At 42.5% G+C, this 144,179-nt stretch overlaps 11 protein-coding genes across 12 annotated transcripts; 6 read left to right on the top strand and 5 right to left on the bottom strand.

Annotated features, from left to right (window-relative positions):
- Window positions 1-15,750: 15,750 nt before the first annotated feature.
- On the top strand, window positions 15,751-16,620 carry LOC128775675 (olfactory receptor 7A5-like). Its single transcript, XM_053898221.1, has 2 exons — window positions 15,751-16,098; window positions 16,384-16,620. The coding sequence occupies exons 1-2, from the start codon at window positions 15,751-15,753 to the stop codon at window positions 16,618-16,620; spliced, it is 585 nt and encodes a 194-aa protein (XP_053754196.1).
- Window positions 16,621-35,913: 19,293 nt separating this feature from the next.
- Window positions 35,914-36,909, top strand: LOC109247937 (olfactory receptor-like protein OLF4). The gene has a single exon (XM_019417209.2). It carries the CDS (start codon window positions 35,914-35,916, stop codon window positions 36,907-36,909), a length of 996 nt encoding a protein of 331 aa, XP_019272754.2.
- A 1,990-nt stretch (window positions 36,910-38,899) lies between these two features.
- LOC109247936 (uncharacterized) lies at window positions 38,900-43,927 on the bottom strand. The gene is made up of 5 exons (XM_053898220.1): window positions 43,788-43,927; window positions 42,136-42,197; window positions 41,916-42,023; window positions 40,897-41,355; window positions 38,900-40,045 (listed from the first exon to the last, which is right to left on the bottom strand). Exons 1-5 carry the CDS (start codon window positions 43,925-43,927, stop codon window positions 39,789-39,791), a joined length of 1,026 nt encoding a protein of 341 aa, XP_053754195.1. The 3' UTR covers window positions 38,900-39,788.
- A 7,877-nt stretch (window positions 43,928-51,804) lies between these two features.
- On the bottom strand, window positions 51,805-52,836 carry LOC109247935 (olfactory receptor-like protein OLF4). Its single transcript, XM_019417207.2, has one exon. The coding sequence runs from the start codon at window positions 52,834-52,836 to the stop codon at window positions 51,805-51,807; it is 1,032 nt and encodes a 343-aa protein (XP_019272752.2).
- Window positions 52,837-61,620: 8,784 nt separating this feature from the next.
- Window positions 61,621-66,617, bottom strand: LOC109261572 (olfactory receptor-like protein OLF4). Of its 2 annotated transcripts, none has more exons than XM_053897666.1 (2): window positions 66,595-66,617; window positions 61,621-62,773 (listed from the first exon to the last, which is right to left on the bottom strand). In XM_053897666.1, the coding sequence occupies exon 2, from the start codon at window positions 62,755-62,757 to the stop codon at window positions 61,789-61,791; it is 969 nt and encodes a 322-aa protein (XP_053753641.1). In that variant the 5' UTR covers window positions 62,758-62,773; window positions 66,595-66,617; the 3' UTR covers window positions 61,621-61,788. The 2 variants fall into 2 exon arrangements, with proteins under 2 accessions (XP_053753641.1, XP_053753640.1); XM_053897665.1 differs by lacking the exon at window positions 66,595-66,617 and adding an exon at window positions 64,262-64,277 and having other exon boundaries at window positions 61,621-62,804.
- Window positions 66,618-75,135: 8,518 nt separating this feature from the next.
- On the top strand, window positions 75,136-76,071 carry LOC128775598 (olfactory receptor 7A5-like). Its single transcript, XM_053897663.1, has one exon. The coding sequence runs from the start codon at window positions 75,145-75,147 to the stop codon at window positions 76,069-76,071; it is 927 nt and encodes a 308-aa protein (XP_053753638.1). The 5' UTR covers window positions 75,136-75,144.
- Window positions 76,072-85,439: 9,368 nt separating this feature from the next.
- Window positions 85,440-86,440, top strand: LOC109261412 (olfactory receptor-like protein OLF4). Its single transcript, XM_019439967.2, is given in 2 exon segments — window positions 85,440-85,475; window positions 85,478-86,440. Coding segments are annotated over 2 exon segments (999 nt in total).
- Window positions 86,441-95,287: 8,847 nt separating this feature from the next.
- On the bottom strand, window positions 95,288-96,319 carry LOC128775527 (olfactory receptor-like protein OLF4). Its single transcript, XM_053897209.1, has one exon. It carries the CDS (start codon window positions 96,317-96,319, stop codon window positions 95,288-95,290), a length of 1,032 nt encoding a protein of 343 aa, XP_053753184.1.
- Window positions 96,320-105,102: 8,783 nt separating this feature from the next.
- Window positions 105,103-106,260, bottom strand: LOC109261411 (olfactory receptor-like protein OLF4). Its single transcript, XM_019439966.2, has one exon. The coding sequence runs from the start codon at window positions 106,237-106,239 to the stop codon at window positions 105,271-105,273; it is 969 nt and encodes a 322-aa protein (XP_019295511.2). The 5' UTR covers window positions 106,240-106,260; the 3' UTR covers window positions 105,103-105,270.
- A 13,294-nt stretch (window positions 106,261-119,554) lies between these two features.
- LOC109261415 (olfactory receptor 7A5-like) lies at window positions 119,555-120,490 on the top strand. Its single transcript, XM_019439969.2, has one exon. The coding sequence runs from the start codon at window positions 119,564-119,566 to the stop codon at window positions 120,488-120,490; it is 927 nt and encodes a 308-aa protein (XP_019295514.2). The 5' UTR covers window positions 119,555-119,563.
- Window positions 120,491-132,364: 11,874 nt separating this feature from the next.
- Window positions 132,365-133,327, top strand: LOC109261409 (olfactory receptor-like protein OLF4). Its single transcript, XM_019439964.2, has one exon. It carries the CDS (start codon window positions 132,374-132,376, stop codon window positions 133,325-133,327), a length of 954 nt encoding a protein of 317 aa, XP_019295509.2. The 5' UTR covers window positions 132,365-132,373.
- Window positions 133,328-144,179: the final 10,852 nt, after the last annotated feature.

Here is a 144,179-nt window from a genome sequence, read left to right as displayed (position 1 = left end):
CATTTATTTATTTTTCATTTTTTAAAGTTTTGATTTAAGTTCCAGTTAGTTAACATGTAGTGTAATATCAGTTTCAGGTGCACAGTATAGTGATTCAACATTTCCATAAACAGCCGGTGCTCATCACAACAGGTGCAACCCTTAATCCCCATCACCTATTTTACCCATCCCCCCACCTTTCTCTCCTCTGGTAACCATCAGTGTGTTCTCTATCGTTAAGAGTGTGCTTCTTGATTTGTCTTATTTTTCTCCCTTTTCTTGTTCGTGTTGTTTCTTAAATTCCACATATGAGTGAAATTTTACGGTTTTTGTCTTTCTCTGACTTATTTTGCTGAGCATACTACTCTCTAGCTCCATCCACATCATTGCAAATGGCAAGATTTCATTCTTTTTGATGGCCGAGTGTGTGTGTGTGTGTGTGTGTGTGTGTGTGTGTGTGTGTGTAAACTCTTCTTCATCCGTTCACCAATCGATTGACACTTGGGCTATTTCCCTAGGTTGGCTATTTGAGATAATATTGCTATAACATCCTTGTGCATGTATCCCTCTGAATTAGTATTTTTTTATCCTTCGGGCAAATACCTAGTAGTGCGACCTACGGAATGGGAGAAGATATTAGCAGAAGACCTATCTGACAAAGAGTTAGTATCCAAAATCTGTAAAGAACTTATCAAACTCAACACCCCCCAAAATAATCCAGTTAATAAATGGACAGAAACTTCAAGACACAGGGAGTCCTTCCTTCCCATGGTTCTTTGCATTTTATTAATTTTTTCCCAAGATATTCTGTGAATAGAGATATTCCCTTTCTTATTTCCATCTGTTGGTTGACATCCTGGCATTTAAGGGTCACATATTGGAGTATATGAACTCAGGTACAATTCATTGCCCTGAGGACAACTCATACCCTACAACACAGACATGCACACACATGCACACACACACACACACACACACACTGAGTGCATTATGGCATCCTGGCACTGATTGCTATCAGGCTTTTCCCGCCCTCAACCACCATACTTTTGAAAGAAATGGTACAAGGCAAGCTGTCAACATCAGATTACCTTTATCCTAGAGAATGTGTAAATAGTACTTAAATTTTGTTGAGTATGCCTCCAATGGACATGTAAACATGGGAGCCCTTTTAATATGATCATCTTGTGTCCTGTATTTTCTTTAAAGTATACTTATTTAAGGGACAGAGAGAGAGAGAGAGAGGGAGGGAGAGAGAGAATCCTCTGTGCTGGCAGCACAGAGCCCGACACGGGGCTTGAACCCCCAAATTGGGAAATCATGACCTGAGTTGAAACCAAGCACTGAGTGCTTAACAGACTGAGCAACTCAGGTGCCCCTTGTGTCCTGTATTTAAAGAAACATAAAAAAGCAGTTCCAAAAACACAGACAGGAAAGAAATGGAACAGGGGAAAAAAGATCTAATAAGCTCCAATTGTCCCTGAGAGACTGTGATGAAAGGAAAGCTTCCCTGGTTCTGGCAGCATTCCAGCCCCAGTTACATTCATTTGATGCCCACAATAATTAAGATAGCTGGGAAAAAATGTACCTAAACAAGAAAGGAGGGGTATTTTTTATGATGTCAGGATCTTTTACTGATCGCATGTCTCTCTAGAAAATGTGCTAAGGGAATAAACCTGCAATTGACAACAGAAAATATACACTGTACAACAACAGAAGGGGATTTTTCAAGCTGCAATAATAAAAGGTTTTTCTGAATGATTTTAAATGCAAAGCATTTGGAATCAGAAAACCAGGCTTCGAAGGTCAGATCTATCCTATTAAGCTATTTGAACTTGGGAAAGACAATGAATCCATTCCAAATGTGAATATCCTTACTCAAAGAGTGGGGAGAGCAGTGTCCAACATCCTAGGGTGGTAGACAGCATTAGTCAGTGTATGTAAAAGGCTTACAATGGTTCCTTCTCATTAGTAAGTGGATGATTATCACTGATGAAGAGATTGGCTGAGTTTTTTCTTCTATGTTGAACAAATATCTTCCTAGTTTCTATACAACTTGGTAATGAAGTATTACGCAGTAAAGCTAGTTAGCATACACTCTTTTGCAAATTAAACACACATTTTTATGTGAATACTCACCGTGAAAGATGATGCCAAGAAGTGTGTGTCTCAAGAAGTGCTGTTACAAGGAAACAGCTACCTCTATGGCTCTGGGTCTTTCTATAAATACAGAGCGTGCTCAAAACCACCATTCCTTAAAAAGCTCAGGGCACATGCCTCCAAGCCTAACACTCTGTTTTCCTACTCTCCTTGGCTGCAAAACTCCTTGGACATGTTCTAATTTCACTGGAACCACTTTATGCCCCTCTATTCCTTCCTCAGTCTCATCCAACTGGACTTCCGTTCCCACCACTCATTGTCAACAATGATCCCTGTATTGCTGAGTCCAATGGACGCTTTTCTTTTGAACATACTATGTAAATTAATTATAAATGTGTCTACCTAGTCTCAGGTAACCTCAGGTGAAAGCTCTCAGGTTCCAATCTCTCAGAACCTTGCTTGAAATACCTGCTGAGCTCTCAGACTCATCTGGTTGGGGTCTAGAAGATGAAAGTCTCCACGTGGAGGTCTGACTTCCTCCCTGCATGATTGATCACGGAGACCGAAACTCTTTTCCCAGACAGGACAGCAGGAAGGAGTGAAACATTGGTCCCTCCTCCCCCAGACTTGGGAGCCCCAAAGCAACAATCATGTCCTGGCCATTCCAAGGTTTCATATGCTATGGTTTTGCAGTGAAGGAGACATTTCCAGCTCCTTACGTCTGCTCATTAGACGCTGTTGCCATTGTTACTCCCACCTTGGAGCACATCATTTCTCCATGGGCCACTGGAGTGCACAGAAAGGAAAAGTTTCCTGCTGACACTCTGTTCCTGGGAGTTTAGATTAGAAGTCAGGTGAGTCCAGTTTTGTATTACTCACGCTCATGAACTTGCCTGCCTTCCAGAGGTCTAACCAGCTTGCACTTCACCTTCGCCTTGAGTTGATAGTGACTTCATTGAATTGAGGGTTTACTTTACCATTTATAGTTTTGAAGTAATTTTAATAAATGAGGCACGTGATCCTCTTCATGTATGGTTTTGAAAGAAAAGTCTAAGGACTCACCCTAGAGTCTGAAATAAAGTCTGTGTTTGATTCTTTAATCTGAGGGACCCTGAGCTGACCCCAAATATACCCCTGAAAAAGACTTTTAGTAGGCAGAATAATGTTCCCCAAATATTTCCACATCGTAACCTCCAGACTTTTCGAATATATCTTGTGTCACGGCAAGGGAGAATTAGGGTGACAAATGGTATTAACATTGTTAGCCAGCTGACCTGAAGATAAACTTGTTCTGATTATCCAGGTGGGCTCAATAGATCACAAGGTACCTCCAGATATGGAAGACAGAGACAGAAGAGTAGGAATCACAGAGAAATTTTGGGATGCTATGTTGCTGGCTTTGCAGATAAAGGGAGGGACCATGAACCGGGGAATAAAGGTGGCTTTCATTCCCCAGACCTCCAGAATAAACTCTTCTCTGCAGAGTGGTTTTAGCCCAGGGAGACCTACTTAAGACTTCTGACTTCCAGAACTATCAGAACCTAAATGTATTTGTTCTAAGCCTGCAGCATGGAATTTGTCACAACCACAATAAATATCTATTCCAGATAGTTATCCAATAACACTCTCTTCAAGGGAAATGAAATTCAGCCTTGGATATTATTCATTCATATTCTCTCAGATAAGGACATTTGGTGTTGAAATATCAGTTTATGTAGATTAAGAAATCTAAAGTCACTTTGGAGTTGCTCAACCCCAACAGCTGGTAGAGAAAATCTCCCAAGCTATGAGCCATACTGACGTGCAGGCACTGAGGGACAAAACCTGAAATATTAAGGTCACTTGTTCTATCTTAAATTTTTATGTCCAAATCTTTATATACTTTTACTTTCATGTTAATCCAAGTTTTCATTCTTATCATTTTTATCCTCTCCCACTTTCTCTCCAGTTTATTTTTGACATGAAATATTGCCTAATAATGAGTCTGTGTGTATGCACATATGTTTACTTGAAAGAAAAATGTGTATAAACACACACGCACACACACACACACACACACACACACACACACACACACACACACACCATACCCCTTGAACATTGTCTTAGGAATCAAAATATTACCACACATTTTTTCATTCCCCACAATATTCCTCTGAAATTAGTTTTGTTATCCTGCATTACCTTCAGAAATAAGAAAACTGAGACTCAAGAAAATTAAATTTTAATAAGTTACAGAACAGGGGCACCTGGGTGGCTCAGTCTGTTAAGCGTCCGGCTTCAGCTCAGGTCACGATTTCACACTTCGTGGGTTCGAGCCCCGCATTGGACTCTGTGCTGACAGCTCAGAGCCTGGAGCCTGTTTCAGATTCTGTGTCTCCCTCTCTCTCTGCCCCTCCCCCCACTCGCACGCTGTCTCCCTCTGTCTCAAAAATAAATAAACATTAAAAATTTTAATAAGTTACAGAACAAAGTAGTTAAAGCTTATTGTGTACTTTCTGGAATTACATATAAATGGAATCATTCACAATATGCTTCTAAATATTTATGACTCCTTTAATTGAGCAAACTCTACAATTTATTTTAAAAAATTTTATTGAAGTGTCATTGATAATTTCAAGTGTACAACATAGTGATTTGACAGACGACTCTTTATGTTGTGCTCACCACAAGGGTCCAACTGTAAACTTTAAATGGGTGCAGTTTATTGTATATAATTACACCTCAGTGATAGGGTTAAAAGGAAAAAAGTCTAGTGGAGCATGGCTGATGGGAGGATCTAGAACATTAGTAGCTGATTCACATCGAACCAGGATGGAAGGTCTGTCCTCTAACTAGAAAGAACTAGAAAGAAAACAAAGTGTCTGTATGGATACAGGACCAATGAAATGAAGTTAAGGCCATTCATGTTTGATATGCCTGCTCTAAATTACTATCAGGTACTATTTTGTATTCAAAATATTCTTTCCTGAAGACTAAACAAAGTCGAATGTGAGCAAAAGAAAGGAAATAATAAAGATCAGGGCAGAAATAAATGATACAGAGACTAAAAAATGCGATGGAAAAATACCAGTGAAACCAAGAGCTGTTCCTTTGAAACGATAAACAAAATTGACAAACCTTGAGCCACATTCATCATGAAAAAAGAGAAAGGACCCAATTAGTAAAATCAGAAACAAAAGAACAGAAGTAACAATTGACACTACAGAAATGCAGAGAATGGTAAGAGAATATTATGAAAAATTATATGCCAACAAAGTGGACAACCTAGAAGAAATGGATAAAGTCCTAGAAACATACAATCTTCCAAAATGGAACTGGGAAGAAATAGAAAATCTGAACAGACCAATTGTCAATAAAAAATGGGATTGGAAATAAAACATTAAAAAAAAATTTTTATAAAGGGGTGCCTGGTTGGCTCAGTCAGTTAAGTGTCTGACTTCGGCTCAGGTCATGATCTCACGGTCCGTGATTTTCAAGCCCCGCGTCGGGCTCTGTGCTGACAGCTCAGAGCCTGGAGCCTGTTTCAGATTCTGTGTCTCCCTCTCTCTCTGACCCTCCCCCGTTCATGCTCTGTCTCTCTCTGTCTTATAAATAAATAAAACATTAAAAAAATTTTTTTAATGGAATTGGTAATCAGAAAACTACTCAAAACTAAAAGTTCAGGACCAGATGGATGATTTACAGGTGTATTCTACCAGACATTTAAAGAGTTAATATCTATTCTCCTCCAACTCTTCCAAAGTATAGAAGAAGAGGGAAGGCTTCCAAATCCATTCTATAAGGCCAGCATTACCCTGCTACCAGAACCAGAGACCCCACAAAAAAAGAATACTATAGGCCACTATCCCTGATGAAGATTGATGCAAAAATCCTCACGAAAATACTAGCAAACCACATACAACAATATATTATAATAATCATTGACCTTGATCAGGTGGCATTTATTTCAGGGATGCAAGGATGTTTCAATATTTGAAAATCAATATCATATACTACATAAACAAAATGAAGGATAAAAAACATATGATCATATCAATAGATGCAGAAAAAGCATTTGACAAAATTCAGCATTCATTCATGACAAAAACTCTCAATAAAGAGGGAACATACCTGAACATAATAAATGCCATAAGTGAAAAACTCACAGCCAGCATCATACTCAATGGGGAAAAACTGAGATCTTTCCCCCTAATGTCAGGAACAAGACAAAGATGTGCACTCTCACAGTTTTATTTGACATAGTATTGGAAGTCCTAGCCTCAGCAATCAGACAAGAAAGAGAAATAAGGGGTATCCATATTGGTAAGAAGTAAGTTAAGCAGCCACTATTTTCAGATGATAGGACACTATACATAAGAATTCCAGAAAATTCTACCAACAAATTACTAGAAGTATGGATAAAGAAGATGTGGTATATAACATATGGTAGAATATTACACAGTAATCAAAAAGAGTGAAATCTTGCCTTTTGAAACAAAGTGGATGAAACTATAGTGTATTATGCTAAGAGAAATAACTCAGTCAGAGAAAGATAAATGTGATGATTTCACTCATATGTGGAATTTAAGAAACAAAACAGATGAATATAGGGAAAGGGAAGGAAAAGTTCAATAAAAACAGAAAGGGAGAAAACCATAAGAGACTCTTGAATACAGAGAACAGGCTGAGGGTTGCTGGAGGGAACCCAGCAACCATGGGGGATGGGCTAAATGGGTGATGGGTATTGAGGAGGGCACTTGTTGGGATGAACACTGGGTGTTATATGTAAGTGATGAATCCCTGGGTTCTACTCCTGCAACCAATACTACACTGTATGTTAACTAACTTGAATTTCAATCAATCAATCAATCAATAAAATTACTAGAAGTAATAAATTAATTCAGTAAAGTACAAGATAAAAAATCAATACCCAGTAATAAGCAACATTCTTATACACTAACAGTGAAGTAGCTGAAAGAACAAAAAATGTTTTTAAACACCATTTACAATTGCACCAAGAAGAATAAAATCTTTAGGAATAACCTCAACCAAAGAAGTGAAAGACCTATACTCCAAAAACTATAAAACACCGATGAAGGAAATAGAAGATAAATAATTGGAAAGATATTCCATGCTCATGGGCTGGAAGAATCAATATTGTGAAAACGTCCGTACTACCCAAAGCCATCTACAGATTCAATGCAATCACTATTGAAATACCACCAGTAGTTTTCACAAAACTAGAACAAATAATGCTAAAATTTGTATGGAACTATAGAAGACCCTGCATAGCCAAAGCAATCCTGAGAAAGAAGACCAGACCTACCAAATTTCAAGATATACTACAAAGCTGTTGTAATTAAGACAGTATGGTATTGGTACGAAAGTAGACACATAGGTCAATGAAACAGAATAGAGACTCCATGACCATGATTATATGGTCAATTAATCTATGACAAAAGAGGTGACAATATTGGGCAAAGACAGTCTTCTCAATAAATGGTGCTGGGAAAACTGGACAGCTACATGTAAAACAATGAAACAGAACCACTTTCTTATGCCACACACAAAAACAAACTAAAAACGGATTAAAGACCTAAATGTGAGACCTGAAACCATAAAAATCCTAGAAAAGAACACAGGCAGTAATTTCTCCGACATCAGCTATAGCAACATCTTTCTAGATAGGTCTCCCAAGGCTAGGGAAACAGAAGAAACATAAACTATTGGGACTGCATCAAAATTAAAGGCTTTTACACAGCAAAGGAAACAATAAAACAAAAAAAACCCCTAGTAAATGGAAGAAGATATTTGCAAGTGACATATCTGACAAAGGGTTAATATCTAAAATACATAAAGAACTCATACAACTAAACACCAAAAAAAAAAAAAACAACCCCACACAATCAAATTAAAAAATGGGCACAGGATCTGAATAGACATTTCTCTAAAGAAGACATCCAGATGACTACAGACACATAAAAGATGCTCTGCATGACTCATCATCAGGGAAATGCAAATCAAAAGCACGATCGGATACCACCTCACACCTGGCAGAATAGCTAAAATCAAATACACAAGAAAAAAACAAATGTTGGTGAGGGTGTAGAGAAAAAGGAACCCTCATGCACTGTTGGTGGGAATGCAGCCACTGTGGATAACAGTATGGAGGTTCCTCAAAACTTAAAAATAGAACTATTCTATGATCCAATAATTCCACTTCTGTTTCCAAAGAAAACAAAAACGCTACGTTGAAAAGATATATGCACCCCTATGTTTATCGCAGCATTACTTATTATAAACAAAATGTGGAAGCAACCTAAGTGTCTATCAATAGACAGATGGATAAGGAAAATGGGGTACACACACACACACACGCACACACACACACACGTACACACACACATACACACAATGGAATATTTATCCAATATGTTACTTGAAAATATCTTCTCCATTCCTGAGGCAGCCTTTTAGTTTTCCTGGTTGTTTATTTCACTGTGCAGAAGTTTCTCACATTGATAAAATCCCAACAGTTCATGTTTTTTTGGTTGTCATTGTTATTTCCCTTGCCTCCAGGCAACATGTCTAATAAGAGGTTGATATGGCCAAGGTCAAAGAGATATTTCGCTGTGTTCTCCTCTCGGTATTTTGGTTACTTCCTGTCTCACATTTAGGCCTTTCATCCATTTGGAATTTATGTTTGTGTATGGTGTAAGAGAGTGGTCCATTTTCATTCTGCATGTTGCTGACCAATTTCCAACGCTATTTGTTGAACAGACTGCGTTTTTTCCATTGGATATTCTTACCTTTTTTGTCAAAGATTTGACCATATCATTGTGGGTCCATTTCTGGGTTCTCTATTGTGTTTCATTGATCTGTGTGTCTGTGTTTGTGCCAGTACCATACTGTCTTGATGACTACAGCTTTGTAATATAGCTTGAATAACCAAACGTCTAATAAATGTCAACTTAAAAATACATAACTCTTACTTGACTTGTCAAAAGAATTATGAATCCAAGGATTGTTGTACCCATGATTTCATAGCAAAGGAACCTACCTTTGCTTGTTGAAGAAGGAATAGAAATTTTCTGGAGCTAGTAGGAGTTGTGTTGTCACCACAACTCAATGTTTTGGAGACCCAGGTTCCCGAGTCTTATATTTGGAAAAAACTTTCACTCCGGGCTGTGAAAAGTTTCAATGTTAGAGCTCTGGAAGCCAGGAAAGTTCAAGGAGGAATAATAAAAATTGGATACACCTGAATTGTTTGTTTGTTTTTTTTTTTGAATTTTTAACATTTTACTTATTTTTGAGAGACAGACAGAGCATGAGTCAGGGGAGGGACAGAGAGAGAGGGAGACTTAAAATTTGAAGCAGGCTCCAGGCTCTGAGCTGTCGGCACAGAGCCCAATGCGGGGTTTGAACCCACCAACCATGAGATCATGACCTGAGCCAAAGCCGGACACTTAACTCCCTGAGCCACTCAGGCACCCTGGATATACCTGGATTCTAACCTGATCTCCTGGGAACAGAGAACCTATAGGAAAAAATTCCATTCTGTCCAGATAAGTTCCCATGGGGAGATGTGCTCAGAGGTTGGAGTAATAATGGGAAATGTGTCTAATGAGCAGTTATAGAGAACAGATACAGCAAACATAAGAGACTATAAATATCTCCTCTGCCGCAGACCCTGAACATGTTCTACCTGAAGCTGGAGGAGACATGGTTTTTGCATTTGGGGTCCTAGCACTCCTTCCTGCTGTCTGGAAATAGAGCTTGCTCTCTATCATCAACCAACAGGGAGGAATTCTGACCTCCACTTGGAGACCTTCCTCTCAGAGACCCCAAGCAGGTGAGTCTCAGAGCTCAGCAAGTATTTCAGGAAAGGTTCAGGGAGAATGGATGAGGTCACCTGAGAGCCTAACCATCCTGTCCCAGATCTGAGAGATTGTTGTGTTTGTTGGTGTGGTGAACTCATTCATTCATAATCAATATATTTAAAATGTTTTTTAAAAAAGGAATGTCTGTTGAAATTGCTAATGCAAGGATTATTGTTGACAGCTAAGTGGTGGGAATCAAAGTCCAGTTGGGTGAGACTAACGAAGCAGTGGGAGGTACCGTCTTCCTGGAAACTTTGAACACTTCCAAGGAGTGTTGCAGTAAAAGGGAATAGGAAAATACACTATTAGGTATGGAGGGGGGTGCAGTGCAGTGAGGGAATTTAAAAAATATTTTTAAGATGGGGTATTTTGGAGCATATTCTGTATCCGTTAGAAAGATCCAGACCAATGGAGGGAGCCACGATCTTGCAACCACAGTTCTGGAGACATACATTTCACAGAATCTTCTCTCCATTAGATATTCACTTAAACAGTTTATTTAAGACACAACAGGAATATGCTACAGGGCTTTACTTGACAATTTTTTCGTTACCTAGAGACGGAATACAGTTTTGGGGTGTTAGCCATTTACTTTCTTTGCAGCAAATTATCTGCAAAAATTCTTTGCCTGGTTTCCTAGGTTCGGAGCATTCTTATTCTTGTTTTTGTTTGTCATTCTTGCTGAATCATTTTCTTTCTTCTTTTTGATTGCATTCTTTCAAACGTGTGATTTGACTCCTGAAACCAGTATCACACTAAGTTAACCAACTAGAATTTAAACAAAAATGTGAAACAAACAAAAAACACAATTGCAAAATTTTAAGCCAAGTTTGCTATTTGCTGTTTAGTTCTTGTATGTATGTACAGATGTATTTGTTGAGAGTTTATAAATTGTGAGTGGCCAAACCTGTCAACTAGTCATAGTTTGTCCCTCACCCATTGTTTTTTATGTGCCTTGTAGTAATAAACTGCCTTTTGTATGTATTGCCACCTACCTCCCATCTGTGCTTCCTCACTGCTACCTTTTTTTTGTGATTGGATCTATTTTCCAAACTAGCAATCGTCCTTTTGCCGTCCTGCAGAAACATGAATTCCTCTCGCATTCAATTTATATCTTTCTCACAAGGATGCGTGATTCCACCTATGTTTATTATATAGGATGAAATTATAATTTTAGATACTGCTCTCTGCGCTATTTTAAAAATCAGTGATAATTATAAATTATATTTTCCTATTCTTTTTTATTAGTTTTTTCCCCATTCCATTTTGATTTAGACACCTGTGTTAATGTCATGAACTTATTGTCATTGTCTATCTTTTATGGCAGAAGACAGTCTTTTTATTTATTTTTATTAATTCTTTATTTATTTTTTCAATATATGAAATTTATTGTCAAATTGGTTTCCATACAACACCCAGTGCTCATCCGAAAAGGTGCCCTCCTCAATACCCATCACCCACCCTCCCCTCCCTCCCACCCCCCATCAACCCTCAGTTTGTTCTCAGTTTTTAAGAGTCTCTTATGCTTTGGCTCTCTCCCACTCTAACCTCCTTTTTTTTTTTTCCTTCCCTTCCTCCATGGGTTTCTGGTAAGTTTCTCAGGATCCACATAAGAGTGAAAACATATGGTATCAAAGACAGTCTTTTTAAAATTGGATTTGATTAACAAGGTTGTTTGGAATCCACTGTGTTTATTCTGCTGGTCCTCTCCCTGCTATTCTTTTTATTTTATAAATTCCATTTTCTAAAGATGTGTTTCTGCCTGAACACACACCTTTATGAAATGGCAAAAATGAACAATCAGGCGAGGTCCTGCTCATTTGGATCTGACATTAAATGAAGAAGGCAGAGGGGGTGATGTAAATGTGTGTGTGACATGACGTCCTCAGGGATATACAGAGGAAGAAAGGAAATAGGTTTTGGGGGCACGTATAGGATTTTATAGAGCATATTGTAGGGACGCCTACACACGTTGGATAAAACTCAGGAAGAGTGGAGCCGCCCAATGAGTTTGTCAAAAAAGAGATTAAAACCCAGAGCTCAGGAATTACAAAGGAATGTGAGAGAAGGGCCAGCTGCGTCTGTTCCTGGGCCATATGAGAGCAAGTGTGGTCCAATACATAGGAATAAATAGGGAATAAAAGCCAAACAAGGGCCCGATGTGGACACTGTATGAAGCGAACGGATGTTCGCTGAAGTGACGCCAGCACCCGCCCTGGCTGCCCACTGTCTCTGCAACCTGGCTTCTAGAATAGGCTCCTTATTCATATTGCTTTCCCCTCCTTAGCAGGAACTACCCTTCTTTTGAAACTATTCTTGCATGTACTGCCAGGGATAAGAGAACTTTGACTTTACCCCGGAGCAAAACATGCCATTTACATGTGACCCAGCACGTTGCAGGGGCAAACACAGAAACACATTTGTGCACACGCACGCGCCCACGCCTACGGCTCTACAAGGAGAACCACGAAATGGCTGCGTTTGCAGCCTGACCACGTCTGATGCGCTCTGATATTTTCTACTGTGCCTTATTTTTCCTACTCTACTTTATTCTTGCAGACCAAGCTTGACCCCACAAATGCTCCCCTTCTAAGAACATGGACAACATTCTTCTCTCGCGTCCTCTGTTCCGGTGCTAGTAGCTCCCTGATTCTGTTCTCTCTCTCATCACTGGCAACTTCTGTGAGCGCAGAGCCTCTCATTCCTTCATGCAATATGTATTTATTCCTGGTGATCCCAACTAAGCTATGTCTGGGGGTAAAGGGTGGGGGTATGCATAATAGCCCCAGGGCGACCACAGTCCAGCAGGGAAATGAATGGCATTAAATAAAAGTTACACATTGATAACCCTGACATCTAAATTATCACAAGAGAAAGTCTTTTTTTTTCTGTGAGACTATTAAATAGGCTATTTAATATTCTGTGAGACTATTAAAAGGAACTACACCCACGAAGATTCATGAGGGAGAGGACTCCTTGCTTCTGAAAGAGGAGATGGGATTTTCAGGATAGAGAAGAGGTGAAAAACTCCAAACGGACCAGGGGGTGACTCCAAGCAGAGGGAAGCAGGGGTCTAGAGGCTCTGAGACCTGAGCCGGGCCTTCCAGGGAAGCTACAACTCAGGCTCGGTGTGTGTGAGATTGAAGGGGTGAGGCGGTGTGAGTGTAAAGCAGGTGGGTCGGTCAGGGGAGGCAAGCCAAGTGTTGGAAGGTATGGAATTGGGGGTTCATTCTCCAGGGGGGAGTCACTGGGAAGGGGTCAAGGTGGACAGTCGTGTAATTGCAATATTAGAAAGACCTCTTGGGTAATTGTGACTATTGGCTAGAGAGGCGCCAGCCCATGATAGGTGGAGACAGGACAAGGAACTGAAATAAGGCGATGGATTTGGGACCCCAGAGGTGGGGAAGCGATGGGGACTTTGAGAGAAGAAAAAAAATCAGCCAAATCTCCTCGCCAGTGAGAAGCACTCATTGTCAACACAGGAAGCTGTGCTAAGCTCTATATGGCGTATTCACTAAATCTGCCAACTACCTGAGCGGGATAGATACCTCTAGCCCTACCATTTGGGGAAGGATATTAGCATTGACAATAGTTTGGTTGGGTGGTGGGGGAAGAGAAGGGAGGGAAACAAACCACAGGAGATTCATAGGGGTAGAGAGCAAACTCAAGGTTGATGGAGGAGGTGGGTGGGGATGGGCTAGATGGGTGGTGGGATTAAGGAGGGCAATGGCCGCCATGAGCACTGGGTGTGGTAAGTGATGAATCACTGAATTCTGCCCCTGAGACCAATATTACGCTGTGTGTTACCTGACTCGAATTTACAGGGGGGAGAAAAAGAATAGTTTGGTTGGTTCTCCAAGTCCAAATAGCAAACGTGTGGAGATCCCCAATTCAAAACCGGTTTCTGATTGTAAAAGCTTAGCATTTTATATCATTTAGAAAAGTTGTTCTTTAGCAAATAATTTTCTGAAACCCCCCACTTTTCTTGTACCCTGTGTATTTCCTTTTGTGAATTGTGGGTGTCTTCCCTTGTTATTCTGGTGGGATGTCTTGCTAACATGAAGACATTCCTACTTTTTCTTTTGGATAAATTGCTTTTTGCCACTTTATTATTCTGGGCATCAAGGAGATGTGCCTGGGGTTGGGGTGTCGCCAGAACCAGGGTCACTTTCTCGTCACCATCACCAGGGGCCACCTGAGCTCATTAGATCCTTCTCCCCACTTTTCTTGCTGTCAGTTTTTGAATTTGATTTTTGTTTCTGTAAATACTGGACACAAAATGATCACCTTAAAATCGAGACCCATATCTACATGCTCACGGGAGACTTATCTACTAGAATTTGGATGTTTTTGCAACTTATACGAAAGACAGTCTGATATTGCACAGCTTGCCTTGTATCATTGTTTGCCTAATTATTGCGACTGGAGGTGAGAATAGTCTGGTTGTGACATGGTCCAAGGAGGCTATAGAGCATGCGTGTGTGTGTGTGTGTGTGTGTGTGTGTGTGATGAGCAGTTCTCAAGACAGAGGTCCTGGAACCCATACCTCCAATACATGACCCTTAATATACAGGTGCCAGATTACTACTGACAATGAATATAAGAAGGGTGCCTATTTCTACTCAAAGATTCCTTGGAGAAGAAATTAATAAAGTGCAAGGAACACCATGTGAAGGAGGGGTTCCTTGTGCCGGGAAGTTTCATCAGTGTCAGGGAGGCCACCTCATTCCTCCACATTCCCTGCCACCACCTCTCATCAGTCTTCGTCTCGCTCCTTCCCCTGGACACACTGGCTTTCTTTTGAGCCTGGGTCTTTAACACAATATGCAAACAACAAAAGGCAGGATGGTGAAGGGGAGTGGGAGACACTGGCTTCCGGTTGAGGAATTCCTTCCATGTTCAGGAAGGGGAGACTCACAGGAGTGAAAGGCCCAGCGGAGGGAATACTGTCAGTGATGCTGTCACAGGCTGTGTGGTGACAGATGGCAGCTCCAAGCCTGGTGAGCAGGGTGTGATGTTGACACTTGTTGAATCACTGTGTGGCGCCCCCCAAACTAACGTGACCTGGTGTGTCGACCACCCTCATGCTTTAAAAAATTAATTTAAAAAACCCACGTCTTTCCTCAGAGCCATCGCACTCATAGTTCCCTCCAACGGGCATGCTCTTCCCCAGAGGACCTTGTGTCTCCTGTCTCCTCGAGGGCTCTGTTTACATGTGTGCCTGTGTGCCCGAACAACCAGGAAGAGCCATCCCTCCATCCATGCTTCCCTTTACACAGGCTTTGTTTTTCTTCACATCACCTGTCACCTCCTGACATTTTATCTGGTCTCCTTTGCTTATCCCCTTTCTCCATCACTGAACCCTACAGGCTTTTGTTTCTAGACACTTATACACTTTGCGTGAAGGTGCACTGACTAGTGCTCAAGGTTATTCCTCAAACGCGTGACAGATTTCAGAATTTCTCATTAAAAATATATAATAGATGAGTAGTTGGGGAAAAAAGCTAACTGGGGGATGTGAAGTCTTAGTTAGAGCTGGCATAGGGAGGGGAGGAGATTTTTCCCTGAGAGGCGAAAAATTCTGTAAAAAACCTATGGAAATTGATCTTCTGAATACAATATAAAATTGTAGAATTTCAATGATATTTGCAATGTTCATTTTGAGAAAATTAGTCATGTTATTTCTTTGTTCCCCGGTAGTCATCTCCAGCATATGGAAACAGGAAATGATACCCAAATTTCAGAATTTTTTCTTCTGGGATTTGCAGAGGAACCAGCATTACAGCCCCTCATATTTGGACTTTTTGTCTCCATGTACCTAATTGCTGTGTTTGGGAACCTGCTCATCATCCTGGCTGTAGGCTCTGACTCCCACCTCCACACGCCCATGTACTTCTTCCTGGCCAACCTGTCCTTTTCAGACATCTGCTTCATCTCCACCACCGTCCCGAAGATGCTGTGGAACATCCAGACTCACTGCAAAGTCATAACCTATGCAGGCTGCATCACACAGATGTATTTTTTCATACACTTTGCAGGATTAGAAGTCTTTCTCCTGACTGTGATGGCCTATGACCGCTTCGTGGCCATCTGTCACCCCCTACACTACACAGTCATCATGAACCCCCGGCTCTGCGGGCTGCTGGTTCTGGTGTCCTGGATCATGTGTGTCCTGAATTCCTTGTTACAAAGTTTAATGATGTTGTGGCTGTCCTTCTGTACACATTTGCATGTCCCCCACTTTTTCTGTGAACTCAATGAGATGCTCCAGCTTGCCTGTTCTGACACCTTTCTTAATGACATGGTGATATATCTTACAGCTGTGCTGCTGGGTGGTGCCTCCCTGGGTGGGATCCTTTACTCTTATTCTAAGATAGTTTCCTCCATACGTAGGATCTCATCAGCTCAGGGCAAGTATAAGGCATTTTCCACCTGTGCGTCTCACCTCTCGGTTGTCTCCTTATTTTATTGTACGAGCCTAGGAGTGTACCTCAGCTCTGCTGCTACCCAGAGCTCACTCTCAAGTGCCACAGCCTCGGTGATGTACATGGTGGTCACGCCCATGCTGAACCCCTTCATCTACAGCCTGAGGAACAAAGACATAAAGAGGGCTCTGAAAAGAATCATTGGCGTTCCAGCAATGCATGGGACAATCATCCTGAGGCCAGAGATGCGCCCATGATTGCAGGGCTCAGAGCCTCAGAGCCAGGAACTCCTAATCTTTGATCAGTCTGGGGAAGTAGAACCTGCTCCTTCTATTTATTTCCTGGCATTTCCGTTTGTGTGAATTCAACTTTTCTATACATTGAGGTAACTCACTTTATCAAGCTTCTGCTTGGTCTGATATACCATTTCATCTTTCTCCACTTTCATACGTTCCCAGTGGTTTCCCAATTGTTGGATCACAAATGCCTGGAAATTTCTGTATCTTACAATGGGCAAGTTGGTCTCCTTAAAAATAATTTCATTTCAAATGATTTCTACCGTGCCACATAAATTTTCCCTAATTTTCCCCAAAGAATAATCCCAAGGTGGGTTATTCATGTGGAAAAACACTACACTTGGCCCCTAGGCCCTCTACATAATTTTCTTGTAGATGAAAATACAAAACCACTGCTTTCACCTGGAGTCTGTCAATCTCTTTTAAGACCCTTCCTTAAGAACTCTTTGATGATGTGGACTCTAGCAAGGGTCCATTTAAGCATCAGACTATTGACACCAATGCTTAGGTAGGAAACCCCAGGCATTTGCTTATGCCCTTGTGCTTGTGGACATTCCCACAAGTGTTTCCTTGACCAGAGCGTATGCTGTGACTGCCTTGGCCTTTGGGTTCTTATTTGGGTCACAAGACACACCTCAGCAACACCCACCGGAGGACTCTAAAAACACAAGGTTCATTGCTCACAAACGTTGAGGGCACATGGGATTCCCAAAGGCCATTCAAGGAAGTCTCAGAGAGGGAGCGAATTTAACAGGGAGGAAAGAGAGCACTATGAAGGATCTGGCTTTTGGGGGGTCCATGGGGGGAGTGACTATGTTTTTCTGGGCTCATTTTTTATGGATGAATTTAAAACACGAGTGGAGTTGGAGGATGGGCCGAATGGGCCAAGGAGAGGGGGAATGGAGGTATGGAATGATAAATAATGAGAATGGAAGACACAGTGTGTGGAATATAGTCATCGATGATGTACTAGGGGTATAATGGGACAGGTGTCAGTACACCTGTGTGAGCCCCGCATAAAGTACAGAGAAGGTGAACCACTGTATTGCAGACCTGAAACTAAGGTAACATCGTGTGTCAACTACACTCATGTAAACAGTTAAAGAAAAAGAATAATAAAATATTATCCCCAGTACTCAAAAATAACAGCAGCAAAAACCAGACAAAAAGCCCAGTAACAGAATGTGGGCACCAAACGGGAAAAGCGGGGTCTCTCACAGTTGTTACCTAGATTACCAGGGCTTTCTAATGGGGAGATTTGTGGGAGGGGGGCCTGCATGTTTGTATAGTAACTGAATCATACGCCTGCCAATGTGTTAATATGAATGGTGGTCTTTGAAATGGATGCCTCAGAAATCAAAAGCCTAATGTCAGGCAATGACTGTACAAACAGGCTTCTGTGTCTCATAACTGGACTCTGTTGTTGTTGTTGTTGTTGTTGTTGTTGTTGTTTTTCTGTTATTCAGCCCGACGTCCAGAGGCCTATCATAGCCACTGGCAAAAACTGATGAGCAAATCTGTACCTCCCCGTGGAGTCAACATGGAAAGACAAATTGGAATAAACAGATTGATGTAATATGTTCTTGGTGTCAGAGGAGACCATAAACCCGAGGAGGCAAAGCACCCATTGTGTTCCTAAGCAAAATATTTCTTTTTCATGCGCTGCCTCTATTTACTGAAGCATGGAGGCTTTTGTCCGCAGCTGAGGTGGTTTGTTCACTGAGGTAAGGGGTTGCTTAGTGTCTTCTGTTTTATCTCCGAATTCGCTTCCCGTTTCTTCTGAAAGCTTTGCAATGCTACCTACTACATGAGTCTTCCTACTGTCGCATGAAATAGGTTCCTTTTCCCAGTATTTGTCACAAATGATGGCAAATGAACAGTATCAGCCCCACCCATTTCGTGCCTCTGCCCCTCTCTGAAATCGCTCCCACCTGCACGACCAGAGGATGCTTCACACGAGAGCTGGGTGTCCTGCTGGCATGTGGCTCAGGGTCCCCAGTTGTTCTGCACAAACGTGCATGTCCTTCAAACTCTCCCAGTTACCCAGAAGGGAGCCCACTTGTTCGTAACGTCGTGGGAAATAAACTTGAATCACAGAACGATCATGAGTGCTCTCCTCAACGTCAGATCATTTGCCACAAATAAAAATCAGCACATCTTCTAAGTGTCTAAGGTCCGTTCGCTTGGGTTATTGTGTCAGTCAGCTACTGCTGTATAACAGGCGGTCCTTGTCAAATGAGATATCATAATACCTTTACAATCAAATGGAGTCATGTGCGGGGGAGTGTTTCTGATCTCTGCTGGGCTCCTCGTGGGTCTGGGGTCAGGTATGAATCTCTACATTGTGTTTCTCAGGCTCATGCGTGGTGTTGAGCTTGGCTGTAGTGCTCTTCTGTCTCCAACCAATTTATGGTCAGATACGGTTCCCATATGGAGGTTAATCTGCTTCTATTACAGAAACAAGTTTCTTTCTCCTGTGGTTTACTTAAATTTAATTCCATTGTTTGTGCATCCATACTAATGATTTCCTCCCCATTAGAAGTGGTATCTCCTAATCCTCTTAAGTGAGAATCTACTACCTGTGCTCTGGATCCTACACTTACCCATGCACCATCAGATTTTTTTTCCACCGAATTAAATCATTGGAGTGTAATTACACACTATAACCTGCATATGTAAAGTGTATACTTTGGTGAATTAAAGGAGCCACATGCAAACGAACAGTAGATATTTCAAGTTTCTTGTTGTGTATAATTTAAGACTGTCACATAACCTTGAACTGCTTTACTGGGTAATTTCTTTTTTTAAAATTTATTTATTTTGAGAGAGAGAGAAAGAGAGAAGGAGAGGGAGAGAGAAAGTGCAGGGGAGGGGCAGAGACGAGAGACAGAGAATCTCAAGCAGGTTCCATGCTGTCAGCCCCGATGTGGGACTTGATCCCAAGATGTTAGGTACTTTCTAAAATTGAAGCATCCTGAGCCTCAGTCTCCTTATTTCTGAAGGCAGAATGGCATACTGAACCGTGTGGAGGTCGTGAGAATGAATAACATGTGTGGAACTTCCTTTGTAACTCAGAGAAATCATTTGAGGGTAAAAGGTTTGTCGTGTGTGTGTGTGTGTGTGTGTGTGTGTGTGTGTGTTTATATCCAATTTTCTTTCAAATAAGCACACTCACCACACATGTACACACACAGATGACTTGTGATTTCGTCTTTTATGTTGAAAGGAGGTGTGAGAGACCGTTGGAGAGGATAGCACAAAACAGATGAATGGTTGAATTAACATGAAATAAAAGGATGCAGAAATACAGACACAAAATCTTAAATTACAAAGGGTGACCTTAATTTTGATCACGGGTTCCTTTTCCGGACTTGCAGCCTCAAAGGCCTTGTAGTCAGACGACACTCACATTTCTACCCCGAGGAAATCACTGTACCAGCTGATGGGGCAGAATATATCCAAATCAATTTCATTTTTTTCCTACCTTCTGTGGGTTCCTCACATGTCAAATAACCTTTTCCCAGGGAAGATGATGAGTGAATTCAGAGTCTTAAACTCAGTTTCCTCAAATAATTGTATTGACTATGTCAGTATGAGAGTTCTACCGCTGCTGTAAAATATCTCCACACTAGCTGCTTAAAACATACACACTCTTACAGTTCTGGAGTCAGAGCTCAGAAGGAGTCTCATCGGGCTAATAGCAAGAAGTCTGCAGGGTTGACTTCCTTCTGGAGGCTCAGGGGAGAATCTGTTTCCTTTCCATTTCCAGTCTCTGTTGCCGGTCACCTGCATTCTCTGGTCATGGCTCTCTCTCCACCTTCAGAGCCAACAGGGTAGCAGTTTCAAAGTCTCTCTGACACCAAAACTTTTGACTCCCTCCTCAACATTTGGAGGACTGTCGTGACTACCTTAGTGCCACCTGGACAATCACAGCTAATCGTTTTATCTGAATGGCAGCTGATTGGCAGCTCTGTTCAATCTCCTACCTTGATTCCCTGAGCTCTAGAAAATACCATGTTCGTAAGCACTGATTAGGATGTGGACCTGCTTGGGAGGCTCCTCCTCTGTCTTCTAAAAAGTCTTTTTCAAAAGTGCATTGTTTTCAGGTGATTTGACTAGTTTATACATTATGCTCTGTCACCATGAGAGCAGCTACTGTCTGTCCCCGGGCTGCACCATTACAATAAATTGACTGCATTCCTTATGCTGGGCCTTTTATTCCCATGGCTTATTCGTCCCATAACTGGAAGCCCGCACCTCCCACTGTTGTAACCTTGTGTGTCAACTATACTAAAACTGTTACAAAATAATAGACACATGAAAAAACCAAAACCCGGGTGTATTATTTTGTGCCACACTAGTGCCTGCCTATAAAAGAAGCAAACACAGAATTGACACAGCCTCTAGAAGGAGGGATACACTATTCCCTCCAAATTACATGCAACGATGATTTTTTGTATAGGAGATCTCTGAAACTACCTACATCTGTCTCTAACACAGGATCACACCCTTGCTAACCAAAGAGTGGTACACAGACTGGAACTTGCACATAAATAACAAGTGAGAGCTTGTCCAAAATGCAGAAGCTCTGGGCCACCCGGGGACTATCACTCAGATGCTGCTTTTGCAGCAGGATCCGTGTGGATTCATAAACATTTGTAGACCATGTGAGGTTGGAGAAGGGCTGGTCTAGAATAGGTTTTCTCACTTGTTCCACCAGACCTTTGGGACAGCTTAAGTCTATTTTTGGAGGGTGCTTTCTTGTGGACGAGGTGTTTAGCAGCATCCCTTCAGACGTCACCAGACATCCCCAGGGGAAAATTCATTTCTGGTTGAGAACCACTGCCCCCAAGCTTGAGAACCAGAAGCATCCCGACAGAATCCCGCTCAAGGCCCACATCCTCGAGCACTGACTTTGGGCAGGTCACCAGATGCCACCAAGCACACTCCCGCCTGGAGAATGGACTTTAGAAATGGAGTTTGTCAGGGACGACACGTTTACAGAACATTGAATTAAACATTCCCTGTAAATGCTCCATACAGGTGACAGCATGTACAAAGACCTAAGTATATCTCTTATAATTAACAAAGCCTTTATAAGTGGGGCTAAGTGACAGCTTTTAGCTTGAGATAAAGTAAGAAAGTCCTAATTGCAATGGCAAACATATCTTGAACCCAATGTGCATAGTGCCCAAGGTTTATTATCAGAAGAACCGAGTTCTGCACCTCATTTAAGAGAAGAGTAAACACGTCTGGAGATAGCTGGGTCCCCACCGCAAGTCAATGCTTTGAAGATAAAGGGACCTAGTCCAGGCAGGATCCCTCAGTCTCAGACCTGGAGGAAACCGTAACTGGGAGCTAAGATAAGGTGCTGGCAGATTTACTCACCAGGAGGGAGGCAAGTTCAAGGAAAAGAGTAAAGAAAACCCAACTGGATTCACTACTTTTAAACTGGTCTCTTGGGAACATGATTCATTAGAGAAATTTCCTTTGTGTGCAAAAGTGTTCCGCTTGGGAACTGTGCTGGAGTAAGAAGAAGGAATATACCTAATGAGCACACACAGGGACCTTTAAATACCTCCTGGTCTCCTGTCTGTCAGCCCGTGCAACCTTGCACAGGAAGGGGCATGGTTCTGAATCCTAGTTCTGGCTGAGGACTGATGTTTCACTGCCTCCTGCTGTCTCAGGTGAGGGCAGAGCTTTAGTCCCTATCATCTGCTATCCAGGGAAGAATTCAGGCTTCCACAAGGAGACCTTCCCGTCAGACACCCCAGCCAGGTGAGTCCAACAGTGCAGTGGACCATGGGTGAGAGGGTCAGAGAGAATGGAAGCCAAGATCATTAACTGTCACCACTTGAGAGCCAATCCAACGTAGCCCGGAGCAAGTGGTCACGGTGTTTGTTTGCTTAATTAAGTAATTCATGTATTTATTCATTGGCTGTGTCAGTTTCAGAGGGAGTGCCATTCACACTCTTGAAGACCTTTCTTATTCTTTATCATTCAGTCGCTATTATGGCCGTGCTAGAAAAACTATGTTGAGATTGTTAAATTCAATGTGTGTTTCTAATCGAGTATAATTTTGTCCCCCAGGGGACATTGATCAATGTCTGGAGACACTTTGTCTGTCAGGCTGGAGAGGTGTGCACAGAGGTCAGGGATGCTCTGAACATCTTACAGGGCCCAGGACGCTCCCCACCACAGGGCAGGCTCTGGGCGGGATGGGTGCAGAGACTGGGAAACTCCTGGTCAAAGAATGTCTGTATCTGTAATACAGCTGCTTTCAGGTTCTGCCTTCAACCTTGTAACACTTACTCTTAGGCCAACAAATTCAGAATAACCCTTTGGCTCCTTTTTGAGTTTCAACTACAAACAATGTAACAGCCCTGTAAGTTTTTTTCCAGACTGCTGGGTGAAGGAGACAGTTCTTGTTATTTTCCTAAATCTTGTTATTTTCCTAAACTATCCCTCAGTTTCAGCCAAGGTCATATGTTTGATGACCGTCTGGTTGGTTTTATTATTATTATATGCCCATAGGTTTCTCTCTCTGTCTCTCTGTCTGTCTCTCTCTCTTTTTTTAAAACACTATCAGCATTTCAAATGATTTCCTGAGATCATTGTTTCTCAATTGATTTTTGCAACATATTTTGATCATAAAATTTTTTAATTTTATTTAAATAAATCTATCTTCCTACTTCTGAGATTATGGCTTTATTTAGTGGGTTTGCTCACCTGTGAATGTTATATGTAGTTTCCTTGATGTTCTGCTATATTGTATGGTTACACTTACACTGGGGTCATAATCCCTCTGAATTTTTGTGAAGTGTCTGAGGAGGGGACCAACTGCATATTCTTCCACATAGATATCCATTGCTGCCAGCACTGGTTTAGATATTCATTTATTCTAGCTGTTATATACCAGTTCAATCTTTTCCAATTAAACAGAAATTAAACCTTGTGAACAAAGAAGGTGAAATCCCTTCACTAGCGTATGTTTCTGTGTAGCACCAAGGACAGAGAACAATAATATAAATATACGGATGGCATCATGCAGTCAAGCATAATCATGTGAAACAAGTTATTTGGTACAAAACTGGACTGTCGTGATGTCGGGAGCATTTACAGAGCATGGTCTGGGGAAGCCTCTGTCCACTGGCTGACATACAGAATGAGGATTCGAGGTGTCCCTTGGGTTTGTGAAAAAGAGACCAATACCCAGAATCCAAGAGTATCAATGAGAGGACTTCACATAGGGAAGGGAGACGAGTGCCTCGGTGGCTCAGTGTGTTAAGAGACCTCTTCTTGCTTTCGGCTCAGCTCAGATCTCACCGGTCGTGAGATCCAGACCCTTGTTGGGCTCTGTGCTGACAGCATGGAGCCTGCTTGGGACTCTCTCTGTCCCTCCCCTGCTTGTGTTTGCTCTCTCTCTCTCTCTCTCTCTCTCTCTCTCCCTCCTCCCCTGCTTGTGCTTTCTCCCTCTCTCCCTCTCCTGCTTGTGCTCTCTCTCTCTCAAAGAAATAAACATTAAAAAGTGAAAGGGATAACAGGGCTGCCCTCACCTGCTGTCAGCCCCCATGAAGATGAATTGCCCAAGTGAAAGCAAAGTCTTCCGTGGTTTACCTTGTAACTGCACCTTGCAGCCAATCGTGTGTGCTTCCTTTTGTGAAGTGTTGGCTTATCCTCTTGCTCATGTTTTCCCTTGGGCCTGCCATATGTAAGGTGTTTGACATTAGGAAGATTTCAGCACTTTCGTCTTTGGGGGAGGTAAATGTGTTCTCACATAGTTTTTGCTGGGCATCAGGGGAGGTGGTCGGGTGCAAAGCTGCCAGAAGCGAGGAGGTTACTGGTCGTCACAGTCCCTGGGGGACCCCCTGAGCTTACTGGATCCTTGCTCTGCTGTCCTAGACTCTGGGTCTTGTCTAGCAAGGGAAGATTATAATGCGAGTGAGGCTAATGTCAGGGAGGAGACCAGAGCCCCAAGTAAGGGTCCTTGCTCTGTTTTCATTAGGATCAGGAGGCTTACAGGCTTGATGGGTGTGCACAGAGACAATGGAACCGTCCATATTAACCCCTGGGCGTGGGGGAAGAGGGGCTTTGAACAGGTGTGGTGTTAGGGGTTTGGGTCAATGCAAAACAAATCCTGGGGCCAGGCAGAAGGTTGTTTACAGCAGACAAGAGGCGCCACCTCTGTTTACCTAAACTGGCCTAGGGGCAAGCCAGACAAAGCAGGCTCCTAGGGGTCATCAAGGCACCTTTCTTTTGCTAATTAGCTCCCTTTGAGGCAACTGCCCCTTGCTGAGGTCTACAGCCCTGTTTACCCATTTACCTAATTTTAGTCCTTCCTTCCTGGAAAGCAGCTTTCTGCTTTTGTATTCAGTTGGGGGGCATTTCAGTCCTGAATACCTAATCTTTTTCCCTCATTTTGGATGCTTCTGTGCAGAGATTTCCCATTCCTATACTTTTGTCCTATGGTGGGGACCTTTGCCCTGTTTACCTAATGTTGGATGCCTTCATCCTGTGTCTCTTTATGCCTTGTTAATGCATCTGTGCAAGCTCAGGGAATTCCTAAGCTTATTCCCCACAGTTCCCCCCTTTTGTTTTTCTTGGTTCTTCTAGTTTCGTGTTCCAGGACTGTCATGATGAGCTCCTGGTCCTTCGTTTGCTGTCGGAAGGCTTGGAGGGTGATTCCGCAAAGACACAAAAAGAGCCTCAGTGGAAGCATTCTGCTTCCCAGAGTTATCCAGAATTTGAGATGAGTGTTGGCTGTAAGTGAGAAAGGATTTAGGTCGCGTCACATTGCCCAGGAATCAGCCCGTTCATTTTTAAGCTGATCTTCTGCATATTGTAGCTGTCGGCACAATGTCACATCTAGATTTTCTATATTGTTAGAGTTGTAGGAAGAGAAGACACTGCAAAAGTGTGTCTGGACAGCATCCCAAGCTTGGGAGTGATTATAAGGAATGCCAGCCATGCAAATATGCTGGTAGTTAGGGTCGCAGGACAGTTTAGAGCGAGGGACAAGGCCTCCTGTCTTTTTCCAATAAATTCCACTGACGCCTGAAGAGCTTCGAGGCGGGCCAGAACTTGTTTATCAATGGAAATCTGGCTTATAAATTCTTTCGTAGTGTTGACCATAAATTTATTAAGGACACGGGCTGTCTGGATAGTATGATGCAGGCTGAGTCCAGCTACAGTGGCAGAAGCGATAATGCCTGCTGCTGCTAGGATGCCCGTGATTAACAGGCCAACAAATCATTTCTGCCTTGCAGCTGAGTGCCAGTGTTGAACAAGCTTGGAAAGAGCTCCTAGTCCCGATGGATGCGTATAGGGCTCAGAGCTATTAACAGGAAACCAGGCCGAGATGCGCTTAAGTGCTAATAAAGAGGAGATGTTTAATTGGGTGATATTATCATTACTTATGCAGGACATGAGCCAGCCCTGGGAGGTAGAGATATTATAATTATTTTCTAGTTGTTTGATCTGTAAAGTGGAGGTAGCAAAGAGAAGGTAGGAAGAAGGGATACAAATAGTGGTCCCTGCAAATTGATGGTTGTGCAGGGAGGCCCAAGTTATGTTAATATGTCAATTTACATAAATTTCACCTAACATTTATGGCTAACAGTATGAATGAAGAAGGGAAGGCCTAGCTTCCAAAGATTAACAAGCCCAGGTCCTTTTAACTTCCTTTTATGTGCAGAAATTATAGGGCCAGACAAGCCTCTGTCTTTCAAAACAATATTCTCCCTACTAGGCTGGCCAAAAGGTACGGTCTTATTACAGTATTTTGTTTCACGATGTCCTCTAGGACCCCTGTCAATAATAGTTCAATTGCCCCAGCGAAGATTATGCCGTTTCTCCATAACAGGTTGTCCAGGGAGAATGTTCCAGGGATGGTCTGAATATTTGAGAGTAGAGCAAGCTAGAACATTAGGAGTGTGAGATACGTTTGTTTGTTTGTTTGTTTGTTTGTTTGTTTGTTTGTTTGAGGTATATGAAGCTTGTGGCTGAGAAGGAGGTAAAATTGTCTGGCCTTGTAGAGGTTTTGGGCTGTACATATAAAAGCCAGCTGATTTTTAGTTGGAGACAAACAGATAAGTTGCTAAGTTTAGTAACACACACAGGAGGTGCTGGAGGAAGCCACCATCGAGGTCTTGGCATAGAAAGCCAATGGTCTTGTTCCGTTTGGAAGGGCGGGTTAAGATTGGCTCCTCCCAGGAACTCAGTGTCATAATGGCCAATAGGAATATCCCAGTCCAGGAGTGTTAGGCTGTCAAATATAGGTGGGTTAAGGAGATGAGCCCAATACGAATACTGAGGTTGGCTTGGACAAATGAGAGCAAGGAGGGGAATCAGGGTTACACAGATCAAATTCCTGTTAGTGATGGAAATCATGGCCATCAGATGTGAATCAGGCTATATGCAATGTAATTTTCTTGTAAGAGGATGCCAGTAGACAGACATTTAAGGCCTCCCCATGTTCTATCAGGGGCAGGGATTTGTGTTTGTGGAGTGGCTTCAGGATGGGGAGTCCACCAAGAGGCTTCTTCCATCTTGAAGAAGGGGGGCAGTGGCTGCTCATTCAGAATCATTCTCTGGATGCCCTGGCTCATGGGAAGATATCCCGGGTGTCTCCATCATGCCACGGTAAGCCTTCACCAACCGAGAGGGAATCCACAGAAGTCCAGAATCTGAAAGTACGCAAGCATATCCTCGACCGCAGGTGAGAAGTCGAGTGGGCCCAGTCCGTGTGGGCCCCCGTTCGGGGGGTTTGTGTAGCGCCATAGGGTGAGAGGGTTTATCTGGTTTTGAAGAATGCCACTCAGCTGTAGTTAGTCCTCGAGGATTAAGATTTAAAAAGTGAAGAGTAATCATAGCATGATCAAGAAGGAGCTGAGGTTGTCATGCAGACTGATGAGGTTTTTTGGGGTGATAGTGGGGCTCGTGGGGTCTGGAGCCGACGACCAAGAAGGAATTCTCGAAGACGTCTTTTGTGCCAAGAGGTGATTTACTGAGGCATGGGGACAGGACCCTCGGGCAGGAAGAGCTGCCCAGGGACCATGAGGAGAGACTGGTTTTGCACTATGGAGCTGGGGGAGGTAAGGTCCAGGGGAAGTTTCCAGTGAGATTTTCATATGCTAAAGACAACTCCCAGGTTACTGGAGGCCTAGCTGGTGTCAAGTGAAGATAGTTCTTCCCTCTAGCAAAGCAGTAAGACAGCAAGGAGTTCCTGGAGAAACGTTTTACTCTGCCAGCCTCACGTATTTGTCAGTGGGCCGCAGGGTGTAAGGAAATGGAGTTCTGTTAGCCATTTCCTTCTGCCTTTGTTTCCCCCATCACTGTGGAGAGGTGATGGAGACTCAGGTCCTGCTGGACTGTGATCTCCATCAGTTAACCCTCTGTTTACCCCTTTCCTTTGTTCTTGGGCAGCGGGAGTGCCCACGGAATATCACACACATCCCACCTGGTTGGGAGGGGATGTTTGCGGCCGGTCAGCTTGCCTTAGGCTCCCTCATCACAGACAGCCAGGGGCCTCTCCCCCTTTTGGTTTGTGTAACATGCTTTTCGAGTGTATGATGTGCTCATTTTACAATTGCTTGGCCTTGCGGATTATAAGGAATGGCTAATTCCAACCAAGGCTTCAGTAAAACAAAAGGGCACGTTGTCCTTTTTTCCCCCCTTTTAGTTAAAATTTTATTTATTTATTTATTTATTTATTTATTTATTTATTATTTATTTATGTGGATCCTGAGAAACTTAACAGAAGACCATGGGGTGGGGGGGAAGGGGGAAAAAAAACTTACAGAGAGGGAGGGAGGCAAACCATAAGAGACTCTTAAATACTGAGAACAAACTGAGGGTTGATGGGGGGTGGGGGAGAGGGGAAAGTGGGTGACGGGCATTGAGGAGGGTACCTTTTGGGATGAGCACTGGGTGTTGTATGGAAACCAATTATAATCATAATAAAATAAATTTGTTTATTTAATCTGCAATAAATATGCAAATTATTTCTTTAATTTATAAGACAATAAGTCATATTTAATAAAATTTATTTATTTATTTATAAAATATAAATATATATTTATTTATAAATAAACATGTTTATGTATTCGTTTAGTACCTTTAACAAACACGTATTTTCATTTTTTAATCTTTCTTACATATCTCTTACTTTTTTATATACGAAGTTACTTATTTCCATCAGCCTTAATAACATTTAGCAGAATTTTAACTCTTAGAAACCTTTCGTCTCCATTGAAAATTAAATAGTAACCAACTGTGAATTGTCTGTTACATCAGAAATTTTTTAGGTGGCCGACTTATGAATCCATTAAGCATAGTGCATGTTTTTTAATGGATTTACCTGTTCTTAGTTTTTTTTTTCTTTGCCATAAGAAGTCGGAAGCATAAACTGTGTTTAGCAAGCAATGTTTCAGCGTTCTGTTTGATGTGGAAGAGGCCTAAATGTCGGATGAACTTAATTCAATTTATCCTTTGAGCAAAACGCTAAAGTTTTAGGTTGCCAAAGACCCTGAAAGCTATTTTAACAATTACCCATGAAAACTGTGAGACAAAGTTAACTATTACTGTAAGTCGTCCTTTTGCTAACAAATTGGAACAGAGATCACAGGAGCTTATTTGGCCTTCAGTAAGCCTCAGTAGAATAAAGTTTTAATATTTAATTTTAATAATTTAAAAGACATGTCTATCTTAATTACATTTTATCTGTGTGTCCCCCCAGTCCCCCCCTCCCCTCCCCCAGGATACCGGAATAGCAGTGTCAAAGTTCTGCATAGCGGGAGCCACACAAGCAGCATGAAACTCTTGGGCACAGACAGCATACTGGGCTGGGGTCAAAATGATGCTCATAAGAGAGCCCCAGTCCCAGGCACCCATGGGATAAGTACCCCAAGTATTTTCCAAAATGTCGATTGTAATAGGGCTGTGATGGACATACAGCTGAACTGATTTTTGCAATTCTTTTGCTACTGGAAAGAGCAGGCCTTCATGGACCTATTGCCCACTTTGCCTGACAGCAGGAAACCGCTGGAACTTACCGGCCTTACGGGCTTCCTTAAAGTACTTTCGCATTGGGGTGAGGACTTTATCAGAACCGGTCGGTGAGGTTTTTAGAGGCTCCATATCTTCCCACCCTTTTGGGAGAGGAGGAGTATCTTTTGGCTGCAAAGGCACCGAAGGCACAGGTTGACTATGAAAAGTTCAGGTTTTTCCTCTATTTTGGGTAATTTTACATCTTTAATCTTTTTCTTAAATTATTTTTTTAATGTTTATTTGTTTTGAAGGAGAGAGAGAGAGACAGAGCATGAGCGGGGGAGGGACAGAGAGAGAGGGAGACACAGAATCCGAAGCAGGACCCAGACTCTGAGCTGTCAGCACAGAGTCTGACATGGGGCTTGAACTCATGAGCCGTGAGATCATGAACTGAGCTGAAGTCAGACCCTTCACTGACTGAGCCACCCAGGAGCCCCTGGGTAAGTTTACATCTTTATCTACATCCTCTGAACTCAAGGGCAGTATGGACAATCGGCTAAGTGAGGATTACCTTTGGGGGACATTAACCCCCTCAGAATGCCCAGCTTTAAATGTTTTCCCTACTTGTTCCCAAATATCAAGTCCTTGGGACTTAACAAGTACCTTGTTTTGGGAACCAAGGGCAGTGTTGCTGGGTAATCATTAGTTATTTAAGGAGTGCTTTCTGATTGAGGATAGTGTCAGCCACCTTTCCCAATGATTATAAAATATGAATGTATTGTTCCTGTTTTGGGGACAGGGAGTTTCCTATAATAAATCTCTCAAAAGTTCCGCAGCAGCAAATCGTAATATAGTTTCGCTTTATCTCTTACCTTGTCAGGAAGAGACTGTAACCCCGTGCATTTTCCTTGGAGCTCTTTAGTCGTTCCGCGGGTCCTGCAGTCCTTGAGTTGCACCGCCTCCTGGCCACCCCGGGTTCTGCCCACATCAGCCTATAGTCCTCTTGACTCTGATCATGTCGGGGTCACCATCTGTCAGAGACTCTGGGTCTGGAGTTCTCTCTTGTCCAGCAAGAGAGTGGATGCAGGGTTAAAATGCAAGAGAGGCTAATGTCTGGGAGGAGACAAGAGCCCCGAGTAAAGGTCCTTGCTTCATTTTTATTAGGATCAGAAGGTTTACAAGCATGACGGATGTGCACAAAGAGACAATAAACCATGAACATTAACTCAGGTGTGTGAGGGAAAGGGGGCTTTGAAGATATCCTGGCACTGGGCAAGTGGTTGTTTACAGCAGACACGAGGCACCACCTCTGTTTACCTAAACTTGCCTAGGGCACAAGACAGAGCATGCTACCTTGGGGGTCAATAAGGCACCTTTCTTTTGCTAATTAGCTTCCCTTGGGGCAACTTCCCCTTGCTGAGGTCCATAGCCCTGCTTACCTGTTGAGCTATTTGGGTCCTTCCTTCCTGGGAAAGCAGCTTTCTGCTATTGTACTAAATGGGGGGGCATTACAGCCCTGAATATCTAATCTTTTTACCTCATTTTGGATGCTTCCATGCTGAGTTTTCCTATTCCTATACTTTTGTCCTATACTGGGGACCTTTGCCCTGTTTACCTAATGTTGGATGCCTTCATCCAGTGGCTTTCTCTTTCTTTATGCCTTGGTAACTCATCGGTGCAAGCTCAGGGAATTCCTAAGCTTATTCTCCACACTCTGCCTCATCCATTTCACTCACCATCCCTATGTCTTTCCACTTATTAAACAAATGTATGTATGCATATATGTGTATATATATATATATATATATATATATATATATATATATGTGTATATATACATACATACATTTGTTTAATATGTTTAATACATATGTTTAATATGTATATATATGTCTTCAATCTAGTTTATTTTTTTAAGTTTTTTTCAATTTAATTTTTTATTTTTTTAAATTTACATCCAAACTAGTTAGCATATAGTGCAACAATGATTTCAGGAGTAGATTCCTTAGTGCCCCTTACCCATTTAGCCCATCCCCCCTCCCACAACCCCTGCAATAACCCTCAGTTTGTTCTCCATATTTATGAGTCCCTTCTGTTTTGCCCCCTCCCTGTTTTTATATTATTTTTGTTTCTATTCCCTATACTCATCTGTTTTGTCTCTTAAAGTCCTCATATGAGTGAAGTCATATGATTTTTGTCTTTGACTGACTAATTTCATTTAGCATAATACCCTCCAGTTCCATCCACATAGTTGCAAATGGCAAGATTTCATTCTTTTTGATTGCCGAGTAATACTCCATTGTATATCTACATACCGCATCTTCTTTATCCATTCATCCATCGATGGCCATTTGGGCTCTTTCCATACTTTGGCTATTGTTGATAGTGCTGCTATAAACATGGGGGTGCATGTGTCCCTTCAAAACAGCACACCTGTATCCCTAGTAGATAAATGCCTAGTAGTGCAATTGCTCGGTCATAGGGTAGTTCTAATTTTAGTTTTTTGAGTAACCTCCATACTGTTTTCCAGAGTGGCTGCACCAGCTTGCGTTGCCACCAACAAAGCAAAAGAGATCCTCTCTCTCTGCATCCTCGCCAACATCTGTTGTTGCCTGAGTTGTTAATGTTAGCCATTCTGACAGGTGTAAGGTGGTATCTCATTGTGGCTTTGATTTGTATTTCCCTGATGATGAGTGATGTTGAGCATTTTTTTCATGTGTCGGTTGGCCATCTGGATGTCTTCCTTGGAGAAGTGTCTATTCGTGTCTTTTGCCCATTTCTTCACTGATTATTTGTTTCTTGGGTGTTGAGTTTGATAAGTTATAGAATTTGGATACTAACCCTTTCTCTGATATGTCATTTGCAAATATCTTCTCCCATTCTGTCGGTTGCCTTTTAGTTTTGCTGATCGTTTCCTTTGCTGTGCAGAAGCTTTTTGTTTTCATGAGGTAGGTCCCAGTTCATTTTTGCTTTTGTTTCCCTTGCCTCCAGAGTTGTGTTCAGTAAGAAGTTGCTGTGGCCAAGATCAAAGAGGTTTTTCCTGCTTTCTCCTGGAGGATTTTGATGGCTTCCTGTCTTCTATTTAGGTCTTTCATCCATGTTAAGTTTATTTTTGTGTCTGGTGTAAGAAAGTGGTCCAGGTTCATTCTTCTGCAAGTTGCTGTCCAGTTTTCCCAGCACCACTTGCTTAAGACACTGTCTTTATTCCGTTGGATATTCTTTCCTGCTTTGTCAAAGATTAGTTGCCCATAGGTTTGTGGGTCCATTTCTGGGTTCTCTATTCTGTTCCATTGATCTGAGTGTCTGTTCTTGTGCCAGTACCATACTGTCTTGATGATTACAGCTTTGTAGTATAGCTTGAAGTCTGGGATTGTGATGCCTCCTGCTTTGGTTTTCTTTTTCAAGATAGCCTTGGTAATTCAGGGTCTTTTCTGGTTCCATATAAATTTCAGGATTATTTGTTCTAGCTCTGTGAAGAATGCTGGTGTTACATTGATAGTGATTGCATTGAATATGTAGATTGCTTTGGGTAGTATTGATATTTTAACAATATTTGTTCTTCCTATCCAGGAGCATGGAATCTTTTTCCATTTTTTTGTGTCTTCTTCCATTTCTTTCATAAGCTTTCTATAGTTTTCAGTGTATAGATTTTTCACCTCTTTGGTTAGATTTATTCCTAGGTAGTTTATGGTTTTTTGTGCAACTGTAAATGGGATCAATTCCTTGATTTCTCTTTCTGTCGCTTCATTGTTGGTGTATAGGAATGCAATCGATTTCTGTGCATTGATTTTATATCCTGCAGCTTTGCCAAATTCATGAATCAGTTCTAGCAGTTTTGGTGGAATCTTTCGGGTTTTCCATATAGAGTATCACGTCATCTGCGAAGAGTGAAAGTTTGATCTCCTCCTGGCCGATTTGGATGCCTTTTATTTCTTTGTGTTGTCTGATCGCAGAGGCTAAGACTTCCAATACTAAGTTGAATAACAGTGGCGAGAGTGGACATCCCTGTCTTGTTCCTGACCTTAGGGGGAAAGCTCTCAGTTTTTCCCCACTGAGGATGATATTAGCGTTGGGTGGTTCATATATGGCTTTTATGATCTTGAGGTGTCATCCTTCTATCCCTACTTTCTTGAGGGTTTTTATCAAGAAAGGATGCTGCATTTTGTCAAATGCTTTCTCTGCATCTATTGAGAGAATCATATGGTTCTTGTCCTTTCTTTTATTGATGTGATGAATCACGTTAATTGTTTTGTAGATATTGAACCAGCCCTGCACCCCAGGTATAAATCCCGCTTGGTCATGGTGAATAATTTTTTTAATGTATTGTTGGATCCAGTTGGCTAATATCTTGTTGAGGATTTTTGCATCCATGTTCATCAGGGAAATTGGTCTCTGTTCTCCTTTTCAGTGGGGTCTCTGTCTGGTTTTGGAATCAAGGTAATGTTGGCTTCATAGAAAGAGTTTGGAAGTTTTCCTTCCATTTCTATTTTTTTTTTTTTTTTTTGGAACAGTTTCAACAGAATAGGTGTTAACTCTTCCTTAAATATTTGGTAGAATTTGCCTGGCAGGCCATCTGGCCCTGGACTCTTGTTTTTTGGCAGATTTTTTATTACTAATTCGATTTCCTTACTGGTTATGGGGTCTGTTCAAATTTTCTATTTCTTCCTGTTTCAGTTTTGGTAGTGTATATGTTTCTAGGAATTTGTCCATTTATTCCACATTACCTGTTTTATTGGCATATAATTGCTCATAATATTCTCTTATTATTGTTTTTATTTCTGTTGTGTTGGTTGTGATGTTTCCTCTTTCATTCTTGATTTTATTTATTTGGGTCCTTTCCTTTTTCTTCTTGATCAAACTGGCTAGAGGTTTATCAGTTTTGTTAATTATTTCACAGAACCAGCTTCTGGTTTCATTGATCTGTTCTACTGTTTTTTTTTTTTTTTGGTTTCGATAGCATTAATTTCTGCTCTAATCTTTATTATTTCCTGTCTTCTACTGGTTTTGGGTTTTATTTGCTGTTCTTTTTCCAGCTCCTTAAAGCATAAGGTTAGGTTGTGTATCTGAGCTCTTTCTTCCTTCTTTAGGAAGGCCTGGATTGCTATATATTTTCCTCTTATGACGGCCTTTGCTGCATCCCAGACATAGCATATGTATATATTTAAGTTTGTGAAATACACAACAGGAGATGGCCATCCCAACATGGAGCTTCACCTTCATTTGTTCATGGGAGGCTTAGGAATTAACATTTCCAGGAGCCATTTCTACATTTTTCAGGGGAAATTTCGCTGGTCTGGTCTATTTGGGTTGTATCCATTCCCAGCATAACCTGGATGGCATGGGCAGTAAAGACGGGGATTACACAACCCAGAAGACCACGGTGTCCTGTGTGTTTGTGTGACTTGTAGAGGGTGAGCAGTCCTCACAACAGGGGCCAGGACTCCTAATCTCAAGGTGACACAATACAGGGGCCAGAACTCAGTCAAGAGCAGGCACCAAGATGGAGATCTGTGTCAGTTCATGGGATGTCTTTGCAGCACGATGAATACAGAGGGAGAGGTAGTGTGGACAAGAACGGCCCTGTGCCCTGAGGTCACAGTTGTAGCAGAGAGACTACTTCTGTCATCACATGTGTGACAGCATCTGTCCTCAGTGTCCCCCAGGCTCATTCCCCTTGCAGCGCTGGCTTTGCTTTTTGACTTGAACATTTGAAACAAGTACCTTCCTCAGGGCCTCTGCACCGACCTGCATTCTGTCTGCTGGGCACACATTTCCCCCATAATCCCACATCTACCTCTCTTTCCTATCAAGGTCTGTGTTCCAATATCACCTTGTTGCAGAATATGCCCAAATACCCACAAAAATAGAATGCCCTATTTGCTCTGCTTTATGCCTGTTTTTCTTTTCTTCATGTGCTATGCACATATGCACCCCTCACCATCTAAAAAGTTATACAATTCTCTTATATGCTTATATTTTTTCTCTATCATTGTAGGACTTTTTTTCTTTAACACATTATGCTCATTCCTTAGATAGTGCCTGACACATGGTCAGCACTCAGTGTATATTCCTGAAATTCTTGAAGAACTTCTTAGTAAAACTGTAAAATATGATTCCTTAGGAAAGAAGCTGATTGAAAAAAAAACCACACAGAACATATCAGATATGTCCGAGTGCATTCCTGAAGGGGACCATATCCACATACAACATATTAAAATGAATTTCTGCACTCCAAACTATAAAAGTACTATTTCAATTCTGTGAGTAATGAAAGTTTGTGTGAAATGTACTCACGTTATTTCCTTCTTTCCAAGAAGCCACCTCCACCACATGGAACTGAGCAACAAAACACGAATTTCAGAATTTCTTCTCCTGGGGTTTTCAGAGAGACCAGAACTGCAGCCCCTCATATTTGGGCTTTTCCTCTCCATGTACCTGATCACTGTGTTTGGAAACCTGCTCATAATTTTGGCCATCAGCACAGACCCCAACCTCCACACACCCATGTACTTCTTCCTCGCCAACCTGTCCTTTGTAGATATTTGCTTCACCTCCACCACGATTCCGAAGATGCTGGTGAACATCCAGACTCAGAGCAAAGTCATAACTTATGAGGACTGCATCACACAGATTTATTTTCTCATTCTCTTTGCTGTACTGGACGTCTTCCTCCTGAGTGTGATGGCCTATGACAGGTTTGTGGCCATCTGTCACCCCCTGCACTACATGGTCATCATGAACCCCCGGCTCTGTGGGCTGCTGGTTCTGGTGTCCTGGATCATGTGCATCCTGAATTCCCTGTTACAAAGTTTAATGATGTTGCGGCTATCCTTCTGTACACACTTGCATATCCCCCACTTTTTTTGTGAACTCAATGAGATGCTCCAGCTTGCCTGTTCTGACACCTTTCTTAATAACGTGGTGATGTATCTTGCAGCTGTCCTGCTGGGTGGTGGTCCTTTTGCTGGGATCCTTTACTCTTATTCCAAGATAGTTTCCTCTATACGTGGGATTGCATCAGCTAAGGGCAAGTATAAAACGTTTTCCACCTGTGCGTCTCACCTGTCGGTCGTGTGTTTATTTTACTGTACGATGCTCGGCGTGTACCTCAGCTCTGCTGCTACCCAGAGCTCCCACTCAAGTGCCACAGCCTCGGTGATGTACACGGTGGTCACGCCCATGCTGAACCCCTTCATCTACAGCCTGAGGAACAAAGACATAAAGAGTGCTCTGAGAAGAATTGTTGGGGTTCAAGTGATGTAATGGCCAACTGTCTTGGGGTTGGAGATGTGTGCATGATTGCAGGGCAGAGCCTCAGAACCAAGAACTGCTCTTCCTTGAATAGACTTTGGCAGGAGAATCTGCTCCTTCTGTTTTTCTCCTAGAATTTCCACTTGTTTGCTTTCAACTTCTCTATACACTTAAGGAACTCACTTTATCAAGCTTCTTCTCTGTCTGACATACAGTTTCCCCTTTGTCCATTTTCATACATCCCCAGTGTTTTCCGCAGCCTTAGAACACAAATGCCTGGAAATTTCTGCATCTAATGGGACAAGTTGGATATCTTAAAATAAAATTTTTTTCAAATGGCTTATCCCACGAGAAGTAAATCTCCCCTAGATTTTCCAAGAACATAATCATGAGTTATAGTCTTCATATGGAAAAAAGCTACACTTGGCCCCTAAGCCTGTTGTATCCACACGACTCCTGAAACAGAATGCTACGGGCACCAGTGACAGTCACAACAAAGTTTATTACAATGAGAGGCAAGGCCGACCGATCCGGACCAACACTCTTGATAAGAGTGCGACCTCGAACAGCCTGGATACAGAGTTTTTAAAGCCGATCACATCGTTTTATCATTACCTGGGAACAGAACAGAGAAACAGTTGCCAGATGAGTTAGAAACAGTTGCCAGATGAGTTAGAAACAGTTGCCTAATGAGGTGTTTATTTTAGACTTTCTGCCTCGAAGTTGCAACCAGTGGATCTCCTTGACCTTGCCTTTGATGCTCTTTTCTTTGAACTTTTGTTTCCTTCGTTGGTAAAGCCTAATTTACAAGAGTAAAAGCAAGGTGTTATCTTTTGACCTTCAGTGTCAGAACAGAGCTGTTATTTTTCAAGCTAAGCGTTAGCCCTACACTACAATTTAACCCTTACATTTCCCCCTTTTCTTGTCGATGAATCCATCCCTTGATTCATCATTAGGAACTAAAGGGACATAATTGGACCTAATCATCATAATTTTTACTTCACTAACTCGCCTCTTGACACAGTTTACTAACCAATTGATAATGCACGGGGCAATAGTTAACCCGAGAAGTAACAATAGCAGTGGCCCAGCTGTGGCGGTGAGCAGTGATGTGAGCCAGGGGGACCAAGAGAGTAAAGTCTGATACCAATTATTGCTGGCCTCCCTGGTCCTAAGATTATCCCTGACCAAACTGAGAGTGTCTCGGATTACTCCAGAATTGTTCGCATAAACACAGCACGTTTCTCCGAGGGCCACGCAGAGGCCCCCTTCCTTCATGAAGAGTAAATCAAGTCCTCTTCTGTTTTGTAATACAACCTCGGCCCTCTTCCTTCATGAAGAGTAAATCAAGTCCTCTTCTGTTTTGTAATACAACTTCGGCTGAAGAGTCTACTTGGTGTTCCAGCCGAGAAATTGAAGTTTCCAAGCAGCCTAGGTCTCGGTCCACTTGCTTGCTTACAGTTTTGTAATTTCGGTCCCCCACAATGAGTCCAGCAGTTCCAATAGCTGTGGATCCCACAATTCCCAGTCCCACTAGGAGTGGAATGAGGACTGGTGCTGCCCTTTTTACCCTGGAACGTCCTTCGAATAGACGTAAGTGCTCTTTCCCTGCTTCTTGGCTATATAGGTATATTTGTGGGAGAATATGAACTAAGATACAAATCTCTTGGGTGCCGACCCCGAGGTATGAGGCTGCAATGCAGGGGGTAATTCCTGATGAGCAAGCAAACCAGGCTCCAGGAAGGGCTCGGTATGCTATATTTTGGGCGCTAGCAGTATCTGAACTAGTTGGAATATACACTTCCGCACAAGAGTTTTTGTAAGGCGAGCTCTGCCAATTATATTCTTGGGACGCTATACACCAATCCTGCCCTTGGAGGTCTCCTAGGGTTAAAACTGGTCGTGAACCCCAAGGGCACAATGTCGTGCTTGGATTTAGCAATTTCACGACATGCTTTTCTGTGTCTTGTCCAATGCTAGTGTTTGTAGCCACTCTCGCGTAATATGGGGGTTTAGGGTTTAAACACAGCCAACAATCTTGTACAGTCTCGGCGTGAGATGAATTTAGCCAAGCATACGTAGAATCTACTCCATCCAGCCAATGCGTCTCAGGGGAGAGCAGGTTCTGGATATGACCTGTAGTTGGTAATTCCGACTTTGTGGGGACACCCGATTGCAGGGTAGGTTGGGAAGGGACAGTCGGAAAGAGTGGGGGTTGTAAAATCATATCCTTGTTTGGCCCTACCGGATTGGGTGGAGTTTTTCTTTTAACCCTTTGTATAGTAAAGGAAATGCCCTTGTCAACTCCTGGAGCATACATCCTGAGACCCCAAGTGTGTCCAGTGTCCCAGGAAGAGGAAAAGGTACTGGGACTAGAAACCTTTTTTAAACATATTTTTGTTGGGTTACATTTTCCTCGAGTCTTACATTTGGGATCTGGAGTTCTAAGGAGGGTGATTAAGGGGTCATGGCCCTGTCCTGCCAGCCAGGGGGCCAGCGTTTCACAACCCCATTTTGCACAATGGTATTGGCCTTTTCCTTCACATTCGACCTTTCTATTTGCAGGCCAACTGTATAACCCTGGTATGTTAGCCAATTTTTGTTCTTGATCCCTGTGTCCATATCCATAGGCAACCATATAGGGGTTTTCGGGGACCGGAGGAGCAAAGCCCGTTGGCTGTTTATAATTAGTAACTAAAGTCCCCCATGAGTCCCCCACCAAGTCGCATAAATCAAACAGAAAAAACAAGGCACAGTGGAAGAGGTATTAGATGCTATCACCTTCCCCGTGACAGTGTCCCCGAGTTCCCATTGGTATGGCCAAAAAGATAGGGGATGCAATTTCATACAGTCCCCCACACTTAACACCATACAAACCCAGAAAATTATTATTATGCCCGCATCAGTCTTAGCTTTAAAGGATCCTCTGGGTGCCTTTGAACCTTCCTTTGCTGTTTGTTATCTGGTTCTGTATCAGTCTGGGTTGTTCCCGCCTTCACGCAATTTTTCTTGACCTGAGAGTGATGAATCCAGGTTCGGACACCGTCTATCTTCACGGCCATGGGTGTAGTCCGAATCACGGTGTGTGGTCCTTTCCAGCGCGGCTCCAGGGTTTTAGGCTCGTGCCTTTTGACCCAGACTAAGTCTCCTGGTTGAAAGGGGTAGGGAAGAACAGGAGGATGAGCGAAGGCTTCTCTCAAGGCCCTGGTTATTTCCTTTTGTACGTGTTGCAGGGCCATGAGCGAAGCCAGCAAATGGTCCCCTTCCAACTGTTCCATTACGTTGTCTCCTAGCCTCGGCAGGATAGGTGGAGGTCTGCCGAATAAAATTTCATAAGGGGAAAATCCCTTGACAAATGGAGTACAACACGCTCGCAAAAGGGCAAAAGGCAGGACATCAACCCAATTTTCGCCTGTCTCAAGGGACAATTTGGTTAAGGTCTCTTTTAGGGTCCGTGTCATCCTTTCTACTTGACCTGAGCCCAGGGGTCTATATGTACAATGTAATTTCCAATCTATTCCCGATGCCTGGGCTAGACCCTGGGACACCTGCGTCGTGAAGGCTGGGCCATTGTCTGATCCTGTGCTCAGAGGCAGCCCGAATCTAAGAATTATTTCATTTAATAATTTCTTAACTGTCGCCTGAGCCGTTTCTGATTTAGTGGGGAACGCCTCGACCCACCCGGAGAAGGTGTCTACAAAAACAAGCAAATATTTATATCCGTATTTCCCTGGTTTAATCTCAGTAAAATCTACTTCCCAAAAGCGGCCTGGCTCAATTCCTCTATCTCTTTAGCTTCTGAAACCTTCCTATTTGCACCCTGATTTACTTGGGCGCAGCTTACACATCTTTCAACCACCTCTTCGATCTCTTTTCCCAGCCCTTGCGCCCTGAACTTTCTCTGCACTAATTCCGCCATCCTCGTTTTTCCCAGATGAGTCCCTTGGTGGAGCTGACCCACCATGGGCCGCCCGAGTGCCGCGGGTAAGAGTATCTTACCTTCAGGATCCTGAAACCACTTTTGTCCCGGCATCTTACTTCCCCCCTTCTCTGGAAATCCACTCCAAATCTTTAGGAGTGTAATTGGGTCCGGTGGAAGCAAGGGCTCGGTCAAGATCGGTAGCTCCAAGGCACTTTCACTTTTAGTTAGGACAGCTTCTCGGGCTGCTGCATGAGCCAGGCGGTTTCCGACTGCCTGTAGGGAGTTGCCTTTTTGATGTCCTGGGCAGTGAATGATTGCCAGCCGTGCAGGTTCCCAGATGGCTGCTAGAAGATCTAAAATTTCAGCTTTATTTTTGATAGCCTTGCCTTCTGCTGTGAGGAGACCGCGCTCTTGATAAAGGGATCCGTGTACATGCGCGGTTGCAAAAGCACAGCGGCTGTCCGTATGAATGTTAACTGATTTGTTTCTTCCGAGTTTTAGGGCTTTTGTTAGTGCGATGAGCTCTGCGCATTGGGCTGGGGGGGAAGGGTCTGTTGCCATAAAATTTCACAGTCTGTCGTCACCGCAGCGCCGGCTCACCTTTGCCCTTGAAATACAAAACTACTGCTGTCTGAAAACATGCTGATATCAGGGTCCTGTAAGGGAACGTCCGTAAGATCAGAGCGGAGGGAGGAGATCGCTGCCAAGGTTTCTGGGCAAGAGTACAGAGGGGGATTCTGTCCTTCGGGCAGCAAAGTGGCTGGGTTTAAGGTTGTGGGGACACAAAAACGTACTGGTCGAGTAGCAATGCTTGATATTGGGTAATCCGAGCATTTGACAGACACCGCTCTGGGGGAGCCCGCAGTAAAGTTTCCACTTCATGGGGCCCTGTGGTTTACAATTTAACCCTTACAAGCCCTCTCCATAATTTTATTGTAGATGAACATACAAACCAAAGTTTTCACCTTGTGTCTGTCAATCTTTTTACATCACAACCTAAGCATTCCTACTGATGACGTGGACTCTAACAGTGTTCCCTTTAAGCCTCTGGCTATTGACACCACAATGCTCTGGCTAGGAAAGCCCCGGCACTCACCCGTGCCCATGTGCTTGTGGACATTCCCAGAGCTTATGCTGTGACTCACTGGCCCTCGGGTTCTTATTGTCATCAGAAGACACACCTCGGCACCACCATCAGAGAACTCTAAAAAAGCAATGCCTCTTACTCACAGATCCCGGACGGCACATGGGATGACCAAAGGCCATTTGGAGAGGTCTGAGAAAGGGAGACAGGGATTGACAGACACTGGGAGCACCGCTGAGGGATCTGGCTTTATTGAGGACCATGCCAGAGTGGCTGGGGGTTGCGGGTTCACACCTTATTGGACAGTTTTATAGGAGCAGATTTCAGCAGCTGAAGGGGAAAAGCAAGGTCACTCAAGGGCAGTTACATTAGTTACCCAGGGCTTTGTCAACAGGAACTTCCTGGCTGGGGCGGTCCGAGTGCTAATTTGGTAATTGTGTCATACACCTGACAGTATGTTTGTTCAACATGGTTGTTTTCAAATGGATGTCCCAGAAATCCAAAGCTTAATTTCAGGCATTTACATTATAATCAAGAGCTTAATGTCAGGCACTTACTCTAAAAAACATGCTCCTGTATTTCCTAATCGGTCTCCTGTTTTTTCCCTGTTATTCAGTGCGGTGTCCAGGAAGCCTACCATAGCCCAAGACAAAACTTGTTCAGCATAATATATCTCCCAGTGGAGTCTACATGGAAAGACAAACTTAAATAAGTAGATCAACCGGATATATTCTTAGTGTCAGGACGACCATAAATACGAGGAGGCAAAATTTCAAAACACTGTCTGTTACTACACAAGTTTCTTTCTTTTTTTTCTTTCTTTTTTTCTTTCTTTTTTCTTTTTTTCTTCCTTTTTTATCTCTTTCTTTCTTTCTTCCTTCCTTTCTTTTTCTTTCTTTTCTTTTCTTTCTTTCTTTCTTTCTTTCTTTCTTTCTTTCTTTCTTTCTTTCTTTTTCTTTCTTTCTTTCTTTCAACAGTTGATCCTGTGCATCTACTTATTGAGGCATAGAACATTTGTGTCCACAGCTGAAGGGACTTAGTTTTTGAGGTGAAGGATTGCTCAGTGTCTTCTATGCTTTATCATGGAATTTTCTTCCTATTTCTACTTGAGAGCTTCCAGTGCTACCTGTTAATATGACACTTCCTGGTATTATACATAAAATAACTCGCTTTTCTTAATTTTTGTCACAAATGCTAAGGGTTGGCAAAGGAACAGTATCAGCCCCATCCATTTTGTACCTCTGTCTTGCTCTGAAATCTCTCCCACCTGCATGACCAGAGGATGCTTCATATGAGAGCTGTATGTCCTGCTGGCATGTGGTTCAGGGTCCCCAGGTCTTCTGCACAAACGTGCATGTCCTACAAACTCTCCCCGTTACCTTGAGGGGAGCCTACATATAGTCACTTGTTCATCAAGTCACGAGAAATAGACTTAAACCACAGAAGGATGACAACCACTCTCCTCAATTGTCGGACCATATGCCACAAATAAAAAGCAGCACATGTCTGATCACCTCAAGTCTGTTTGCTGGGGTGATTGTGTCAGCCAGGTGTTGCTGTATAACAAACAGGCTGTTCTTATCAAACGGGATATCATAATGATGTGGGGATGCTGAGCACAATGGTGAAGAAAGAATTCTTGAGACTTTTTATGATGCAAAAAGGTGCGTTTATTAGAGCTTGGAGATAGGACCCATGGGCAGAAAGAGCTACACTGGGATTGTAAAGAATGACTGATCATATACTTTTAAGTTTATGGAGGAGGGGAGTAGAGATAGCACGTTTCTAAGGAATTCCTTTATGCTGAAAGTGAGGTTTACGGGGCCATGGAGGTTTGGTTCTTGTCAAGATAAGGTTGCTTTTCGTGTCTAGTAAAACACCAACATTAACGCAGCCTCGAGTTCCTGGAGGTGACTCAGGGACTTGTCAGTGGGCTGCAAGTTGTAAGGACACTGATGTTTAGCTACATTTCTCTTGCTTTTGTTCTCCTCATCGATGATAGCTTTAGCATCAAATGGCATCATGTCGGGAAACCTTTCTTTTTCTTTTTAACATTTATTTATTTTTGAGAGACAGAGAGACAGAGCGCAAGTGGGGGAGAGGCAGAGACACAGAATCTGAAGCAGGCTCCAGGCTCTGAGCTGTCAGCACAGAGCCTGATACAGGGCTTGAACCCTCAAGCCGTGAGATGATGATCTGAGCCGAAGTCAGACGTTTAAGGGACTGAGCCACCCAGGAGCTCTGGGAAGCATTTCTAATCTCTGCTGGGCTCCTCATGCATCTGTGGTCTGGTACGAATCTCTCTGTTGTGTTTCTAGGGCTCATCCCTGATGCTGTGTGTGGTTGTAGTGCTCTACTGTCTCAGCCAATTTATGGTCTTATTACTACATTTCTATGTGCAGGGTATTCTTCTATTGCTAAATAAAATGAATTATCATGTGAATTCTTTGCATTGAATCCCAGTGTTCCTACACCCGTATGTAACATTGGTTTTCTTTCCCTGGTGGAAGGGCTCTCTCCCAAACCTGTAAGGAGAGTCATCTATTTGTGCTCTCTATCCAACCCTCAGCCTGTACCATAGATATGTGCCCATTTAATTAAATCACCAGAGTATAATTACACACAACACACCACATATTTAAAGGGTACAGTTGGATGAATTAAACGAGCTACACGAAAATTCATAGCACATAGTGCAAGTTTCCATTTGTGTATAATTTAAGTTTTAACTGCTTTGTGAGGTAGTTCTTAAAATTTTAAACTCCCTAAGCCTCTCTTTCCTTATTTCTGAAGGCAGAGTGGATGCTCAACATAACTTCCAATGAAATGTAAGGAAAGAATGAAATGCATGGATATACATTTTTTACTCCAAGGAAACCATTCAAGTGTAGTGGTTGTGTCTTATGTGTGTGTGTGTGTGTGTGTGTTTGCACACATTTTTCTTTCTTATAATGTGTACACACACAGATGATTTATGATTTCATCTTTATGTTGAAAGACTTGAGAGAAAGTTGGAGAGGATAGTACTGAAAAGAACGAATGGTTGAATCAGCCTAAAATAAAAAGAAGCAGAGATAAAGACACAAAACTTTAAATTACAATGGGTGAACTTAATTTTTGTTTTTAAATTTATGTATTTAAATTAAAGTTAGTTCACATACAGTTTACTATGGGTTTTAGGCATAGGCCCAGTGATTCATCGCTTACCTTGACACCCAGTGTTCTTCCCAAGTGCCCTCCTTAATGCCCTTCACCCATTTAGCCCATCCCCCCCCCCACACACACCTCCTCTCCAGCATCCCTGAATTTGTTCTCTTTATTTAAGAGTCTCTTAAGGTTTGCCTCTCTCTGTTTTTATTTTATTTTTCCTTCCATTCCCCTGTGTTCACCTGTTTTGTTTCTTAAATTCCACATATGAGCAAAACCATGACATTTGTCTTTCTCTGACTGACTTATTTCACTGAATATAATACCATCGAGTTCCATCCACATTGTTGCAAAAAGATCTCATTCTTTTTGATGGCTGACTAATATTCCATTGTAGGGATATATCACATATTCTTTATCCGTTAAAGGGCACCTGAACCCCAATGTTTATAGCAGCACTATCAACAATAGCCAAACTATGGAAGGAACCCAAATGTCCATTGACTGATGAATGGATAAAAAAGATGTCAGTGACCCTAATTTTGATCATGAGTTTCTTTCCTATCTTGTTGCCTCAAAGACATTATAGTCAGACCACACTCACATTTATGCCCATAGGAATTCACTCTACCACCTGCTGGGCAGAATATCTCCAAATTGTTTTAATTTTTTTTCTACATATTGTGGGGTTTTTAAAATATAATTTATTGTCAAATTGGCTCTCATACAGTGTGTAAAGTGTGCTCTTGGTTTTGGGGGTAGATTCCCATGGTTCATCGCTTACCTCGTATTGTGGGTTGTTAAACTGTAAATTGCCCTTGAGCAAGGGAAGCTAATGAGTGAATTGAGAGGCTTAAAGTTGGTTGTCTCAAATAATTTTACTATGTTCATATGAGATTCCTATTGCTGCTGTAAAATATCCCCACACCAGCTGCTTGAAACAAACACATACAGGCTCTTACACTTCTGGAGTCAGAGGCTTGGAAGGAGTCTCAGGGCTAATAGCAAGAAGTCTGCAGGGTTCAGTTCCTTCTGGAGGCTCAGGGGAGAATCTATTGCAGTCTCTGTGGCTGGCCACCTCTTCCTCCACCTTCAGGGCCAGCAGGGTAGCATTTTCAAAGTCTTTCTGACACCAACTCTTTTGTCTCCTTCCTTAACAATTGGGGGACCGTCAGGATTACCTTAGGCTTACGTGGATAATCACAACTAATATTTTTATCTCAATGGCAGCTGACTAGCAGTCCTGTTCAATTTGCCACCTAAATCCTTCTTTGCTATAAAAAATATTTTAAAGGTACTGGGGATTTGGAGGTGGGCATATTTGGAGTGTTGTATTCTGCCCACTACAAAGTATTTTTCTCTAAGTATATTATTTTGATCACTTACAAAAGCAATAAACACAGAATTTATGCAGCTTAATGAATGAGCAAATACTGTATTCCTTCAAAATCACACCATGCAATGACAATATTCAGTGCAGAAGACTTAAAGTGACCTACACTTATCTCTAACACAGGACCGCCTCCTTGCTAATCAGAGCGTTCCACATACGATAGTGTCCTACCTATATCACCTAGGAACTTGTAGAAATGCAGATTCTCTGGGCCACTCAGGATATGTTATCAGATTCTGCATTTGTAGTGGGATCTGTGTGGATTCACAGGCACATTGAAGTTGGAGAAATGATGGTCTATTTGGGTTTCTATCTTTTGTGGTTGACATTTGTGGCAGGATAGTAATATTTTGGGGTGCTTCCCTTTTCCTTGTATGTGTTTGGCAACTTCCCTTCAGACTTTGACAGGTATCTTCAGGGGAAAATGCATTTCTGGCTGAGAACCACTGCCCCAGTGTTTGAGAACTAGAAGCATCCTGACAGAATGAAACTTAAGGGACACCTCATGCTCAGATATTAAATTCGGACAGATGACCAGATACCACCAAGCACCATTTCTACCACGCAAAGTGGACTTTCAGGCTTCTGAGTGAAAAAGACATTTCCAGGACCAGATGGCTTCCCAGGAGAATTCTACCAACATCTGAAGAAGAGGTAATACTTATTCTTTTGAAGCTGTGTCAAAAAAAATAGAAATGGAAGGAAGACTTCCAACTTCATTCTCTGAAGTCAGCATTACCTTGATTCTAAAACTAGAGAAAGACCCCACTAAAATGGAGAATTACAGACTAATCTTTCTGATGAACATGGGTACAAAATTATCAACAAGATAGTAGCAAACCAAATCCAACTACACGTTAAAAGAATTATTCACCACAATCAAGTGGGATATTCCTGGGCTCTTTGGGTGGTTCGGTATCCTAAAATCAATCAATGTGATACACCACATTAATAAAAGGATAAGAGCCACATGATCCTCTCAATAGATGCTGATAAAAACCCTCAAGAAAGTAAGGATAGAAGGAACACACCTCAAGATCATAAAGGCCATGTACGAAAGACCCAGAACTAATATCACCCTCAATGGGGAAAAAGTTAGAGTTCTCTACCTAAGGTCAGGAACAGGACAGGGATGTCTACTCTCATCACGTTTGTTCAACATAGTGTTGGAAGTCCTAGCCTCGGCAATCAGACAACAAAAATAAATAAGAGGCATCCAGATTGGCAAGGAAGAAGTCAAACTTTCACTCTTCGTTGATGGCATGATACTCTACGTGGAAAACCTGAAAAGTTCCACCAAAAATTGCTAGAACTGATGCATGAAGTCAGCAAAGATGCAGGATATAAAAATTAACATATAGAAATCGGTTGCAATTCTATGCACCAATAATGAAGCAACAGAAAAAGAAATTAAGAAATGAACCCTATTTACAATTGCACCAAAACCCATAAAATACCTAGGAATAAACTTAATAAAGAGGTACAAAAAAACTGTACACTGAAAACTATAGTAAGCTTATGAAAGAAATTGAAGAAGACACAAAAGTATAAAATATTCCATGTTCATGGATTGGAAAATATTGTTAAAATGTTGATAGTACCGAAAACAATGTATACATTCAATGCAAGTGCTATCAAAATAACACCAGCATTCTTCACGGAGCTAGAACAAACAATTCTAAAATTTGCATGCAACCAGAAACGACCACAAATAGCCAAAGCAATTGTGAAAAAGAAAATCAGAGCTGGAGACTTCACAATTCTGGACTTCAAGCTGTATAACAAAGCTGAAATCATCAAGACAGTATGGTACTGGCACAAACACAGACACATAGATCAATGGAACAGAATAGAGAACCCAGAAATGGACCCACAAATGCATGGCCAACTAATTTTTGACAAAGTAGGAAATAATATTCAATGGAATAAAGACAGTCTCTTCAGCAAATGGTGCTGGGAAAACTGGACAACAACGTGAAGAAGAATGAACCTGGACCACTTTCTTACACCATACACAGAAATAAACTCAAAATGGATGAAAGACCTAAATGTGAGATAGGAAACTATTAAAATCCTACAGGACCAAACAGGCAACAACTTCTTTTACCTTGGCTGCAGCAACTTCTTACTAGACACGTTTCCGAAAGCAAGGGATAGAAGGGCGAAAATGAACTATTGGTACTTTATCAAGATAAAAATCTTCTGCACAGCAAAGAAAACAACAAAACTAAAAGTCAACTGATGGAATGGGAGAAGATATTTGCAAATGACATATTGGATAAAGGGTTAGCATCCAAAATCTATGAAGAAATTCTCAACCTCAACACACAAAAAACAAATAATCCAATGAAGAAATGGGCAAAAGACATGAACAGACACTTTTCCTAAGAAGACATCCCAACGGCTAACAGACACATGAAAAGATTCTCATCACTCATCATTAGGGAAATACAAATGAAAACCACAATGAGACACCACCTCACACCTGTCAGAATGGGTAAAATGAACAACTCAAACAACAACAGATGTTGGCTAGGATGCAGAGAAAGAGGAACCCTTTTTCATGGCTGGTGGGAATGCAAACTGATGCAAGCACTCTGGAGAAGAGTATGCGGGTTCCTCAAAAATAAAAAATGGATTTACCGTACAACTCAGCAATTGCACTACTAGGTATTTATCCAAAGGATACAAAAATGTTGATTCCAAGGGACACATGCATCCCAATGTTTATAGCAGCGCTATCAACAACAGCCAAATTATGGAAAGAGCCTAAATATCAATCAACTGATGAATGTATAAAGAAGATGTGGTATATATATTATATATATTATATTATGTTATATTATATTATATTATATTATATTATATTATATTATATATAATGTAATATTGCTCAACAATAAAAAAGAATGAAATCTTACCATTTGCAACAATGTGGATAGAACTAGAATGTATTACACTATGCGAAATAAGTCAGTCAGAGAAAGATAAATATATCATTTCACTCATATGTAGAGTTAAAAAACAAAACAGATGAACATAAAGAGGGGAGAAAAAAAAGAATAAAATAGAGAGGGGGGCAAACCATAAGAGAGTCTTAAAGTGAACAAACAGGGTTGCTGCAGAGGAGGGCAGAGGAATGGGCTAAATGGGTGATGGGCAATAAGGAGGATACCTGTTGGGATGAGCACAGGGTGTTCAGGGAAATGATGAATCACTGGGTTCTACTGTTGAAACCAATACTACACTGTATGTTAACTAACTGAATTTACATAAATAAAAAAAATGTTAAGGTGTAACAAAAACCTTGGGTACTACATTCTTTGGCTTCGTGATAGTTTCACCAAAACCATTAGGAATTTCATAGTTACATCACAAGTTATGAGTCATCATTTACTCCCTCATGATGAAGTATTTATTAACTATAAGAGATACATTTAGATTTTCTGCAGCATAGACTAGCTTAGCACACTAAAGGGATTCTATGGTTTAATTTTTACAAAAGTATAATCTATTATGTAGTACTTTCATGAGCTGTATTTACTATTATAGAAATGGGCTCAGAGGAATTCAATGTTCTGCTCAAAGGCACAAACCAATTAGCAAGTAGTCTTAATTGGAATGATGTCGGGATATTTCCGGTTCTGAAACTCTGGGAAGTGGTTCCCAACCAGAGTTGCTCTTGGGATTTTTGTCCATGTCTGAAAAGGTGCTTCTGAATACCATCAGCCACAGGACAGCACCCGACAAAAATAGTTATCCAGCTCCAAGGGTCAATGGCGAGAAGGTGAGGAAACCTGTTCCACACTAAGGTTTCTCCACTTCCCTGTGCACACAATTCACCAGGGACTGTAGTTGAAATGCAAATTCTGATTCCTCAGGTCTCCAGGGGCCCCGAGGACCCTGCTTCTCTAACAAGCTCCCTGGTGGGTTTGATGCCACTGGTCCTGGATGTGGAGCCCAGAATGAGAACAAAGCTGTGGTCCTTCGTTAGGAGAAATTTAAGTTAGAATTAAAGTTGTTAAGATGGCAATACTACCCAAAGATCTACAGATTCAATGATAATTGGAAAATAACAAAAATGGGGTATTCTTAGAAAACATTTTTAAAACCATCCTAAAATTAAATAAAAAATCTTCCAAGCATGAGCACAGGATGTCATCCCATTTATTTATGTATTCTTTAATTTCTTTCAGGACCATTTTATTGTTTTTATTTATAAGTCTTTTGACGGCAATAAGTAACCATTCACCCCAGTGAATAAATCCCCTTAAACACTGCCACTGCTATTCCATACTTGATTGAGAGATGTACAGCGTGAAAAGAAATACAGGGCATAGTAATACAAAGGAGAATTTAAAATTTGCTTTATCATAGTCGAGGTCATCTTTGACTCCAAGGCCATATTAAGTCATTCTACTTATTTGAATTTCTGTTTCCGTGTAGACTCCACTGGTAGACAAGTTTTTGATAATCAGTTTTGCCAGTGACTAATGTAAGCACTGGGGACATAGAGCCTGAGAAGAGAACGGGATCCTAATTCGGAGAAAAAAGCTAATGGCCCATTATAAAACACACTGGTATGTTCGTCAAGAAAAACAGTTAAGGCAGTGATAAAGGAATGACAGGCTCAAAATGAAAAAGTGTGGTCCCAGAGTTAATAGAATAGAATAGAAGAAATAGAATAGAGAATAGACTAGAATAGAATAGAATAGGAGAATAGAATAGAATAGAAATGGCCTATTTGCCAAATTGAATTTATTCCAACAGAGAGGTAACAAATCACTATTCTTTTAGTAAAACTAAAAACATTATTATGTGGAATGATTTTGTCATTGGTGAAGAAATTATTCCTTTTTCTTTAAAATTTTTATAATTTTTTTTTATTTTTTAAGGGAGAGAGACAGAGGCAAAACATGAGTGGGGCGGCGGGGGGGGGGGGGGGCAGCAGAGACAAAGGGAGAGACACAAATCTGAAACAGGATCCAGGCTCTGAGCTATCAGCACAGAGCCCAATGTGGGGCTCGAACTCGGGAACCAGGAACCTGAGCCGAAGTGAGATGCTTAACCAACTGAGCCACCCAGGTGCCTCTGTGAAGAAATTATTCTTAAGAAATCCAGGCAGTTCCATGAGACAAATGAGAACTCCTAATTTTCTCATATCACAGCTTGCGAATCAATTTAGAAATAAAAGAAAAAGATGAAGGGAAAAAGGTTGGATCACAGAGAGGGAAAAACTTAATAAAATGAGGAACTAAATTGTACTGAGTGGTTGAAAAAATAAAAATTCCAGGAAATAAACGAGAGAAACAATCTCTATGTCTACAATCTACTTAAAACACACACACACAATTTCTGACGCTAAGACTTTGAGGCTTGCAATCCTGGGAAATTCTTCAACCGCAGGACAATTGGACCTTTTCTAACTGCCATCGCAGAGAATCTCTTCAGAGCCCCCTTTATATCTTTGTTCCTCAGGCTGTAGATGAAGGGGTTCAGCATGGGCGTGACCACCGTGTACATCACCGAGGCTGTGGCACTTGAGTGGGAGCTCTGGGTGGCAGCAGAGCTGAGGTACACTCCTAGGCTCGTACAAAAAAATAAGGAGACAACTAAAAGGTGAGATGCACAGGTGGAAAATGCTTTATACTTGCCCTGAGCTGATGAGATTCTCTGTATGCAGAAAGCTATCTTGGAGTAAGAGTAAAGGATCCCAATGAAAGGACCGCCACCCACTAGGATAGCTGCAAAATACATCACCAAGTTATTAAGAAAGGTGTCAGAACAGGCAAGTTGGATCATCTGATTGAGTTCACAGAAAAAGTGGGGGATTTCCAAGCCTGTACAGAAGGACAGCCGCAACACCATTGAAGTTTGCAACAAGGAATGCAGGACACTCGTGATCCAGGACACCAGGACCAGCAGTCCACAGAGCCGGGGGTTCATGATGACCATGTAGTGTAAGGGGTGACAGATGGCCACAAACCTGTCATAAGCCATAATGGCCAGGAGGCAGATGTCCAATCCTGAAAAGATTATGAAAAAGTTCACCTGTGTGATGCAGTCTTCATAGGTTATGACTTTGCTCTGGGTCTGGATGTTCCAGAGCATCTTCGGGACGGTGGTGGAGGTGATGCAGATGTCTACAAAGGACAGGTTGGCCAGGAAGAAGTACATGGGCGTGTGGAGGTTGGAGTCTGTGCTGATGGCCAGGAGGATGAGCAGGTTGCCAAACACAGTGATCAGGTACATGGAGAGGAAAAGCCCAAATACGAGGGGCTGCAGTTCTGGACCGTCTGAAAATCCCAGAAGCAGAAATTCTGATATCCGTGTATCATTTCCTGGTTCCATGAGGTTGCACTGACCACGAGGAAAGACGATGGGAGACATCATTAATTTTCACGTGAACAGCATCACTCACATTGTTGCAATGCTACGATTTATATTTTGCTCTCAAGAAGTTGTAGTGAGGGTCAAACATATTCCAGGCATTGTCTAGGCAATGAGTCCGGGAAATCAAAAGCCAGTATAATCCAGTGATGGAGAATGAACAGAAGGAAATAAAAATATCAGTAGGACATCAGAGGGTGTCAAGTGCTGTGAAGAGAACAAGAGGAGGTATAAAGGAGAGCGTGGATGCAAGTGTTATTTTGTAATTGGTGTTCAGTCAAGAACAGTGAACAAGGCGACATCTGAACGGAGACCTCAGGGAAAGGAAGGCGGGAGCCACGAGCATGTCTGGGGAAGTGTGTGCTGGCTGAGGGAATGGCCTCTGCTAAGGCCCGAGGATGATCCTACTTTGAGCTATTTGGGTCCCAAACAGGAAGCATGTGTAGGAAGGGGAGTGAACAGTAGGGAAATGAGAGACGGTGTGAGGCAATTTCAAGGAAATGGGCGCTGCTGGTTAACCCGCAAGAAAACAGAGTCACTCACCCACACTATGTGCTGCTTGTATTTTAGACTCTACTTGGAAAGTCTCCTGTAAATTGACATCGAGCCCTCCTGAGTACTGTGTGTTGATTGAGTTCTGGCTTCTGTATTCACCTTAGAACATATTAGACCGTGTACCCCTGTTCTGAGGATGAATCCCACTCCAACAAGCACGAAAACACACACACACACACACACACACACACACACACACACACACCACAAATGATTGTTTCTCTGGCTATGTTCTTACCATGACTTCTCACCCCCAGCCCCCATGATTAAGTTTGGAGGGAGTATAACTCAAGCTGGCCAGATCCATAATCATTCTCCTAACAATGTAAAATGTTACCTGAATTCCAATGAACAAGCGTCCCGTGAGGAAATAACATTGACAAGTCAGACTGGCATGTTCATTTTCTTTCTTGTATTTGAAGTTTTTAATGTTTATTTATTATTGAGAGAGAGAGAGAGAGCATGAGTGGGGGAGGGGAGGAGAGAGAGGGAGACACAGAATCCGCAGCAGGCTCCAGGCTCCGAGATGTCAGCACAGAGCCCGACGCGGGGCTCGAACTCACAGACCGCGAGATCATGACCTGAGCCGAAGTCAGACGCACACCCATCAGCCTTTTATAATACAGAAAATCCCATGCAGGCTCCACGCTCGGCATGGACACTGATGCATGGTTTGATCTCATGAACCATGAGATCATGACCTGAGTCGAAAGCAAGAGTCAGATGCTCAACTGACTGAGCCACCCAGGCACCACTGTATTCCAATTTAGTTGGTGAAGGTTGTTTCCTAAAGGCTGGCACAGGTGGCTATCCATCTGAAAGAAAATAAAGGTTCCCTAGTACGCACATTTTAACAATTCAGAGGGATTAGAGATCTTGAAGTAAATGGAAACAGTACATTTTTAGTGAACATGAATAAAAACACAGATACAAGCCACAGGTGAGCAAAATCATTGTAATTAAGGCAGGAAAATCAGAAGTAAGAAGATGGATATATTTAGCTATATAAAATTTAAATCATTTTGGGGACATAATATCCAACCCAAGGCAATCAACGGTAATCTGTGAACTTCATTTGAAATGCTGCTAGCTGCGGAATAGGCATAGACTTTATGGACATATAATAACAATAGACATGTAACAATGAACCTGGTGATCAAGTATATACATATTGGCTCAAATTCAGTAACGGTTGAAGAAAACAAGATCTCTCGAGCTGACTGGGTTGAAATTTTTAAACAGGTAGAAACAAGAGATTCTCTAATTTTTCTGGGAGGAATGGGAACCACTGCGATGTTGAGAAAACAACCTGAAGACAGCTATAAATGTGAAAACACAGATGTTCTTTAACTCAGAGATTCTCAGTCTCGGCACCCTTGACGTTCCGATCCAGACTGGTCTCTGTGCTGTGTGTCCTGGGCTTTGAACGTGTTTAGAGCATCCCTGGCCCTTCCTGAGCCCCCCCACCACCATGTGACACCCAAATAAGTCGTGTCCGCCTGAGGGACAGTGTTTCCTCCAGTGGAGAACCAGATTTTTCACATAACAAACTCAAAATATTTTTGTAGAATTGTCATAATAGCAATGCGTCAAGAAAAGCTAGGAAAAGCTTTCGAAGTGTGAGTAGCACAGCCGTATCATGAAATATTATGCAGACATTGAAATAAAGAATCAGCCTTTCCCTAGTCGGTTGGAGACAAGTCCATGAGGTAGTTTTGAGGAAGAAGGAAGAGTGGACGCACGTAGAAGAAAAGACTACCCTAAAACCTAAAGAGCGTTTATGTCGCCCACAGGCCGCCATTCATTCATCCGTCTGGTTATGAATGCGTATGTGCGCCTAAGATAGGAAGAGAAGCTTTATGAGAACCTCACGAATAAAGACTTCCAGGAGGAGTGAAATTAGGGCAAGTTTCAAAACAACTGTGTGAAACGAAATTATGTGAGAATCTAAAAGCGACCCTCAAAAGGCATAAAATGATTTAGTGGTATCGAGGTGGTCACTGATTTCAGACCACACTTCCAAACACGTGGAAAGAAAAGAATGCGATAGAATCACCTTTATCACTGGGGAAGGAGCCGTATCTAAATGCTAAATATTTTCTTATCACGACATATGGATTCAAATATGCTTATGGAGGGTAAAGGTGATCTTCAGTCAAATGTAAAGAAGCCGTGGTAGTCAGAGATAACGCAACTTCCAGAAATAGACCTTTTCACAAAGGGCCAAAAGGAACTGCAGGGAATAACAGAGATGGGAAGGCACGTGGAAATGTGTATAGACAGTGATTTGTGAGCAATGTACAAAATACCACGTATACTCCTTTTTGTTTATAGCAAGAATTTGCAAGTGAAGAGTATTAGTGACAGCTCAGTATAGGATAATGAAGTCAGGCAAATAAATAAATAAGTAAGTAAATAAGTAAATAAATAAATAACAAGAGAGAACACAGTACAACCGAGTGACAGATTTGACCCCATATTACTAATGAACACAGTCCTATCTGTCTATGTCACAGTGCGTATATGTCTAGATGTACACAGTAGAACTCAATGGTAAACGGCAATGTGGGAAAAATAACACCGAACACCCCATCCACTTCCTTTTTAGAAAGAATGCAATCAGAAATGGAAGTAGCACCTCCCCGACTCCCCTGTACACATGCAAAGACCCGTTAGAGACAATGCATAAATGAGGCAACCAAGGAATAACTAACCCACAAATATAGTCAACTTCGTAGATAATGAATCAATGCAAAGCAAAGCTAGGTAACCATAGTTTTTACTTATCACATCATGGCGGTCATACGAACACCCAGAGCAAGAGCACGCTGTGAAAATATATGTCTCATGAATTAATGTCGCAAGGTCGTATATGCAAGCAGTAATTGGTCTAGATATGTCTCATCAATATGGAAACGTAGCCCAGTATGCCCCATTTGTTTAATGTTTTGTTATTTATTTTGAACGGGGTGTGTGAACGGGGGAGAGGCAGAGAGGGAGAGAGACACAGAATCCAAAGCAGGTTCCAGTCTCTGAGCTGTCAGCCAGAGCCCGATGCAGGGCTCCATCTCACAAACCATAAGGTCATGACCTGACCCGAAATCAAGAGTTTGCAGCTTAACCCACTGAGCCACCCAGGCACCCTCATTTACAGACAAAAAGGATGCCTCATTTACAGACAAAAAAGAAATGTCCTAACTTCACTGCGCATCCCTCCATCCCTAATTTTCCTACTCCCTTCAACTGCAAAACTCATTGGATGCGTTCTACTTTTACTGGAAGTATTTCCTGCTTCCCCTCCCATCATTTCACTGGCAACAATCACCCATGTGTGGCTGAGTTCAATGTGCAATCCTTTCTGTAACATCATCCACGAGGTCATTAAGTAATCAGGCAAGCAAATGACCATAGAGATCTCCAGGTTCTGGGCTAGGCTGGTGGCTGTGTGGTGACCTTAGGTAAATGCACCTGGCTTTGATTCTCCCTAATCTTTTCCTGAAGATCCTGCTGGGTCTCAGCCTCACCTGGATGGGAGCTCTGAGGGAGAGGTCTCCTTGTGGCTGTCTGAATCCCCTCCAGATGGTTATTGGTGGCGACTAAACTCTGTCCCCACACAAGACGACAGGACGGAGGCTAGCATGAGTCTCCCAGCCAAGCTTCAGACTCCAGAAGCAACAACCAGGTCCCATCAGCCCAAGGTTGAACAGGCAGAGGGACGGCACACAGGAGATATTTATAGTTTCCTCTGTGTGTTCATGAGGCATGTTCCCCTCCTGCCTCTCCAACCTACAGCACATGATTTCCCTGGAGGACACTGGTCTGGAGACAAAGGAAAGATGTTTAGAGATTCCATATTCCCAATAGACTGTGACCCCAGTGTTAATCACTCCTTCCTCTTGAACTCTGCTCCTCCCAGAGGGCAGACATCCCCGCATCTCATCCCAACCCTGATTTCAGCTTTTCCCCCAAGTCTAGAACTGAACAATCTTTGTGGATTAGATGCCTTGGATGTCCAAACACTTGGCTTGTGGTGGAGACACAGCTCCGCTATCTATGGAACATTCCTATTTCCTTTTCAACGAGTTCCTTTGATATAAACCCCAAGCACTACATACCTCAGCTTCATGACACATTTTCCAAACATTTAGGAATTCCATAATATGTCACAAGTTAACAGCTGCCATGTAGCCCCTCTGTGTGAAGCATTTGTCAGTTATATAAAATATATTTAGATCATATTTTGCACTATGATATGATCTTGGGATAGAAAAGTAAACAGATTCTTCCTTGTAACTTCCAGAAGGAACCAAGCCTTGCAAACATCTTCATTTCAGACCCATGAGAACGACTTCAGGCTTTTGAGCCCCAGAATTGTAAGAGCATACATGTGTTTTCAAACACTAATGTAGTCATTGTACATTAGCATTAGGACTTGAGCACAAACATTTGTCCAATAAAATTTTGTTAAGAACCTGAGACTAAGCTTCTCCTTTTGTTCACTATAGCTCCCCCTGGGTAAAGGCATTTTGTGTTGTAATCCCATCTTTAAGTAGAAGAATTTTAAAATCAATTTGGAGATATTTGTCCTCTTTAGCTGGTAGAGAATTTCTCAGTGCATAAATACAAACGTGCTCCAGATTTTATTGTCTTTGACACATTAGCATAAGAAAAGTAATTCATCATTTGAATGTATGTCTATTGTTTATACTAAATTGCTGTGGCTACATGTCTACATTCTATCAATTGCATATTAACTCAAACATTTATTCTTTTTATATCAACACTCTTCGAATTTCACTCATTTCCTTCAACATAAAATAAGAGGTCATAAATGAGTCTGTGTTCATTTTTTGAATTTTTGTTTGAGAGTAAGAGCATGTGTGAGTGGAGGAGGGGCAGAGGGAGAGATTGAGAGAGAGAGAGAGAGAGAGAAAGAGAGAGAGAGAGAATCCTAAGCAACTTCCATGCTCAGTGTGGCGGGGAACACAATTGCACGACCCTGGGGGAAATCAAGAGTCAGACATTCAGCCAACTGAGCCACTCAGGTGCCCCATTGAGTCTGCTTAAAATGAATAAACAAGCACACAGAACAGCAGAATCTGATCCATAAATATAGACAATAAACTCGTGGTTGTCAGAGGGCGGTGGGGAGGATGGGTGAAGGGCAGTGGGAGGTACAGGCTTCCAGTTGTGGAATAAATGAGTCACAGAAATCAAAGGCACAGCAGACAGAATATAGTCAATGATACTGCAATGGCCTGGTAGGCTGACAGCCAGCAGCTGCCTTTGTGCTGAGCACCGCATAATGTACGGAGAAGTTGAATCTCTACGTCGTACACATGAAACTCGTGTAACATTGTGTGCCAAGTACTCTCAGATAATAATATTTTTAAAAATGATTCTGTGTTGGGGTACCCATGTGTAGGTGTGTTTATTTGAAATAAAAATGTATACAGAGAAACACACATATATGCATACATACAACTTTACAGGTGAGCATTTTCTTCGGACTCAAGGAAACATGTCCACACACTTCATTTATTTCTTGCAATATCCATTTGAAGTTACGTTTACGGTCCCAAGTTACTTTCGGAAATAAAGAAGCTGAGGCCCAGGGAGATTACATTTTAACAATTGGATTAAGAAGTCATCAAGGTTGTGCATTTTCTTGAAGAACATCAAATAGGAACGTGCAGTAGGTACTTTAGTTTTTGTGTGGCTCCCTTAATTCATCAAGTCATACGTTCCGAATAGATGCAGTTTATAGCACATGATTGTACCCCCACTAAATTAGTTAGAAGGGAAAAAAATCTAGCAGCGTACCGATCGGTGTGAAATATAGAGCAGAGGTAGCTGATTCATACTGAGTCGTGACAGGAGCTTTTTCTTCTCAGTAGGAAGAAAGCAAAGTGTCATATATGAATATAGGAACAGTAGATGTAAATTAAAATCATTCACTTTTAATATTCTTTTTTTCCCTGTGAAACAGAAGATAAAAATGCATTCAGAAATCGAGTTAACTGATCATATACTTGTTCAGAAGAGAAGTGCCCCGTGGTCACACATGACATCATGGATGAGCCTTAGGAACAATGTAGAGTCGGGGCGCCTAGGTGGCTCAGTCGGTTAAGTGTCCGACTTCAGCTCAGGTCATGATCTCACAGCTTGTGGGATCAAGCCCCATGTCAGGCTCTGTGCTGCCAGCTCAGAACCTGGAGCCTGCTTCGGATTCTGGGTCTCCCTCTCTCTGCCTCTAACCCACTCCATCCTGTCTCTGCCTCTCTCAAAAATAAATAAACTTTAAGAAAAAATTTAAAAAAAAGAAAAGAAACAGTGTAGAGTCTCACAGCTCACTATAGACTAACGAGGAGACAAGCACAGCTCAGAACAATCCCCAACATACAATATCATTTGGTAATAAAAGCATTACATTAAATCATTTTCTTTTAAATGGCTTGTTATGCAGCAATGGCTAACTGATTCAATGATCACGGTGAACAGAAGTAAGGACAATTATCATAATCTGCTGCTGACTGTTCTTGGTATTTATTCTTGTATTTGAAGCCTGCATTCATGGTACCTCTGTTATTTCAGTTTAGTTCAGACAACTGCATATAAAACCTCTCACTGAGAAGCACCTTAGTGGCTCAGTCGGTCGAGTCTCCAACTCTTGATTTTGGCTCAGGTTGTGATCTCACAGTCATGAGATCAAGCCCCGTTCAACTTGGAGCCTGCTTAAGATTCTATCCCTGTTTCCCTCTCTGCCTCTTCCCCTCTCTCCTGCTCACTCCCCCTCTCCCTCTCCCTCTCTCTCTCTCTCTCTCTCTCTCTGAAAAAGAAACAAACAAACAAACAACAAGAACAAAAACAACAAAACAACTACCTCTCATTGAGGTTCATTTCCCCATAGCCAGGAAAGATTGAAAATGTATGCATTATTGTGTTGGAAAACTGGTGTCCCTGATTCACATGACCAGACAGGAATGCAAGCTCTCTCTTATGTCATCCCTTGAGCATAGAAGATGAATAGAGTCCTGAGCCTGATAAACATGTATAATGGATGATAATGACCATTCGACACCCCTTTCATGGTTATGAAAAATTTAGAAGGAAGGGGGATATATTTCTTTTACAACAATGAAAGCAGTCATACCAAAGACAGCGTAAAGATTTCAGGAAGAAACAAGGAGATAATTCAATAAAAGTAGAAAAATGTCAATCAGTCCTTCCCCCATTTGGATAAGCCCCCTTACACATGGCCACCAATCCTCCATACTCCAATGAATAGATGTACAGCATGAAGAATAAATATTTTAAAGAGCACAATGTGCGATTTAAAACTCTGCTTCATTGGCATGGGCACTAGATGTTGTATGTAAGTGATGAATCACGTAATTCACTCCTGAAACCAATATTGCAGGGTATATTAACTAACTAAAATTTAAATTGAAAAAAAATAAAATAACATTTTGCTTCATCATATCAAAAGGCATCTAGAGTCTAAGATCATATTCTAAAGTCAATCTATCTAAGTTTGTTGTTCCATGAAGATTTCTTTTGGAGATGCGTATTTGGTGAACGATTGAGTAAGGTAGTGACTATCATACACATTGTGGACAACAAGGTACTAAGAGACCAGGATCCTAATGAGGAGAATAAAACCATCTATAGGACACATTAATATATTAAGTGTCTGCTATTAAGAAGAGCAGTTAATATACTGATATACAAAGGAGCTTCAGACTTATAAGCGAAAAAACGTAGCCTCAGATATTGTTCTACTTTAAAATCATATATATTTGTCATAAAGTGTGGTTGTTTCCATAGGTGGCGTATCAATCATGACAGTTCTTTTTGTTTGTCTGTTTCAAGTTTTTATTTAAATTCTAGTTAGTGAACATGTAGTGTAGTGTTGGTATCAGGAGTAGAATTTAGTGATTCATCACTTACATACAACACCCAGTGCTCACCCCAACAAGTGCCCTCCCTAATGCCCATTGCCCATTTAGCCCATCACCCACCCAATTCCGCCCGCCAATCCTAGGACATACAGAGAGCTAACCAGTAGTAATCGTGGCATTAAAAAAACACATATGAAAGAAAAATGATTTGGTGTGACACAATTGTTTGAGAAAGATTATTTTTTAAAAACGTCTATGTTGCCTCAAGGTAAATGAACATTTCCAAAAATTTCAGATCCATGGTTGGAAATAAAATTCAGAAAGTGGGAAATACAAGGGAAAAATCTGTAGGATATCAGAGAGAGCAGAGCTTCATAGAGTGAGTTACATACATGGCATATGGAAGTTGAGGACAAGGAAATAAACGGGAAGAGGAATACTACATCTACAGTCTGAATAAAGACCACAATCTCTGACCCAGAGGCTTTGACCCCTGCAATCATAGGCATTTCTTCAATATTATGATGATTGGCCATGGAAGGGTCTCCTTCCCAAAGAATGCTTTCAGAGCCCTTTTCATGTCTTTGTTCCTCAAGCTGTAGATGAAGGGGTTCAGCATGGGCGTGACCACCGTGTACATCACTGAGGCTGTGGCACTTGACCGTGAGCTGTGGGTAGCAGCAGAGCTCAGGTACACACCGAGCATCGTACAGTAAAATAAACACACGACCGACAGGTGAGACGCACAGGTGGAAAACGTTTTATACTTGCCCTTAGCTGATGCAATCCCACGTATAGAGGAAACTATCTTGGAATAAGAGTAAAGGATCCCAGCAAAAGGACCACCACCCAGCAGGACAGCTGCAAGATACATCACCACGTTATTAAGAAAGGTGTCAGAACAGGCAAGTTGGAGCATCTGATTGAGTTCACAGAAAAAGTGGGGGATTTCCACCTCTGTACAGAAGGACAGCTGAAATGCCATTAAGGTTTGTAACAAGGAATACAGAACACTCATGATCCAGGACACCAGAATCAGGAGTCCACAGAGCCGGGGGTTCATGATGATCGTGTAGTGCAGGGGGTGACAGATGGCCACAAACCGGTCATAGGCCATCACACTCAGCAGAAAGGCGTCCAACACACCAAAGAGTATGAAAAAATAAATCTGTGCGATGCAGTCCTCATAGGTTATGACTTTGCTCTGAGTCCGGATGTTCACCAGCATCTTCGGGATGGTGGTGGACGTGAAGCAGATGTCTGCAAAGGACAGGTTGGCCAGGAAGAAGTACATGGGCACATAGAGGTTGGGGTCTGTGCTGATGGCCAAGATGATGAGCAGGTTCCCAAACACAGTGATCAGGTACATGGAGAGGAAAAGCCCAAATATGAGGAGCTGCATTCCTGGTTCCTCTGAAAATCCCAGAAGAAGAAACTTTGAAATTTGTGTTTCATTGCTTGGTTCCATGTGGTGGAGGTGACTTCTGGGAAAGAGGGAAATAAAATAACACAAATCTGTATTACTCACAAAATTGAAATGTGACTGTTTTTTTTGTTTTGCAGTCCAGAAATTCCTTTTAATATGTTGTGTACGGATATGGTCCCTTTAGGGAACCATCGCTGCCACATCTGATATACTTTTTATTGTCAATCAGCTTCTTTCCTAAGAAATCATGTATTTTATACTTTTTCTGAGAAATGCTTCAAGTATTCAGGAATATAAATTGAGTGCTGACCAGGTTTCAGGCACTATCTAGGCAATGAGTATAGAGCGCTGAAGAACAAAAATCCCTACAGCGATGGAGAAAAAATATGTAAGCAAAGAAGATAGTTATACAACTATCTTTCTGATACAATTATCTTTTGATTATCTCACCTTTTTGATGGTGAGGTGTGCTGTGAAGAAATGGAAAATGGATAAAGCAGAGAGCAAATAGGGCATTTTATTTTAATGGCATTTAGGCAAATTCTGTACACAGGTGGCATTGGAACGCAGACGTTATGTAAGACGGAGACATAGACACAGGATTCTAGGGGAAGGGTGTGCCTGGCAGAGGGAATGGCCAGAGCAAAGGCCCTGAGGAAGGTACTTGTTTCAAACGTTCAAGCGAGAAAGCAAAGCCAGCGCTGCAAGGGGAATGATCTTGAGGGGCACTGATGACAGACTCTGACACACATGTGAGGAGGGATGTGGCCTCTCTGTGACAGCTGTGACCTCAAGGCACAGGGCCGTCCTTGTCCACACTGCCCCTCCCTCGGTATTCATCGTGCTGCAAAGCCATCCCATGAATTGACACAGATCCCCGTCTTGGTGCCTGCTCTTGACTGAGTTCTGGCCCGTGTATGGTGTCACTTTGGGATTGAGGAGTCCTGGCCCCTGTTGTGAGGACTGCTCACCCTCTACAAGTCACACACGCACAAGACACCGTGGTCTTCTGGGTTGTGAATATCCCTGTCCTCACAGCCCCCACATTCTTGGTTATGCTGGGAATGGATACAACCCAAGGAGACCCGATCAGCCATCTTTCCCCTGCAAAGTGTAGAAATGGTTCCCGGAAATGCTAATTCTTAAGCCTCCCCTGGACCAATCACCATGGAGCTCCATACTGGAATGTTAATTTTCCGCTGTGATTTACACCAGAGTAACAAAGTCTGCTCAATAAATGAAAGAGACAGAGAGTGAGATACAGAGGGAATGAAATCGATGAGGGAGAGCAATGATCTCATAAGCTGGGGTGGTCCCTGAGAGACTGTGAGGAAGAAATATCTCCCTTGCTTCTCCCCTGGTTACATCCCCTGATGCCCAGCAAAAATAATACGAGAATGAAACAAATTGTTTAAAAGACAGATAGTGATATATTCATGGCGTACTTGTACAAAACTATATAGATAAAAATATAAATAGATACAAATATTAACATATCCGTTTATATTATACATCAAGAAAAACGAGCAAAGGGATAAACCAATACAATCAAAGTCAGGCATTTTTATATCGAGCCTAGAAGACATTTTCTTGTACTTCCTGCATCATTATATGACTAATTCATTTCTACGTGATTGATAGGGGATGAGGTTAGCTCCTTTCTCCCTCTTCTTATGTGGCACTTTTCATTGATATTCCTGGGCTTTGAGTAAAGATCTCTCTTTCTCAAACCCAATGGACACCCTCTAATCCTCATTCTGGATCTCATCCAACATGCAAAGGACTCCCCAGACCATGCTCTGTAAATCCTGCCGACATCATGACAGTCTCAATGCTACACTGTAACATCCAGAAGAGCAGGGACTTTATCCTCTTTGTTCATTTCTGTTTTTCACCAACTTAGTTGAATATATGTTTACTATAAAAAGATATAAGACTATGAGAAGTTATAGAATGGAAAGAATGAAAGGATCTGGCAACCAGGTTAAAATAGTAGCTTGAAAACAACTGTCATAAGCAAAGTTGTATGAAAAATAAAAGCCAACTGGAACAGGTAAAAAATAGCAATCATTAGTAATACCGACACGGATTAATAACAAAATTGTGAAAGACCATGAAAGAATATGACATATAATGTCTCTAGAATGTTCTGGCCCATGGCAGATGCTCAGTTATTATTTGTTGAACGAATCAGGAATTAGGTCTCAGTGTATAAGGACATTTCCTATATGGCAAGGTCGTATTGCAGTTTCGTTGGACAAAGATGAATTGCCAAGTAACAGCTAGAATAAATGGATATCTATCTGGAAAAACATTAAATTGGTCCCCTCCCTCAGATACATTACCAACACCAGAGGGATAATGACTTCAGCGTAAATGTAACCATACATATATCGAACATCAAGAAAACCGCATATAGCATTTGCAGGTGGGAAAAACCACTAAAATAAAGCAAGAAACTCAGCAGTAAGAAGATAGGAATATTTAAATCAAGTTAAACATTTTTATGGTCAAAGAATGTTTCCAAAGTCGACTGAGAAGCAATGATCTGAGGAAGTCTTTTGAAATGCTAAAAAAAAGCAGGGGAGGGGGAATAGCATATGGCCATATAATAATCAGAAAGGTCATCAAATATATGACATTTGCTGAAACTGAGGGATAGATTAAGAAACAACAGGAAATGTCTTCTTCACCCAGGAACCTGGGGAAAAAACCTAGAGCAGTGTTACATTGTGTGTGGTTGGAACTTTTTTTTAAATGTTTATTTATTTTTGAGAGAGAGAGAGAGAGAGAGAGAGAGAGAGAGACAGAGTGCAAGTGGGGAGGGGCAGAGAGAGAGGGAGACACAGAATCCGAAGCAGGTTCCAGGCTCTGAGCTGTCAGCATAGAGCCTGGCGCGGGGCTCGAACTCATGGACTGTGACATCATGACCTGAGCCAAAGTCAGACGCTTAACTGACTGAGCCTCCCAGGCGCCCCTGTGGTTGGACTCTTAAGCGGGTAGTCTTGGGGTTACAGTGAATTTGCTGGTGGAAAAGTGGGTCTTACAGGTTGAAGGCAGGACCTGAAAGCAGCTGTATTACAAATATTCATATTTTTAATGCAGGGTTTCTATGTCTCTGCCTATGGACATCCTGACCAGAGCCTGCCCAGTGCTGAGGTCTGTGTATCTTAGGATGTTTAGAGCATCCCTTTCAGAGTAAAGAATATGAAGGACTCTCAAAAGTGTTAGTAGCAGCCATTCTGCGAAACTGGCACAATCACTGACTAAATACATTCATTACTTACGCAAGCAAATAAACACAGTGATCACTTGCTCTGGACTAAGTTGAATTGGCCCCCAGGTGATGATGGATTAATGTTCTCGGACAACCCTGTCATCCACGGCGCACGGGGTGTTGGACTCACCTGGCTGGGTGTCTGACGGGAAGGTCTCCGCGTGAAACTGAATTCCTCCCAGGACAGCAGGTAACAGGGACGAAGGCTCTGTCCTCAGCGGAGACGGCAGGGGGGAGTGAAGCATCAGTCCCCAGCCAGAAGTAGGACTCAGAACGAACAGACCAAAACCACTCGCCTTCCTGTCCAAGGTCGCACAGGCTGACAGGAGACCAGAGGGTATTTACACCTCCCTGTATCTGCTCATTAGGCGCATTTCCCTCCTTAGAGGTTACTCCAACCCCTAAGCGTATGATTCCCAATGGAAAGCTGCTCTGGACATAAAGGATTTCTTCCTGATGAATCTCAGTTCCCAAAAGACTAGGTTAGAGATCAAGTGAATGCAGTTCTTTTCTTTTTTCTCCTTTTCCCTGAACTTGCCCTCTTCCTGTTATGTAAATCTCCTAGCACGTTATCTCAGCTCGGAGTTACACTTTTCTCCAGCTCTAAGAAGGAAGAACACACCAGGATTAGGTCTCTCTAACTTCAAAACCTTGACTGGTCTTGGGGACCCAGCCCTGCCATCTCCAGTGTCTCCTCTTCTCCTTCCCCTCCCCCTCTTCCTCTTCCTCCTCCCCCCCTCCTCCTCCTCCTCCTCCTCCTTCTTCTTCTTCTTCTTCTTCTTCTTCTTCTTCTTCTTCTTCTTCTTCTTCTTCTTCTTCTTCTCCTTCCTCCTCCTCCTCCTCCTTTTCTTCTTCTTCTTCTTCTCCTCCTTCCTCCTCCTCCTCCTTTTCTTCTCCTTCTCCTTCCCCTCCTCCTTTTCTTCTCCTTCCCCTTCTTCTTCTTCTTCTTCTTCTTCTTCTTCTTCTTCTTCTTCTTCTTCTTCTTCTTCTTCTTCTTCCTCCTCCTCCTCCTCCTCCTTTTCTTCTCCTTCTCCTTCCCCTCGTCCTTTTTCTTCTTCTTCTTCTTCTTCTTCTTCTTCTTCTTCTTCTTCTTCCTCTCCTTCCTCCTCCTCCTCCTCCTCCTTCTTCTTCTTCTTCTTCTTCTTCATCTTCTTCTTCTCCTTCCTCCTCCTCCTCCTCCTTTTCTTCTCCTTCCCCTCCTCCCCCTTCTTCTTCTTCTTCTTCTTCTTCTTCTTCTTCTTCTTCTCCCCTCCTCTTCCTCCTCCTTCTTCTTCTTCTTCTTCTTCTTCTTCTTCTTCTTCTTCTCCTCCTCCTCTTCCTCCTCCTTGTTCTTCTTCTCCTTTTTTTCTCCTTCTCCTTCTTCTCCTCCTCCTCCTTCTTCTTCTTCTCCTTTCTCCTCCTCCTCCTCCTCTTCCTCTTCTCCTTCTCCTCCTTCTCCTCCTCCTCTTCTTCTTCTTCTTCTCCTCCTTCTCCTCCTCCCCCTCCTCCTCTTCCTCTTCTTCTTCTTCTTCTTCTTCTTCTTCTTCTTCATCTTATTATTCTTCATCTTCTTTGTCTTCTATAGGAGAAAAAGTACCAAGGAGGGGCAGAGAGAGACAGGGAGAGAGATAATCATTAGCAGACTCCTCACTCTCAATGCAGAACTGATGGGGGCTGTCTCCAGGTTCCTGAGATTGAGACCTGAGCCGAAATCAAGAGCCAGATGCTCAGCCAACTGATTCACCCAGCAACCCTTGTGTCTATTCTTTCAAAAAACATTTTTTAACGTTTATTTATTTTTGAGAGACAGAGATAGAGCATGATCAGGGGAGGGGCAGAGAGAGGGAGACACAGAATCCGAAGCAGGCTCTGGGCTCTGAGCTATCAGCACAGAGAAACAGAGAGAAATGTGTTCTTCTGATAATAAACCTTGGGTTCTACACACACTGGTTTCAAGACACTTTTGCCATCACAATTAGGAATTTCTTACATTATCACAAGGTAAAACCTGTCAGTTGGTCCTTTGTTATTAAGTGTTTAATTATAACAGATGTATTTAAATATTTTAAGTACTACAATGTGACCTTGACATCTCATAGGGATAGTTGGATTCAATTTTTATAATCATCTTATCCCTGAGGAAGTACACTTATGAGCTCCATTCTACATTGTAGAAATGGTACTTGGTCATGTCTAGTCATCTGTCTAAATTTAATACCTGAGTATGTGGTGACCCTTGAGTTTGATTCTGTCAGGATGCTTCTAGTTCTCAAACTCTGGGGCAGTGCTTCTCAGCCAGAAATGAATTTTCCCCTGAGGATGTCTGTCAAAGTCTGAAGGAAAGCTGCCAAACACCTACAATTCAAAGGAAAGCACCCCCGAAAATACTATCCTGCCACAAATGTCGATCATAAAAGGTGAGAAACCCAGCTACACCAGCAGTTCTCCAACTTCAATGACCATGTAAATTCACACAGATCCCACTACAAATGCAGAATCTGATCTCACGTCCTGGGTGGCCCAGAGATTCTGCATTTCTACCAGCTCCTGGGTGATGCTAAACTGTGGGTCTGGGTCTGTGGGCCGCTCTTTGATTAGCAAGGTTGGGATCTTGTGTTAAAGACAGGTGTATGTATTTTTAAGTCTTCTGTACCAAATGGTGTCCTTGCACGCATGTAATTTTGAAGGAATAATGTATTCACTCTTTCTTCAGTCTGTGTCAATTCTGTGCTTATTGCTTTTATAAGTGCCAAAAATAATACATTTATGAAAAAGACTTTGTAGTGGGCAGAATAAGGCGCTTCCAAATATGTCCACATCCTAATTCCCAGGACCTTTAACATGTTATTTTTGATAGCAACGTACGATTAAGGTAGCAGACTAAACAGGACTGTAAATTAGCTGCCATGGAGATAAAAGGATCAGCTGTGATTCTCTAGGTGGGACTAGGGTAGTCAGGAGGGTCCTCCAAATGTTGAGGATGGAGACAAAATAGTTGATGTCAGAAATTTTGAGAATGCTCTCCTGCTGGCTATGAAGGTGGCGGAAGAGCCGTGAGCCAAGAAATGCAGGTGGCCAGCAACAGAGACTGCAACTGGAAAGGAAACACATTCTCCCCTGAGCCTCCAGAAGGACCACAACCATGCAGACACCTTGCTATTAGCCTGACGAGACTCCTTCGAAGCTTCTGACTCCAGAACTGTAAGAACCTGTATGTGTTTGTCTTCAGCAGCTAGTGTGGGAATGTTTTATAACAGCAGTAGGAATCTCACAGGGACATAGTCAGTAAAATTATTTGAGGGAACCGAGTTTAAGCTTCTCCATTCATCAGCTCCCTTGGTTAAGGTCAATTGACATTTAAAGAACCCACATTATGGAGAAGAAATTAAATCAATTTGGAGATATTCTGCCTAGCACCTGGTAGAGTGAATTCCTGGGGCATAAATGTGAGTGTGGTCTGACTCTGATGCTTTTGAGTTAGCGAGATAGGCAAGCAACTCATGATCAAAATTTAGGTCACTCACATCTTCTTTATCCATTTATCAGTCCATGGATATTTGGGCTCTTTCCATAACTGGCTATTGTTAATAACACTGCTATAAACATTGGGGTACATATGCCCCTTTAATGGATCAAGAGGACGTGGCATATATATATATATATATATATATATATATATATATATATATAATGGAATATTACGCAGTGATCAAAAAGAATGAAATCTTCCATTTGCAACAACGTGGTTGGAACTAGAGTGTATTATGCTAGGCAAAATATGTCAATCAGAGAAAGATAAGTATCATATGATTTCACTCATATGTGAAACTTAAGAAACAAAACCGATGAACATAGGGGAAGGGAAGGAAGAATAAGATGAAAACAGAGAGGGAGGCAATTTATAAGAGACTCAAAAATACAGAGAAGAAATTTAGGGTTGCTGAAGAGGAAGTGGGTGGGGGAGGGGCTAAATGGGTGATGGGCATTAAGGAGGGCACTTGTTGGGACGAGCACTGGGAGTTATATGTAAGTGATGTATCACTGGGTTCTACTCGTGAAACCAACACTCCACTGTATGTTAACTAACTTGAATTGAAATAAATAAATATAAGGTGTGCTTGGGTGGCTCAGTCAGTTAAGCATCCGACTTTGGCTCAGGTCATGATCTCACAGCTCTTGAGTTCAAGCCCCATGTTGGGCTCTGTGCTGACAGCTTAAATTCTATGTCTCTGCCTCTCTCTGCCCCTCCCCAGCTCAGGCCATCTGTCTCTCTCTCTCTCCTCTCTCTCTCTCTCTCCGCCTCTTAAAAATAAATAAAAATATTTAAAAATACAAATTATTTGGTTTTTAATCTATAATATTTTATTATGTGTCTGTAAAAGAACTCTATTTTTAGCATGCCTGGGTGGCTCAGTGGGTTGAGCGTCCAACTTTAGCTCAGGTCATGATCTTGCAATTGACAAGTTCGAGCACCACATCAGGCTGTGTGAGATTATGTTTTTTTCACTTATATGTCCAAAGTTCCTTTGTATATCAGTATCTTAACTGCTCTTCTTAATAGTGGACACTTAATATATTAATGTGTCTTGTAGATCGGTTTTATTCTCCTCATTAGGATCCTGATCTCTTAGTACCTTGTTCCACAATGTGTACAACAGTCACTTCCTTACTCAAGTGTTCACCAAATATGCATCTCCAAGAAAAGTTTTCATGGAGCAACAAACTTTAATAAATAGACTTTAGAATATGATCTCAGACTCTAGATGTCCTTTAATATGCTGAAGCAAAATTTTATTTTATTTTATTACTTTTTAAAATTTAAATTATAGTTAGCTTCGTTGAGTCCAAAGAAAATGTTCAGATGCAAAGTTGTACGTATATATTACATGTGTTTTTTCAAATAAACACATATACGCATATGCACATAAACACAAACTCACTTAAAAGAAATCTTATCTGAGTACAGTTGGCAAGAATGTTGCATTAGTTTCAGGAGCACAAGGTAGTGATTCAACGTCTCTGCCCATTACGCGGTGCTCGCCACAAAGGTAGCTGCTGTCTGTTATCATACAAACCCATCCAGTATCATTGGCTGTATTCCATACCCCGTGCCTTTTTTACCCCAAGACTCATTCATTCCATAACTGGAAGCCTGTATCTCCCACTGCCCTTCACCCATTCTGCCCATCCGCCCACGTCCCCTCAGGCAAACCATGAGGTTTTTTTCTCTGTCTTTGTAGGTCTCATTCTGCTCTTTTGTGTGTTTGTTTATTCACTTAAAATTTTTTTTAATGTTTATGCATTTAATTTTGAGACAGAGGTGTGGGGAGAGGCTAAGAGAGGGAAAGACAGAGAATACCAAGAAGCCTCATGTCAACACACCCCTGACATGGGGGTTGAACTCACAAAATGTGAGATTGTGACCTGAGCCAATATCAAGAGGCAGGTGCTTAACCAACTGAGCCATCCAAGAGCCCCATCTTTATTCATTTTAAATGCAAACCCATACATAATCTCTTATTTTATGTTGAAAGGAAACTTAAGAGAAAGTTGAAGGTGTAGGTATTAAAAGAGTAAATGTTTGAATTAATATGCATTTAAAAGAATGAAGATGTGTAGACACAAAGATTTCAAGATAGACATAAATGATAGACATACATCTAAAGGATGAATTACTTTTCCTGTCATAATGCCTCCAAGACGTCAAAATCTGAAGCATGCTTGCAGTTACGTACTGAGAAATTCTCTACCAGCTAAAGAGGATGAATATCTGTAAATTGATTGTAAATCTCCTTTTCTACTTAGAGATGAGATTACGATGCAAAATGCCTTTACCCAGGGGAAACTCCGTGATTAAACGGAGAACCCTAATCTCAGATTTTAATTAATTAATTAATTTATTTATTTATCATTTTTTTTATGTTTATTTATTTTTGAGACAGAGAGAGACAGAGCATGAGCAGGGAAGGGGCAGAGAGAGAGGGAGACACAGAATCTGAAGCAGGCTCCAGGCTCTGAGCTGTCAGCACAGAGCCCAACGTGGGGCTTGAACTCACAAACTGTGAGATCATGACCTGAGCCGAAGTCAGACGTTTAACCAACTGAGCCACCCAGGTGCCCCCCTAATCTCAGATTCTTAACAAAATTTCATTGGAACAACACTTGTCGTTTTAAGTCCTAACGCTGATGTAAAATAACTACATTGGTGTTTTAAAATTCATTTATGTTCTTACATTCGATGCATCAGAAGCCTGAAGTGGTTCACCTTGGTCTAAAATGAAAATGGTTGCAAGGCCTGATTTCTTCTCAAAGCTACCGGGAAGAACCTGTTTACTTTTCTATTCCAAGATAATGTTATACTGCAAGAAAAAAAAAATCTCACCATATTTCATATAATTAAAAGTCTTTACAAAGAGGGCCTGAACAGCAGCTCTTAATTGTGATGTGGAATGAAAGTCCTAAAAGTGTGCGAATGTGTCATGAAGCTGCGGTACGTAGTGCTCAGGGTCCGTATGAAGGAGCTTTTTTCTCCTCCTTGTTGAAAAGGAAAACCGGAATGTTGTGTAGATGGCAGGACTGTGTCTCCAACACAAGCCAACAGCTCGGAGATCCAAGGGAACTAATCCACACAGATTGCTCAGTCCCAGACTTGGGCGAAACATTGACATAAGCGTTGGGAGTCGCTGCTGGGAGGTCTGAACTCTGAGAGCAGCGGGGTCCATGAGGAAGGAATACTCAACACTGGGGTCACGCAGTTATAACCTGGTCTATGGGGAACACAGAACCTCCAGAAAAATTTCCTTTGTGTCCAGACCAGTGTCCCCCAGGGAAATCATGTGCTGCTCCAAAGAGGAGGAGGAGGGGAACGTGCCTCATGAACAGACAGAGGAAACTATAAATACCTCCTGTGCACACCCACTGCCTGTGCCACCGTGGGCTGACGGGACCAGGTTGTTGCTTGTGGAGTCGAAAGCTTGACTGGGAGACCCATGCTAGCCTCCGTTCTGCCGTCTTGTGTGGGGACAGAGTTTAGTCACCACCAGTAACCATCCAGGAGGGATCCAGACGGCCACATGGACACCTCTCCCTCAGAGCTCCCAACCAGGTGGGTCTGAGAGCTTGGCAAGACCCGGAGGAAAGGGTCAGAGAGAATCAAAGCCAGGCGCATTTACCTGAGGTCACCTGACAGCCACCAGCCTAGCCCAGAACGTGGAGATCTCTATGGCCATGTACTTGCCTGATCATGCCCTTCTGAAAACCTACAGTGAACAAGGTCAGAGAGGGCCCCGCTCCTTTGGTACTTGCCTTATAATGGTAGAGTCACAGGACTATGAAAAAAGTTTGTGTGGTGTAAGAGCCTCAGGCAGAAATCTTACGGAGATGGTGACTCAGAGCCACAATGGTTGTCATGGTATGTGCAGAACTTTGTAGCGCAAGGTCTGAACAGAACTTTGCATGTTGTGCAAACCAGAAACAGGACCAGAGTGTGCCCAACACTCAGCCAAAAAGATCACAACACAAAGCCCAGGAAAAACAGAGAAAAGACGCCACGTCTAAAAAGTGAAAGGGACTTGTCCTACCTTCTCTAAGATCACAGGACATCCAATTGGTCAAAGAAATAGCAAAGTCTCAAGGTGCTTTTTCAAAGAAAAAGCAAGTCTCTTACCTTCCATTATAACCTGCCCAACTTTTGCTGTGCTTTGCATATTTCCTGTGCCGAAGGGTTGATTTATTCCCTTAGCACACTTTTCTCTTGGAGCATTCACTCTGTAAGACGATGCACACCCTGAAGATCCCACTAATGTCGTCTACTGACTGAATTTAATTTTGCTCCTTACTATTTTTGCTGGGCATCAGGGTGGTAACAAGGGTTGGAGTGTTGTCAGAACCAGGGATATTCTTTCTTCACGGCCCCTCAGATTTCAGCGACCACCTGAGCCATTAGATCTTTTCTGCCACTTCCATTTTATTTCACTTTCTTGTTTCCCTCTCTCTCTCTGATTTTGAGAAGATTGTTTGTGTTTCTTTAAATACAGGAAAGAAAATGAACATGCCAGTCTGACTTGTCAATTTTATTTGTTCATGGGAAACTTACATCATTTGCAGGAATGATAATGGTTCTGCGCATTTTGAGTTATACCCACTCCGAACTTAATTGTTAGGGGTGGAGTGAGAAGTCATGGTAAAATCACAGCCCAGGGATCACTAATTTGGGGTGTGTGTGTGTGTGTGTGTGTGTGCCTTGTGAAATGACATCCGTCATCAGAGCAGGGGACATGGTCCAATATATTCCAAGGTGATTCTTATAATATAGAAGCCAGAACTCAATCAACACACCATATTCTAGAGAGCTCTATGTCAACTTACAGCAGACTTTGCAGGTAGATTCTAAAATACAAGCAGCATATATTGTGGGTGAGTGACTCCTTTCTCTTGAAGGGGAACCAGCAACGAGGCCACCTATTTCTTTGAAATTGCCTGACACGATCTCTGATCATTTTCCTGCTCATTCCCTTTCCCATACATGCTTCCTGTGTTGGACTCAAATAGCTCAAAGTAGTATCATTCTCAGGGCCTTAGCTGAGGCCATTCCCTCTACCATCACACACTTCCTCACACAGGCTCTGGGCTCCTGCCTTCCTTCCCTGCAGGTCTCTGATCAAATGTCACCTTGTTTACTGGTCTTGACCAAACACTGACTACAAAATAGCACTCCTATCCACGCTCTCCTTTATATCTGCTTCTGTCTCTTCATAGCACTTGACACCCTGTGATGTCTTATTAATATTTGTATTTGATTCTACTCATTCTCCATCACTAGATTATAGTGGCTTTTGGTTTTCAGTATCCCATGCTCATGGCCTAGACAATGCCTGGGACATGTTTGACCCTCAGTACATATTCCTCCAATGCAGGAAAGAGATTCTTAGTAAGACAGTAAAATACATGACCTCTTCTGGGGAGTGTGGAGAATGAGACCAAAACACCTAACTGAAATGAAACAGGAGGGAATCTCTTCAAATGGACAATCCTTTGGGGACAAAAGGGACAAGATACTGAAATGAACTTCTTGACTGCACAATATAAATGGTAGCGTTTCAACTATGTGAGTAAACTGTTGATGTGAAAATTAATGATGTCCTTTGCCTCTTTCCGGGGGTCAGTGCATCCTCATGGAACCAGGAAATATTACACGGATATCAAAATTTCTTCTCCTGGGATTTTCAGAGAGACCAGAACTGCAGCCCCTCCTGTTTGGGCTTTTCCTCTCCATGTACCTGATCAATGTGTTTGGCAACCTGCTTATCATCCTGGCCGTCAGCTCTGACTCCCACCTCCACACCCCCATGTACTTCTTCCTGGCCAACCTGTCCTTTGTAGACATTTGCTTCACCTCCACCACCGTCCCGAAGATGCTGGTGAACATCCAGACCCAGACCAAAGTCATAACCTATGAGGACTGTATCACACAAATGAACTTTTTCATAACCTTTGCGGGGATGGACGACATTCTCCTGAGTGTGATGGCCTATGACAGGTTCGTGGCCATCTGTCACCCCCTGCACTACATGGTCATCATGAACCCCCGGCTCTGTGGGCTGCTGGTTCTGGTGTCCTGGATCACGAGTGTCCTGTATTCCTTGGTACACACCTTAATGGTGTTGCGGCTGTCCTTCTGTACAGAAGTAGTGATCCCCCACTTTTTCTGTGAAATCAATCAGATGATCCAACTTGCCTGTTCTGACACCTTTCTTAATAACGTGGTGATGTATCTTGCAGCTGTGTTGCTGGCTGGAGGTCCCCTTGCTGGGATCCTTTACTCTTATTCTAAGATAGTTTCTTCCATACATGGGATCTCATCAGCTCAGGGCAAGTTTAAAGCATTTTCCACCTGTGCGTCTCACCTCTTGGTTGTCTCCTTATTTTATTTTACGAGCCTAGGAGTGTACCTCAGCTCTGCTGCTACCCAGAATTCCCACTCAAGTGCCACAGCCTCGGTGATGTACACGGTGGTCACACCCATGCTGAACCCCTTCATCTACAGCCTGAGGAACAGAGACATAAAAAGGGCTCTGAAAAGAATCGTTGGGATCCAGTGATATAAGAAACAATCATCCAAAGGCTGAAGACATGCCCATGATTGAAGGGCTCAAATCCTCAGAGCCAGGAACTGCCAATCTTTGATCAGACTGTGGAAGTAGAATCTACTCCTTCTGTTTATTTCTTGGCATTTCCATTTGTTTGATCAACTTCTCTCTACATTTAAGGAACTCACTTCATTAAGCTTCTGCTGTGACTGAAATACAGACGGTTTCTCCTTTGTCTATTTGCAGGTGTCCCCAAAGTTTACCCCAACCTTGGGTCACGAATGCCTGAAATTTCTGTATCTCACATGGGACTAGTTGGATTTCTTAAAATTAATTACATCTCAAATGACTTATACCATGTCGGGTAAATTTCCCCTAGATTTCCTGAGATCATTATCATGAATTATATGCTTCATACGGAATAAAGCTACACTTGATCAGTAAGCCATTTCCATCATTTTACTGTCAAGGAGAATACAAAAGCACAGTTTCCACCTTGGGTCTCAGTCTTTTTCTTCACTTCCTTTAGGACTCCACCTGATGATGTGGACTCTAACATTGTTCCATTCAAGCCTCAGGCAATTCACACCCCGCGCTGGCTAGGAAAGCCTAAGCACTCACCGGCACCCATGTGCTTGTCCACACTCCCACAGACCTTTCCCTGACCACAGCCTATGCCTTGGCCGCACCAGCCCTTGGGTTCTTATTGTGATTGCAGGACACACGTCAGCAACATCTATCGGAGAACTCTAATAGCCCCAGGTTTATTACTCATGTATGCTGGAGGGCACATGGGATGGTCAAAAGCCATTCTGGGAGGTGTCAGAAGGGGAGAGAGAGTCAAGAGGAAAAGAGAGAGAGAGGAAGCTGTTGAGGGATCTGGCTTTCTCAAAGACCACGGCCAGGGTGGGTAGCTGGTGTTGGGCTCACACGTTCTTGGAGAATTGTACTGAGTAGAATGTGTGGGCTGAAGGGGAAAATCTGATTCACTCATGTGTCAGTCTCTAGTTTATAAAGGGCTTTCTGAATTGGTACTTCGTGACTGGGGGTAGCCGAGGGCTTATCTGGTGATTGTGGAACACATCTGACGGTATGTTTATTCAACATGGTTGTGTTCGAAACGGACCCGGGAAAAATACGTCATTTCAGTCACTTGCGTTAAACATGCCCTTATGCTTTGCAAGAGGTCTCTTGGTTGTAGTTTGTTACTCAGCTCTGGGTCCAGAATTCCTACCATAGTCACTGGGAAAACCTGATTAGCTAATCTAGATCTCCTAGTGGAGTGTACTTAGGCAAATTTGAATAAATAGATCGACCTGATATGTTCTTCGTATCGGCCTGACCATAAGTATGAGGAGGCAAACTTTCGAAACACTCATTTTGTGACACACAAAATATTTCTCTCATTTTTTAAAAACATCACAGTTCATGCTATGCACCTATTTATTAAAGCATGGAAGAGGTGTTCACCACTGAGGGAGTTTGTTCATCGAGGCACAGGATTGCTTAGTGTCTTCTACGTTTTATCACTGAATTATCTTCCTGTTTCTGCTTGAAAACTTTTAATGTGATCCGCTCATATGATTCTTTGCATTGTTACACGAAATAGCTTCCTTTTCCTGATATATGTCACAAATCCCACGGGATGGCGAATGCACAGTATCAGCACCATCTATATAATACGTCCTTTCTGCTCTGAAATCTCTTCCACCTGCTTCACCAGAGGAAGCTTCACCCAAGAACTGCATGTCCTGCCAGTCATGTGGGTCAGGGTTACCAGTTCTTCTGCACAAATGGGCATGTCCTTCAGAGTCGCCCAAGCTGACGAGCAGCCTGTTCAATCTGCTGCATAAATCCTTCTTTGCTCTAAAAAATAATAATAACAGGTGAAAGGGACTGGAGATTAGGATGTGGGCATATCTGATGGTGCCTTATTCTCCTTACTGTAAAAGCTTGTTCATCAGGGTATTATTTTGGTCACTTATAAAAGCAATAAACACAGATTTCACACAGCCTGAAGAATGAGCGAATACACGATCCTTTCACAATTACAGGCACGCAAGGACAAGATTTGGGGCAGAAGCCTTCACGCTATGTACGGTTATCTCTAACACAGGATCATCTTCTTGCTAATCAAACAGTGGTTCGCAGACTCAGACCTGCGCTTCGGCATCACCCAGGAGCTTGGAGAAATGCAGAATCTCTAAGATTTTGCGTTTGTAGTGGGATCCGTGTGGATTCATGGGCACGGTGAAGTTGGAGATATGATGGTCCAGCTGGGCTTCTCACTGTTATTGGTGGACATTGGTGGCAGGATAACAGTATTTTGGGGTGCTTTCCTGTGGACTGTAGGTGTTTGGCAGGTTCCCTTCAGACTTTGACAGACGTCCCAGGGGAAAATTCATTTTTGGCTGAGAACCGCAACCCCAAGATTGAGAACCAGAAGCATCCTGACAGAATCAAACTCAAGGGACACCACACACTCAGATATTAAATTTGGACAGATGACTAGACATCACCAAGCACCATTTATACATCGTAAAATGTAGTTCATAACTATGCCTCCTCAGGGATAAGATTTTATAAAGATTAAATCCAAACTCTCTGTGAGATGTTAAGCTCACATTGTAGTACATAACTAGATCTCAATACATCTGTTGTATTTAAGGACCATTTTATAACAAGGGACCAAATGACAGGTTTTAGCCTGTTATAAAACAAGTGACAGAAAAGGTGTCTTGAAGCCAATCTCTGTGGCACCCAATGTTTATTATCAGAAGAAGTCATTTCTCTGCTTTATTATTTCTTTCTTTTTTTTAATATATGAAATTTATTGTCAAATTTGTTTCCATACAACACCCAGTGCTCATCCCATCAAGTGCCTTCTTCAATGCCCATCACTCACTTTCCCCTCTCCCCCACCCCCCATCTACACTCGGTTTGTTCTCAGTCCTCAAGAGTCTCTTATGGTTTGCCTCCCTCCCTCTAACTTTCTTTTCCCCTTCCCCTCCCCCATGCTCTTCTCTTAAGTTTCTCAAGATCCACCTATGAGTGAAAACATACGGTATCTGTATTCCTCTGCCTGTCTTCTTTCACTTAGCCTAACACTCTCTAGTTCTATCCATGTTGCTGCAAATGGCAGGATTTCATTCTTCCTCATTGCCATGTAGTATTCCATCGTATATATAAACCACAACTTTAGTATCCATTTGTCAGTTGGTGGACATTTCGGCTCCTTACATAATTTGGCTGTTGCTGAAAGCGCTGCTCGAAACATTGGGTGCACGTGCCCCTGTGCGTCAGCACTCCTGTGTCCTTGGGTAGATTCCTAGCGGCGTTGTTGATAAGAACAGTAGACACTGGGTCGCCTCGTGGGCTCAGTGGGTTCATCTTCTATGTCTTGATTCCAGCTTAGGACACGACCCCCTGGTCATGGAACTGGGCCCCCAGATTGTTTCTGCACTGAGCATGGAGACTGCTTGGACTTCTCTCTCTCCCTCTTTCTCTGACTCTCTCTCTCTCTTAAAATAAATAAATAAACATTTAAAAAGCTTCTCCTGGTCCCTCTCTCCCTCCCTTCCTCTCCCCAACTCATGCTCTCTCTCTCCCTCTCTCTCAAAAACAAACAAAGAGACAGACAGACAGCACTGGAAATGCTACAGCTGGGTCCCTAGGACAGGCAATGCTTGGAAGGCAAAGAGGACTAATCCCGGAGGGTTCCTTGGTCTTAGACTTGGAAAGTGTGTCTCGGCTGAGATAAGGTGCCACAAGATTTACACATCAGGAAGGGGACAAGTTCAGGGAAAAGGGGAGGAAAAAAAGAACTGCATTCACTTGGTCTCTGACCTAGTCTTTTGGGAACCGAGATTCATTAGGAAAAAATACTTGTGTCCAGAGCAGTTTTCCACTTGGGAATATGAGATCAGAGGCTGGGGTACCAAGAGGGAAATGAGCTAATGAGCGGATACGGGGAGCTGTAAATACTCTCTGGTGTCCTGTTAGCCTGTGCAAACTTGGATGGGAAGGGACAAGGTCTCCCTTGTTCTTCCAGGCCCTAATTATGGCTGGGGCCCATGCTTTACTCCGTCCTGCTGTCTCAGCTGAGAACAGTGCTTTAGTCCCTACCATCTGCAGTCCAGGGGGGGCATTCAGACTTGTCACAAGGAGACCTTGTCAGACACCCCAGCCAGGTGAGCCCAATGGCCCGGTGCACCATGGATGACAGGGTCAGAAGAATGGAAGCCAAGTTCATTAACCTGTCTTCGCCTGAGAGCCAATTCAACTTAGTGCAGGAGGGGTGATCACTGTGTTCATTTGTTTGATTAAGTGATGTATTTATTCAGTGGCTGTGTCAGTTTCACAGAGTGGATGCTCACACTTTTGTTGATCTTCCATATTCTATTCCTTTAACTTACTATTAAGGCAATGGCAGTTTATTTTACCACCCGGTGACTCAGGAACCACACAAGTTTCTTAGATAATTGCTCTGCCTCATCCGTTTCATTCACCACCACCCCCACTCTCTGCCTCGCTGTCTGTTGAACAGACTTTTTTATGTTTGTGTAAATCACAGCGGAAACTTGCCATTCCAAAATGGAGCCTCAAATTCATGTGTCCATGGGAGGCTTAAGAACTGGCATTTCTGGGAACCATTTCTATAGTTTGCAGGTAAAAGATCGCTGATCTGGCCTCACTGGATTATTTGTTTTTCAGGTGTGGAGTTTGGAGAGTTCTTTATAGATTTTGGATACTAGCCCTCTGTCCGATATGTCATTTGCAAGTATCTTTTCCCATTCTGTCAGCTGCCTTTTAGCTTTGTTGATTGTTCCCTTTGCAGCACAGAAGCTTTTTATCTTCATGAGCTTCCGATAGTTAATTTTTGCTTTTAATCCCCTTGCCTTTGGAGATAGAGACACAGAATCTGAAGCAGGCTCCAGGCTCCAAGATGTCAACACAGAGCCCAATACATGATCCCAATGTGGGGCTCAAACTCATGAACCATGAGATTATGACCTGAGCTGAAGTTGGACACCCAACAAACTGAGCCACCCAAATGCCCCATCTACAAGGCATTTAACAAAGAGTTAGTATCTATTCTCTTCAACCTACTCCAAAATATTGAATAGGAGGGAAAGCTTCCAAATACATCAATCAGGCCAACATTACCCTGATGCTGGAACCAGACAACGACACCCCCAAAAAAGAAAACTATAGACCAGTATCCTTGATGAAGATGGATGCAAAAATCCACAGGAAAATCCTAGCAAACCACACACGACAGTATATTAAAAAGATCATTCACCATGATCAGGTAGGATTTATTTCAGGGATACAAGGGTGTTTCAATATTTTGAAAATCAATGTTATACACATCAACAAAATGAAGGATAAAAATCATATGATCATCTCAATAGATGAAGAAAAATCATTTGACAAAATTCAACATTCATTCATGATAAAACCTCAGTAAAGTGGGGTTAGAGGCAACATATCTCCACATAATAAAGGCCACCTATGAAAATCCCATAGGTAGCATCATACTCAATGGTGAAAAGTCGAAAGCTTTTCCCGCAATGTCAGGAAGAAGAAAATATGTCCACTCACACTTATTCAACATAGTACTGGAAGTCCTAGCCACAGCAATCAGATAAGAAAAAGAAATAAGGGATATCCATATTGGTAAAGAAGTTAAACTGTCACTATTTGCAGATGACATGATACTATACATGGCAAATCCAAAAGAATCTACCAAAACATTCCTAGAAGTATGGATAAAGAAGATGTGGTATATATACATACAATATACAATCAAAAAGAGTGAAATCTTGCCATTCGAAAGAATGTGGATGGAACTAGAGTGTATTATGCTAAGCGAAATAAGTCAGTCAGAAAAAGACAAATATATCATTTCACTCATTTGTGGAATTTAAGAAACAAAACAGAAGAACATAGGGGAAGTGAGGGAAAATAATAACAGAAGGAGTAAAACCATAAGAGACTCTTGAATACATAGAATAGGCTGGTGGTTCCTGGAGGGGAGGTGGATTCAGGGTTAGCTAAATGGGTGATGGGCATTTATCTAAGGAGGGCACTTATTGGAATGAGCACTGAGTGTTCTATAGAAGTGATGAGTCACTGGGTTCTACTCATGAAACCAATACTACAGTGCATGTTAATTAACCTGATTTTACATACATACATACATATAAAATTACTAGATGTATTACATTAATTCAGTAAAGTACAAGATACAAAATAAATACCCAGTAATCAGCAACGTTTCTGTACCTTAACAACGAAGCAGCTGAAAGAAAAACATTTAAAAACACCATTTACAATTGCACCAAAAAGAATAAAATATTTAGGAATCAACTTAGCCAAAAAGTGAAAGACCTATGTTCCAAAGACTATAATACACTGGTGAAAGAAATTGAAGGTAACATAAATAAATGGAAAGATATTCCATGCTCATGGATTGGAAGAATTATTCTTGTGAAAATGTCCATATTACCCAAAGCAAAGCAATCGACAGATTCATTGCAATCTCTATCAAAATACCAACAGCAGTTTTCACAAAACTAGAGCAAATAATACTAAAATTTGTATGGAACTATAGAGGATCCTGCATAGCCAAAGCAATCCTGAGAAAAAAGAACACACCTACCAGGTTTCAAGATATACTCCAAAGCTGGAGTAATCAAGACAGTATGCTTTTGGCACAGAAATAGACACATAGGTCAGTGGGACAGAATAAAGACCCCAGAAATAAAACATGACTAAATGGGTTTAATCTATTACTTGGATGTGAATTTTAAAAAAAATTGAAAAAGGTGAGACTATGGGGAAAAGACAGTCTTTTCAGTAAATGGTGCTGGGAAAACTGGGCAGATACATGTAAAACAATGAAACAGGACCACTTTCTTACACCATACACAAAACCAAAAATGGATGAAAAGCCTAAATGTGACACATGAAACTGCCTGAAAAGAACAGAGGCAGTAATTTCTCTGACATCAGCTATAGCAACATTTTTCTAGACAAGTCTCCTAAGGCTAGGGAAACAAAAAGTAAAAATAAACTATTGGGATTCCATCAAAATTAAAAGCTTTTACACAGTAAAGGAGACAAGAAAACAAAACAAAACAAAACAAACCTGATCTGTTGAATGGGAGAAGGTATTTGCAAATGATATATCTGATAAAAGGTTAATATCTAAAATACACAAAGAATTCATACAACTAAACAACAACAAAAAAACCCAAACCATCCACTTAAAAATTGGGCAGAGGTTCTGAATTGACATGTCTCTAAAGAAGACATCCAGATGGCCAACAGACAAATGAAGAGATTTCATCATCATTCATCATCAGGGAAATGTAAATCAAAACCGCAATGAGATACCACCTCACACAGGTCAGAAGGGCTAAAATCAGAAACACAGCAAACAAGTGCTGGTGATGAAGTGGAGAAAAAGGCACCTCACACACTGCTGGTGGGAATGCAGCCACCGTGGAAAGCAGTATGGAGGGCCCTCAAAACTTGGAACTAGAACGACAACATGATCCAATAAGTCCATTACTGTTTCCAAAGAAAAGAAAAACGCCAATTTGAAAACATATATGCACCCCTATGTTTATTGCAGTATTCTTTACAACAGACAAGATATGGAAGCAACCTAAGTGTCTATCGATAGAGGAATGCATAAGGAAAATGTGGCACACACACACACACACACACACACACGAATATTTATCTGATGTGTCATTCACAAACATCTTCTCCCATTCTTTGGGCAGCCTTTTAATTCTCTTGCTTGTTTTCTTCACTGTGCAGAAGCTTTTTACTTTGGTGAAGGTCCAATAGTTCATGTTTGCTTTTGCTTCCCTTGCCTCCTGCAACACGTCTAATAAGAAGTTGCTAAATCCGAGGCCAAAGAAATGGCTACCTGTGTTCTCCTCCGGGATTTTGATGGTTTCCTGCCTCACGTTTAGGTCCTTTGTCCATTTTGAATTCATCTTTGTTATGGTGTAAGCAAGTGATCCAGCTGACTTTGCATGTTGCTACCCAATTTTCCAGCATCATTTTTGAAGAGACCGCCTTTTTTTCCATTGGATATTTTTTCCTGCTTTGGTGAAGATTGCCCGTATCATTGTGGGTCCATTTCTGGGTTCTCTATTGTGTTTCATTGATCTGTGTGTCCGTTTTTGTGCCAGTACCATACTGTCTTGATGACTACAGCTTTGTAATACACCTAGAATTACCAAATGTTTTATAAATGTCAACTTTTAGCCTGTATTAAAAATACAAAACTCCTAGTTGATTTGTCAAAAGAATTATGAATCCAAGGATTATTGTACCCATGGTTTTACAGCAAATGAACACATCTTTGCTTGGTGGAGAGGGAATAGGTATTTTCTAGACTATCAGGAGTTGTGTTCCCACCACAACCCATGTTTTAAAGAACCAAGGGTCATAGTCAACACAGGTTCCTGAGCCATAGATTTGGAAGAAAACTTTCACTCAGGTCTGTGAAAAGTTTCAATGTTAGAGCTCTGGAGCCAAGAAGTTCGAGGAGGAGTAATAAAAATCGGATATGCCTGAATTCTAACCTGTATCTTGGGAACAGAGAATCTACAGAAAAAAATTCCATGCTGTCCAGATATGTTCCCATGGGGAGACGGGCTCAGGGGTTGGAGTAATAATGGGAAACGTGTCTAAGGAGTTGGTGCAGAGAACAGATACAGCAAACATAAGGAGCCATAAATATTTCCTCTGCTGCAGATCCAGACATGTTTAACCCGAAGCTGGAGGAGACGTGGTTTTTGCATTTGGATTCTTAAGCCTGGCTTGAATGCTTCACTCCTTCCTGTTCTGGGAATACAGCTTCACTCTCGATCATCAACCAACAGGAAGGAATTCCGACTTCCACCTGGAGACGTTCCTCTCACAGACCCCATCCAGGTGAGGCTCAGAGCTCAGCAGGTATTTCAGGAAAGGTTCAGAGAGATTGGTAGCTGAAAGCTATTTAATAGACTATTTAATAGACTATTTAATAGCCTGTGAGAATATTAAAAGGAACTACACCCACGAAGACTCATGAGGGAGAGGACTCCTTGCTTCAGAAGGCTTTTGTTTCTAGACACTTACACACTTTGCGTGAAGGTTAGTCAGTGCTCAAGGTTATTCCTCAAACGGGTGACAGAATTCCTCATTAAAAGTAGAGAAAATATGAGCACTTGGGGAAAATGTTAAGTGTGGGAAGTGAATACCTATTCAGAGCTGGCATGGAGATGCTGAGCGGGGACAAGTTCCATACAAAAATGATGGATATTCACTTTTGAATGCAAAATAAGAATCGTAGAATTTCAATGATATTTGCAATGTTCATTATTGAGAAAATCAGTCATGTTATTTTTTTTTTTTGTTCCCTGGTAGTCACCTCCAGCACATGAATCCAGGAAATGATACACAAATTTCAGAATTTTTTCTTCTGGGATTTTCAGAGAGACCAGAACTGCAGCCCCTCATATTTGGGCTTTTCCTCTCCATGTACCTGATCACTGTGTTTGGCAACCTGCTCATCCTCCGGGCCGTCAGCTCTGACTCCCACCTCCACACGCCCATGTACTTCTTCCTGGCCAACCTGTCCTTTGGTGACATCTGTGTCACCTCCACCACCGTCCCAAAGATGCTCTGGAACATCCAGACCCAGAGCAAAGTCATAACCTATGAGAACTGCATCACACAGATGTATTTTTTCCTGCTCTTTGCAGGATTAGACATCTTTCTTCTGACAGTGATGGCCTATGACCGCTTTGTGGCCATCTGTCACCCCCTACACTACATGGTCATCATGAATCCCCGGCTCTGTGGACTGCTGGTTCTGGTGTCCTGGATCATGTGTGTCCTGAACTCCTTGTTACAAACCTTAATGGTGTTGGGGCTGTCCTTCTGTACAACCTTGGAAATCTCCCACTTTTTCTGTGAACTCAATCAGATGATCCAACTTGCCTGTTCTGACACCTCTATTAATAACTTGGTGATGTATCTTGCAGCTGTGCTGCTGGGTGGTGCTTCCCTGGCCGGGATCCTTTACTCTTACTCTAAGATAGTTTCCTCCATACGTGGGATCTCATCAGCTCAGGGCAAGTATAAGGCATTTTCCACCTGTGCATCTCACCTGTCAGTTGTCTCCTTATTTTACTGTACAGTCCTAGGAGTGTACCTCAGCTCTGCTGCTACCCAGAGCTCACTCTCAAGTGCCACAGCCTCGGTGATGTACACGGTGGTCACGCCTATGCTGAACCCCTTCATCTACAGCCTGAGGAACAAAGACATAAAGAGGGCTCTGAAAAGAATCGTTGGGGATCCAGGGACGTAAGGGCCAATTGTCCTGGGGCTGAAGATGTCCCCACGATTGCAGGGCTCAGAGCCTCAGAGACAGGAGCTGCTATCCCTTTATCAAACTGTGGAAGTAGAATCTGATCTTTCTATTTCTTTCCTGGAATTTCCATTTGTTTGATTTCAACTTCTCTATACATTTAAGTAAATCACTTTATTAAGTTTCTGCTCTGTCTGATGTACAGTTTATCCTTTGTCCATTTTCATATGTTTCCAACATTTTCCCCATCCTTGGGTCACAAAGGCCTAGAAATTTCTGTATCTTACAATGGGAAAGTTGGATTGTTTTCTTTTTCTTTTCAAGATTTTATTTAAATTCATGTTAGTTAACATATAGTGTAGTATTGGTTTCAGGAGTAGAACTTAGTGATTCATCATTTACATGCAACACCTACCACTCATTACAAGTGCCCTCGTTCATGCCCATCACACATTTAACCCATCCCCCCACTCACCTCCCTCCAGCAACCTTCACTTTCTTCCCTATCGTTAAGAGTCTCTTATGGTTTGCCTCCCTCTCGTTTCTATTTTATTTTTCAGAAGTTGGATTTCTTAAAAATATTTTCATTTCAAATGACTTCTATCATGCCAAGTAGATTTCCCCAAGATTTCCCAAAAGAATAATCATTCCTCATATGGGAGGAAACTACACTTGGCCACTAAGCTCTTTACATAATTCTGTTGTCCGGGAGAATATAAAACCACAGTGTTCACCTTGAGTCTGTCAATCTTTTCATATCATTACCTTAACTACTCTTCCTGAGAATGTGGACTCTAACAGTGTTCCTTAAAATGAACAGGCTAAATGTCAGGCTATTGACATCGATGTCTAAGGTAGGAAAGCCCAGGCCCTCACCTATGCCCATGAACATTCCCACAGACATTTCCCTGACCAGAGCCTATGCTGTGACTGCACTGACCCTTGGGGTACCTACTGTGATTGCAAGGCACCCCTCCACAACACCCATCTGGGAACTCTAAAACCCCAAGGTTCATTACTCACAAACGCTGAGGGCACATGGGATTCCCAAAGGCCATTCAAGGAGGTCTCAGAGAGGGAGAGACTTTAACAGGGAAAGAAAGAGAGCACTATGAAGGATCTGGCTCTTGGGGGGGTCCATGGGGGGAGTGACTATATTTTTCTGGGCTCATTTTTTATGGATGAATTTAAAACACGAGTGGAGTTGGAGGATGGGCCGAATGGGCCAAGGAGAGGGGGAATGGAGGTATGGAATGATAAATAATGAGAATGGAAGACACAGTGTGTGGAATATAGTCATCGATGATGTACTAGGGGTATAATGGGACAGGTGTCAGTACACCTGTGTGAGCCCCGCATAAAGTACAGAGAAGTTGAATCACTGTATTGCAGACCTGAAACTAAGGTAACATCGTGTGTCAACTACACTCATGTAAACAGTTAAAGAAAAGGATAAATAGAATATTATCCCCCAGTACTCAAAAATAACAACAGCAAAGACCAGAGAAAAAGCCCAGTAATGGAATGTGGGCACCAAACGGGAAAAGCGGGGTCACTCACAGTTGTTACCTAGATTACCAGGGCTTTCTGATGGGGGGATTTGTGGGAGGGGGGGCCTGCATGATTGTATAGTAACTGAATCATATGCCTGCCAATGTGTTAATATGAATGGTGGTCTTTGAAATGGATGCCTCAGAAATCAAAAGCCTAATGTCAGGCAATGACTGTACAAACAGGCTTCTGTGTCTCATAACTGGACTCTGTTGTTGTTGTTGTTGTTGTTTTTCTGTTATTCAACCCAGCGTCCAGGGGCCTATCATAGCCACTGGCAAAAACTGATGAGCAAATCTGTACCTCCCTGTGGAGTCAACATGGAAAGACAAATTGGAATAAACACATTGATCTAATATGTTCTTGGTGTCAGAGGAGATCATAAACCCGAGGAGGCAAAGCACCCATTGTGTTCCTATGCAAAATATTTCTTTTTCATGCGCTGCCTCTATTTATTGAAGCATGGAGGCTTTGTCCGCAGCTGAGGTGGTTTGTTCACTGAGGTACGGGGTTGTTTAGTGTCTTCTGTTTTATCTCCGAATTCGCTTCCCGTTTCTTCTGAAAGCTTTGCAATGCTACCTACTACATGAGTCTTCCTACCGTCGCATGAAATAGGTTCCTTTTCCCAGTATTTGTCACAAATGATGGCAAATGAACAGTATCAGCCCCACCCATTTCGTGCCTCTGTCCCTCTCTGAAATCTCTCACCTGCACAACCAGAGGATGCTTCACACGAGAGCTGGGTGTCCTGCTGGCATGTGGCTCAGGGTCCCCAGTTCTTCTGCACAAACTTGCATGTCCTTGAAACTCTCCCAGTTACCCAGAAGGGAGCCCACTTGTTCGTAACGTCGTGGGAAATAAACTTGAATCACAGAACGATCATGAGTGCTCTCCTCAACGTCAGATCATTTGCCACAAATAAAAATCAGCACATCTTCTAAGTGTCTAAGGTCCGTTCGCTTGGGTTATTGTGTCAGTCAGCTACTGCTGTATAACAGGCGGTCCTTGTCAAATGAGGTATCATAATACCTTTACAATCAAATGGAATCATGTGCAGGGGAGCGTTTCTGATCTCTGCTGGGCTCCTCGTGGGTCTGGGGTCAGGTGTGAATCTCTACATTGTGTTTCTCAGGCTCATGCGTGGTGTTGAGCTTGGCTGTAGTGCTCTTCTGTCTTCAACCAATTTATGGTCAGATACAGTTCCCGTATGGAGGTTAATCTTTTCTTTATGGAAACAAACTGCTTTATCATGTGAATTACTTAAATGTAATTCCATCGTTCATAAATCCATATTAACATTTGGCGTCCTTCCCCATTAGAAGTGCGATCTCCCAGCTCTCTTAAGTGAGAATCAGCTACCTGTTCTCTAGATCCTAACCTTAGCCATGCCCCATTCGATTTTTTTCCACTGAATTAAATCATCGGAGTGTAATTACACACTATAACCTGCATTATGTAAAGTGTGCGCTTTGGTGAATTAAAGGAGCCACACGCAAATGAACAGGAGATATTTCGAGTTTCTATTTGTGTATATTGTAATACTGTCACATAAGCTTTAACTGCTTTGCTGGAGAGTTTCTTTTCTAAGTTTATTTATTTTGAGAGAGAGAGAGAGAAGGAGAGAGAGAGAGAGAGAGATGGGGGAGGGGCAGAGATGGGGAGAATCCCAAGCAGGCTCCACAGTGTCAGCCCTGATGCAGGGCTCAGTGCCGTGATGTTAGGTAACTTCTAAACATTCAAGCATCCTGAGACTTTGCTGCGTTCATGTGTCAGCTCTAGCAGTTTTTTGTTGGAGTCTTTCGAGTTTTCCACGTAGAGTATCAGGTCATCTGCAAAACGTGAAAGTTTGACTTCTTTGCCAATTTGGATGCCTTTATTTCATTTTGTTGTCTGATTGCTGAGGCTAGGACTCCCAACACTATGTTAAACAGCAGCGGTGAGAGTGGACATCCCCGTCATGCTGCTGATCTTCGGGGGAAAGCTCTCAGTCTTTTCCCATGGAGGGTGATAGTAGCTGTGGGCCTTTTTTTGTACGGCTTTTATGGTGTTAAGGTATGTTCCTTCTATCCCGACTTTCTTGAGGATTTTTATCAAGAAAGATTCTGTATTCTGGTGAATGCTTTTTCTGCATCCACTGACAGGATCATATGGTTCTTGTCCTTTCTTCTATTAATGTGATGTATCACATCGATTTGCAAACATTGAACCAGACTTGCAGCTCAGGAATGAATCCCATGTGATCATGGTGAATAATTCTTTGGATACACTGTTGAATTCAATTTGCTCGTATCTTGTTAAGAATTTTTGCAGGATATAAAATCAATGTACAGAAATCGGTTGCATTTCTATACAGCAATAATGAAGCAACAGAAAGAGAAATCAAGGAATTGATCCCATATACATAGACCTGGAGGAAACTGTAACTCACAGTGGTGCTGTGAGTTGACTCATCAGGAAGGGGTCACATTCATGGAAAAGGAAGAACAAAAAACCTAACTGGAGTTACTACTTCCAAACTGGTCTCTTGGGATCAGAGAGTCATTAGAGAAATGTCTTTTGTGTGCCAAAGGGTTGTCCACTTGGGAGCCATGCTGGAGTAAGAAGAGAGACATGTACCTAACGAGCAGATACAGGGTGCCGAAAATACCTCCTAGTCTCCTGTCTGTCAGTGTGTGCAACCTTAGACAGGAGTGGGTGTGGTTTTCGTCTGTTTGTTCTGAGTACTAATAATGGCTGGGGGCTGATGTGTCTCTGACCTTCCTGCTTTCTCCATTGAGGAGAAAATGATCTATAATCTAGCATCCAGGGAGGAATTCAGCATCCAGGGAGGGATTCAGACTTCCACAAGGAGACCTTCCTGTCAGACAACTCAGCCTCGTAGTCCATGGATGAGAGGGTCAGAGAGAGTGGAAGTCGAGAACACTAAATGTCATCTCCTGAGGGCCAATCCAATTTAGCCCAGAGCATATCACTGTGTCTGTGTGTTTGCTCGCTTAATTAAGTTATAATGTATTTATTCAGTGCTAATGTCAGTTTCGCCCGAATGACTGCCGTTCACACTTTTGAAGATCTTTCTTATTCTGTATCATTCAATTGCTATTATGGCCATGCTAGAAAAACTATGTTGAGATTGTTAAATTCAATGTGTGTTTCTAATGGAGTATAATTTTGTCCCCCAGGGGACATTGATCAATGTCTGGAGACACTTTGTCTGTCATGCTGGAGAGGTCACGCACAGAGGTCACGGATGCTCTGAACATCTTACAGGGCACAGGACGCTCCCCACCACAGGGCAGGCTCTGGGCAGGATGGGTGCAGAGACTGGGAAACTCCTGGTGAAAGAATGTCAGTATCTGTACCTAATACAGCTGCTTTCAGGTTCTGCATTCAACCTTGTAACACTTACTCTTATGCCAACAAATTCAGAATAACCCTTTGGCTCCTATTTGAAAGTTTCAAGCACAAACAGTGTAACAGTCCTGTAAGTTTTTTTCCAGGCTGCTGGGTGAGAGACAGTTCTTGTTATTTTCCTAAACCATCCCTCAGTTTCAGCCAAGGTCATATGTTTGTTGACCATTCTGATTGGTTTTATTATTATTATATGCCCATAGGTTATTTTCTGTCTCTCTCTCTCTTTTATTTTTAAAACATTATGAACATTTCAAACGATTTCCTGAGATCATTGTTTCTCAATTGATTTTTGCAACATATTTTGATCATAAAATTTTTTAATTTTATTTAAATAAATCTATCTTCCTACTTCTGAGATTATGGCTTTATTTAGTGGTTTTGCTCACCTGTGAATGTTATATGTAGTTTCCTTGATGTTCTGCTATATTGTATGGCTACACTTACACTGAGGTCACAATCCCTCTGATGTTGGTAACGTGTCTGCGGGAGAGGACCAGTTTCATATTCTTCCAGATAGATATCCACTGATGCCAGTATTAGTTTAGACATCCCTTTATTCTAGATGTTATTTACAATTCAACCTTTTCCAATGAAATGAAATACAACCTTGCCATATGGTCAATGTCCTTATACTTTGAGACCTAATTTCTGAGTCATCCCACAAATACAAACCGAGCATTGTAGGAACATTATATATTACATTTTTTCGTGTGTAGGCCATTGACAATTTAGTTATGAATCCATGTTGATATCATTAACAGTTTCTTTTTTATAGCCAATTTCAGTTAGTTTTTAGTTTTCTCATAAATTTGCTGTGGACAGTTGTTTGGAAACTAGTCATTTTCACCTGGTTTCATTTTCCCTTTATTTTTTAAATTCTATAATTTTTCATATTCTTGGGGTTTTCATACTAACCATATATTCACATACATTTGTGACAAAAACAAAAGTGAACAAAGAAAGTGAAATCCCTTCACCAGCGTATGTTTCTGTGTAGCACCAAGGACAGAGAACAAAAATATAAATATACGGATGGCATCATGCGGTCAAGCATAATCATATGAAACAAGTTATTTGGTACAAAACTGGACTGTCGTGATGTCGGGAGCATTTACAGAGCATGGTCTGGGGAAGCCTCTGTCCACTGGCTGACATACAGAATGAGGATTCGAGGTGCCCCTTGGGTTTGTGAAAAAGAGACCAATACCCAGAGTCCAAAAGTATCAATGAGAGGACGTCACATAGGGAAGGGAGACGAGCGCCTGGGTGGCTCAGTGGGTTAAGAGACCTCTTCTTGCGTTCGGCTCAGCTCAGATCTCACCGTTCGTGAGATCCAGCCCCATGTTGGGCTCTGTGCCCACAGCATGGAGCCTGCTTGGGACTCTCTCTGTCCCTCCCCTGCTTTGTGCTCTCTCTCTCTCACCCTCCCTCCCCTGCTTGTGCTCCCTCTCTCTCAAAGAAATAAACATTAAAAAGCGAAAGGGATAACAGGGCTGCCCTCACCTGCTGTCAGCCCCCATGAAGACGAATTGCCCAAGTAATGATGCGAGAGGCACGTGAAAGCAAAGTCTTCCGTGGTTGACCTTGTAACTGCGCACCTGGCAGCCAATCACGTGCGCTTCCTTTTGTGAAGTGTTGGCCTATCCCCTTGCTCATTTTTTCCCTTGGGCCCGCCATATGTAAGGTGTTTGACATTAGGAAGATATCGGCACTTTCGTCTTTGGGGGGAGGTAAGTGTGTTCTCACATGGTTTTTGCTGGGCATCAGGTGAGGTGGTTGGGTGCAAAGCTGCCAGAAGCGAGGAGGTTACTACTGTTTGTCACAGTCCCTCGGGGACCCTCTGAGCTTCTTGGATCCTTGAATTTCAATAAATAAAATTTAAAAAGTTGGGGTACTAACCTCTTTGGCTGTGTAATAGTTTAGCAGAAACAATGAGGAATTTCATTATTAGATCACAACTTAAGAGTCATCATTTACTCCCTCATGATGAAGTATTTATTTACTATAAGAGATACATTTCGATTTTCTGCAGCATAGACTAGCTTAGCACACTAAAGGGATTCTATGATTTAATTTTGACAAAAGTACAATCTATGATGTAGTACTTTCATGAGCTGTATTCGCTATTGTAGAAATGGGCTCAGAGGAATTCAATGTTCTGCTCAAAGGCCAAACCAATCAGCATGTAATCTTCATTGCAATGATGTCGGGATGTTTCCGGTTCTGAAACTCTGGGAAGTGGTTCCCAACCAGAGTTGCTCTTGGGATTTTTGTCCATGTCTGAAGAGGTGCTTCTGAATACCATCAGCCACAGGACAGCACCCGACAAAAATAGTTATGCAGCTCCAAGGGTCAATGGCGAGAAGGTGAGGAAACCTGTTCCACACTAAGGTTTCTCCACTGTGCACACAATTCACCAGGGACTGTAGTTGAAATGCAAATTCTGATTCCTCAGGTCTCCAGGGGACCCGAGGACCCTGCTTCTCTAACAAGCTCCCTGGTGGTGTTGATGCTGCGGGTCCTGGATGTGGAGAACAGACTGAGAGCAAAGCTGTGGTCCTTTGTTAGGAGAAATTTAAGTTAGAATTAAAGTTGTTAAGATGGCAATACTACTCCAAAGATCTACAGATTCAATGATAATTTCAAAATAAAAAAAATGGGGTATGCTTGGAAAACATTTTAAAAACCATCCTAAAATTAAATAAAAAATCTTCCAAGCATGAGCACAGGAGGCCATCCCATTTATTTATGTATTCTTTAATTTCTTTCAGGACCATTTTATTGTTTTTATTTATAAGTCTTTTGACGGCAATAAGTAACCAATCATTCACCCCAGCGAATAAATCCCCTTAAACACTGCCACTGCTATTCCATACTTGATTGAGAGATGTACAGCTTGAGAAGAAATGTAGAGCATAGTAATAAAAAGGAGAATTTAAATTTGCTTTATCATAGTCGAGGTCATCTTTGACTCCGAGGCCGTATTAAGTCATTCTACTTATTTGAATTTCTGTTTCGGTGTAGACTCCACTGGTAGACAAGTTTTTGATAATCAGTTTTGCCAGTGACTAATGTAAGCACTGGGGACATAGAGCCTGAGAAAAGAACAGAATCCTAATTCAGAGAAAAAAGCTAATGGCCCAGTATGAAACACACTGGTTTGTTCATCAGGAAAAACAGTTAAGGCAGTGATAAACAAAGGAATGACAGACTCAAAATGAAAAACTGTGGTCTCAGAGTTAGAATAGAATAGAATAGAATAGAATAGAATAGAAATGGCCTATTTGCCAAATTGAATTTATTCCAACAGAGAGGTAACAAATCACTATTCTTTTAGTAAAACTAAAAACATTATTATGTGGAGTGATTCTGTCATTGGTGAAGAAATTATTCTTTTTTCTTTAAAAATTTTTTAATATATTTTTTTATTTTTTAAGGGAGAGAGACAGAGGCAAAACATGAGTGGGGGGGAGGGCAGAGACAAAGGGAGAGACACAAATCTGAAACAGGATCCAGGCTCTGAGCTATCAGCACAGAGCCCAATGCGGGGCTCGAACTCGGGCACCAGGAACCTGAGCCGAAGTCAGATGCTTAACCAACTGAGCCACCCAGGTGCCCCTGTGAAGAAATTATTCTTAAGGAATCCAGGCAGTTCCATGAGACAAATGAGAACTCCTAATTTTCTATCACAGCTTGCGAATCAATTTAGAAATAAAAGAAAAAGATGAAGGGAAAAAAGGTTGGATCACAGAGAGGGAAAAACTTACTAAAATGAGGAACTAAATTGTACTGAGTGGTTGAAAAAATAAAAATGCCAGGAAATAAATGAGAGACACAAACTCTATGTCTACAATCTGCTTAAAAAAACAAAACACAATTTCTGAGCTAAGACTTTGAGGCTTGCAATCCTGGGAAATTCTTCAACCGCAGGACAATTGGACCTTTTCTAACTGCCATAGCAGAGAATCTCTTCAGAGCCCCCTTTATATCTTTGTTCCTCAGGCTGTAGATGAAGGGGTTCAGCATGGGCGTGACCACCGTGTACATCACCGAGGCTGTGGCACTTGAGTGGGAGCCCTGGGTAGCAGCAGAGCTGAGGTACACTCCGAGGCCCGTACAATAAAATAAGGAGACAACCGAGAGGTGAGATGCACAGGTGGAAAATGCTTTATACTTGCCCTGAGCTGATGAGATCCCACGTATGGAGGAAAGTATCTTGGAGTAAGAGTAAAGGATCCCAATGAAAGGACTGCCACCCACTAGGATAGCTGCAAAATACATCACCAAGTTATTAAGAAAGGTGTCAGAACAGGCAAGTTGGATCATCTGATTGAGTTCACAGGAAAAATGGGGGATTTCCAAGCCTGTATAGAAGGACAGACGCAACACCATTGAAGTTTGCAACAAGGAATGCAGGACACTCGTGATCCAGGACACCAGGACCAGCAGTGCACAGAGCCAGGGGCTCATGATGACCGTGTATTGCAGGGGGTGACAGATGGCCACAAACCTGTCATAGGCCATAATGGCCAGGAGACAGATGTCCAATCCTGAAAAGATTATGAAAAAGTTCACCTGTGTGATGCAGTCCTCATAGGTTATGACTTTGCTCTGGGTCTGGATGTTCCAGAGCATCTTCGGGACGGTGGTGGAGGTGAAGCAGATGTCTACAAAGGACAGGTTGGCCAGGAAGAAGTACATGGGCGTGTGGAGGCGGGAGTCAGAGCTGATGGCCAGGAGGATGAGCAGGTTGCCAAACACAGTGATCAGGTACATGGAGAGGAAAAGCCCAAATACGAGGGGCTGCAGTTCTGGACCGTCTGAAAATCCCAGAAGCAGAAATTCTGATATCCGTGTATCATTTCCTGGTTCCATGAGGTTGCACTGACCACGAGGAAAGACGATGGGAGACATCATTAATTTTCACCTGAACAGCATCACTCACATTGTTGCAATGCTACGATTTATATTTTGCTCTCAAGAAGTTGTAGTGAGGGTCAAACATATTCCAGGCATTGTCTAGACAATAAGTCCGGGAAATCAAAAGCCAGTATAATCCAGTGGTGGAGAATGAACAGAAGGAAATAAAAATATCAGTAGGACATCAGAGGGTGTCAAGTTCTGTGAAGAGAACGAGAGTAGGTGTAAAGGAGAGCGTGGGTGCAAGTGTTATTTTGTAATTGGTGTTCAGTCAAGAACAGTGAACAAGGCGACATCTGAACGGAGACCTCAGGGAAAGGAAGGCGGGAGCCACGAGCATGTCTGGGGAAGTGTGTGCTGGCTGAGGGAATGGCCTCTGCTAAGGCCCGAGGATGATCCTACTTTGAGCTATTTGGGTCCCAAACAGGAAGCATGTGTAGGAAGGGAGTGAACAGGAGGGAAATCAGAGACGGTGTGAGGCAATTTCAAGGAAATGGGCGCTGCTGGTTAACCTGCAAGAAAACAGAGTCGCTCACCCACACTATGTGCTGCTTGTATTTTAGACTCTACTTGCGAAGTCTCCTGTAAATTGACATCGAGCCCTCCTGAGTACTGTGTGTTGATTGAGTTCTGGCTTCTGTATTCACCTTAGAACATATTAGATCGTGTACCCCTGTTCTGAGGATGAATCTCACTCCAAAAAGCATGCACACACACACACACACACATACACACACACCCCAAATGATTGTTTCTCCGGCTGTGTTCTTACCATGACTTCTCAACCCCAGCCCCCGTGATTAAGTTTGGAGGGAGTATAACTCAAGCTGGCCAGATCCATAATCATTCCCCTAAACAATGTAAAATGTTACCTGAATTCCAATGAACAAGCGTCCCGTGAATAACATTGACAAGTCAGACTGGCATGTTCATTTTCTTCCCTGTATTTGAAGTTTTTAATGTTTATTTATTATTGAGAGAGAGAGAGAGAGAGAGAGAGAGACAGAGCGTGAGTGTAGGAGGGGAGGAGAGAGAGGGAGACACAGAATCCGCGGTAGGCTCCAGGCTCCGAGATGTCAGCACAGAGCCCGACACGGGGCTCGAACTCACAGACCGCGAGATCATGACCTGAGCCGAAGTCAGATGCACACCCATCAGCCTTTGATAATATACAAAATCCCATGCAGGCTCCACGCTCGGCATGGAGACTGATGCATGGTTTGATTTCACAAACCATGAGATCATGACCTAAGTCGAAAGCAAGAGTCAGATGCTCAACTGACTGAGCCACCCAGACACCACTGTCCTCCAATTTAGTTGGTGAAGGTTGTTTCCTAAAGGCTGGCACAGGTGGCTATCCATCTGAAAGAAAATAAAGGTTCCCTAGTATGCACATCTTAATTCAGAGGGATTAGAGATCTTGAAGTAAATGGAAACAGTACATTTTCAGTGAATGTGCATAAAAACGCAGATACAAGCCACAGGTGAGCAAAATCATTGTAATTAAGGCAGGAAAATCAGAAGTAAGAAGATAGATATATTTAGCTATATAAAATTTAAATCATTTTGGGGACATAATATCCAACCCAAGGCAATAAACGATAATCTGTGAACTTCATTTGAAATGCTGCTAGCTGCGGAATAGGCATAGACTTTATGGACATATAATAACAATAGATATTTAACAATGAACCTGGTGATCAAATATGTACATATTGGCTCAAATTCAGTAACGGTTGAAGAAAACAAGATCTCTCAAGCTGACTGGGTTGAAATTTTTAAACAGGTAGAAACAAGAGATTCTCTAATTTTTCTGGGGGGAATGGGAACCACTGTGATGTTGAGAAAACAACCTGAAGACAGCTACAAATGTGAAAACACAGATGTTCTTTAACTCAGAGATTCTCAGTCTCGGCACCCTTGACCTTCTGATCCAGACTGGTCTCTGTGCTGTGTGTCCTGGGCTTTGAACGTGTTTAGAGCATCCCTAGCCCTTCCTGAGCCCCCCCCCCCCCCACCATGTGACACCCAAATAAGTCGTGTCCGTCTGAGGGACAGTGTTTCCTCCAGTGGAGAACCAGATTTTTCACATAACAATCTCAAAATATTTTTGTAGAATTGTCATAATAGCAATGCGTCGAGAAAAGCTAGGAAAAGCTTTCGAAGTGTGAGTAGCACAGCCGTATCATGAAATATTATGCAGACATTGAAATAAAGAATCAGCCTTTCCCTAGTCGGTTGGAGACAAGTCCATGAGGTAGTTTTGAGGAAGAAGGAAGAGTGGACGCAGGTAGAAGAAAAGACTACCCTAAAACCTAAAGAGCGTTTATGTCGCCCACAGGCCGCCATTCATTCATCCGTCTGGTTATGAATGCGTATGTGCGCCTAAGACAGGAAGAGAAGCTTTATGAGAACCTCACGAATAAAGACTTCCAGGAGGAGTGAAATTAGGGCAAGTTTCAAAACAACTGTGTGAAACGAAATTATGTGAGAATCTAAAAGCGACCCTCAAAAGGCATAAAATGATTTAGTGGTATGGAGGTGGTCACTGATTTCAGACCACACTTCCAAACACGTGGAAAGAAAAGAATGCGATAGAATCACCTTTATCACCGGGGAAGGGGCCGTATCTAAATGATAAATATTTTCTTATAACGACATATGGATTCAAATATGCTTATGGAGGGTAAAGGTGATCTTCAGTCAAATGTAAAGGAGCCGTGGTAGTCAGAGATAACGCAACTTCCAGAAATAGACCTTTTCACAAAGGGCCAAAAGGAACTGCAGGGAATAACAGAGATGGGAAGGCACGTGGAAATGTGTATAGACAGTGATTTGTGAGCAATGTACAAAATGCCACGTATACTCCTTTTTGTTTATAGCAAGAATTTGCAAGTGAAGAATATTAGTGACAGCTCAGTATAGGATAATGAAGTCAGGCAAATAAATAAATAAATAAATAAATACCAAGAGAGACACAGTATAACCGAGTGACAGATTTGACCCCATATTACTAATGAACACAGTCCTATATGTCTATGTCACAGTGCGTATATGTCTATATGTATACAGTAGAACTCAATGGTAAACGGCAATGTGGGAAAAATAACACCGAACACCCCATCCACTTCCTTTTTAGAAAGAATGCAATCAGAAATGGAAGTAGCACCTCCCCGACTCCCCTGTACACATGCAAAGACCCGTTAGAGACAATGCATAAATGAGGCAACCAAGGAATAACTAACCCACAAATATAGTCAACTTCGTAGATAATGAATCAATGCAAAGCAAAGCTAGGTAACCATAGTTTTTACTTATCACATCATGGCGGTCATACAAACACCCAGAGCAAGAGCACGCTGTGAAAATATATGTCTCATGAATTAATGTCGCAAGGTCGTATATGCAAGCAGTAATTGGTCTAGATATGTCTCATCAATATGGAAACGTAGCCCAGTATGCCCCATTTGTTTAATGTTTTTTTATTTATTTTGACACAGGGTGTGTGAATGGGGGAGAGGCAGAGAGGGAGAGAGACACAGAATCCAAAGCAGGTTCCAGTCTCTGAGCTGTCAGCCAGAGCCCGATGCAGGGCTCGATCTCACAAACCATAAGGTCATGACCTTACCCGAAATCAAGAGTTTGCAGCTTAACCCACTGAGCCACCGAGGCACCCCCCAGGATGCCTCATTTACAGACAAAAAAGAAATGTCCTGACTTCACTGCGCATCCCTCCATCCCTAATTTTCCTACTCCCTTCAACTGCAAAACTCATTGGATGCGTTCTACTTTTACTGGAAGTATTTCCTGCTTCCCCTCCCATCATTTCACTGGCAACAATCACCCATGTGTGGCTGAGTTCAATGTGCAATCCTTTCTGTAACATCATCTACGAGGTCATTAAGTAATCAGGCAAGCAAATGACCATAGAGATCTCCAGGTTCTGGGCTAGGCTGGTGGCTGTGTGGTGACCTTAGGTAAATGCACCTGGCTTTGATTCTCCCTAGTGTTTTCCTGAAGATCCTGCTGGGTCTCAGACTCACCTGGATGGGAGCTCTGAGGGAGAGGTCTCCTTGTGGCTGTCTGAATCCCCTCCAGATGGTTATTGGTGGCGACTAAACTCTGTCCCCACACAAGACGACAGGACGGAGGCTAGCATGAGTCTCCCAGCCAAGCTTCAGACTCCAGAAGCAACAACCAGGTCCCATCAGCCCAAGGTTGCACAGGCAGAGGGACGGCACACAGGAGATATTTATAGTTTCCTCTGTTCATGAGGCATGTTCCCCTCCTGCCTCTCCAACCTACAGCACATGATTTCCCTGGAGGACACTGGTCTGGAGACAAAGGAAGGATGTTTGGAGATTCCATATTCCCAATAGACTGTGACCCCAGTGTTAATCACTCCTTCCTCTTGAACTCTGCTCCTCCCAGAGGGCAGACATCCCCGCATCTCATCCCAACCCTGATTTCAGCTTTTCCCCCAAGTCTAGAACTGAACAATCTTTGCGGATTAGATGCCTTGGGTGTCCAAACACTTGGCTTGTGGTGGAGACACAGCTCCGCTATCTATGGAACATTCCTATTTCCTTTTCAACGAGTTCCTTTGATATGAACCCCAAGCACTACATAGCTCAGCTTCATGACACATTTTCCAAACATTTAGGAATTCCATAATATGTCACAAGTTAACAGCTGCCATGTAGCCCCTCTGTGTGAAGCATTTGTCAGTTATATAAAATATATTTAGATCATATTTTGCACTATGATATGAGCTTGGGATAGAAAAGTAAACAGATTCTTCCCTGTAGCTTCCAGAAGGAACCAAGCCTTGCAAACATCTTCCTTTCAGACCCATGAGAACGACTTCAGGCTTTTGAGCCCCAGAATTGTAAGAGCATACATGTGTTTTCAAACACTAATATAGTCATTGTACATTAGCATTAGGACTTGAACACAAACATTTGTCCAATAAAATTTTGTTAAGAACCTGAGACTAAGCTTCTCCTTTCATTCACTATAGCTCCCCCTGGGTAAAGGCATTTTGTGTTGTAATCCCATCTTTAAGTAGAAGAATTTTAAAATCAATTTGGAGATATTTGTCCTCTTTAGCTGGTAGAGAATTTCTCAGTGCATAAATACAAACGTGCTCCAGATTTTATTGTCTTTGACACATTAGCATAAGAAAAGTAATTCATCATTTGAATGTATGTCTATTGTTTATACTAAATTGTTGTGTCTACATGTCTACATTCTATCAATTGCATATTAACTCAAACATTTATTCTTTTTATATCAACACTCTTCAAATTTCACTCATTTCCTTCAACATAAAATAAGAGGTCATAAATGAGTCTGTGTTCATTTTTTAAATTTTTGTTTGAGAGTAAGAGCATGTGTGAGTGGAGGAGGGGCAGAGGGAGAGATTGAGAGAGAGAGAGAGAGAGAGAGAGAAAGAGAGAGAGAAAGAGAGAGAGAGAGAATCCTAAGCAACTTCCATGCTCAGTGTGGCGGGGAACCCAATTCCACGACCCTGGGGGAAATCAAGAGTCAGACATTCAGCCAACTGAGCCACTCAGGTGCCCCATTGAGTCTGCTTAAAATGAATAAACAAGCACACAGAACAGCAGAATCCGATCCATAAATATAGACAATAAACTCGTGGTTGTCAGAGGGGGGTGGGGAGGATGGGTGAAGGGCAGTGGGAGGTACAGGCTTCCAGTTGTGGAATAAATGAGTTACGGAAATCAAAGGCACAGCAGACAGAATATAGTCAATGATATTGCAATGGCCTGGTAGGCTGACAGCCAGCAGCTGCCTTTGTGCTGAGCACCGCATAATGTACGGAGAAGTTGAATCTCTACGTCGTACACATGAAACTCGTGTAACGTTGTGTGCCAAGTACACTGAGATAATAATATTTTTAAAAATGATTCTGTGTTGGGGTACCCATGTGTAGGTGTGTTTATTTGAAATAGAAATGTATACAGAGAAACACACATATATGCATACATACAACTTTACAGGTGAGCATTTTCTTCGGACTCAACGAAATATGTCCACACACCTCATTTATTTCTTGCAACATCCATTTGAAGTTACGCTTACGGTCCCAAGTTACTTTCGGAAATAAAGAAGCTGAGGCCCAGGGAGATTACATTTTAACAATTGGATTAAGAAGTCATCAAGGTTGTGCATTTTCTTGAAGAACATCAAATAGGAACGTGCAGTAGGTACTTTAGTTTTTGTGTGGCTCCCTTAATTCATCAAGTCATACGTTCCGAATAGATGCAGTTTATAGCACATGATTGTACCCCCACTAAATTAGTTAGAAGGGAAAAAAATCTAGCAGCGTACGGATCGGTGTGAAATATAGAGCAGAGGTAGCTGATTCACACTGAGTCGTGACAGGAGCTTTTTCTCCTCAGTAGGAAGAAAGCAAAGTGTCATATATGAATATAGGAACAGTAGATGTAAATTAAAATCATTCACTTTTGATATTCTTTTTTTCCCTGTAAAACAGAAGATAAAAATGCACTCAGAAATCGAGTTAACTGATCATATACTTGTTCAGAAGAGAAGTGCCCCGTGGTCACACATGACATCATGGATGAGCCTTAGGAACAATGTAGAGTCAGGGCGCCTGAGTGGCTCGGTCAGTTGAGCGTCCGACTTCGGCTCTGGAAATGACCTCACAGCTTGTGGGTTCAAGCCCTGCGTCAGGCTCAGTGCTGCCAGCTCGGAGCCTGGAGCCTGCTTCGGATTCTGTGTCTCCCTCTCTCTTTCTGCCCATAACCCACTCGCATCCTGTCTCTGCCTCTCTCAAAAATAAATAAACTTTAAGAAAAAATTAAAAAAAAAAGAAAAGAAACAGTGTAGAGTCTCACAGCTCACTATAGACTCACAAGGAGACAAGCACAGCTCAGAACAATCCCCAACATACAATATCATTTGGTAATAAAAACATTACATTAAATCATTTTCTTTTAAATGGCTTGTTATGCAGCAATGGCTAACTGATTCAATGATCACGGTGAACAGAAGTAAGGACAATTATCATAATCTTCTGCTGACTGTTCTTGGTATTTATTCTTGTATTTGAAGCCTGCATTCATGGTACCTCTGTTATTTCAGTTTAGTTCAGACAACTGCATATAAAACCTCTCACTGAGAAGCACCTTAGTGGCTCAGTCGGTCGAGTCTCCAACTCTTGATTTTGGCTCAGGTTGTGATCTCACAGTCATGAGATCAAGCCCCGTTCAACTTGGAGCCTGCTTAAGATTCTATCTCTGTTTCCCTCTCTGCCTCTTCCCCTCTCTCCTGCTCACTCCCCCTCTCCCTCTCCCTCTCCCTCTCCCTCTCTCTCTCTCTCTCTCTCTCTGAAAAAGAAACAAACAAACAAACAACAAGAACAAAAACAACAAAACAACTACCTCTCATTGAGGTTCATTTCCCCATAGCCAGGAAAGATTGAAAATGTATGCATTATTGTGTTGGAAAACTGGAGTCCCTGATTCACATGACCAGACAGGAATGCAAGCTCTCTCTTATGTCATCCCTTGAGCATAGAAGATGAATAGAATCCTGAGCCTGAGAAACATGTATAATGGATGATAATGACCATTCGACACCCCTTTCATGGTTATGACAAAATTTAGAAGGAAGGGGGATATATTTCTTTTACAACAATGAAAGGAGTCATACGAAAGGCAGTGTAAAGATTTCAGGAAGAAACAAGGAGGTAATTCAATAAAAGTAGAAAAATGTCAATCAGTCCTTCCCCAATTTGGATAAGCCCCCTTACACATGGCCACCAATACTCCATACTCCAATGAATAGACGTACAGCATGAAGAATAAATATTTTAAAGAGCACAATGTGCGATTTAAAACTCAGCTTCATTGGGATGGGCGCTAGATGTTGTATGTAAGTGATGAATCACGGAATTCACTCCTGAAACCAATATTGCAGGGTATATTAACTAACTAAAATTTAAATTGAAAAAAAATAAAATAAAATTTTGCTTCATCATATTAAAGGGCATCTAGAGTCTCAGATCATATTCTAAAGTCAATCTATCTAAGTTTGTTGTTCCATGAAGATTTCTTTTGGAGACACGTATTTGGTGAACGCTTGAGTAAGGTAGTGACTATCATACACATTGTGGACAACAAGGTACTAAGAGACCAGGATCCTAATGAGGAGAATGAAACCATCTATACGACACATTAATATATTAAGTGTCCGCTATTAAGAAGAGCAGTTAAGATACTGATATACAAAGGAGCTTCAGACTTATAAGCGAAAAAACGTAGCCTCAGATATTGTTCTACTTTAAAATCATATATATTTGTCACAAAGTGTGGTGGTTTCCGTAGGTGGCGTATCAATCATGACAGTTCTTTTTGTTTGTCTGTTTCAATTTTTTATTTAAATTCTAGTTAGTGAACATGTAGTGTAGTGTTGGTATCAGGAGTAGAATTTAGTGATTCATCACTTACATACAACACCCAGTGCTCACCCCAACAAGTGCCCTCCCTAATGCCCATTGCCCATTTAGCCCATCACCCACCCAATTCCGCCCGCCAATCCTAAGACATACAGAGAGCTAACCGGTGGTAATCGTGGCATTAAAAACACATGTATGAAAGAAAAATGATTTCGTGTGACACAATTGTTTGAGAAAGATTATTTTTTAAAAACATCTATGTTGCCTCAAGGTAAATGAACATTTCCAAATATTTCAGATCCATGGTTGGAAATAAAATTCAGAAAGTGGGAAATACAAGGGAAAAATCTGTAGGATATCAGAGAGAGCAGAGCTTCATAGAGTGAGTTACATACATGGCATATGGAAGTTGAGGACAAGGAAATAAACGGGAAGAGGAATACTACATCTACAGTCTGAATAAAGACCACAATCTCTGACCCAGAGGCTTTGACCCCTGCAATCATAGGCATTTCTTCAATATTATGATGATTGGCCATGGAAGGGTCTCCTTCCCAAAGAATGCTTTCAGAGCCCTTTTCATGTCTTTGTTCCTCAAGCTGTAGATGAAGGGGTTCAGCATGGGTGTGACCACCGTGTACATCACTGAGGCTGTGGCACTTGACCGTGAGCTGTGGGTAGCAGCAGAGCTCAGGTACACACCGAGCATCGTACAGTAAAATAAACACACGACCGACAGGTGAGACGCACAGGTGGAAAACGTTTTATACTTGCCCTTAGCTGATGCAATCCCACGTATAGAGGAAACTATCTTGGAATAAGAGTAAAGGATCCCAGCAAAAGGACCACCACCCAGCAGGACAGCTGCAAGATACATCACCACGTTATTAAGAAAGGTGTCAGAACAGGCAAGTTGGAGCATCTGACTGAGTTCACAGAAAAAGTGGGGGATTTCCACCTCTGTACAGAAGGACAGCTGAAATGCCATTAAGGTTTGTAACAAGGAATACAGAACACTCATGATCCAGGACACCAGAATCAGGAGTCCACAGAGCCGGGGGTTCATGATGATCGTGTAGTGCAGGGGGTGACAGATGGCCACAAACCGGTCATAGGCCATCACACTCAGCAGAAAGACGTCCAACACACCAAAGAGTATGAAAAAATAAATCTGTGCGATGCAGTCCTCATAGGTTATGACTTTGCTCTGAGTCCGGATGTTCACCAGCATCTTCGGGACGGTGGTGGACGTGAAGCAGATGTCTGCAAAGGACAGGTTGGCCAGGAAGAAGTACATGGGCACGTAGAGGTTGGGGTCTGTGCTGATGGCCAAGATGATGAGCAGGTTCCCAAACACAGTGATCAGGTACATGGAGAGGAAAAGCCCAAATATGAGGAGCTGCAGTCCTGGTTCCTCTGAAAATCCCAGAAGAAGAAACTTTGCAATTTGTGTTTCATTGCTTGGTTCCATGTGGTGGAGGTGACTTCTGGGAAAGAGGGAAATAAAATAACACAAATTTGTATTACTCACAAAATTGAAATGCGACTGTTTTTTTTTTGTTTTGCAGTCCAGAAATTCCTTTTAATATGTTGTGTACGGATATGGTCCCTTTAGGGAATCATCGCTGCCACATCTGATATACTTTTTATTGTCAATCAGCTTCTTTCCTAAGAAATCATGTATTTTATACTTTTTCTGAGAAATGCTTCAAGTATTCAGGAATATAAATTGAGTGCTGACCAGGTTTCAGGCACTATCTAGGCAATGAGTATACAGCTCTGAAGAACAAAAATCCCTACAGCGATGGAGAAAAAATATGTAAGCAAAGAAGATAGTTATACAACTATCTTTCTGATACAATTATCTTTTGATTATCTCACCTTTTTGATGGTGAGGTGTGCTGTGAAGAAATGGAAAACGGATAAAGCAGAGAGCAAATAGGGCATTTTATTTTAATGGCATTTAGGCAAATTCTGTACACAGGTGGCATTGGAACGCAGACGTCATGTAAGACGGAGACATAGACACAGGATTCTGGGGGAAGGGTGTGCCTGGCAGAGGGAATGGCCAGAGCAAAGGCCCTGAGGAAGGTACTTGTTTCAAACGTTCAAGCGAGAAAGCAAAGCCAGCGCTGCAAGGGGAATGATCTTGAGGGGCACTGATGACAGACTCTGACACACATGTGAGGAGGGATGTGGCCTCTCTGTGACAGCTGTGACCTCAAGGCACAGGGCCGTCCTTGTCCACACTGCCCCTCCCTCGGTATTCATCGTGCTGCAGAGCCATCCCATGAATTGACACAGATCCCCGTCTTGGTGCCTGCTCTTGACTGAGTTCTGGCCCGTGTATTGTGTCACTTTGGGATTGAGGAGTCCTGGCCCCTGTTGTGAGGACTGCTCACCCTCTACAAGTCACACACGCACAAGACACCGTGGTCTTCTGGGTTGTGAATATCCCTGTCCTCACAGCCCCCACATTCTTGGTTATGCTGGGAATGGATACAACCCAAGGAGACCCGATCAGCCATCTTTCCCCTGCAAAGTGTAGAAATGGTTCCTAGAAATGCTAATTCTTAAGCCTCCCCTGGACCAATCACCATGGAGCTCCATACTGGAATGTTAATTTTCCGCTGTGATTTACACCAGAGTAACAAAGTCTGCTCAGTAAATGAAAGAGACAGAGGGTGAGATACAGAGGGAATGAAATCGATGAGGGAGAGCAATGATCTCATAAGCTGGGGTGGTCCCTGAGAGACTGTGAGGAAGAAATATCTCCCTTGCTTCTCCCCTGGTTACATCCCCTGATGCCCAGCAAAAATAATACGAGAATGAAACAAACTTGTTTAAAAGACAGATAGTAATATATTCATGGTGTACTTGTACAAAACTATATAAATAAAAATATAAATAGATATAAATATTAACATATCCGTTTATATTATACATCAAGAAAAACGAGCAAAGGGATAAACCAATACAATCAAAGTCAGGCATTTTTATATCAAGCCTAGAAGACATTTTCCTGTACCTCCTGCATCATTATATGACTGATTCATTTCTACGTGATTGATAGGGGATGAGGTTAGCTCCTTTCTCCCTCTTCTTATGTGGCACTTTTCATTGATATTCCTGGGCTTTGAGTAAAGATCTCTCTTTCTCAAACCCAATGGACACCCTCTAATCCTCATTCTGGATCTCATCCAACATGCAAAGGACTCCCCAGACCATGCTCTGTAAATCCTGCCGACATCATGACAGTCTCAATGCTACACTGTAACATCCAGAAGAGCAGGGACTTTATCCTCTTTGTTCATTTCTGTTTTTCACCAACTTAGTTGAATATATGTTTACTATAAAAAGATATAAGACTATGAGAAGTTATAGAATGGAAAGAATGAAAGGATCTGGCAACCAGGTTAAAATAGTAGCTTGAAAACAACTGTCACAAGCAAAGTTGTATGAAAAATAAAAGCCAACTGGAACAGGTAAAAAATAGCAATCATTAGTAATACCGACACGGATTAATAACAAAATTGTGAAAGACCATGAAAGAATATGACATATAATGTCTCTAGAATGTTCTGGCCCATGGCAGATGCTCAGTTATTATTTGTTGAACGAATCAGGAATTAGGTCTCAGTGTATAAGGCCATTTCCTATATGGCAAGGTCGTATTTCAGTTTTGTTGGAAAAAGATGAATTGCTAAGTAACAGCTGGAATAAATGGATATGTATCTGGAAAAACATTAAATTCGTCCCCTCGCTCAGATACATTACCGACACCAGAGGGATAATGACTTCAGCATAAATGTAACCATACAATATATCGAACATCAAGAAAACTGCATATAACATTTGCAGGTGGGAAAAACCACTAAAATAAAGCAAGAAACTCAGCAGTAAGAAGATAGGAATATTTAAATCAAGTTAAACTTTTTTATGGTCAAAGAATGTTTCCAAAGTCGACTGAGAAGCAATGATCTGAGGAAATCTTTTGAAATGCTAAAAAAAAGCAGGGGAGGGGGAATAGCATATGGCCATATAATAATCAGAAAGGTCATCAAATATATGACATTTGCTGAAACTGAGGGATAGATTAAGAAACAACAGGAAATGTCTTCTTCACCCAGGAACCTGGGGAAAAAACCTAGAGCAGTGTTACATTGTGTGTGGTTGGAACTTTTTTTTTAATGTTTATTTATTTTTGAGAGAGAGAGAGAGAGAGAGAGACAGAGTGCAAGTGGGGAGGGGCAGAGAGAGAGGGAGACACAGAATCTGAAGCAGGTTCCAGGCTCTGAGCTGTCAGCATAGAGCCTGGCGCGGGGCTCGAACTCATGGACTGTGAAATCATGACCTGAGCCAAAGTCAGACGCTTAACTGACTGAGCCTCCCAGGTGCCCCTGTGGTTGGACTCTTAAGCGGGTAGTCTTGGGGTTACAGTGAATTTGCTGGTGGAAAAGTGGGTCTTACAGGTTGAAGGCAGGACCTGAAAGCAGCTGTATTACAAATATTCATATTTTTAATGCAGGGTTTCTACGTCTCTGCCGATGGACATCCTGACCAGAGCCTGCCCAGTGCTGAGGTCTGTGTATCTTACTTAGGATGTTTAGAGCATCCCTTTCAGGGTAAAGAATATGAAGGACTCTCAAAAGTGTTAGTAGCAGCCATTCTGCGAAACTGGCACAGTCACTGACTAAATACATTCATTACTTATGCAAGCAAATAAACATAGTGATCACTTGCTCTGGACTAAGTTGAATTGGCCCCCAAGTGATGATGGATTAATGTTCTCGGACAACCCTGTCATCCACGGTGCACGGGGCTGTTGGACTCACCTGGCTGGGTGTCTGACGGGAAGGTCTCCGCGTGAAACTGAATTCCTCCCAGGACAGCAGGTAACAGGGACGAAGGCTCTGTCCTCAGCGGAGACAGCAGGGGGGAGTGAAGCATCAGTCCCCAGCCAGAATTAGGACTCAGAACGAACAGACCAAAACCACTCGCCTTCCTGTCCAAGGTCGCACAGGGTGACAAGAGACCAGACGGTATTATACCTCCCTGTATCTGCTCATTAGGCGCATTTCCCTCCTTAGAGGTTACTCCAACCTCTAAGAGTATGATTCCCAATGGAAAGCTGCTCTGGACATAAAGGATTTCTTCCTGATGAATCTCAGTTCCCAAAAGACTAGGTTAGAGATCAAGTGAATGCAGTTCTTTTCTTTTTTCTCCTTTTCCCTGAACTTGCCCTCTTCCTGTTATGTAAATCTCCTAGCACGTTATCTCAGCTCGGAGTTACACTTTTCTCCAGCTCTAAGAAGGAAGAACACACCGGGATTAGGTCTCTCTAACTTCAAAACCTTGACTTGTCTCCGGGACCCAGCCCTGCCATCTCCAGTGTCTCCTCTTCTCCTTCCCCTCCCCCTCTTCCTCTTCCTCCTCCCCCCCCTCCTCCTCCTCCTCCTCCTTCTTCTTCTTCTTCTTCTTCTCCTTCCTCCTCCTCCTCCTTTTCTTCTCCTTCTCCTTCTCCTCCTCCTCCTCCTCCTCCTCCTCCTCCTCCTCCTCCTTCTTCTTCTTCTTCTTCTTCTTCTTCTTCTCCTTCTTCTTCTACTCCTCCTCTTCCTTTTCTTCTCCTTCTCATTCCCCTCCTCCTCCTCCTCCTCCTTCTTCTTCTTCTCCTTCTTCCTCCTCCTCCTCTTCTTCCTCTTCTCCTTCTCCTCCTACTCCTCCTCCTTCTTCTTCTTCTTCTTCTTCTTCTTCTTCTTCTTCTTCTCCTCCTCCTTCCTCCTCCTCCTCCTTTTCTTCTCCTTCTCCTTCCCCTCCTCCTTTTCTTCTCCTTCTCCTCCCCCTTCTTCTTCTTCTTCTTCTTCTTCTTCTTCTTCTTCTTCTTCTTCTTCTTCCTCCTCCTCCTTTTCTTCTCCTTCTCCTTCCCCTCCTCCTCCTCCTCCTCCTTCATCTTCTTCCTCTTCTTCTTCTTCTTCTTCTTCTTCTTCTTCTTCTTCTCCTCCTCCTCTTCCTTTTCTTCTCCTTCTCCTTCCCCTCCTTCTCCTCCTCCTTCTTCTTCTTCTCCTCCTTCCTCCTCCTCCTCCTCTTCTTCCTCTTCTCCTTCTCCTCCTACTCCTCCTTCTTCTTCTTCTTCTTCTTCTTCTTCTTCTTCTTCTTCTTCTCCTCCTTCTTCCTCCTCCTCCCCCTTTTCTTCTCCTTCTCCTTCCCCTCCTCCTTTTCTTCTCCTTCCCCTCCCCCTTCTTCTTCTTCTTCTTCTTCTTCTTCTTCTTCTTCTTCTCCTCCTTCTTCCTCCTCCTCCCCCTTTTCTTCTCCTTCTCCTTCCCCTCCTCCTTTTCTTCTCCTTCCCCTCCCCCTTCTTCTTCTTCTTCTTCTTCTTCTTCTTCTTCTTCTCCTCCTTCTTCCTCCTCCTCCCCCTTTTCTTCTCCTTCTCCTTCCCCTCCTCCTTTCCTTCTCCTTCCCCTCCCCCTTCTTCTTCTTCTTCTTCTTCTTCTTCTTCTTCTTCTTCTTCTTCTTCTTCTCCTCCTTCCTCCTCCTCCTCCTCCTTTTCTTCTCCTTCTCCTTCCCCTCCTCCTTTTCTTCTCCTTCCTCTTCTTCTTCTTCTTCTTCTTCTTCTTCTTCTTCTTCTTCTTCCTCCTCCTCCTTTTCTTCTCCTTCTCCTTCCCCTCCTCCTTTTTCTTCTTCTTCTTCTTCTTCTTCTTCTTCTCCTCCTCCTTCTTCCTCCTCCTCCTCCTTCTTCCTCTTCTTCTTCTTCTTCTTCTTTTTCTTCTTCTTCTTCTTCTTCATCTTCTTCTTCTCCTTCCTCCTCCTCCTCCTCCTCCTTTTCTTCTCCTTCTCCTTCCCCTCCTCCTCCTTCTTCTTCTTCTTCTTCTTCTTCTTCTTCTTCTCCTCCTCCTCTTCTTCTTCTTCTTCTTCTTCTTCTTCTTCTTCTTCTTCTCCTCCTCCTCCTCTTCCTCCTCCTTGTTCTTCTTCTCCTTTTTTTCTCCTTCTCCTTCTTCTCCTCCTCCTCCTCCTTCTTCTTCTTCTCCTTTCTCCTCCTCCTCCTCCTCTTTCTCTTCTCCTTCTCCTCCTTCTCCTCCTCCTCTTCTTCTTCTTCTCCTCCTTCTCCTCCTCCACCTCCTCCTCTTCCTCTTCATCTTCTTCTTCTTCTTCTTCTTCTTCTTCTTCTTCTTCTTCTTCATCTTATTATTCTTCATCTTCTTTGTCTTATATAGGAGAAAAAGTACCAAGGAGGGGCAGAGAGAGACAGGGAGAGAGATAATCATTAGCAGACTCCTCACTCTCAATGCAGAACTGATGGGGGCTCAGTCTCCAGGTTCCTGAGATTGAGACCTGAGCCGAAATCAAGAGCCAGATGCTCAGCCAACTGAGTCACCCAGCAACCCTAGTGTCTATTCTTTCAAAAAACATTTTTTAACGTTTATTTATTTTTGAGAGACAGAGATAGAGCATGATCAGGGGAGGGGCAGAGAGAGGGAGACAAAGAATCCGAAGCAGGCTCTGGGCTCTGAGCTATCAGCACAGGGAAACAGAGAGAAATGTGTTCTTCTGATAATAAACCTTGGGTTCTACACACAGTGGCTTCAAGACACTTTTGCCATCACAATTAGGAATTTCTTACATTATCACAAGGTAAAACCTGTCAGTTGGTCCTTTGTTATTAAGTGTTTAATTATAACAGATGTATTTAAATATTTTAAGTACTACAATGTGACCTTGACATCTCATAGGGATAGTTGGATTCAATTTTTATAATCATCTTATCCCTGAGGAAGTACACTTATGAGCTCCATTCTACATTGTAGAAATGGTACTTGGTCATGTCTAGTCATCTGTCTAAATTTAATACCTGAGTATGTGGTGACCCTTGAGTTTGATTCTGTCAGGATGCTTCTAGTTCTCAAAGTCTGGGGCAGTGCTTCTCAGCCAGAAATGAATTTTCCCCTGAGGATGTCTGTCAAAGTCTGAAGGAAAGCTGCCAAACACCTACAATTCAAAGGAAAGCACCCCCGAAAATACTATCCTGCCACAAATGTCGATCATAAAAGGTGAGAAACCCAGCTACACCAGCAGTTCTCCAACTTCAATGACCATGTAAATTCACACAGATCCCACTACAAATGCAGAATCTGATCTCACGTCCTGGGTGGCCCAGAGATTCTGCATTTCTACCAGCTCCTGGGTGATGCTAAACTGTGGGTCTGGGTCTGTGGGCCGCTCTTTGATTAGCAAGGTTGGGATCTTGTGTTAAAGACAGGTGTAGGTATTTTTAAGTCTTCTGCACCAAATGGTGTCCTTGCACGCATGTAATTTTGAAGGAATAATGTATTCACTCTTTCTTCAGTCTGTGTCAATTCTGTGCTTATTGCTTTTATAAGTGCCAAAAATAATACATTTATGAAAAAGACTTTGTAGTGGGCAGAATAAGGCGCTTCCAAATATGTCCACATCCTAATTCCCAGGACATTTAACATGTTATTTTTGATAGCAACGTAGGATTAAGGTAGCAGACTAAACAGGACTGTAAATTAGCTGCCATGGAGATAAAAGGATCAGCTGTGATTCTCTAGGTGGGACTAGGGTAGTCAGGAGGGTCCTCCAAATGTTGAGGATGGAGACAAAAGAGTTGATGTCAGAAATTTTGAGAATGCTCTCCTGCTGGCTATGAAGGTGGCAGAAGCTCCGTGAGCCAAGAAATGCAGGTGGCCAGCAACAGAGACTGCAACTGGAAAGGAAACACATTCTCCCCTGAGCCTCCAGAAGGACCACAACCCTGCAGACACCTTGCTATTAGCCCAACGAGATTCCTTCGAAGCTTCTGACTCCAGAACTGTAAGAACCTGTATGTGTTTGTCTTCAGCAGCTAGTGTGGGAATGTTTTATAACAGCAGTAGGAATCTCACAGGGACATAGTCAGTACAATTATTTGAGGGAACCGAGTTTAAGCTTCTCCATTCATCAGCTCCCTTGGTTAAGGTCAATTGACATTTAAAGAACCCACATTATGGAGAAGAAATTAAATCAATTTGGAGATATTCTGCCTAGCACCTGGTAGAGTGAATTCCTGGGGCATAAATGTGAGTGTGGTCTGACTCTGATGCTTTTGAGTTAGCGAGATAGGCAAGCAACTCATGATCAAAATTTAGGTCACTCACATCTTCTTTATCCATTTATCAGTCCATGGATATTTGGGCTCTTTCCATAACTGGCTATTGTTAATAACACTGCTATAAACATTGGGGTACATATGCCCCTTTAATGGATCAAGAGGACGTGGCATATATATATATATATATATATATATATATATATATATATAATGGAATATTACGCAGTGATCAAAAAGAATGAAATCTTCCATTTGCAACAACGTGGTTGGAACTAGAGTGTATTATGCTAGGCAAAATATGTCAATCAGAGAAAGATAAGTATCATATGATTTCACTCATATGTGAAACTTAAGAAACAAAACCGATGAACATAGGGGAAGGGAAGGAAGAATAAGATGAAAGCAGAGAGGGAGGCAATTTATAAGAGACTCAAAAATACAGAGAAGAAATTCAGGGTTGCTGAAGAGGAAGTGGGTGGGGGAGGGGCTAAATGGGTGATGGGCATTAAGGAGGGCACTTGTTGGGACGAGCACTGGGAGTTATATGTAAGTGATGTATCACTGGGTTCTACTCGTGAAACCAACACTCCACTGTATGTTAACTAACTTGAATTGAAATAAATAAATATAAGGTGTGCTTGGGTGGCTCAGTCAGTTAAGCATCCGACTTTGGCTCAGATCATGATCTCACAGCTCTTGAGTTCAAGCCCCATGTTGGGCTCTGTGCTGACAGCTTAAATTCTATGTCTCTGCCCCTCTCTGCCCCTCCCCAGCTCAGGCCATCTGTCTCTCTCTCTCTCCTCTCTCTCTCTCTCTCCGCCTCTTAAAAATAAATAAAAATATTTAAAAATACAAATTATTTGGTTTTTAATCTATAATATTTTATTATGTGTCTGTAAAAGAACTCTATTTTTAGCATGCCTGGGTGGCTCAGTGGGTTGAGCGTCCAACTTTAGCTCAGGTCATGATCTTGCAATTGACAAGTTCGAGCACCACATCAGGCTGTGTGAGATTATGTTTTTTTCACTTATATGTCCAAAGTTCCTTTGTATATCAGTATCTTAACTGCTCTTCTTAATAGTGGACACTTAATATATTAATGTGTCTTGTAGATCGGTTTTATTCTCCTCATTAGGATCCTGATCTCTTAGTACCTTGTTCCACAATGTGTACAACAGTCACTTCCTTACTCAAGTGTTCACCAAATATGCATCTCCAAGAAAAGTTTTCATGGAGCAACAAACTTTAATAAATAGACTTTAGAATATGATCTCAGACTCTAGATGTCCTTTAATATGCTGAAGCAAAATTTTATTTTATTTTATTACTTTTTAAAATTTAAATTATAGTTAGCTTCGTTGAGTCCAAAGAAAATGTTCAGATGCAAAGTTGTACGTATATATTACATGTGTTTTTTCAAATAAACACATATACGCACATGCACATAAACACAAACTCACTTAAAAGAAATCTTATCTGAGTACAGTTGGCAAGAATGTTGCATTAGTTTCAGGAGCACAAGGTAGCGATTCAACGTCTCTGCCCATTACGCGGTGCTCGCCGCAAAGGTAGCTGCTGTCTGTTATCATACAAACCCATCCAGTATCATTGGCTGTATTCCATACCCCGTGCCTTTTTTACCCCAAGACTCATTCATTCCATAACTGGACGCCTGTATCTCCCACTGCCCCTCACCCATTCTGCCCATCCGCCCACGTCCCCTCAGGCAAACCATGAGGTTTTTTTCTCTGTCTTTGTAGGTCTCATTCTGCTCTTTTGTGTGTTTGTTTGTTCACTTAAAATTTTTTTTAATGTTTATGCATTTAATTTTGAGAGAGAGGTGTGGGGAGAGGCTGAGAGAAGGAAAGACAGAGAATACCAAGCAGCCTCATGTCAACGCAGACACTGACATGGGGGTTGAACTCACAAAATGTGAGATTGCGACCTGAGCCAATATCAAGAGGCAGGTGCTTAACCAACTGAGCCATCCAAGAGCCCCATCTTTATTCATTTTAAATGCAAACCCATACATAATCTCTTATATTATGTTGAAAGGAAACTTAAGAGAAAGTTGATGGTGTAGTTATTAAAAGAGTAAATGTTTGAATTAATATGCTTTTAAAAGAATGGAGATGTGTAGACACAAAGATTTCAAGATAGACAAAAATGATAGACATACATCTAAAGGATGAATTACTTTTCCTGTCATAATGCCTCCCAGACGTCAAAATCTGAAGCATTCGTGCAGTTACGTACTAAGAAATTCTCTACCAGCTAAAGAGGATGATTATCTGTAAATTGATTGTAAATCTCCTTTTCTACTTAGAGATGAGATTACGATGCAAAATGCCTTTACCCAGGGGAAACTCCATGAATGAAGGGAGAACCCTAATCTCAGATTTTAATTAATTAATTTATTTATTTATATATCATTTTTTTTTATGTTTATTTATTTTTGAGACAGAGAGAGACAGAGCATGAGCAGGGAAGGGGCAGAGAGAGAGGGAGACACAGAATCTGAAGCAGGCTCCAGGCTCTGAGCTGTCAGCACAGAGCCCAACGTGGGGCTTGAACTCACAAACTGTGAGATCATGACCTGAGCCGAAGTCAGACGTTTAACCAACTGAGCCACCCAGGTGCCCCCCTAATCTCAGATTCTTAACAAAATTTCATTGGAACAACACTTGTCGTTTTAAGTCCTAACGCTGATGTAAAATAACTACATTGGTGTTTTAAAATTCATTTATGTTCTTACATTCGATGCATCAGAAGCCTGAAGTGGTTCACCTTGGTCTAAAATGAAAATGGTTGCAAGGCCTGATTTCTTCTCAAAGCTACCGGGAAGAACCTGTTTACTTTTCTATTCCAAGATAATGTTATACTGCAAGAAAAAAAAAATCTCACCATATTTCATATAATTAAAAGTCTTTACAAAGAGGGGCTGAACAGCAGCTCTTAATTGTGATGTGGAATGAAAGTCCTAAAAGTGTGCGAATGTGTCATGAAGCTGCGGTACGTAGTGCTCAGGGTCCGTATGAAGGAGCTTTTTTCTCCTCCTTGTTGAAAAGGAAAACCGGAATGTTGTGTAGATGGCAGGACTGTGTCTCCAACACAAGCCAACAGCTCGGAGATCCAAGGGAACTAATCCACACAGATTGCTCAGTCCCAGACTTGGGCGAAACATTGACATAAGCGTTGGGAGTCGCTGCTGGGAGGTCTGAACTCTGAGAGCAGCGGAGTCCATGAGGAAGGAATACTCAACACTGGGGTCACGCAGTTATAACCTGGTCTATGGGGAACACAGAACCTCCAGAAAAGTTTCCTTTGTGTCCAGACCAGTGTCCCCCAGGGAAATCATGTGCTGCTCCAAAGAGGAGGAGGAGGGGAACGTGCCTCATGAACAGACAGAGGAAACTATAAATACCTCCTGTGCACACCCACTGCCTGTGCCACCGTGGGCTGACGGGACCAGGTTGTTGCTTGTGGAGTCGAAAGCTTGACTGGGAGACCCATGCTAGCCTCCGTTCTGCCGTCTTGTGTGGGGACAGAGTTTAGTCACCACCAGTAACCATCCAGGAGGGATCCAGACGGCCACATGGACACCTCTCCCTCAGAGCTCCCAACCAGGTGGGTCTGAGAGCTTGGCAAGACCCGGAGGAAAGGGTCAGAGAGAATCAAAGCCAGGCGCATTTACCTGAGGTCACCTGACAGCCACCAGCCTAGCCCAGAACGTGGAGATCTCTATGGCCATGTACTTGCCTGATCATGCCCTTCTGAAAACCTACAGTGAACAAGGTCAGAGAGGGCCCCGCTCCTTTGGTACTTGCCTTATAATGGTAGAGTCACAGGACTATGAAAAAAGTTTGTGTGGTGTAAGAGCCTCAGGCAGAAATCTTACGGAGATGGTGACTCAGAGCCACAATGGTTGTCATGGTATGTGCAGAACTTTGTAGCGCAAGGTCTGAACAGAACTTTGCATGTTGTGCAAACCAGAAACAGGACCAGAGTGTGCCCAACACTCAGCCAAAAAGATCACAACACAAAGCCCAGGAAAAACAGAGAAAAGACGCCACGTCTAAAAAGTGAAAGGGACTTGTCCTACCTTCTCTAAGATCACAGGACATCCAATTGGTCAAAGAAATAGCAAAGTCTCAAGGTGCTTTTTCAAAGAAAAAGCAAGTCTCTTACCTTCCATTATAACCTGCCCAACTTTTGCTGTGCTTTGCATATTTCCTGTGCCGAAGGGTTGATTTATTCCCTTAGCACACTTTTCTCTTGGAGCATTCACTCTGTAAGACGATGCACACCCTGAAGATCCCACTAATGTCGTCTACTGACTGAATTTAATTTTGCTCCTTACTATTTTTGCTGGGCATCAGGGTGGTAACAAGGGTTGGAGTGTTGTCAGAACCAGGGATATTCTTTCTTCACGGCCCCTCAGATTTCAGCGACCACCTGAGCCATTAGATCTTTTCTGCCACTTCCATTTTATTTCACTTTCTTGTTTCCCTCTCTCTCTCTGATTTTGAGAAGATTGTTTGTGTTTCTTTAAATACAGGAAAGAAAATGAACATGCCAGTCTGACTTGTCAATTTTATTTGTTCATGGGAAACTTACATCATTTGCAGGAATGATAATGGATCTGCGCATTTTGAGTTATACCCACTCCGAACTTAATTGTTAGGGGTGGAGTGAGAAGTCATGGTAAAATCACAGCCCAGGGATCACTAATTTGGGGTGTGTGTGTGTGTGTGTGCCTTGTGAAATGACATCCGTCATCAGAGCAGGGGACATGGTCCAATATATTCCAAGGTGATTCTTATAATATAGAAGCCAGAACTCAATCAACACACCATATTCTAGAGAGCTCTATGTCAACTTACAGCAGACTTTGCAGGTAGATTCTAAAATACAAGCAGCATATATTGTGGGTGAGTGACTCCTTTCTCTTGAAGGGGAACCAGCAACGAGGCCACCTATTTCTTTGAAATTGCCTGACACGATCTCTGATCATTTTCCTGCTCATTCCCTTTCCCATACATGCTTCCTGTGTTGGACTCAAATAGCTCAAAGTAGTATCATTCTCAGGGCCTTAGCTGAGGCCATTCCCTCTACCATCACACACTTCCTCACACAGGCTCTGGGCTCCTGCCTTCCTTCCCTGCAGGTCTCTGATCAAATGTCACCTTGTTTACTGGTCTTGACCAAACACTGACTACAAAATAGCACTCCTATCCACGCTCTCCTTTATATCTGCTTCTGTCTCTTCATAGCACTTGACACCCTGTGATGTCTTATTAATATTTGTATTTGATTCTACTCATTCTCCATCACTAGATTATAGTGGCTTTTGGTTTTCAGTATCCCATGCTCATGGCCTAGACAATGCCTGGGACATGTTTGACCCTCAGTACATATTCCTCCAATGCAGGAAAGAGATTCTTAGTAAGACAGTAAAATACATGACCTCTTCTGGGGAGTGTGGAGAATGAGACCAAAACACCTAACTGAAATGAAACAGGAGGGAATCTCTTCAAATGGACAATCCTTTGGGGACAAAAGGGACAAGATACTGAAATGAACTTCTTGACTGCACAATATAAATGGTAGCGTTTCAACTATGTGAGTAAACTGTTGATGTGAAAATTAATGATGTCCTTTGCCTCTTTCCGGGGGTCAGTGCATCCTCATGGAACCAGGAAATATTACACGGATATCAAAATTTCTTCTCCTGGGATTTTCAGAGAGACCAGAACTGCAGCCCCTCCTGTTTGGGCTTTTCCTCTCCATGTACCTGATCAATGTGTTTGGCAACCTGCTTATCATCCTGGCCGTCAGCTCTGACTCCCACCTCCACACCCCCATGTACTTCTTCCTGGCCAACCTGTCCTTTGTAGACATTTGCTTCACCTCCACCACCGTCCCGAAGATGCTGGTGAACATCCAGACCCAGACCAAAGTCATAACCTATGAGGACTGTATCACACAAATGAACTTTTTCATAACCTTTGCGGGGATGGACGACATTCTCCTGAGTGTGATGGCCTATGACAGGTTTGTGGCCATCTGTCACCCCCTGCACTACATGGTCATCATGAACCCCCGGCTCTGTGGGCTGCTGGTTCTGGTGTCCTGGATCACGAGTGTCCTGTATTCCTTGGTACACACCTTAATGGTGTTGCGGCTGTCCTTCTGTACAGAAGTAGTGATCCCCCACTTTTTCTGTGAAATCAATCAGATGATCCAACTTGCCTGTTCTGACACCTTTCTTAATAACGTGGTGATGTATCTTGCAGCTGTGTTGCTGGCTGGAGGTCCCCTTGCTGGGATCCTTTACTCTTATTCTAAGATAGTTTCTTCCATACATGGGATCTCATCAGCTCAGGGCAAGTTTAAAGCATTTTCCACCTGTGCGTCTCACCTCTTGGTTGTCTCCTTATTTTATTTTACGAGCCTAGGAGTGTACCTCAGCTCTGCTGCTACCCAGAATTCCCACTCAAGTGCCACAGCCTCGGTGATGTACACGGTGGTCACACCCATGCTGAACCCCTTCATCTACAGCCTGAGGAACAGAGACATAAAAAGGGCTCTGAAAAGAATCGTTGGGATCCAGTGATATAAGAAACAATCATCCAAAGGCTGAAGACATGCCCATGATTGAAGGGCTCAAATCCTCAGAGCCAGGAACTGCCAATCTTTGATCAGACTGTGGAAGTAGAATCTACTCCTTCTGTTTATTTCTTGGCATTTCCATTTGTTTGATCAACTTCTCTCTACATTTAAGGAACTCACTTCATTAAGCTTCTGCTGTGACTGAAATACAGACGGTTTCTCCTTTGTCTATTTGCAGGTGTCCCCAAAGTTTACCCCAACCTTGGGTCACGAATGCCTGAAATTTCTGTATCTCACATGGGACTAGTTGGATTTCTTAAAATTAATTACATCTCAAATGACTTATACCATGTCGGGTAAATTTCCCCTAGATTTCCTGAGATCATTATCATGAATTATATGCTTCATACGGAATAAAGCTACACTTGATCAGTAAGCCATTTCCATCATTTTACTGTCAAGGAGAATACAAAAGCACAGTTTCCACCTTGGGTCTCAGTCTTTTTCTTCACTTCCTTTAGGACTCCACCTGATGATGTGGACTCTAACATTGTTCCATTCAAGCCTCAGGCAATTCACACCCCGCGCTGGCTAGGAAAGCCTAAGCACTCACCGGCACCCATGTGCTTGTCCACACTCCCACAGACCTTTCCCTGACCACAGCCTATGCCTTGGCCGCACCAGCCCTTGGGTTCTTATTGTGATTGCAGGACACACGTCAGCAACATCTATCGGAGAACTCTAATAGCCCCAGGTTTATTACTCATGTATGCTGGAGGGCACATGGGATGGTCAAAAGCCATTCTGGGAGGTGTCAGAAGGGGAGAGAGAGTCAAGAGGAAAAGAGAGAGAGAGGAAGCTGTTGAGGGATCTGGCTTTCTCAAAGACCACGGCCAGGGTGGGTAGCTGGTGTTGGGCTCACACGTTCTTGGAGAATTGTACTGAGTAGAATGTGTGGGCTGAAGGGGAAAATCTGATTCACTCATGTGTCAGTCTCTAGTTTATAAAGGGCTTTCTGAATTGGTACTTCGTGACTGGGGGTAGCCGAGGGCTTATCTGGTGATTGTGGAACACATCTGACGGTATGTTTATTCAACATGGTTGTGTTCGAAACGGACCCGGGAAAAATACGTCATTTCAGTCACTTGCGTTAAACATGCCCTTATGCTTTGCAAGAGGTCTCTTGGTTGTAGTTTGTTACTCAGCTCTGGGTCCAGAATTCCTACCATAGTCACTGGGAAAACCTGATTAGCTAATCTAGATCTCCTAGTGGAGTGTACTTAGGCAAATTTGAATAAATAGATCGACCTGATATGTTCTTCGTATCGGCCTGACCATAAGTATGAGGAGGCAAACTTTCGAAACACTCATTTTGTGACACACAAAATATTTCTCTCATTTTTTAAAAACATCACAGTTCATGCTATGCACCTATTTATTAAAGCATGGAAGAGGTGTTCACCACTGAGGGAGTTTGTTCATCGAGGCACAGGATTGCTTAGTGTCTTCTACGTTTTATCACTGAATTATCTTCCTGTTTCTGCTTGAAAACTTTTAATGTGATCCGCTCATATGATTCTTTGCATTGTTACACGAAATAGCTTCCTTTTCCTGATATATGTCACAAATCCCACGGGATGGCGAATGCACAGTATCAGCACCATCTATATAATACGTCCTTTCTGCTCTGAAATCTCTTCCACCTGCTTCACTAGAGGAAGCTTCACCCAAGAACTGCATGTCCTGCCAGTCATGTGGGTCAGGGTTACCAGTTCTTCTGCACAAATGGGCATGTCCTTCAGAGTCGCCCAAGCTGACGAGCAGCCTGTTCAATCTGCTGCATAAATCCTTCTTTGCTCTAAAAAATAATAATAACAGGTGAAAGGGACTGGAGATTAGGATGTGGGCATATCTGATGGTGCCTTATTCTCCTTACTGTAAAAGCTTGTTCATCAGGGTATTATTTTGGTCACTTATAAAAGCAATAAACACAGATTTCACACAGCCTGAAGAATGAGCGAATACACGATCCTTTCACAATTACAGGCACGCAAGGACAAGATTTGGGGCAGAAGCCTTCACGCTATGTACGCTTATCTCTAACACAGGATCATCTTCTTGCTAATCAAACAGTGGTTCGCAGACTCAGACCTGCGCTTCGGCATCACCCAGGAGCTTGGAGAAATGCAGAATCTCTAAGATTTTGCGTTTGTAGTGGGATCCGTGTGGATTCATGGGCACGGTGAAGTTGGAGATATGATGGTCCAGCTGGGCTTCTCACTGTTATTGGTGGACATTGGTGGCAGGATAACAGTATTTTGGGGTGCTTTCCTGTGGACTGTAGGTGTTTGGCAGGTTCCCTTCAGACTTTGACAGACGTCCCAGGGGAAAATTCATTTTTGGCTGAGAACCGCAACCCCAAGATTGAGAACCAGAAGCATCCTGACAGAATCAAACTCAAGGGACACCACACACTCAGATATTAAATTTGGACAGATGACTAGACATCACCAAGCACCATTTATACATCGTAAAATGTAGTTCATAACTATGCCTCCTCAGGGATAAGATTTTATAAAGATTAAATCCAAACTCTCTGTGAGATGTTAAGCTCACATTGTAGTACATAACTAGATCTCAATACATCTGTTGTATTTAAGGACCATTTTATAACAAGGGACCAAATGACAGGTTTTAGCCTGTTATAAAACAAGTGACAGAAAAGGTGTCTTGAAGCCAATCTCTGTGGCACCCAATGTTTATTATCAGAAGAAGTCATTTCTCTGCTTTATTCTTTCTTTCTTTTTTTTAATATATGAAATTTATTGTCAAATTTGTTTCCATACAACACCCAGTGCTCATCCCATCAAGTGCCTTCTTCAATGCCCATCACTCACTTTCCCCTCTCCCCCACCCCCCATCTACACTCGGTTTGTTCTCAGTCCTCAAGAGTCTCTTATGGTTTGCCTCCCTCCCTCTAACTTTCTTTTCCCCTTCCCCTCCCCCATGCTCTTCTCTTAAGTTTCTCAAGATCCACCTATGAGTGAAAACATACGGTATCTGTATTCCTCTGCCTGTCTTCTTTCACTTAGCCTAACACTCTCTAGTTCTATCCATGTTGCTGCAAATGGCAGGATTTCATTCTTCCTCATTGCCATGTAGTATTCCATCGTATATATAAACCACAACTTTAGTATCCATTTGTCAGTTGGTGGACATTTCGGCTCCTTACATAATTTGGCTGTTGCTGAAAGCGCTGCTCGAAACATTGGGTGCACGTGCCCCTGTGCGTCAGCACTCCTGTGTCCTTGGGTAGATTCCTAGCGGCGTTGTTGATAAGAACAGTAGACACTGGGTCGCCTCGTGGGCTCAGTGGGTTCATCTTCTATGTCTTGATTCCAGCTTAGGACACGACCCCCTGGTCATGGAACTGGGCCCCCAGATTGTTTCTGCACTGAGCATGGAGACTGCTTGGGCTTCTCTCTCTCCCTCTTTCTCTGACTCTCTCTCTCTCTTAAAATAAATAAATAAACATTTAAAAAGCTTCTCCTGGTCCCTCTCTCCCTCCCTTCCTCTCCCCAACTCATGCTCTCTCTCTCCCTCTCTCTCAAAAACAAACAAAGAGACAGACAGACAGCACTGGAAATGCTACAGCTGGGTCCCTAGGACAGGCAATGCTTGGAAGGCAAAGAGGACTAATCCCGGAGGGTTCCTTGGTGTTAGACTTGGAAAGTGTGTCTCGGCTGAGATAAGGTGCCACAAGATTTACACATCAGGAAGGGGACAAGTTCAGGGAAAAGGGGAGGAAAAAAAGAACTGCATTCACTTGGTCTCTGACCTAGTCTTTTGGGAACCGAGATTCATTAGGAAAAAATACTTGTGTCCAGAGCAGTTTTCCACTTGGGAATATGAGATCAGAGGCTGGGGTACCAAGAGGGAAATGAGCTAATGAGCGGATACGGGGAGCTGTAAATACTCTCTGGTGTCCTGTTAGCCTGTGCAAACTTGGATGGGAAGGGACAAGGTCTCCCTTGTTCTTCCAGGCCCTAATTATGGCTGGGGCCCATGCTTTACTCCGTCCTGCTGTCTCAGCTGAGAACAGTGCTTTAGTCCCTACCATCTGCAGTCCAGGGGGGGCATTCAGACTTGTCACAAGGAGACCTTGTCAGACACCCCAGCCAGGTGAGCCCAATGGCCCGGTGCACCATGGATGACAGGGTCAGAAGAATGGAAGCCAAGTTCATTAACCTGTCTTCGCCTGAGAGCCAATTCAACTTAGTGCAGGAGGGGTGATCACTGTGTTCATTTGTTTGATTAAGTGATGTATTTATTCAGTGGCTGTGTCAGTTTCACAGAGTGGATGCTCACACTTTTGTTGATCTTCCATATTCTATTCCTTTAACTTACTATTAAGGCAATGGCAGTTTATTTTACCACCCGGTGACTCAGGAACCACACAAGTTTCTTAGATAATTGCTCTGCCTCATCCGTTTCATTCACCACCACCCCCACTCTCTGCCTCGCTGTCTGTTGAACAGACTTTTTTATGTTTGTGTAAATCACAGCGGAAACTTGCCATTCCAAAATGGAGCCTCAAATTCATGTGTCCATGGGAGGCTTAAGAACTGGCATTTCTGGGAACCATTTCTATAGTTTGCAGGTAAAAGATCGCTGATCTGGCCTCACTGGATTATTTGTTTTTCAGGTGTGGAGTTTGGAGAGTTCTTTATAGATTTTGGATACTAGCCCTCTGTCCGATATGTCATTTGCAAGTATCTTTTCCCATTCTGTCAGCTGCCTTTTAGCTTTGTTGATTGTTCCCTTTGCAGCACAGAAGCTTTTTATCTTCATGAGCTTCCGATAGTTAATTTTTGCTTTTAATCCCCTTGCCTTTGGAGATAGAGACACAGAATCTGAAGCAGGCTCCAGGCTCCAAGATGTCAACACAGAGCCCAATACATGATCCCAATGTGGGGCTCAAACTCATGAACCATGAGATTATGACCTGAGCTGAAGTTGGACACCCAACCAACTGAGCCACCCAAATGCCCCATCTACAAGGCATTTAACAAAGAGTTAGTATCTATTCTCTTCAACCTACTCCAAAATATTGAATAGGAGGGAAAGCTTCCAAATACATCAATCAGGCCAACATTACCCTGATGCTGGAACCAGACAACGACACCCCCAAAAAAGAAAACTATAGACCAGTATCCTTGATGAAGATGGATGCAAAAATCCACAGGAAAATCCTAGCAAACCACACATGACAGTATATTAAAAAGATCATTCACCATGATCAGGTAGGATTTATTTCAGGGATACAAGGGTGTTTCAATATTTTGAAAATCAATGTTATACACATCAACAAAATGAAGGATAAAAATCATATGATCATCTCAATAGATGAAGAAAAATCATTTGACAAAATTCAACATTCATTCATGATAAAACCTCAGTAAAGTGGGGTTAGAGGCAACATATCTCCACATAATAAAGGCCACCTATGAAAATCCCATAGGTAGCATCATACTCAATGGTGAAAAGTCGAAAGCTTTTCCCGCAATGTCAGGAAGAAGAAAATATGTCCACTCACACTTATTCAACATAGTACTGGAAGTCCTAGCCACAGCAATCAGATAAGAAAAAGAAATAAGGGATATCCATATTGGTAAAGAAGTTAAACTGTCACTATTTGCAGATGACATGATACTATACATGGCAAATCCAAAAGAATCTACCAAAACATTCCTAGAAGTATGGATAAAGAAGATGTGGTATATATACATACAATATACAATCAAAAAGAGTGAAATCTTGCCATTCGAAAGAATGTGGATGGAACTAGAGTGTATTATGCTAAGCGAAATAAGTCAGTCAGAGAAAGACAAATATATCATTTCACTCATATGTGGAATTTAAAATGTAGTTCATAACTATACCTCCTCAGGGATAAGATTTTATAAAGATTAAATCCAAACTCCCTGTTAGATGTTAAGCTCACTTTATAGTACATAACTAGATCTTAATACATCTGTTATATTTAAGGACCATTTTATAACAAGGGACCAAATGACAGCTTTTAACGTCTTATAAAACAAGTGACAGAAAAAGTGTCTTGAAGCCAATCTCTGTGGCACCCAAGTTTTATTATCAGAAGAAGTCATTTCTCTGCTTTATTATTTTTCTTTTTTTTAATATATGAAATTTATTGTCAAAATGGTTTCCATACAACACCCAGTGCTCATCCCAACAAGTGCCTTCTTCAATGTGCATCCCCCTCTCTCCCCTCTCCCCACCCCCCACCTACCCTTGGTTTGTTCTCATTCCTCAAGAGTCTCTTATGGTTTGCCTCCCTCCCTCTAACTCTCTTTTCCCCTTCCCCTCCCCCATGCTCTTCTCTTAAGTTTCTCAAGATCCACCTATGAGTGAAAACATACGGTATCTGTCTTTCTCTGCTTGACTTCTTTCACTTAGCATAACACTCTCTAGTTCCATCCACGTTGCTGCAAATGGCAGGATTTCATTCCTTCTCATTGCCAAGTACGATTCCATTGTGTATATAAACCACAACTTCTGTATCCATTTGTCAGTTGATGGATATTTGGGCTCTTTACATAATTTGGCTGTTGCTGAAAGCGCTGCTCTAAACATTGGGTGCACGTGCCCCTGTGCATCAGCACTCCTGTGTCCTTGGGTAGATTCCTAGTGGTGCTGTAGATAAGAACAGTAGACACTGGGTCGCCTCGTGGGCTCAGTGGGTTCATCTTCTGTGTCTTGGTTGCGGCTTAGGACATGACCCCATGGTCTGGAACTGAGCCCCCAGATTGCTTCTGCAGTGAGCATAGAGACTGCTTGGGATTCTCTCTCTCCCTCTTTCTCTGACTCTCTCTCTCTTAAAATAAATAAATAAACATTTAAAAAGCTTCTCTATGTCCCTCTCTCCCTCCTTTCCTCTCCCCCACTCATGCTCTCTCTCTCCCTCTCTCTCAAAAACAAACAAAGAGACAGACAGACAGACAGCACTGGAAATGTTACATCTGGGTCCCTAGGACAGGCAATGCTTCGAAGGCAAAGAGGACTAATCCCGGAGGGTTCCTTGGTCTTAGACTTGGAGGAAAGTGTGTCTCGGCTGAGATAAGGTGCCAGACGATTTACACATCAGGAAGGGGACAAGTTCAGGGAAAAGGGGAGGAAAAAAAGAACGGCATTCACTTGGTCTCTGACCTAGTCTTTTGGGAACAGAGATTCATTAGGAAAAAATACTTGTGTCCAGAGCAGTTTTCCACTTGGGAATATGAGATCAGAGGCTGGGGTACCAAGAGGGAAATGAGCCTAATGAGTGGATACGGGGAGCTGTAAATACTCTGTGGTCTCCTGTCAGCCTGTGCGACCTTGGATGGGAAGGGACAGGGTCTCCCTCTGTTCTTCCAAGCCCTAATTATGGCTGGGGGCCCATGCTTTACTCCATCCTGCTGTCTCAGCTGAGAACAGAGCATTAGTCCCTACCATCTGCAGTCCAGGGAGGCATTCAGACTTGTCACAAGGAGACCTTGTCAGACACCCCAGCCAGGTGAGCCCAATGGCCCGGTGCGCCGTGGATGAGAGGGTCAGAAGAATGGAAGCCAAGTTCATTAACCTGTTTTCGCCTGAGAGCCCATTCAACTTAGTGCAGGAGGGGTGATCGCTGTGTTCATTTGTTTGTTTGATTAAGTGATGTATTTATTCAGTGGCTGTGTCAGTTTCACAGAGGGGATGCTCACACTTTCATTGATCTTCCATATTCTATTCCTTTAACTACTATTAAGGCAATGGCAGTTTATTTTACCACCCGGTGTCTCAGGAACCACACAAGTTTATTAGATAATTGCTCTGCCTCATCCGTTTCATTCTTCACCACCCCCACCCTCTGCCTCGTTGTCTGTTGAACAGACTGTTTTATGTTTGTGTAAATCACAGCAGAAACTTGCCATTCCAAAATGGAGCCTCAAATTCATTTGTCCATGGGAGGCTTAAGAACTGGCATTTCTGGGAACCATTTCTATACTTTGCAAGGAAAAGATGTCTGATCTGGCCTCTTTGGGTTGTGTCCATTCCCAGCATAACCGGGATGGTGAGGTCTGTGAAGACAGGGAAATACACAACCCAGGAGGCCATGGTGTCTTGTGACTGGTGAAGGGTGAGCAGTCCTCAAAAGTTAGAGAGGGAGGGAGCCAAACCAGAAGAGACTCTTAAAAACTGAGAACAATCTGAGGGTTGATGGGGGCGGGAGGAGGGGGAGGCTGGGTGATGGGTATTGAGGAGAACACCTGTGGGGATGAGCACTGCGTGTTGTATGGAAACCAATTTGACAATGAATTTCATATTTTAAAAAGAGGGGGGCCAGGACTCAGAAATCCCAAGATGATGCAATACAGGGGCCAGAACTCAGTCAAGAGAAGGCACCAAGAAGGGGATCTGTGGCAACTCATGGGATGCCTTGAGACCATGATGTATACAGAGGGAGACGTAGCGTGGGCAAGGACGGCCCTGTGCCTTGAGATGACAGTTGTAGCAGAGAGGCCACTTTTCTCCCCACATGTGTGACAGCGTCTGTCATCAGTCTCCATCAGGCTCTTTGCCCTTGCAGCACTGGCTTTGCTTTTTGCCTTGAACTTCTGAAACAATACTTTCCTTGGGGCCTTTGTACTGGCCATTCCCTCTGCCAGGTAAAGGCTTCCCACATAATCCTTTCTGTCTTATATGTGTTCTGTGTTACAATGTCACCTGTTTGCAGAATTTGCCTCTATAATCAGTAAAACAGAATGCCTTATTGGCTCCCTCTTTATTCCTGCTTTTCTTTTCTTCACAGCAGCCCTCACCATCTGAAAAGTTATAGAATTCTCTTTTTTTGCTTATATATTTTATCTCCATGATTCTAGGGATTTACGTTCTTCACCACACCCTATGCTCATTGCCTGAAACATGGTCAATGCTCAATTTATATTCTTGAATACTTGAAGAATTTCTCAGTGAAATTATAAAAAATATCATTTCTTCCAGAAGAAACTTTTAGCAAAAAAAAAAACCTCCATCAATGTGGCAGAAGGATCCCTTAATGGGGGCCATATCTATACACAACATATTTAAATGAATATCTGGGGGCGCCTGGGTGGTTCAGTCGTAGAAGCGAACAACTCTTGATTTCGGCTCAGGTCTCCACCATAAGCCAACATTTTGGAGATCCGAGGGATCTAATCCAGACTGATTGCTTAGTCTTAGACTGTGGGAAAATGTTAAAATCAGGGTTGGGATTAGGTGCTGGGATATTTGAACTCTGGGAGGGACAGAACTCACAAGGTAGGAGTAATCAACACAGGGGTCACGCAGTTATGACCTGGTCTATTGGGAACACAGAAACTCCAGGAAATCTTTCTTTGTGTCCAGACCAGTGCCCCCCATGGAAATCATGTGCTGCAGGTTGGACAAGCAGGAGGGAAACATGCCTCATGAACAGACAAAGGAAACTATAAATGTCTCCTCTGTGCAGTCCCTCTGCCTGTGCCTCCGGGGGTGATGCGACCTGATTGTTGCTTCTAGAGTCCGAAGCTTGGCTGGATGACTCATGCTAGCCTCCTTCCCACCATCTTCTGCAGGGAGAGGGTTTAGTTGCCACCGATAGCCATCCAGGAGGAATTCAGACAGCCACATGGACACCTCTCCCTCAGAGCTCCCAGCCACGTGATTCCGGGTGCCCAGCAGGTCCAGCAGGAAAGGGTCAGAGAGAATCAATGCCAGGTGCATTCACTTGAGGTCACCACACAGCCACCAGCCTAGCCCAGAACCTGGAGATCTCTATGGTCATGTGCTTGGCTGACATGCCTTCCTGAATACCACAGTGGACAAGGTCAGAGAAGGTCCTGTTCCTTTGATACTTGCCTTATATGGCAGAGTCATAGTAGAATGAATTAAGTGTGTGGTGTAAGAGCCTCAGGCAGAAATCTTATGAAGACGGTGATTCAGAGCCTAGACTGACTGTCATGGTGTGTGCAGAATTCTGTAGAGCAAGGTCTGAACAAACCTTTGGGTGTTGTGCAAACCAGAAAGAGGACCAGAGTGTGCCCACTACCCTTGTCAAGAGAGAGGTCACAACGCAAAGGCCAGGAAAAACAAAGAAAAGATGCCACATCTGAAAAGTGAAAGGGACTTATCCACCTTCCCTAAGATCACAGGACATCCAATGGGTCAAAGAAATATGAACCAGGCACAGAAAAAAACCCCAAGTCTCCTACTGCTTCATTATAACCTGCCCAACTTTTGCTGTGCTTTGCATATTTCCTGTGCCGAAGGGTTGATTTATTCCCTTAGCACACTTTTCTCTTGGAGCATTCAGTCTGTAAGGCGATCCACATGCTGAACAACCCACTAATTTCGTCTTCTGACCACATTTAATTTTGCTCCTTATTATTTTTGCTGGGCATCAAGGAGGTAACAAGACTTGGAATGTTGTCAGACCTCAGGATGCTCTTTCTTCTTCACGGCCCCTCAGGTTTCAGTGACCATATGAACCATGAAATCTTTTGTGCCACTTCAATTTCATTTCACTCTCTTGCCTCTCTCTCTCTCTCTCTCTCTCTCTCTCTCTGTGTGTGTGTGTGTGTGTGTGTGTGTGTGTGTGTGTTTCTCTGATTTTGAGCAGATGGTTTGTTTTTCTTTAAATGCAGGACAGAAAATAAGCATGCCAGTCTGACCTGTCAATTGTATTTGTCCATAAGAAACTCAATCATTGGAATTCAGGTACCACTTTTACATCGTTTGTGAGGAATGATAATGGATCTGGCCACATTGGTTTATAGCCACTGTGAGCTTAATTATTGGGGCTGGAGGTGAGAACTCATGGAAGAACACAGCTCAGGGAGTGATGATTTGCTGTGTGTGTGTGTGTGTGTGTGTGTGTGTGTGTGTGTGTGTCTTGTCTTGTGGCGGGGGATCCGTTTCCAGAGCAGGGGTGCCTTAGCTAATATATTCTAAGTTGACTCTAATAATAGAGAAGCCAGCACTCAATCAGCACAGGGTATTCAAGAGGGCTCCTTGTCAAACTGCAGGAGGCTTTGCAGGTAGATTCTAAAATATAAGCAGTATATAGTGTGGGTGAGGGACTCCTTTCCCTCTAAAGGGAACCGGTAATGAGGCCATCCATTTCTTTGAAATTGCCTGACACCATCTCTGATTTCTCTCCTGTTTACTCCTCTTCACACAACGCTTCCGATTTTGGACCTCAATAGCTCAAGTAGTATGATCCTCAGGGTCTTAGCAGAGGCCATTCCCTCAGCCAGCACACACTTCCCCAGAAATGCTTGCAGATCCTGCCCTCCTTTCACTGAAGTCTCTGTTCAAATGTCACCTGTTACGGGTCTTGACCAAATACCAATTACAGAACGACACTCGTATCCACGCTCTCCTTTATATCTACTTTTGTTCTCTTCATAGCACTTTGACACCCTCTAATGTCTTATTAGTATTTTTATTTGTTTCTATTCATTCTCCGTCATTGGATGATACTTGCGTTTGGTTTTCCAGTATCCCATGCTCATTGCCTACACAATGCCTGGAATATGTTTCACAATCAGCACATATTCCTCCCATGCAGGAAAGAGATTCTTAGTAAAACAGTAAAATGCATGACCTGTGCTGGGGAGTGTGGAGAATGAGACCAAAACACCTAATCTGAGGTGAAACAGGAGGGAATCTCTTCAAAAGGACAATCCTTTGGGGACAAAAGGGACAAGATACCGAAATGAACTTCTTGACTGCACAATATAAATGGTAGCATTTCAACTATGTGAGTAAACTGTTCATGTGAAAATTAGTGATGTCCTTTGCCTCTTTCTAGGGTCAGTGCAACCTCATGGAACCAGGAAATATTACACAATTATCAAAATTTCTTCTCTTGGGATTTTCGGAGAGACCAGAACTGCAGCCCCTCATATTTGGGCTTTTCCTCTCCATGTACCTGATCAATGTGTTTGGCAACCTGCTCATCATCTTGGCTGTCAGCTCTGACTCCCACCTCCACACCCCCATGTACTTCTTCCTGGCCAACCTGTCCTTTATAGACTTCTGCTTCACCTCCACCACCGTCCCGAAGATGCTCTGGAACATCCAGACCCAGAGCAAAGTCATAACCTATGCAGGCTGCATCACACAAATGAACTTTTTCATAACCTTTGCAGGGATGGACGACTTTCTCCTGAGTGTGATGGCCTATGACAGGTTTGTGGCCATCTGTCACCCTCTGCAATACATGGTCATCATGAACCCCCGGCTCTCTGGACTCCTGGTTCTGGTGTCCTGGGTCACGAGTGTCCTGCATTCCTTGGTACACACCTTGATGGTGTTGGGGCTGTCCTTCTGTACAGAGGTAGAGATCCCCCACTTTTTCTGTGAACTCAATCAGATGATCCAACTTGCCTGTTCTGACACCTTTCTTAATAACGTGGTGATGCACCTTGCAGCTATGCTGCTGGGTGGAGGTCCCCTTGCTGGGATCCTTTACTCTTATTCTAAGATAGTTTCCTCCATATGTGGGATCTCATCTGCTCAGGGCAAGTATAAAGCGTTTTCTACCTGTGCATCTCACCTGTCAGTTGTCTCCTTATTTTATTGTGCAAGCCTAGGTGTGTACCTCAGCTCTGCTGTTACCCAGAGCTCCCACTCAAGTACCACAGCCTCGGTGATGTACACAGTGGTCACGCCCATGCTGAACCCCTTCATCTACAGCCTGAGGAACAGAGACATAAAAAGGGCTCTGAAAAGAATCGTTGGGATCCAGTATTATAAGAACCAAACATCCAAAGGCTGAAGGCATGCCCATGATTGAAGGATTCAAATCGTCAGAGCCAGGAACTGCCAATCTTTGATCAGACTGTGGAAGTAGAATCTACTCCTTCTGTTTATTTCTTGGCATTTCCATTTGTTTGATCAACTTCTCTCTACATTTAAGGAACTCACTTCATTAAGCTTCTGCTCTGACTGAAATACAGACGGTTTCTTTTGTCTATTTTCAGACGTCCCCAAAGATTACCCCAATCTTGGGTCACAAATGCCTAAAATCTCTGTATCTCACATGGGACTAGTTGGATTTCTTAAAATTATTTAAATCTCAAATGACTTATACCATGTCAGGTAAATTTCCACTAGATTTCCTGAGATCATTATCATGAATTATACGCTTCAGACGGAATAAAGCTACATTGATCAGTAAGCCATTTCCATCATTTTACTGTCAAGGAGAATACAAAAGCACAGTTTCCACCTTGAGTCTCAGTCTTTTCCTTCACTTCCTTTAGGACTCCACCTGATGATGTAGACTCTAACATTGTTCCGTTTAAGCCTCAAGCTATTGACACACCGCTCTGGCTAGGAATGCCCAAGGACTCACCTGCGCCCATGTGCTTTCCAGACTCCCACAGACCTTTCCCGGACCACAGCCTATGCTGTGGCTGCACCAGCCCTTGGGTTCTTATTGTGATTGCAGGACACACGTCAGCAACATCTATCAGAGAACTCTAATAACCCCAGGTTTATTACTCATGTATGCTGGAGGGCACATGGGATGGTCAAAAGCCATTCTGGGAGGTGTCAGAAGGGGAGAGAGGGTCAAGAGGAAGAGAGAGAGAGAGAGAGCCACTGAGAGATCTGGATTTATGAAGGACCATGGCCAGGGTGGGTAGCTCGTGTTGGGTTCACACGTTCTTGGAGAATTGTACTGAATAGAATGTGTGTGCTGAAGGGGAAAACCTGATTCACTCATGTGTCAGTCTCTAGTTTATAAAGCACTTTCTGAAGAGGTACTTCATGACTGGGTGTAGCTGAGGGCTTATCTGGTGATTGTGGAACACATCTAACGATATGTTTATTCAACATGGTTGTGTTCAAAACGGACCCAGGGAAAATATGTCATTTCAGTCCCTTGGGCTAAACATGCCCTTATGCTTTGTCAGCGGTCTCTTGGTTTTATTCTGTTACTCAGCTCAGGGTCCAGAAATACTACCATAGTCACTGGGAAAACCCAATTAGCTAATCTAGATCTCCTAGTGGAGTGTACTTTGAAAGGCAAATTTGAATACATAGATCGACTTGATATGTTCTTCCTATCGGCCTGACCATAAATATGAGGAGGCAAACTTTGAAACACTCATTTTGTGACACACAAAATATTTCTCTCATTTTTTAAAAAATCACAGTTCGTGCTATGCACCTATTTATTAAAGCATGGAAGATGGTGTTCACCACTGAGGGAGTTTGTTCATCGAGGCGCAGGATTGCTTAGTGTCTTCTACATTTTATCACTGAATTATTTTCCTGTTTCTGCTTGAAAACTTCTAATGCGATCCGCTCATGTAATTCTTTCCGTTGTTACACGAAATAGCTTCCTTTTCCTGATATATGTCACAAGTCCCACGGGATGGCGAATGCACAGTATCAGCAACATGTATATAATACGTCCTTTCTGCTGTGAAATCTCTTCCACCTGCTTGACCAGAGGACGCTTCACCCAAGAACTGCATGTCCTGCCAGTCATGTGGGTCAGGGTTACCAGTTCCTCTGCACAAATGGGTATGTCCTTCAGAGTCTCCAGGCTGATGAGTAACCCTATTCAATCTGCTGCATAAATCCTTCTTTGCTCTAAAAAAAAATAATAACATGTGAAAGGGACTGGAGATTAGGTTGGGGGCATATCTGATAGTGCCTTAATCTTACTCTAAAGGGTATTATTAATAATACCCTAATACCCTGATTAATAATCAGGGTATTATTTTGGTCACTTATAAAAACAATAAACACAGATTTCACACAGCCTGAAGAATGAGCGAATACATGATCCTTTCATAATTATAGGCACACAAGGACAGTATTTGGTGCAGAAGCCTTCACGCTACCCACACTTATCTCTAACACAGGATCGTCTTCTTGCTAATCAAACAGTGGTCCTCAGACTCAGACCTGCACTTCAGCATCACCCAGGAGATTGGAGAAATGCAGAATCTCTAAGATTTTGCACTTGTAGTGGGATCTGTGTGGATTCACGGGCACAGTGAAGTTGGAGACATGCTGGTCTAGGTGTGTTTCTCACCGTTTATGGTGAGACATTGGTGGCAGGGTAACAGTATTTTGGGGGTGCTTTCCTGTAACGACCGGTGCAACAAACACCAAGGTCAGAGTCCTGAGGGTAGGGGAATGCAAGAAAAAAGAGAGAAGAGAAAGTTTGGGAACAGGAGGGTCCCCTGGGCTGATGGCCCAAGTGACGGCTTTATTGTTGCTGTACACAGTCTTTTATATCCAGACTCTTATGGGTCAGGCCATTCTAAGAATAAACAGGTTTCACATAATCGCTGCCCACCAAAACATTTAGTTCTGTGTTTCTTGTGCATTTTCTAGACGGGTCACAACAAGACCTTGTTGATAAGATTGCTAGCAAAACACAATTCCCATGTTTGTTTCTATCTGACTCGGGTAGAAAAAGGGAGGTAGCGTTACTGCCAACACCTGCAGACCACAGGCTTCGGGAATTAACTTTCTCAGCCTTGACAAGGCTTTCATATGCCCTTGAGAGTGGGGGAATGGGAGGGGGAACCACCGGGTTGGCTTGAGTCAACAGGGAACGTTGCTCGACCCGGTCTCAGCCTGGCACCGGGGCCCGGTCTCCCACATGAATGGGAGGGGGAAACACCGGGTTGGCTTGAGTCAACAGGGAACATTGCTCAACCCGGTCTCAGCCTGGCACCGGGGCCTGGCCCCCCACACTTTCCTGTGGACTGTAGGTGTTTGGCAGGTTCCCTTCGGACTTTGACAGACGTCCCAGGGGAAAATTCATTTCTGGCTGAGAACCACGACCCCAAGTTTGAGAACTGGAAGCATCCTGACAGAATCAAACTCAAGGGACACCATATACTCAGATATTAAATTTGGACAGATGACAAGACACGACCAAGCACCATTTATACATCGTAAAATGTAGTTCATAATCTCAGGGATAAGATTTTATAAAGATTAAATCCAAACTCCCTGTGAGATGTTAAGCTCACATTGTAGTACATAACTAGAGCTTAATACATCTGTTATATTTAAGGAGCATTTTATAAAAAGGGACCAAATGACAGCTTTTAATGTCTTATAAAACAAGTAACAGAAAAAGTGTCTTGAAGCCAATCTCTGTGGCACCCAAGTTTTATTATCAGAAGTCATTTCTCTGCTTTATTACTTTTTCTTTTTTTAATATATGAAATTTATTGTCAAAATGGTTTCCATACAACACCCAGTGCTCATCCCAACAAGTGCCCTCCTCCCTGCCCATCACCCACTTTCCCCTCTCCCCCACCCCCCACCTACCCTCGGTTTGTTCTCAGTCTTCAAGAGTCTCTTATGTTTGCCTCCCTCCCTCTAACTCTCATTTCCCCTTCCCCTCCCCCATGCTCTTCTCTTAAGTTTCTCAAGATCCACCTATGAGTGGAAACATACGGTATCTGTCTCTGCCTGACTTCTTTCACTTAGCATAACACTCTCTAGTTCCATCACGTTGCTGCAAATGGCAGGATTTCATTCTTCCTCATTGCCAAGTAGGATTGCATTGTGTATATAAACCACAACTTCTTGATCCTTTCATCAGTTGATGGACATTTGGGCTCTTTACATAATTTGGCTGTTGCTGAAAGCGCTGCTCTAAACATTGGGGTGCACGTGCCCCTGTGCATCAGCACTCTTGTGTCCTTGGGTAGATTCCTAGTGGCGCTCTTGATAAGAACAGTAGACACTGGGTTACCTCGTGGGGTCAGTGGGTTCATCTTCTGTGTCTTGGTTGCGGCTTAGGACATGACCCCATGGTCTGGAACTGAGCCCCCAGATTGCTTCTGCAGTGAGCATGGAGACTGCTTGGGATTCTCTCTCTCCCTCTTTCTCTGACTCTCTCTCTCTTAAAATAAATAAATAAACATTAAAAAGCTTCTCTCTGTCCCTCTCTCCCTCCTTCCTCTCCCCCACTCACGCTCTCTCTCTCCCTCTCTCTCAAAAACAAACAAAGAGACAGACAGACACACAGCACTGGAAATGCTACAGCTGGGTCCCTAGGACAGGCAATGCTTGGAAGGCAAAGAGGACTAATCCCGGAGGGTTCCTTGGTCTTAGACTTGGAAAGTGTGTCTCGGCTGAGATAAGGTGCCAGACGATTTACACATCAGGAAGGGGACAAGTTCAGGGAAAAGGGGAGGAAAAAAAGAACTGCATTCACTTGGTCTCTGACCTAGTCTTTTGGGAACAGAGATTCATTAGGAATAAGTACTTGTGTCCAGAGCAGTTTTCCACCTGGGAATATGAGATCAGAGGCTGGGGTACCAAGAGGGAAATGAGCCTAATGAGCAGATACAGGGAGCTGTAAATACTCTCTGGTCGCCTGTCAGCCTGTGCGAACTTCGATGGGAAGGGACAAGGTCTCCCTTGTTCTTCCAGGCCCTAATTATGGCTGGGGGCCCATGCTTTACTCCATCCTGCTGTCTCAGCTGAGAACAGAGCTTTAGTCCCTACCATCTGCAGTCCAGGGAGGCATTCAGACTTGTCACAAGGAGACCTTGTCAGACACTCCAGCCAGGTGAGCCCAATGGCCCGGTGCACCATGGATGAGAGGGTCAGAAGAATGGAAGCCAAGTTCATTAACCTGTCTTCGCCTGAGAGCCAGTTCAACTTAGTGCAGGACAGGTGATCACTGTGTTCATTTGTTTGATTAAGTGATGTATTTATTCAGTGGCTGTGTCAGTTTCACAGAGGGGATGCTCACACTTTTGTTGATCTTCCATATTCTATTCCTTTAACTTACTATTAAGGCAATGGCAGTTTATTTTACCACCCGGTGTATCAGGAACTTCTCAAGTTTCTTAGATAATTGCTCTGCCTCATCCGTTTCATTCACCACCACCCCACTCTCTGCCTCGTTGTCTGTTGAACAGACTGTTTTATGTTTGTGTAAATCACAGCAGAAACTTGCCATTCCAATATGGAGCCTCAAATTCATTTGTCCATGGGAGGCTTAAGAACTGGCATTTCTGGGAACCATTTCTATACTTTGCAGGTAAAAGGTCGCTGATCTGGCCTCACTGGATTATTTGTTTTTCGGGCGTGGAGTTTGGAGAGTTCTTTATAGATTTTGGATACTAGCCCTCTGTCCGATAAATCATTTGCAAGTATCTTTTCCCATTCTGTCAGTTGCCTTTTAGCTTTGCTGATTGTTCCCTTTGCAGCACAGAAGCTTTTTATCTTCATGAGCTCCCGATAGTTAACTTTTGCTTTTAATCCCCTTGCCTTTGGAGATAGAGACACAGAATCTGAAGCAGGCTCCAGGCTCCAAGATGTCAACACAGAGCCCAATACACAGATCCCAATGTGGGGCTCAAACTCATGAACCATGAGATCATGACCTGAGCTGAAGTTGGACACCCAACCAACTGAGCCACCCAAATGCCCCATCTACAAGGCATTTAACAAAGAGTTAGTATCTATTCTCTTCAACCTACTCCAAAATATTGAATAGGAGGGAAAGCTTCCAAATACATCAATCAGGCCAACATTACCCTGATGCTGGAACCAGACAACGACACCCCCAAAAAAGAAAACTATAGACCAGTATCCTTGATGAAGATAGATGCAAAAGTCCTCAGGAAAATCCTAGCAAACCACACATGACAGTATATTTAAAAGATCATTCACCATGATCAGGTAGGATTTATTTCAGGGATACAAGGGTGTTTCAGTATTTTGAAAATCAATGTTATACACATCAACAAAATGAAGGATAAAAATCATATGATCATCTCCATAGATGAAGAAAAATCATTTGACAAAATTCAACATTCATTCATGATAAAACCTCAGTAAAGTGGGGTTAGAGGCAACATATCTCCACATAATAAAGGCCACCTATGAAAATCCCATAGGTAGCATCATACTCAATGGTGAAAAGTGGAGAGCTTTTCCCCCAATGTCAGGAAGAAGAAAATATGTCCACTCACACTTATTCAACATAGTACTGGAGGTCCTAGCCACAGCAATCAGACAAGAAAAAGAAATAAGGGATATCCATATTGGTAAAGAAGTTAAACTGTCACTATTTGCAGATGACATGATACTATAAATGGTAAATCCAAAAGAATCTACCAAAACATTCCTAGAAGTATGGATAAAGAAGATGTGGTATATATACATACAATGGAATAATATTCAGTGATCAAAAAGAATGAAATCTTGCCATTTGAAAGAATGTGGATGGAACTAGAGTGTATTATGCTAAGCGAAATAAGTCAGTCAGAGAAAGACAAATATATCATTTCACTCATATGTGGAATTTAAGAAAAAAAACAGAAGAACATAGGGGAAGTGAAGGAAAATAATAACAGAAGGAGTAAAACCATAAGAGACTCTTGAATACAGAGAATAGGCTGGGGGTTCCTGGAGGGGAGGTGGATTCAGGGTTAGCTAAATGGGTGATGGGCATTTATCTAAGGAGGGCACTTATTGGAATGAGCACTGAGTGTTCTATAGAAGTGATGAATCACTGGGTTCTACTCATGAAACTAATTCTACAGTGCATGTTAACTAACTTCATTTTACATACATACATACATATGAAATTACTAGATGTATTACATTAATTCAGCAAAGTACAAGACACAAAATAAATACCCAGTAATCAGCAACGTTTTTGTACCTTAACAACGAAGCAGCTGAAAGAAAAACATTTAAAAACACCATTTACAATTGCACCAAAAAGAATAAAATATTTAGGAATCAACTTAGCCAAAAAGTGAAAGACCTATGTTCCAAAAACTATAATACACTGGTGAAAGAAACTGAAGGTAACATAAATAAATGGAAAGATATTCCATGCTCATGGATTGGAAGAATTATTCTTGTGAAAATGTCCATATTACCCAAAGCAAAGCAATCGACAGATTCATTGCAATCTCTATCAAAATACCAACAGCAGTTTTCACAAAACTCGAGCAAATAATACTAAAATTTGTATGGAACTATAGAGGATCCTGCATAGCCAAAGCAATCCTGAGAAAAAAGAACAGACCTACCAGGTTTCAAGATATACTCCAAAGCTGGAGTAATCAAGACAGTATGCTTTTGGCACAGAAATAGACACATAGGTCAGTGGGACAGAATAAAGACCCCAGAAATAAAACATGACTAAATGGGTTTAATCTGTTACTTGGATGTAAATCTTTTAAAAAAATTTAAGAGGTGAGACTAAGGGGAAAAGACAGTCTTTTCTTTCTTTCTTTCTTTTCAATATATGAAGTTCATTGTCAAATTGGTTTCCATACAACACCAAGTGCTCATCCCAAAAAGTGCCCTCCTCAATACCCATCACCCACCCTCCCCTCGCTCCCACCCCACATGAACCCTCAGTTTGTTCTCAGTTTTTAAGAGTCTCTTATGCTTTGGCTCTCTCCCACTCTAACCTCTTTTTTTTCCTTCCCTTCCCCCATGGGTTTCTGTTAAGTTTCTCAGGATCCACATAAGAGTGAAACCATATGCTATCTGTGAAGACAGTCTTTTCAATAAATGGTGCTGGGAAAACTGGGCAGATACATGTAAAACAATGAAACAGGACCACTTTCTTACACCACACACAAAACCAAAAATGGATGAAAAGCCTAAATGTGAGACATGGAACTGCCCGAAAAGAACAGAGGCAGTAATTTCTCTGACATCAGCTATAGCAACATTTTTCTCGACAAGTCTCCTAAGGCTAGGGAAACAAAAGTAAAGATAAACTATTGGGATTCCATCAAAATTAAAAGCTTTTACACAGCAAAGGAAACAAGAAAACAAAACAAAACAAAACAAACAAACCTGATCTATTGAATGGGAGAAGATGTTTGCAAATGATATATCTGATAAGGGGTTCATATCTAAAATACACAAAAAATTCATACAACTAAGCAACAACAAAAAACCCCAAACCATCCTCTTAAAAATTGGGCAGAGGTTCTGAATTGACATGTCTCTAAAGAAGACATCCAGATGGCCAACAGACAAATGAAGAGATGTTCATCATCACTCATCATCAGGGAAATGTAAATCAAAACCACGATGAGATACCACCTCACACAGGTCAGAAGGGCTAAAATCAGAAACACAGCAAACAAGTGCTGGTGATGAAGTGGGGAAAAAGGCACCTCACACACTGCTGGTGGGAATGCAGCCACCGTGGAAAGCAGTATGGAGGGCCCTCAAAACTTGGAAATAGAACGGCAACATGATCCAATAAGTCCATTACTGTTTCCAAAGAAAAGAAAAACACCAATTTCAAAACATATATGCACCCCTATGTTTATTGCAGTATTCTTTACAACAGACAAGATATGGAAGCAACCTAAGTGTCTGTCAATAGAGGAATGGATAAGGAAAATGTGGCACACAAACACACACACACACACACACACACGAATATTTATCTGATGTGTCATTTACAAACATCTTCTCCCATTCTGTAGGAAGCCTTTTAATTCTTTTGTCTTCTTCACCGTGCAGAAGCTTTTTACATTGGTGAGGTCCCAATAGTTCATGTTTGCTTTTGTTTCTCTTGCCTACGGCAACATGGGTGACAAGAAGTTGCCATATTTGAGGTCAAAGAGATAGCTGCCTGTGTTCTCCTCTAGGATTTGGGTGGTTTCCTATCTCACATGTAGGTCTTTCATCCATTTTGAATTCATTTCTGTGAATGGTGTATGGTGTAAGAGAGTGGTCCAGTCTCACTGGCATGTTGCTCTCCATTTTGCCAATACCATTGTTTAAGAAACTGCCTTTTTTCCATTGGACACTTTTTCCTTCTTTGTCGAAGATTGACCATATTGTTTTGGGTCCATTTCTGGGTTTTCTATTCTATTCCATTGTTCTATGGGTCCGTTTTTGTGTCAGTACCATACTGTCTTGATGACTACAGCTTCGTAATACACCTAGAATTACCAAATGTTTTATAAACGTCAACTTTTAACCTGTATTAAACATATGAAACTCCTAGATGATTTGTCAAAAGAATATAAAATCCAAGGTTTATTAAACCCATGGTTGTACAGCAAAGGAACACACTTTTTCTTGTTGAAGAAAGAATAGGTATTTTCTAGACTATCAGGAGTTGTGTTCCCACCACAACTCAATGTTTCGGAGAGCCAAGGGGCATAGTCAAGACAGGTTCCTGAGTCCTAGATTTGGAAAAAGAAACTTTCACTCAGGTCTGTGAAAAGTTTCAATGTTAGACAAGCCAGGGAAGTTCGAGGAGGAGTAATAAAAATTGCATATGCCTGAATTCTAATCTGATCTCTTGGGAACAGGGAATCTACAGGAAAAAATTCCATTCTGCCCAGATAAGTTCCCATGGGGAGATGGGCTCAGGGGTTGGAGTAACAATGGGAAATGTGTCTAACGTTTCAGACACATTTTGCTGTGTCAGATGCAGCCAACATAAGGAGCTGTAAATATCTCCTCGGCTGCAGATCCAGAACATCTTTAATGGGAAGCCGGAGGAGACATGGTTTTTGCATTTGGATTCTTAAGTCTGCTTTGGGGACCAATGCTTCACTCCTTCCTGTTCTGGGAATAGAGCTTGCTTTCCATCACCAACAAACGGAGGAATTCTGACTTCCACCTGGAGACCTTCCTCTCAGAGACCCCATCTAGGTGAGTCTCAGAGCTCAGCAGGTATTCCAGGGAAGGTTCCGAGAGAATGCAATCTGAAAGCTTTCCTCTGAGGTCACCTGACAGCCTAACCATCCTGGTCTCGGAGCCAAAAGTGCATTGTGTTTGATGGCACGGTGAACTCTTTCATTTTTTTAAGGTTTACTTATATTTGAGAGAGAGAGACAGAGACAGAGTAAGAGTGCGGGAGGGGCACAGAGAGAGGGGGACACAGAATCTGAAGCAGACTCCAGGCTCTGAGCTGTCAGCACAGAGCCTGACGTGGGACTCGAATTCACGAACTGCGAGATCATGACCTGAGCCAAAGTCAGACGCTTAACTTACTGAGCCACCCAGTCTCCCCCATTTATTTTTTTATGTTTATTTACTTTTGAGAGAAAGAGAGAGAGAGGCAGAGTGTGAGTGGGGGAGGACCAGAAAGAGAGGGAGACATAGATCTGAGGTAGGTTCCTGGCTCTGAGCCATCAGTACAGAGCCTTATGTGGGGTTGGAACTAACCAACTGCGAGATCATGACCTGAGCTTAAGTCGGACGCTTAACCGACTGAGCCACCCAGGTGCCCAACCCACTCATTTATAATCAATTTATTTAAGATGTGAAAAAAAGGAAATGTCTGTTGAAATTAGCAATATAAGGATTATTGTTGAAAGTTAAGTGGTGGGAATAAAAGATCAGTTGGGTGCGACTAACGAGGGAACGCCGGGTACTGTCTTCCAGGATAATCTGAACATTTCCAAAGAGTTTTGCAGTTAAAGGAAATATGAAAATACACTATTAGGCATGGAAGGAGGTGCAGTGAGGGAATTTAAACAATATTTTTAAGATGGGGTATTTTGGAGCATATTCTGTATCTTTTAGAAAGGTCCAGACCAACGGAGGGAGCCACGACCTGGCAACTGCAGTTCTGGAGACATACATCTCACAGAATCTTCTCTCCATTACGTCACATAAGAAGTTTA

Source organism: Panthera pardus, unplaced genomic scaffold (genome assembly GCF_024362965.1).
Source record: "Panthera pardus isolate Hobbes unplaced genomic scaffold, ASM2436296v1 HiC_scaffold_8, whole genome shotgun sequence".
NCBI lineage: Eukaryota > Metazoa > Chordata > Mammalia > Carnivora > Felidae > Panthera > Panthera pardus.
The sequence above is the reverse complement of the archived record's forward strand: the minus strand, read 5'-3'. Positions and strand labels throughout refer to the sequence as shown.

Bases quoted from the DNA above. Each gene is read 5' to 3' on its own strand.
- LOC128775675 (XM_053898221.1), top strand. From the start codon at position 15,751: ATGTACCTAATTGCTGTGTTTGGGAACCTGCTCATCATCCTGGCTGTA. The intron at 16,099-16,383 runs ATCATGTGTGTC...TGTGCGTCTCAC, and splicing joins TGCTGGTTCTGGTGTCCTGG to CTCTCGGTTGTCTCCTTATT.
- LOC109247937 (XM_019417209.2), top strand. From the start codon at position 35,914: ATGAAAGTTTGTGTGAAATGTACTCACGTTATTTCCTTCTTTCCAAGA.
- LOC109247936 (XM_053898220.1), bottom strand. From the start codon at position 43,927: ATGATGCCATTTGATGCTAAAGCTATCATCGATGAGGAGAACAAAAGC. The intron at 42,024-42,135 runs GTGCTCCCAGTG...TTGCTTTTTTAG, and splicing joins TAAAGCCAGATCCCTCAGCG to AGTTCTCTGATGGTGGTGCC. The intron at 41,356-41,915 runs GTGAGTGCCGGG...CTTCCCCCCCAG, and splicing joins CCACAAGCACATGGGCACGG to CCCAATGCGCAGAGCTCATC.
- LOC109247935 (XM_019417207.2), bottom strand. From the start codon at position 52,836: ATGATGTCTCCCATCGTCTTTCCTCGTGGTCAGTGCAACCTCATGGAA.
- LOC128775598 (XM_053897663.1), top strand. From the start codon at position 75,145: ATGGAACCAGGAAATATTACACGGATATCAAAATTTCTTCTCCTGGGA.
- LOC128775527 (XM_053897209.1), bottom strand. From the start codon at position 96,319: ATGATGTCTCCCATCGTCTTTCCTCGTGGTCAGTGCAACCTCATGGAA.
- LOC109261411 (XM_019439966.2), bottom strand. From the start codon at position 106,239: ATGGAACCAAGCAATGAAACACAAATTGCAAAGTTTCTTCTTCTGGGA.
- LOC109261415 (XM_019439969.2), top strand. From the start codon at position 119,564: ATGGAACCAGGAAATATTACACGGATATCAAAATTTCTTCTCCTGGGA.
- LOC109261409 (XM_019439964.2), top strand. From the start codon at position 132,374: ATGGAACCAGGAAATATTACACAATTATCAAAATTTCTTCTCTTGGGA.